Source organism: Chiloscyllium punctatum, chromosome 24 (assembly GCF_047496795.1).
Source record: "Chiloscyllium punctatum isolate Juve2018m chromosome 24, sChiPun1.3, whole genome shotgun sequence".
Classification (NCBI taxonomy): Eukaryota; Metazoa; Chordata; class Chondrichthyes; order Orectolobiformes; family Hemiscylliidae; genus Chiloscyllium; species Chiloscyllium punctatum.
In genome coordinates, this window is record NC_092762.1 from 39,256,074 (window position 1) to 39,376,460 (window position 120,387).

General features: G+C 41.1%; 3 protein-coding genes across 12 annotated transcripts; 1 reads left to right on the plus strand and 2 right to left on the minus strand.

The window, feature by feature from the left end:
• Nucleotides 1–6,884: 6,884 nt before the first annotated feature.
• LOC140494462 (calreticulin-like) lies at nt 6,885–48,557 on the minus strand. Its single transcript, XM_072593651.1, has 9 exons — nt 48,384–48,557; nt 33,217–33,318; nt 25,666–25,869; nt 24,987–25,081; nt 21,595–21,804; nt 20,146–20,259; nt 18,440–18,583; nt 16,155–16,247; nt 6,885–8,304 (listed from the first exon to the last, which is right to left on the minus strand). Exons 1-9 carry the CDS (start codon nt 48,466–48,468, stop codon nt 8,113–8,115), a joined length of 1,239 nt encoding a protein of 412 aa, XP_072449752.1. The 5' UTR covers nt 48,469–48,557; the 3' UTR covers nt 6,885–8,112.
• Nucleotides 48,558–53,768: 5,211 nt separating this feature from the next.
• c24h19orf44 (chromosome 24 C19orf44 homolog) lies at nt 53,769–84,822 on the plus strand. Of its 10 annotated transcripts, XM_072593662.1 has the most exons (12): nt 53,772–54,550; nt 54,869–54,916; nt 57,597–57,708; nt 59,433–60,155; nt 65,073–65,283; nt 66,437–66,519; nt 68,071–68,656; nt 70,211–70,306; nt 72,605–72,771; nt 81,577–81,634; nt 82,513–82,572; nt 83,845–83,916. In XM_072593662.1, the coding sequence occupies exons 3-11, from the start codon at nt 57,601–57,603 to the stop codon at nt 82,521–82,523; spliced, it is 2,043 nt and encodes a 680-aa protein (XP_072449763.1). In that variant the 5' UTR covers nt 53,772–54,550; nt 54,869–54,916; nt 57,597–57,600; the 3' UTR covers nt 82,524–82,572; nt 83,845–83,916. The 10 variants fall into 10 exon arrangements, 9 of the variants coding, with proteins under 9 accessions (XP_072449757.1, XP_072449759.1, XP_072449758.1 ...); XM_072593656.1 differs by lacking the exon at nt 81,577–81,634 and having other exon boundaries at nt 53,769–54,550; nt 57,600–57,708; nt 83,845–84,822; XM_072593658.1 differs by lacking the exon at nt 81,577–81,634 and having other exon boundaries at nt 53,769–54,510; nt 57,600–57,708; nt 83,845–84,822.
• Nucleotides 84,823–89,458: 4,636 nt separating this feature from the next.
• Nucleotides 89,459–119,905, minus strand: LOC140494465 (E3 ubiquitin/ISG15 ligase TRIM25-like). Its single transcript, XM_072593664.1, has 6 exons — nt 119,342–119,905; nt 111,674–111,769; nt 104,172–104,405; nt 101,532–101,554; nt 95,431–95,579; nt 89,459–92,696 (listed from the first exon to the last, which is right to left on the minus strand). The coding sequence occupies exons 1-6, from the start codon at nt 119,903–119,905 to the stop codon at nt 92,152–92,154; spliced, it is 1,611 nt and encodes a 536-aa protein (XP_072449765.1). The 3' UTR covers nt 89,459–92,151.
• Between the last annotated feature and the right edge of the window lie 482 nt (nt 119,906–120,387).

A 120,387-nucleotide genomic window follows, 5' to 3' on the forward strand; every position in this document is an offset into this window, starting at 1 on the left:
TAGGCGATGGGCTATCACCCCATCCTACATTGTCCAAGCTCACTGTAGGCGATGGGCTATCACCCCATCCTACATTGTCCAAGCTCACTGTAGGCGATGGGCTATCACCCCATCCTACATTGTCCAAGCTCACTGTAGGCGATGGGCTATCACCCCATCCTACATTGTCCAAGCTCACTGTAGGCGATGGGCTATCACACCATCCTACATTGTCCAAGCTCACTGTAGGCGATGGGCTATCACACCATCCTACATAGCCCATCGCTTACAGTGAGCTTGGACAATCACACCATCCTTGTAGTTGAGAGTGTGGTGCTGGAAAAGCACAGCACGTCAGGCAGCATTCAAGGAGCAAGAGAATCGATGTTTTGGGCAAAAACCCTTTGTCAGGAATCATGCCAGAGCCCCAGAAACATCGATTCTCCTGCTCCTAATATGCTGCCTGACCTGTGCTTTTCCAGCAACACAATCCTTGACATCCTTATACATTGAGGAGAAAGAGAGGACTGCAGATGCTGGAGATCAGAGCTGAAAATGTGTTGCTGGAAAAGCACAGGTCAGGCAGCATCCAAGAAGCAGGAGAATTGATGTTTCGGGCATCAGCCCTGTGGGATACAGGTAAATTAATGTTACTTCTGCAATTCCATTTTACAACGTGAATGAACTCACACCAGTGTGAAATTGTTTTAGCCAAGAGCTGAGTTAACAAGAATGGAAACGATGTGGAGGAAATATATAATTGTTTTTGTATTAGCTAAAATTGTATGCCAGAATGAAACATGACTACAAAACAATGGTAGACATTACGGGCAAATAGATAAGATGTTGTGAGGGGATGAAGTTAAGCTAGCTACGCCTGTACAAACAGTAGGTATAAACATCTGTTTCCCACTTTTACAGAGACAGAGGAACAAACCCTAATTAAAAGGGTCATAGGGATCAGAACGGCCTCGGGAAAGGCACAGATGGAGGGGGTAGATAATGATGAAGAAAGAATATGCCCAACAATGACCTATAGCGGGATGAGGTCAAACGGCCTTGTGAGGCCAGAAATAAGCATTTTGTCACAGACAAGGCCAGATAAGGCAAGAGATAAACAGGAGTAATGGGTGCCGGTCTTAGGGAAGTGGAGGATGTAAACAGGGGAGGAGCAATGTAAAACAAAAGAAACCAAATTATATAAATATTGTGTATGAATTGAATTTGATGTGTGTATGTCCTCTGCCTTATAGGCACTGGATATCACACCCACTTGCAAGTGTGAAATAAATGACACTACTGATTCAGATCTTGTCTCGGACTGAAATTATTGAAGTCAGTGAGCTTTGTTTCTCACAAGCCCGCTGCCCGAAACGCCGATTCTCCTGTTCCTTGGATGCTGCCTGACCTGCTGTGCTTTTCCAGCAACACATTTTCAGCTCCAATCTTTATACATTGTCCAAGCTCACTGCAGGGAATGGGATATCACACCTTGCTTTATGCATTGACTACTGCAGTGAATGGTCTCAAATCATCTTTATACATTATCCAAACTCTGTAAAGAAGGGGATATCACACTATCATTATACACTGTTCAGGCTCACTGTAGGAAATGGGCAATTGCACTGCCCTTACACACAATCTCCAGATGACTATCTGAGCTAACTGGATAGACAGGTTTGGCTGAAGGGCATGGTTCCATGTTGTAAACGTGTATGACTATAATTCTACAATCATGTTGGGACTGGATGGTTTGCATAAGTAAGCCTGTGGATAGGACTTTAAATTGTGTGGGTGTATTCAGTTGCATTGAAAATTATGGCAAAAGCAAAAGTGAAGGGTTCAAGCAGAGGTTATTAAAATTTCGAGAACAAGTAATCAATTTCTGAGCCTTCCCATAATCTAACTTCAGGCACATTAGATAAAGGGACACGTATGAGAAAGGATCAGTCAATGCAGGATTGAAGTTAGGAGCAAACTACTGCAGATGATGGAATCTGTGCTTAAAAAACAACAAATGCTGGAGATCACAGCGGGTCAGTTAGCAGCCACAGAGAAAGAGCAAGCTAATGTTTAAAGTCTCGATGACTCTTCACTGCATTGATAGTCCTCTGGGTGCAATTGATGTTTGTCTGTGTGGGGAACAGACTATAGAGCACAGAGTCCTGCATCACAGAGCGGTTTGGAACAAACCTTGACAAAAAGATCTGCGTCTCTCTCCAGACCTTTTTAGCAAGCCACATCATAGGAGAGGATGTGTGACAGTCTCTTCACTAGTGCAGCTGCTTTGAGGGCCGCATGTGGTAGTATAGAAATCGGGCATTCGAGAAGGATGAGGTAGGCAGTGCCCTTCTTGCCACTAGCCAAGCTTCCTTTTGGTACTTGTAAAGTTCTGGCAATAAAGTATTCTGCCAAATGACTGACAGTCAGCATACAGAACAAAGAGGATTCACCCTCTCCTTTACCCCACAGGGTCTTCAGGGATCTACTTGCTTACCACTTCCTGGTTGTAGTAGAGGTGTTACTCTTTGCAAATTTTTCAGTGAAGTATAGGTGATACAGAGCAGCCCAACTAATTGGGGTGTTCTGCGGTGCCAAGGCCAGTTTTCCAAGTTTCCACCAGGCTCTCTGGTTTCCTCCCACAGTCCAAAGATGTGCAGGTTGGATGGATTGGCTATGCTAAATTGCCCTGTAGTACCCAAGGATGTGCAGGCTAGGTGCTTTAGCCATCATATATGTTGGGTTAAGGGAATAGTTAAGATGCACATCAGTGTCAGTGCAAACTCAATGGGCCAAATTACTTCTTTCCATATTGTAGGGAATCTATGATTCTAACATTAGGGAAAGTAAATTCTTAGTATGTAGTGACACTTGGTGTTTGCAAACAGAGGGTCTTTGCACACCTTGACACGGTCACAAAGGTGGCAGTCAGGATGGGGGAAGCATTGGGTAAGTTCTCCCCCCTACTTTGTATATGGTGTCCTAGTGAATACAGCCCAACTGACTTAGATGAAATGCAAGATGGTTTGGATGACTGCAAAGGCACAGGTTCAGGGAATGAGCCAGACCTGCACCAAGTGCAACAACAACAAAAGTACCTCATACCTGATGAGCAGGTTTTGCCCACAGTGGAGAAAGAGCAGTGCTCCCACAAGCCCAGTTTCTGCTTCACCTTGATGATACTCATTCCCAAATTTTAGCGCACACCCTGGCTCCTCTGAACCATATTCCCAGTACCTTCAAAGAAACTGAGTTGATGGTGAAGGGGATAGAGAATTGGTCAGCCTAGTTCCCAAAGAACATGGCCTCACTGTTGCCTCTGCTTCCAAGGCCAACCCAAACTGGTTGCAGATGCTAATGATAGATAGATTCCCTACAGTGTGGAAACAGGCCCTTTGGCCCAACAAGCCCACACTGACCCTCCGAAGAGCGACCCTCTGAAGAGTAACCCACCCAGACCCATTCCACTAAGTTTACCCCTGACTAATGCACCCAATGCTACGGGCAATTTTGCATGGCCAATTCACCTAGCCTGCACATCTTTTTATTGTGGGAGGAAACCGGAGCACCTGTAGGAAACCCACACAGACACTTGAAGAACATGCAAACTCCACACACAGTTGCCCGAGGCAGGAATTGAATCCGGCCCTGGCGCTGTGAGGCAACAGTGCTAACCACTGAGCTGCGGTGAGTTTATGCATTGACAGTGGATTTGAGCAAAATGTCAACATCATCTATGTTCAGGCAGGACTGTAGTTCTCTACTGCATGGAATAGTCACCCCTCTCAGACTCTCATCCTTCCTAATGGACTCTGCAAAAGGTTCACGTACAATGACCAAATAAGATAGGAGAAAGTGAGCAGCCCTCCCTGCCTAGAGATTTGATTGGGAAGCTTTCGAATTTCCACCCATCAATTGAGAATGCACTAATAGTCTTAACATTGGGCAGTTCTGGAAGCCATGTTATTGGATTGGGCTGGAGAGAAACCCTAGCCACTCTCCCCTACATCAAAGGCATCTCAGAAATGACTGCCAGACTACTCAGATCCCTTCGCATCATGGTAGCCCACCAACACACTAAAACAGCAGTTAATGAACTTGAAAAGACCCTATTGTGCATTCTCTCTATGTCTACGTGGGTTTCCTCCCACTGTCTTAATGTGCAGGCTAGGTGAATTGGCTATGCTAAATTGCCCATAGTGTTAGGTGAAGGGGTAAATGTAGGGGAATGGATCTAGGTGGGTTGCGCTTAGACGGGTCGGTGTGGAGTTGTTGGGCCAAAGGGCCTGTTTCCACATTAAGTACTGGATTAGTGGTGCTGGAAGAGCACAGCAGTTCAGGCAGCATCCAAGTAGCTTCGAAATCGACGTTTCAGGCAAAAGCCCTTCATCAGGAATAAAGGGCTTTTGCCCGAAACGTCGATTTCGAAGCTACTTGGATGCTGCCTGAACTGCTGTGCTCTTCCAGCACCACTAATCCAGAATCTGGTTTCCGACCTCTGCAGTCATTGTTTATACCTCCACACTAAGTAATCTAAATCTATACAGACAACAAGCAAAACTAAATGTCATTTACAAAATACCATGCAAGGACTGTAACAAACAATACATTGGACAAACAGGCAGAAACCTAGCCACCAGGATACATGAACACCAACTAGCCATAAAAACACATTGACCCTCTCTCACTAGTATCCTCACAGATGGAGGAGGAAGGACACCACTTCGGAGGAAACCCACGTAGACACGGGAAGAATGTGCAATAGGGTCTTTTCAAGTTCATTAACTGCTGTTTTAGTGTGTTGGTGGGCTTGTACTTTCAAATGAAAGTAATTGACTATAATCTGGTCTTATAAAGTTTTGAGATTTGTAGCTCAGGTCGAGGTTTTGGATGTTTTTGCTCGCTGAGCTACAAAAGTTCATTTCCAGACGTTTGTTACCACTTCGACTGGGACAACACTTCCATCCTAGAACAAGCCAAACAAAGATACACACAAGAATTCCTAGAAGCATAGCATTCCAACTGGAACTCAATCAACAAACAGAGTTAGACACCATCTATCACTCCCTGAGAAAAGGAACATGAAGTGACTTCACCACAAGAAATGACATCACCAACCCAAAGAAACCCAAACATATAAACAGAAAGCAGGAATTTTTAGCATTGCTTTGCCTGAGGCCCACTGAACTTTGCAGCTCAGCGAGCAAACCTACATCCAAAACCTCGACCTGAGCTACAATTCTTCTCAAAACTCACTAAGACCAGATTATAGTCAAACAGATTCATTTGAAAGTACAAGCTTTCGGAGCACTGCTCCTTCATCAGGTCGCTAATGGGGCAGGATCATTGGACAGAATTTTTAGTAAGAAGTCAGTGTCATACAACTAATGTAACATATTGAACAAACCTAGATTGCTGTTAAGTCTTTAATCACTTAGAGTGGGGTTGCAATTTTGATTAATATATAAAACCCAGAATTTCTTTCATGTCACAGCCGAGAACTTTGGGTAATCTGTGAACAGCCTTCAGGACAACACCACCATACAACCTTGTCATGGCAACCTCTGCAAGGTTGTAATGGTAATACTACCATTACTAATGAGGACACCATCCACCACATGAATGGCAGGTACTCATGTGACTCTGCCAGTATTGTCTGTCTCATATGCCATGGTGTGAAGATGCTGGTGTTGGATTGGGGTGGACAAAATTAAAAGTCACACCACCAGCTTATAGTCCAACAGGTTTATTTGGAAGTACTAGCTTCGTCAGTTGGCTAATGGGCAGGATCATAAGACACAATTTATAGCACAAGATCATAGTGTTATGCAACTGATATGATTATTGAACAAACCTCATACTCTGTAGGCAAGGATGCCCCAAGGCATGGTATATTGGCAAAACCAAGCTGATACTACAATGGATTAATGGACACAACACTTCAGTGGTCAAAGACATTGGGCCTCAGATCTTCAAGTGACCATCCTCCAAGGCAGACTTCAGGATACACAACAATTCAGAGTTGCCGAGCAGAGGCTGATAATCAAGTTCAATACCCATGAGGACTGCCTTATCTGGGATCTTGGGTTCATGTCACATGACAGAAGACCGCAACACACACTTATGCTCACATAGATCCTCCCATTCACATACTTACTCTCATGAACACACTCCTCCCCCCCACACACTTTTTCTCTCCAATACACACACACACACGTCTAATGGGGTTAATTTGCATTTGCAGATAGATTTTGTTTTGTTCAAAAAAACACACAGTCTGTAGGTAGTCAGTTAGTGAGATTTTATAAATTCCTACTTTGGAAATAGAACCAGTCTGATTCCAGGTTGGGATACAGACAGACTGTAACCTCACACCTTTAATGCATTGCCTGAACTGAGATGTCACTTTTTTTATAGTGATAACTTGAGCTTTTATCGCAGGACTGTGACTTGAAAGAAATTCTGGAATTTACATATTAATGAATCAAAACCTGCATCCCCACTCTAAATGACTTAACAGCAAACTAGGTTTGTTCAATACATTGCATTAGTTGTATGACACTTTGATCTTTTACAATTAATTGTGTCTTATGATCTTGTCCCACTAGCTACCTGATGAAGGAGCAGAGCTCCAAAAGTTTGCAATTTCAAATAAACTTGGACTATAACCCGGTGTTTTGACTTTTAACTTTGTATTGTATTAGTTATTGGATTAGTGTGTAACTCCAGTATGGTTATTTGAAGGATCAGCTGCTTTGAGGTGGAGATGGAACATTTCTTTCACCTCGTAGTTGTTGATTATTCAGGAAGCACCAGTACTTAAATCCGGCATGGAAGATTTCTCAAAGATTGCTTTAGCCATGTGAGTCCCCACACGGATGGAGAAAGCACACTATAAACTTAGACAATTTTTGTACAGGTTTATTTAAAACAAATGTTTTCTCTGGAAATACATTCAGATCCTACAAAATCAGTTAAAGACAGATATCTTTTTTGAAAAGGTACCAAAAATAATCAAAACCTCAGCTGAAAAGTGGGGCATTACCTACAATTGCAATTATTTACACCAAGATCTGACAATGGAAGTTTCCATCTCAAACCATCGGTACTGATGTGAATGCAGTTTCAATGCGATGGTTAATCTATTCACCAGATCCTCAACTTGAAAAGTTCCTGACACAAAGCTATGCTATAAATTCAATAAATACCAAAATTTATCCAATTTTATAAAACCAAAATAAATTTAAGGTGACTTCCTTACTTTGTTCCTTCGATTCCTGCATCGCATTCAAGTAACACAGCTGTAGTATTTATATCAATGTCATAATTTACATACATTGCAGCTTAATCACAAAGTTAATTTTGCCAGTCCTATGTAAAAATATGCAGCTATTGTTTAATTCTTGATCTCTTAAATTTAGGAGGCATTATACTATTCATTACTTCTCCGTTATATTATGTCAGGGATGGGATCTACACCCAGTACTGTTCACGGTAGTACATTCATCAAGTCAGGCAGAAACATTTCATTCAGCAGCAGAGGAACTAAAATAATAAGATGTTTGAGGAGCTTCCCCCAGAATAAATCTGCATCTCTAGGTCCACACTAGGAAACTTATATCCTATCTGCCGTGAGGACTTTCCTCAACTGTGGAGACAATCGACAGATTCAGACAGACATTCTCCCTTCCCAGTAAAAAAACATAGCTGCCACAAACCAACACCTTTTTTCCAGAGGACTACGATGGGGCAGAAAGAGCCAACAAAGATACGGATTTCAAAAGATGAGTAGGACAATCTTCACCTTAGCATGGCTTGAATCAATAGGTCCCAGTAATTAACTATAACCATTGCTAGGCTCCATTAGATGCTAATGGCACAAAACAGTGATTCTGATTCTCAACAGACTCACCCAGCACCCAAGCTCTACTGATACACTTAGAGCCACAGCATGTGCAAGATGTGGTGAAGTGGTTTATCTGTCAAAAAGAAAATTGTAGTAGTTAAGCCTATAGCCCCAAGTTTGTAATCATTGCATTACTATTTGGGAGAACTTTCAGTCAGAAACTAAGATGACACGGTGAAAGGATTAAAATCGCAGAAAAACATTGGGCATGGCTGAATATACAGATTTCACAATTCATCTTTTTCTTTAGTTTTATCTTTTGGTGCTTCCTCCTCCTCATCCTCCTCCTCCCCCTCATCCTCTTCCTCATCATCATCATCCTCGTCCTCATCAGCCTCCTCATCTTTCTTTTTCGCTTCCTCAGCCATCCGTTTGCTTTCTTCTTCGTCCTGAGTTTCCTTCATCTTCTTCTCAGGATCCTAAGCAAAAGCAGAAGGAGGACATCAGAAATATGTAAAGAGAAACCTATGGAGTAACCATCCAGCCAGAGCTAGAATCATAGCATCAATATGACACAGTAAGCCATCATCCTGTAAAATATAACCACGAGTTAATGGAAACTTCTCAGTTGGTGCATTTTGGCAAGAGTAAAAGTGCAGAGTCAGCAGACTATCAAATTACAGTCACTTTTCTCTTTCAAACGGGTTTCTGTTGTCATGTGCCCATACATTATGAACTTGTAGACAAAGCTGCTATATTATTTATATTATCTAGACTTAATAGCTGCTGCAAATCATGTTATTTTTAGTATCTGAACTTCAAACAATCCCAAATCTCCAGCGAATATCTAATTAAATATGGCCATTCACTGTCATTATAAGAATTCACACATCCCTTTGGATCAACACAACTAAAGACTTCCAGTCAGTCAGCCTCTGTTTTAACTTGTCTAAAGTTAAACAAACTCAAATGTGCGTAAAGTGGATATGAATGAGTCCTACCATTATACTTGTTTTTCTCCTCTAAACTAGACTGGGTGATTCTTGGGTGCTGAGTGACAGCACAATGTTGGAATCCACCTTCACATTTGTTTGCGAAAAAGCATTCTAAATTTACATAAAGTCAAATGATGGGAAAGATGTATTGTTGACTACTTTAAAATCAGCAAGAAAATATTTATAGGCAATATTCTACTAAAAGCCATCCAATTAGCTATAAATCAGCATGCAGCTAAGATAATGAACAATACCTCAAACACTGGACTTCCTCCATCCTATTTAACTTCTTGGAAATTCAACCATTAGGAACTTCACCGCCTGCTGAGAAACCTTCACTTTACAAGGCACTCACTTTCAACTTTAAAGGCTTTGGTATGGGAAATCACGGTTCTGTTCCACATTGGGATACTACTGGTACTGTACACTCTAGCGAGGTTTCAATTAAACAATGAGGGGTGTGGGTAAAGGTGTTGGGATGCAAGATATATAATATGGTGGGAATGTATTAGATGCAGGAGTGCAAAAGAGTCAGTGTGAAAGGAGCATTGAGATTGATTATATTAGCACAGCTGAAGATTGGTTTCAAAGACAACTACAGATATAAGGTGTCTAATTTTATTGCTCGGAGAAAAGTAAAGCAGTTTAGAGAATGGGAAAGTCAAAAAAAGTTGTGCTTACATTAACTTATGATAAAGCTAGAAGGCCTTTCCAAGCAAAGGCTGAAGAATTAGTAACAACAGCAGTGCAATGATCCTAAACAATGGGATATACATCTAGAGCGATAGAAGTTTTTAGAAGAAACTGTATTGGAATATAACTTCAAATATTAAGTCAAAAATTAGAAGATATAGACTTACTCTTTCCTTTTCGCACAATTAATAGATAGTGACACAGAAACTATATCTCCAGAAGTCATCTACAAGCCTCCAGGTCAGAGCAAATGGTACACGTGGGGGCAGGTGTATTAGGTGGCAATCAAGACACCACTGCCATCAGTGAGATAACTTGCTCAACTGCAAACCAGCTCATAGCAAGTTCTATCATAAGTCTCAGTGGCACCCAGGCCACCAGAAGCTGCAGGAAGATTCTTAAAAGGGCTTAAATGGTAAGTGCTGAGAGCATGTTTCCCCTAGGTGATATTTCTAAGACTGCGATGGGGAGGAATTTAATCTGATAATTGTTAGTCTTTGGAAGTCTTTGCCACAGACAGCAGAGCAGGCTGAAGAGGCGGAACTGCCTCACCCTTTCCTATACTTTTAATGGTAATCGGTTTCTTGGTAGTAAAGACTGTCAGTCATCTTACTTCTCAGGGACCTATGGGAAAGAAGGCAAGTGATTTTTCTCCTTCTTATTGGTGTGTGTGTATATATATATGCATGTTTTTTTGGGGGGAGTGGTGAGACGGCTGGAACAGAGGTAGACCCATGCACCAACTCAGCAGACTGGTCATCCTAGTTTGCCCAGTTTAGATTAGATTACTTACAGTGTGGAAACAGGCCCTTCAGCCCAACGAGTCCACATCGACCCTCCGAAGAGCAACCCACCCAGACCCATTCCCCATTTACCCCTTCATCTAACACTATGGGCAATTTAGCATGACCAATTCACCTAACCTGCACACTTTTGGACTGTGGGAGGAAACCAGAGCAGACACGGGGAGAACGTGCAAACTCCACACAGATAGTTGTCTGAGGCAGGAATTGAACCCGGGTCTCTAGTGCAGAGAGGCAGCAGTGCGAACCACTGTGCCACCATGCCACCCATTGGAAAGTTATCTATCTTGCCTTCTAGGGAAATAGAAATCTGGATTGGTAAATTAAGGCCTTTAAGTTGTCATTAATCGATCATTTAAGGGCTTTAATTGGTGGCAAGTCAAATCCCAAATATCTTTTTCTCTATCCTCCCCTATATTTGTCAGTGTTGCCTCTCCTTTGTGGAGAGTACTGGTTAATAGTCTTTTAATTAATGACAGGTGGTTTGGTGGCAGTTGACAAAATGTCCCCAATGGGAGGGCTCTTGTAGTGCAGCAGGCCTGCTGCTCCAGAAGTGTTATAACACTTAGCAGGTTGATTAAAAAAAAATCAAAATAAAGCTCCCTGGGGAAAAAAAGGAGAAAAATTTATTTTGCACATGGAGTTTTTACTGTCTCCTGCATTTACACTACACAAGGTGCTTAAAAAATATATAATCAAGAGATTAGAATCTCCTCAATTGAGGAATGGACTCTGAGCAGACTGGCCACAAACCAGTGCACTGCAGGGAAAAGTTCTCCAGAGAACAAAAAATTATATAATAGAAATAAAATTATTTTGAATGTGGAGTTTTCACTGACTCCTGCATTTACACTATAAGTGCTTACAAAATATATAATCAATACTCTAAACTAGCACTTAATTGGGGCAAGAATATATCATAAGCAACTTGCCAAATCATTTCCATTTCTCACTACTTCCAGGGAGAGGAAAATTCCACTCTCTAGGAGGAGTCAAAAGGTATGGTGAATGTTCATCAGAAATGTAGAATCTCCTGCTCCTCAGATGCTGCCTGACTGGTTGTGCTTTTCCAATGCCACACATTTTGACTCTGATCTCCAACATCCCCAGTCCTCCCACTCCCCAGGCTGAGACAATGAAGTTGACTAGGAACAGATCAGCTACAGTTTTTAGGGATTTTAAACCAACCAGAAATTGTCTGGGGAAATAACGGTCTATATAATTATATGGAAGGAAGCTTTGTTTATAGAAATATTTCTTTCATTCTTTATGACTCCATTTGCTCAAATAAAAAGGCAAAATGAGAATAAAGCACCTCGGACATGATTACTCAAGTTTACAACACTGAATGTGGGTAAGGCGGTTAACTCAGTCATAGACACTCTTTGTCCTGACAGACCAAAAAGAGAGTGTCTATCTGGAACAGTGTGTTACAGGGTGGCACATTCCAAAATCTAAGGTTACGTGCCAAAGGATGCATTAAAGCTGGGAGCAGCTGTCACAGTGGCTTACTGAAGGAAGGCCACAGTATACAGACTAGAATTCATATTACACCTCTCATGCTGTATGTTTGACATGAAATGAATACTGAAAATCTAACTTTATAATTTCAAATGCAGTTAGGCATCACCAAGTGCCATATTATGTTGAAATTGATCTGCATAGTACTTTGTAATGTTAAATTTGAACTGCTGTTGTACATAGCACAAATAAAGTATGTTTTTTAAAAATAAAAAGATGGTATTGATTCACCAAGGGAGTTCTTGCCAATCAAAAATCTTTACTGATTTTATTTGAGAGTTTGACAAGCCACTTGGTGGTTACAACAAAGAATGTGTTATATTTGGGTTTCAATAAGGTCTTTAATGCAACTAGTCTGGAAATGCTTGGCGGTTGGCCAAAGCAAGTCAGATATTATGATCAGTATGGACAATAGAGCCAAGTCTTCCAATTCATAAATGATTGGTATGATGGTACTACTATTGTTGCATGCATTGATGGTCTGCAAAACAAAAAGACAGAACACAGAAGCAGAGCAACCAGAGCAACTGAGTGGTTTGCTTCTATTAAATGGCAAAGTCTCTTTAGAAAGATGATTGATAGATATGTGGCAGGAATTCTGTCTTCAGGATTCTGAAAGGGACAGTGCTACAAACTGCTTTATTTTCATACCAAATAAAAATTGCCTATAGTTGATGGAGAAGAATGCAAAACTAATCTGCACAAACATATGATTGAAAGGGATAGGTCAACATTCGATTTACAAAAGCTAAAAGCACTGAAGTCAAATCCAACTCTAAAATTTCTGGGTTTTACTGAATACCGGGATAAAAGGAGGGTTGGCACTTTAAATATGATCAGGAGGCTGGAAATCTTGGAATTTGCAGACCTTAACTATGGTCAGTGGAGTTTTCCAGGTTTGGCAAACAATGAAGTGGAGGTGCCAGTGTTGGACTGGAGTAGCTAAAGTTAAAAATCACAACACCAGGTTATAGTCCAACAGGTTTATTTGTAGTACAGTTGCAGGACACTAATCTTTGCTATAAGATTCTGTTTTATGATCCTGCTCCACAGCTACCTGAAAGAGCAGTGCTCTGAAAGCTAGTGCTTCCAAGTAAGCATGTTGGACTATAACCTGGTGTTGTGTGATTTTTAACTCTGGGAAACAAGTTCAAGTATCACTGCAATCACTGTCGGCCAAGAGAAGCAGGAGTGCTTCCTCATCAGGATGCACACCATCAAATTCCTTTCTCGAAAAGGGTGGTGCCTAAACAAATAGGGCTTGGACTTCTGGGTCTGACAGTCATAGTTCACACTAACCAGAGAAAATCAGACTGGTTTTCCTTTGCATTAATGGCCCACACCCTCCCCATTCAGCACATAAAAATTCAGTGAGCAAGTGGTAAAATCTGTGGAACAATTTTCCGATGGAAAGACATGGAGCAAATGGTTTTGAAACAATCAAATATAAAATTAGACAAACTTTCTCCCAGAACAAATATTTTACATACTAAACTGAGTAACGAGAGCAATCAATGGAACGTGCAGTTTTGGACGGATGATTCCCAAAGCAGTTCACCACTACAGTTTTACTAACTTGGATCAGAGTTTGTTGCCATTGTTAATCAACAACAACTTTCATAGTAAAATTCTCAAAGGAGCTTCACAAGAGCAGTTTCAAACAAAATTTAACAACAGCATTAGGAAACAATAGGACAGATGACCAAAAGCTTTCACAATAAGTACATTTTTAGAAGACTCTATAGGAGGAAAGGTATAATCAAAAGAATTTGGGAGTGAGTTATTATTTCATCATGTGACAAATCTAATTCCACCTAGCATTTTCCTATATTCCTGCATTCCTGGCTGAATCCATGGTCAAAACTAGAGACTGTGCAAAGAATAATAGTAAAAAAAAGGAACCCAAAAATGTATTTTGTAAACCTCCAAGTAAAAGCAATAGTGAAGAATCACGTGAGTGGTTAGGGAAACCTAATAGAAGCAGAAGGCACGAATGAGGCCAGAACGATTAGACAGCTGTGAAATACTTGATGAAAAGAATGAATTTTGAAGTCACAGTGGAAAAAGGAACAGATATGTTGAACAAGATATAAGTGGATGGAAAGTAGACACTTGGCAACACTTAAATTTTGCATGTTACCCAGTCAAGATGGGATGCACCTTAGCCTGCTGAGAGAAGCAATTGTGGAAATAAGATGATCTCAAACCACTGCTTTGGATACAGGGGTGTTGCTAGAGGACTGCAGGACTGTTACAAGCCTATTCAATAAAAAGACAGGGATAAATCTGGTCATCAATCAAACATGAATAATGGGAAAATTACCAGAGTCTCTTGGCAAAACCAAGATTAATTCTCATTTGGAGAATAATGAGTTAATAGGGACAACTAGCACTGATTTGTTAAAGGAAAACCATAGCTAAGTAACGTGACTTTTTTTGACAAAGTAAGAGGGTAAAATGAAGGTCACCAGATGATTTCCATATATTTAGAAAAAAAATACAAGATGTATTTAGGAAAAAAAAAGGCATTAAAAGGAACAGTTGTAAGAGAACGGATAAATGGTTATCATAAGTAATTTAGAACAACAACAGTGTAAAAACTTTTTCAATGGCTGAAGGGTTGATGTCAGAGCTCACAGCTTTAAGATTATAAGCAAAAGAATCAGAGGCAACTTAAGGAACCCTCTTTTGTGAAGAGTGGTTAAGATTTGCAATGTATTGATTACATTCCGTACAGTGTAGAAACAGGCCTTTCAGCCCAACAAGTCCACACCGACCCTTCGAAGAGTAACCCACCCAGACCCATTCCCCCCGACTAATGCACCTAACATTATGGGCAATTTAACATGGCCAATTCACCTGACCTGCACATCTTTGGACTGTGGGAGGAAACCAGAGCACCCAGAGGAAACCCACGTAAACACGGAGAGAATATGCAAACTCCACACAGACAGTCACCCAAGGCTAGAATCGAACCTGGGACCCTGGTGCTGTGAAGCAGCAGTGCTAACCACTGAGCCACCATGCTGACCAAGTAGATGGATACAAGTTCAACAGTAACCTTTTAAAGAGAATTGGATAAATGGTTGGGGGGCGGAATAGAGTTTTGTTGAAAAGCAGACATTGTTAGATATTTTAACCTTGCACTCATCAAGACAATTTTCAAGAATACCAGTTTAAGAGGACATCCACAATTTATTCATCAAGAGAAAGGATTGGTTGGCAAGGAGACTCCGATTAGTGTTGCATGCAATGCCTCTACTAACCAGCATTCTCCTCTCATAGTATACTTTGCTTTTTGCCTTAAATTGATTTCTTGCAAACTATCCTGATTAATGCAAGGTGAAAAACTTGAACAAAAATAAAAATCCATGTTTTGTACTACTAAAGAGCAGAATTAATTGGGGTGGGGGAAGAGAGAGCGCACGTTTGGCAGGGGGGGGGGGAGAGAGAAGAGAGAGAAGGGGGGGAGAACAGAGAGAAGGGGGTGAGGAGGGAGGGAGAGAGAGAGAGAGAGAGAGAGAAAGAAGGGGGGGGCAAAAAGAGAGAGACAGAGAGAGAGAGCGTGGTGGGGGGGGGGGGAAAGAGGGGGGAAAAGTTGGGGGGTGGGAAAGGAGTATGTCCACTTTGAAAATGGCATGTGGAAACCAGTTAAACAAAAAACAGGACTAGGCTCAGCTACACATCCTTCAGAGTTAAACTTGTTTTTGTGTTTTCATTATGAAATGGAGGTGTCAGACAGCCACTCACAACCCAATGAATGAGAAAAATCAAATTAAACAAACAAACAAACAAACAACTATTTTCTCTATCTCGAGGTCAGCGTTATATTTTATTTTGCCTTTCTTCCACACTCTCCACCCACTTCATGGTACATTTTCTTACTTTACAAAGCCAGCAAGGGGCACATTGCTAGGCCTGTACCAATAATGATTGCCTGTATTGTATTGTATTACATTGCCATAGTCTTACCAGACCATAGGGGCTACTCTCTAATAAGAGAGAAGTGACTGGTGGGGAATTAACCTGAGGGCCACTAGACCTCAGGCAAGGGAAGAGAAGTTGAGAAGGAGAGTCCTTCATGGAATTGAACCTATGCTGTTGGCATCACACTGCCCTGTAAACCACAATCCAGCCAACTGATCTAAACCGATTCTTGTACCAATAATGTTTGGTGTTAAATACTGCAAACAAAAATCCATGTGACCTACTTTCTTAAAATAATATACTGCAGTATCAAGATTCTATACACTTAAGTAAATTACTTAATGGTCTCCAAACACACACTCCATTCCATTTCCAGTTTAGCCACCTCACCTTGGTCTTTCCCCAGGTCTCCTTGCCGAACTCTTCTGCATATTTTTCATCATCAGTGATGAGGAAATTGTCAAAGATAGTACCAGATTTCACCTGTGAAACAACAATGAGGATAATGTCCTTGAAATGTAGTTACCTTACACAAATGTGTACAAATTCGCTACTAATCAATTACAATAAATTGTGTCATCTTTCAAGGGGACACAAACTAATCTTGCAAACCAGGTGACTTAGAATTCAACACAGTTACAACATATTAAATGACAACAATGGTTACAAAGTGAGGAGAAACTGGTCAATAGAATTTAGTCACTCCAATCTATTCGGACTATTGTAGTTGGAAGAGACTCCTCCAAAAGAATACCTCTGTATTGAAGAGTCAGTGTACATTATGTGGTCAAGTCTCTGGATCAGGTGTGGATGCGGGCACTCAGCCAATGCTTTAAAAGATAAAGATTAAAACAGGGCTGCACAATCCTCAATGTTCTTGCCTTTTGAAATCAGCCATGTTTGCTGAAAAGCAAATCAGTTCCAGACAGTGAAGCCAAAGTCAAAGTCAATGCAAACTTCAGCTCAGGACCATGTAGTATACCAGTGAGAATTTTGCCACTTCCTACACCAACTATTTTTGTAACCTTTGAGCAAACGTGTTAAATTTTTGACTGCTGCACAGCAACCGTGATATACATAGGCAGTCCGAGAACTGATTTAATGTATTGGGCTGGATGGAGTCCTGTTCCCAGAGGTTTAATTTAAGCCAATGCTACAACACTTTGCATTATTTAATGCAGTACCATTAAATATTGTTTTTCTTTAATTTTCTGGGCAGTTCTATCATAGAAACTCAATTTTTCCTCACAACGGGAGGTTGTTTTACTAAAATAAATAAAACAGACTTCTATTTATACAGCACTTTGTGACATCAGGAAATCCAAAAAAAATTAAATGTTTTTCTTTTGAAGTGTAGACATTGTTATGACACAGGAAATATGGCAGCCTGACCAAATAGTTATTTTAAAAAAAATGTAACAAGATTATTATGATTAGTTACAAAATATTAGTCAGGATATAAAAGGAGATCTCTCCAGAGTTTCTTAAGCATAGCACCAAGGGGTCTTTTACATTCTCCTGAGGGAGCAGACAGGGCCCCAGATAATTCAAAGAATTTCCAACAGTGCAACTCTCCTATGGTACTGCACAGAAGTGTCAAAGTAGATTGTGTGTTAATGTTTCTCAATTCAGAGTTGAATCCACAATCTTCAAACTCAGCTAGGACTTTTAATAGTGGGCAGAAATAGCAGAATCTCTCCTTGTTTAGAGACAATGATCTTATTAGAAGCTCTATTGCAATCCACATTGCTGTATCACAAACATGGAATTCTCAATTTGTTTGACTCACACTACAGCAACCCAGAAGTATTTGGACTGCTGGAGATGAACTTAAACATCACTAAAGATTTCACCTGGAACACCTTGGGCGGCACGGTGGCTAGCACTGCTGCCTCACAGCGCCAGAGACCCTGGTTCAATTCCCGCCTCAGGCAACTGACTGTGTGGAGTTTGCACGTTCTCCCTGTGTCTGCGTGGGTTTCCTCCCACAGTCTAAAGATGTGCAAGTCAGGTGAATTGGCTATGCTAAATTGCCCGTAGTGTTTGGTGAATGGGTAAATGTAGGGGTATGGATGGGTTGCGCTTCGGCGGGTCGGTGTGGAGTTGTTGGGCCGAAGGGCCTGTTTCCACACTAAGTAATCTAAAAGAAAACTACTATAGACCAGTTAGTTTTATTAGGATGCAAACTTCCTTCTGCCTCGGTGATTTCTCCAAAGTCAGTTATTATGATTGGGTTATCAATATTTAAACTGGAATAGATGAACAAAGATGCTAATCAGAGTTTTTGTAACCATTTATAATGTAGCTATAGTACTGCACTGTATGTTACTGTATTCGACACTTTTGTGCAATTGTTGCTCGGACAAAAGCCAAACCTTATATTTTAGGAGCACACTTCTTAAATGATTAATGGTAGCAGTAGGTTTGCAATCCTGAGTACAGGGGCCTTCAATTTACAGATGTCCAACTTATGAATGTGCTGATAAGTAAAAGCAATCTCTAATAGGAACGTGAATTTAAAGATCCTAGTGGCTTTTCTGTATTGTCCCGCATTTTGTTATGACATGCAAAGATAATCAACTTGTAAACAAACTCACATACAGAAACGGTTTGTAACCCAGTTTACATTGTTATTAGCCATTACTACAATCAATCATAATGACATAATTACTGACCTGCCACAAATCCAGTCCAATCACGCCAATGTTCTCAAATTTGTAGATATTTATGTCAGGAGCATATTCAGGATTATCGATCTCTGGATGCACCCAGGCACCTTTGTAGTTGGGGTTTTTTATTTGTTTGGGTTTCCATTCGCCCTACAAACAAAAAAAAGGCAATGTTTAATCCAACGTGCAAACTTGAAGTCCTTAAAACAGGGCATCAATATATGTACTAAACTGATGTAACTGCCCTTTGTAATTAATGGTCACAGATGCTCAGATTTTAAAGTTTATGTTAGGGATGGGACTAACAAATATTATTAATAAGGTAAATAGTTTGAAAGAAGATTTGATACTGCATTTACCTGCTTGAACTAACCATAAAAAAAAGAGATTACAGATTCAGTCACAAGGAGCAAAGGACAGGTGAAATACCCTTAAATGGAAATTTGGAAGGAGTATTCCCATTTTCCCTTGCATTTTACCATTCAATTCCATGCATTCAGCATGTTCTAAAGTACATATTTCTGCAAATGTTTATGTTTTGTTCATAGCTGACAAGAATGAACAGTTTGTTTCTGTTAAGATTATTCAGTTGAAGAGTTACTTACTATGTAACTGTGTGGGGTATTGCAGCAGGATAAAGGCTACTCACTAACTGTATGGAGTTACATTGATACTATATTTGGATACAGTAGGGGAAGAACTTAAAAACCAAATGTGTGCATTGTACTTTTTAGGTAGAATAAGCTTCAGCTTTTGTTGTTTAATTTACAGCCAAAGCAGAGATAACTGAACAGTTATGGTCTCCTTATTAGAAAAATTGATAGAGGCACTGGAGAAAGGCAATATCAGAACTCAGGTTACCATTATCAAGAAAGACTGAACAGGCTGGTACTCTTTAATCCAGATAAAAATCTTTAAAATTATAGAGGAATTTGACAGGGTGACTGTGGAGAAGACATTTCAACTTCTGGGCTGACCAAAACTGGGTACCGTAAATAAAAGGATCTTCAGTAATAAAACCCTTCCCTGTTCCCACTAATTTGTTGACAATAAATAAGGCATCCACTAGAAGTCTCTTCATCCAGTGTATGGATAGATCCTGGAAATGCAATACACAAAATGCCATTTGGTCCATCAAGTCTGGCCTAGTCATTTGAAGTGCAACAAGTTCGTCCTATTACCCCTTTTACCATATCCTTTCAATATTTTTCTCCTTCAAATGTTTATGAACAATTTGTTTTTTTTAAAATCAATGTCCAGCACCTTACTACTGAATGCTCCTTACCTACTGTGCATTCTAAATCCTAGTCACTCACAGCAAAAAGAAAATCCCTCAAGTTGTCTCTGGTTCATTTGTTGATCACGTCAAATATGTGACCTTTGAATGATTGATGCTATTTATTCTAAACAGATCTATGAAATCTCTCCTAAACTTCTATAATCAGAAGATCACCAGCATCTCCAGTTGTTTACATTCTTGTGAATTCTTCAATCATGGAACCATTGATAAATCTGTTCTACACCAACTCTAAAGCCTTCTCATCTTCTAAAGTCCAGTGCTTAGAACTAATTTAAATGAACCGGAGCTCTACATAGCATAAAACACTGGAAGTAGACCAGTTAGGTCAAATGGCTTGTTTATGTTGTATTCCACGTAATACCAAAATACTGTAGTCATTGGTTAAGTCAATACAATGGTTTCACTTCTATACCTTGAAATCTGGATTTGGGATCATCGGAGGCTCCCACTCCCCATCCATTTCCTCATCCCAATCCTCTGGTTTCTTGGCATCTGGGTCTGGAATGTTTTCAGGTTTATCCCAATCCTGCATTTGATGGCAGGGAGATAAAGGATGCTGTAGTTAGATCAGACAGTTATCACCTTCTTTGCAATTGTTAGCAAGTCGCTCACTGTCCTTTATTCCCACTGCCTTCATGACGCTCTTGTAACTTCAGCTTTCTCACCAACACATTTACATAGCTATATCAGTTTATTCCTGGCTGTAAGAGACCACATATTTTTTCATTATTTGGGACTATAAACTGAAGTGGAAGTTTTCTGCTGATATTGAAATACCAGGAATGTTTTGCCGTTTGAAAATCAAGTTTGCTTCTTATTGTCTTATTGGGTTGTGCAATATATTGACACTTCTTGGTAGCAGTCAAAGGAGGCACTGCAGATAAATTGGCACAAAATATTTGAGTTAAAACAATTCTGCCTGTCAATAGCCATGTGGTTGAGCTGCAGTCTAAGTGCTAACAGTAGTGGGGGGGTGCGGGTACGAGCATTCAGAGCTTAAGAAAGAAAGCATCCAGCTCTTCGTCTCTGTGCGGAAAGAAGTCAACAACAAAAAAAAGGAGCTTAGAAGAAATAATGCATTCAGGACAATCTTTATGTCAAAAATCAAAACAACTGCGAGGAAAATAACTTTACACCCAGTGGTCTGGATTTTTATTTTTACTATTTAATTTACATGGTGATGTATTCTTTTTCACCCATATACAGTATACACCACTTGTGTTTATCATGATTACATGCATGCGTGTATGAGAGACAGAATGAGTGAATGTCAGTTGCGGGATAGGGTTTGAAGGGATATAGTTTAAGTTGCATAAATTAGAAATAACTAATTTTGACTGCTCTTGATAAAGTAGAGCATGTTACAATACGTGGTTATTTTTGGTGCGAATTGTTTTTATTCTGAGTAGTAGTCAGTTATACAAATTAGTCATTTTGGTGCTCTCATCAGGACTTTACACATTTTTTAAAGTCTTGTGGAACAATAGTACATGATTAGCGGTGCACTCTGCCCAGTTAAGCTGGGACATTGGTCAAGGCTTTTTTCCTGAAGAGATTATTGTAAATTTATCACAGTTAACAACAAGTTATCAAATATGAATTTTTAATGTCTACATTGTTCTTGGTTCTGCCAATTGGAGGTGCAGCATTATTCTGGAAATCTCAACTTGCATATCCCCTCTCAATGGCTTTGCCAACGTGAACAATGCTTGGAGTTTATGGTAATGAATTATATTACTATATTAAAAAAATTCACAAATAACCAACAGTTATTTTTCATCAGCAGCATGTGTACACATATCCGCCATTGGTCACATTTTCAATGATCACAGGGAGACCAAGGTAACAGTTCTAATCTCACCTCTGGCTTTTTATCATCAACATCGTCAATTGTCTCTCGGTCATCCCAGTCCTCTGGCTTGGATACCTCAGGGTCCTTGATCTTCTTTGGTGGCAGAAAATCCCAATCATCTTCCAGATTACCAGACTCCACTTTTGCGTTGTCAACCTTAACTTCATATGTCTGATCAGGTTTAACGATCAGCGTGTAGAGGTGGGTCAACTCATCATCCTGCAAAAAAGGATAATAAATAATATCTCACCCCACTTGTAAGGGGTCACACAAGTGAATTTAAAGCCCAACAGTCAATCTCACCAAAGTGCAGTATGACAGCACCATGCCACTATATCTGTACTTGTAAACCCCCTATAGGGGAGGAGCCACAATTCTGTTAAGAATATGGGACAAGTGCAAAAGAACTACACAGAGAACTGCCATTGGAAAAGTGCATAGAAAATTAGTGAAAGTAGATTAGGTCTTAAAAATGAAGCTTTTCATTAAATTAATTTTCAGGTATGGCATTCCCTTTAGTCTGTCTTTTCCCACACAAGATACTTTTTATCATCTCTCTGTTTAATGGAGATTATAAAATAAAACATCCCATTCCCCATGGCTTTTGCTGCCTATTTGAAATGCTCTGAACATTTTTAATTCATATGTTTCCCAGTTCACATATTGTTCCTTGATCAAGCTCCCAAGTGGAAAACCCCATTGTCCCAACACAAGATCAAATAAGAGGGGAATTCTCTCTTCCCCACCCCACCCCCCGCCCCCCCACCCCCACGATCTTTAATTTACCCCCATTCTGCTTAGTTTTAAGCCAGACAAATAAAGTTGGTGAAGGGCAGAACAAGCAACTTTGAAGAAAAACAAATTGCTGGAGAAATTCAGCATATTTGGCAGCATTTGTAGAGCGAAAGCATAGTTATCATTTCAGGTCCAATGACCCTTCTTCAGAACTATTAGTAGCTAGGAAAAAAAGTAGTATAAAAGAAGACATGAATACAGGGTGGGAGGAGGAAAAGAGGGGAAAGAGTCAGCAAATTGTTGGAGATAGAACACAGAGCGCAAGAGAGACAGTAGATAGAGAGCGAGCGAGAAAGATAAGCTGATAATGGAGACCTTGAGTAAGTCGAATTGGCAGTGCTAAAAGCAGCCCACGTCATGACAAGGCCAGGAGTGTGGGGGTGGATAAAAGATATAGAGGATGATATTCAGGTTCTAAAATATTTGAAGTCAACATTGAGTCCCAAGGCTGCAGGGTTTCCAAGTCAATGTATATAGGAGGTACATATTACAAGTATGCACCATCTCACCAACATTTTCTCTAAACAGACAGGACCAGAGGGATTGTCGCTCCTAACCCAATAAAGAGAGTTGGTCTCAGACTGTTATTGGGCTCAAGTGAAGTCAGAGGTAATGCCGACCATCTGCATCCAATTAATACACAATCACATTCTTCACCCCTTTGATGGTTTGCATAGCTCTTAGCAAGATTTGCATGTAGATTATTGAATTGGAAACATGGGTGATTTACTGGTGGTTGTGGTTAACAGATTGAAATAAAAATACCAGTGATTTGGTTATCAGATTACTTTCAGTGTGGAAACAAGCCCTTCAGCCCAACAAGTCCGCACCGATGCGCAACCCACCCAGACCCATTCCTTTACATTTCACCCCTTTACATAACACTACGGGCAATTTAGTGTGGCCAATTCACTTAACCTGCAAATTTTTGTACTGTGGGAGGAAACCCATGCAGACCCGGGGAGAGTGTGCAAACTCCACACAGTCAGTCGGCTGAGGTGGGAAATGAACCCAGGTCTCTGACACTGTGAGGCAGCAGTGTGATTAAAAAAAAATCAGTTGTGTGAGATAACACTTTTGGATATAGGAAAAAAATACCACAGGTGATTTGGTGGTTAGAGGGGAGAAAGAAGCCAGTTATGTTTAACAGCACTTCTGCATATACAGGAAAAAACCCCAACACACTTCAGATCATAAATAAGGGTGAATGAGTGGGAGGTTATAGCTCATCACCTACATAAAATGCAAAGCACCAACTCACTAATGCTCTGCTAAGGCCTGCAACTTTCTTTTCATAATTCGATGAAATTTGTGTTTCAAAACTTGTAGCTCAACAATCGAGCTCCTGTGGCACTATGACAGTGCTTTCTACCTACAAGGCACAAGTCCCACATGACATGCAGATTATCATGAAATGTCCAAACAGTTTGATGAATTGCAATCCAGCAAACTCTCCTTGTCTGACTCCAATCTCTTGATCAATTCATCCCCTTCATTTGCAGTTGGGCCTTCAGTATCTGAGAACCTACTTTTGCATTCCCTCAAACTCTTCACTTCCCTTTCTCAGTTTTAGATTCTGCTTAAAACTCAATTCTCATCCAATCATTTGGCTAGCCCTGCTAATCTTGTTTGACTTAGTCTTCATTTTCATTATTCCACATCATTTCACTTCGGCGTGCCTTTTCTATGGTGCGAGTACCATATAATGAAGATTTGTTTAAGCAGTATGTACTAGGTGCATATGAGTGTGGGCAGCAAGTCAAAAATACCAGTTAACAGAAGGAATACCATTATTGTACTTTAATATGGTAAAGAGCTTTATGATATCCCAAGGGAGTTAAAATATTGAACTGCTGCTGCAGTTTTAATGCAAAACCGCAACCATGTATGATCAAGGTCTTTGGAAACTACAAAGGAGTTAGAACTTGTATAAGTAATCAAGATTATATCCTTGATTCGTTAGGATACACTGTTAGAACATAGAACATAGAACAATACAGCGCAGTACAGGCCCTTCGGCCCTCAATGTTGCGCCGATCAAAGCCCACCTAACCTACACTAACCCACTATCCTCCATATACCTATCCAATGCCCGCTTAAATACCCATAAAGAGGGAGAGTCCACTACTGCTACTGGCAGGGCATTCCATGAACTTACGACTCGCTGAGTGAAGAACCTACCCCTAACATCAGTCCTATATCTACCCCCCCTTAATTTAAAGCTATGCCCCCTTGTAATAGCTGACTCCATACGTGGAAAAAGGTTCTCACTGTCAACCCTATCTAACCCCCTAATCATCTTGTACACCTCTATCAAATCACCCCTAAACCTTCTTTTCTCCAAAGAAAACAACCCCAAGTGCCTCAGCCTTTCCTCATAGGATCTTCCTACCATACCAGGCAACATCCTGGTAAACTTCCTCTGCACCCGTTCCAGTGCCTCCACATCCTTCCGATAGTATGGCGACCATTGTTCTTGACAATGAGAAAATTAAATTAGAAAAAGGTGTTAAATCACACAAGTCTCAAAAAGAGAGAATAAATTAAGATTCCAGTTAACATAGTATTGGATAATGTGACTTTTTCTATAAAAGATTGATACACACCTTGCATTTAATATCTTTCTTGACGAGATGGTTCTTGCCTTTGTAGTTGATAATTACATGTACTTTCTTTGTTGAGTATCCACAAATATCAGGACCTACGTTACAATTGAAACAGGTATATTTTCAGTTGAAGTTTAATTTGATTAATCAGATTAATCTTTAAACAGTATGACTAATTTCTAGGACATGGAATCCCATACGTATCTAGTTGTCATATTTATGTGGAACTTAAAACATGCACATGGTGCGTATTATGAACACAGAAGAATGCTGCAGTCAGTATACTGTAAACGAGTGCATCACATGTAGCCATAATGGAATTGAAGGAAACTTTTCGGTCTATCATGTTCATCCTATGTGCAGAGAGTGTTCCATATGCTGAGTGCTTCAGGTATTAAGTAATTTGCAGTACCCATAGATCAGTACTGAATTCATTGAATCTTTGGATGCCAAATGAACTGTGGCAAAGCACAGTAATGGCCAACTAACTAGAAAGTAAACCAGGTGGTCACAGCATGCAGGGAGAACTCAAACAGCAAGTCACTAGCCAGCCATCTAATTTGATTATAATCTAAATGCTGCATTTAAAAAAAAATTTGTGAAGGAAATCAGTTCATAATCAGATATAATATCTTCACAATGTACTTTGACACTAACCACTTAGGCTCAGTGAACTCACCAAACATGAGATAATATTCAGATTCTCCATGAATGGCATCCTGATCCACATCAGCTGGGAAGAGTTTAATATAGCCACCACCACAATCTATCTTCTGCTCATGTTTCACAGTGAACTGAATCACTAGGTTTTTCCCCTCATTGCTGAATGGCTCAAACCTTGCTGAAAGGGCGTAAAACCTAGCATCCTTGCTGGTCTGGATACCTGGAAAGGATTGAAGCCTTTTAGACATTCACAGAACAACTAATTGTACAATGATGTGTGTTAAAGTTATACATCAGAAACCAGCAGTAACAAGGACAGTAGATCAGCATGGGATCAGTACAGCACAATAGTACAGAGAATAGGAATAGGCAGTGGGTTCAGATTGTCTCTAATGATATCTATACAAGTGAACAAAGCAGTTGTACTCACATTCACATATTATACACTAAATTAGATCAGGCTGTCCACAAGCAAACTAATCTGCTCCAGTCTCAAAAGAACTTTAAAAGATAACTGCGCCAATGCTTATCAGGCAGAAACTCACATCAGGGATGATACACAAGTATAACTGCACTGGACACCGGTCAAAATCTCAAATTCAGGCAGAGAGAACATGCAGACATTAGTCCTGAAGATGAAAGGCAATTTTCAATATGGAGAGAATCAAAGATATGCTGGCTTTCTTCAGTGTGTATATCACAGTGAGTGGTAATTGGACAGTGCCACTTTGACACAGTGGCCATCTCCACAATCTTGATGTCTAAACAAGGAGTTGCTGAAGTTGAGGGTCTATGACAAGACTCTGGAGGGATCTCGATAGTCATTCATTTCCGGTCTGTCATCACACGTTAGATTTTTGTCCCCTGTTTGCTGACTTACAGCATATTGAGAGTGGTACTGTAGACTGGGAAACATTTGCTCTCAGTGCTCAAGATACACAGCAGAAAAGAAAGAACGTTATTTAAATCTGTCAGTTTGAAAATGCAGTGGATGCCATTACAATGAGCTTGGAGTGAATTTATTAAAATTTGAATTTGATATTAAGATAAGAGACAGAGTAAAAAAGTAACTGCCTAGCTAAAATATTCCAGTTTTGCAAATATTCAATGGAAAATGTAGTTGTGACCCCACCAATCTGCAAAGTGTTTTGGGTGATAAGTTTATATATAGAAGCATGCGACAGGCAACAAATGCTGCCCTTACCAGCGACATCCACCTCCCATGAAAAGGATAATTTATTATCCTGTGGTTATTGCCTATAACTAAGTATCTAGCTTGATTTGCTCATGACCACAACCCCACAATTGTGGATTCTTGCTGTATTTATTTCACATCAAACACTTAAGTTAGTCACCAACCTAAACTTGGAAATATATATCATTGTTCCTTCAGTGTCACTGCACCAAAACCCTGGAACTCCCCCCACCAAATGGCATTCTGGGTTTATCCAGAGCACCACTTAAGAGCAATGAGGGCCAGACAATAAATGCTGGCCAACTAACGACACTCACATCCCTTGAGAGTGAATAATTCTAAAAAGTCACATTTATAGAAAACTTGGAAAACTACTACATTAGAGGAATTAAGCTGGTGATCTTGCAAGGAAATATAACAGGTGTGAAAATGAGGTTCAGATACAGATCAACAAGAATGCAACTGAATGGTGGGGCAGGCTTGAAAAATGCAATAATCTACTCCTATTTCGTGTATTCTTAAAATGTTTGCTTTCTTTGGGAACACCAAAATGAAGGATGGGAATAATTCATCAAAATATTATTCCCAGGGCTTTTATGTTCCAGAAGTTTGTAAACATAAATCAGTATTTTGCACTGTTTTTAAAAAAAAAAGCTTATTCCTTCATTAAAATCATGTCTGGAGTACATTGTACAGATATTTAGCACCTCCTCATTCAATTTTTATTCTTGAATGAGTGGAGTCAGAGCGATGTACATCACTGAAACAGACCCTTCGATCCAACTCGTCCATGCCAACCAGATATTCTAAGTTAATCTAGTCACATTTACCAGCATTTGGCCCATATCCTTCAAAACCCTTCCTATTCATATACCCATCCAGATGCCTTTTAAAATGTTGTAATTTTACCAGCCTCCACCACTTCCTCTGGCAGCTCATTCCATATATGCCCCCATCCTAAACGTGAAAAGGTTGCCCCTCCGATCCCTTTTAAATCTTTCCCCTCTCACCTTAAACCTATGTTCTCTAGTTTTGGACTCTCTCACATCAGGGAAAACACCTTGTCTATTCACCCTATTTATCCCCTCATGATTTTATAAACCTTTAGGAGGTCACTGCTCAACCTCCAATGCTCCATGGAACGTAGCCCCAGCCTACTCAGCCTCTCCCTTTGGTCAACCACAGCAACATCCTTGTAAATCTTTTCTGAACTCTTTCAAGTTTCATAACATCATTCCTATAGCAGAGAGAGTAGAACTGAACAAAGTACTCCAAAAGTGTCCTAAAAAATGTCCTGTACAGCCACAACATGACCTCCCAACTCCTATGCTCCGTGTTCTCACCAATAAAAGGAAAGTATACCAAATACCGTCTTCACTATCCTATGTACCTGGGACTCCATTTTCAAAGAACTTTGAACCTGCACTCCAATGTCCCTTTGTTCAGCAACACTCCTCAGGACCTTACCATTAAGTGTGTAATCCTGCCCTAATGTGCCTTTCCAAAATGCAACACCTCACATTTATCTAAATTAAACTCCATCTGCCACTCCTTGGTAATCTGATCAAGATCCTACTGTACAGAGGTAACCTCCTTCACTGTCCACTACACCTCTGCTCCATCTTCAAACTTATTAACCATATCTCCTATATTCACATTGAAATCATTTATATAAATGACAAAAAGCAGTGGAGCCTGCACCAATCCTTGTGGCACGCCAGTCAAAAGCTTCAGTCTGAAAAACAACCCTCCACCACTACTGTATTCTACCTTCGAGTCAGTTGTATGCAAATGGCTAATTCTCTTGTATTCCAAGTGATCTAACCTTGCTGTCAGTCTGCAATGAGGACCCTTGTTGAACACCTTACTGAAGTCCACATAGATCACAACCACTGCTCGACCCTCAATCCTCTGTTACATCAAAAAAACTCAATCAAGTTAGTGAGATAGGACTTCCCACGCACAAAGCCATTGTTAGTATTCCTAATCAGACCATGCCTTTCCAAATACGCGTAAATCCTGTCCCTCTGGATTCCCTCCAACAACTTGGCTACCACCGATGTCAGGCTTACCAGTCTATAGTTCCCTGACTTTTCCTTATCGTGGCATCATGTTAGCCAACCTCTAGTCTTCCAGCACCTCACACGTGGCTTCTAAATGATATAACTATCTCAGCAAGGGGCCGAATTTCCCCACAGAGCTCTGGGGTACACCTGATCAGGTCCCAGGGATTTATCCACCTTATGTGTTTTAAGTTGTCCAGCATCATCTCCTCTGTAAAGTGGATAAACACTGATGCAAAATACTCGTTCAGTGTTGCTGTCTCCTACGGTTTCACACATAAGCAGCCCTGCTAATCTTTGAGGGGCCCTAATCTCTCCCCAGTTATCCTTTTTGTCCACAATGCATATGTTGAATCCCTTTGGCTTCTCCTTAACCCTATTTGCCAAAGCTACCTCATGTCCCCTTTTTGCCCTCCTGATTTCCCTCTTAAATATACTCTTACTGCCTTGATACTACTCTAGGGATTCACTCAAATCTCAAAAGAGCATTCTTAAACTAATTAACTAGAGATGTGGATGAGAAAGGGTGAAAGTGGCAATAAAGTCTATATCTATCACCCAAAGCATGTATTTTTAGAAAATGACTGTCACTGACATTGCCACTATCTTTGAGAAGATAGTGGTGAGCCACTGTAATGGTGAAAGTTGGAGTGACCACTTGATATTTCAGATAGTTGTTAAGAATCAATGATATTGCTCACACAACCCCAGTATAAGTGACAGGTTTAAAGAAAATTCAGGAGTGGGAAGTTTAGTTCATTTTCTTCTTTCTTATGTCAACGACACAGAGGTCAACTAGAATCCTTTCACTGACACTGGAGGTGAAGCCAGCTGAGAATGGAGCATCAAGTCAGAGATCTTCCTCATTTAGCTATTCATGGAAATAAGTTGGTGAGTCACTGCTCTGCCTTCCAACAGGTTTCTTTAAATATAGTGGAGACACTAGCTCATTAAGAGAAAATCAGTTGTCCTGCAGGCTGCATAAATCTTTAGTGAGAATGGTTCCAATGATAAGGGACTCCAGTTATGAGGTTAGATTACAGATGTTAGGCTGATCTCTTTAAAGGAAGAGAAGCAGCGAGAGAAGATTTAACAGACTTGTTCAAAATCATAAGAGGTTTGGATAGAATTCAGAGGGAAACCACTCCCATTTGCAGTAGAGTCAGTTACAAAAGGACATCTATTTTAAAATAGGAAGAAAAAACAAACATTCACAACAGGAGGAAAAACCTTAAAACAAAATACAGCAAGGTTAGGATCTGAAATGTACTGCCTGGAGTGTGGGGAGGCAAATTTCATTTTGGCTTTCGAAAATGAATTGGACAGTTTGCTTAAGAAAAACTACTTTAAAGGATTATTGGCAAAGAGAGTGCAAGATTGCACACTAAGATAATAGGAATGGAACAAATGACTTCCTGCGCAGCAACTGCAAATTGCAATATTCCCATTGTCATTTTGTCACTCATTGTTCATGTTGGACAATTTAGTAGAAGTAACCTGAAAGCAGATGTGTTGTACTGTACATAAGTCATCTTACCTAAGATTAGTGAGTCGTGCTGCCTTACAGTACATTTCGGGTGTTAATTAGAACCTCACGAGAGGAAGAAAAATACTTACCAATAACATTTAACCACTGGTTCAGCAACAAAACTATTAGCAAATGTAAAACACCAGTAAGGTTACACGGCTCACTTTTTAATAATCAGGTGGTGAGGGAGTTTAGTTTATTGCTCTCATATCATGAGACAGTCTGAAGCGCAAGGGAGTTCACATCATCAGTATGCCAAACTCCAGCGTGATCATGCAAACAGCTCTGCTACATCATATACTGGGACACTAAGACTGAATATACAGATGAAAGGGGATTAGAGGGTTAGGAATAGTTCAGGTAGTGTGACATGCATAATTCAGTGGTGATTTTCTAAATCGCACTGTTTCTCCCCTAAATATTTCCAATAAATCCTGTATGGAAAATGCTGTCCCCCACAGACAAAGATTTGATTATCATATAACATTAAGTTCACATAGACAAGTTTGTCATAAACAGATCTACAAATCTTTTAATAAAAAAGGTGATAAGGATAAGACAGTGAAGATATTATGTTCCCAGCTAATGTTATTCATGGACAAACCTGATTCCAGACTCTGGCTTAATAGATTTTTGTTTTGGTTTAACATGTGCTATATTTCAATGAAATATCACCATGATGCAGCAGATTTAGTTTTTCATGACAAAACAGAAATTTATAACACAAAAAGGAAGATAAAGGGAGCAAACCAAGTAATTTACATATAACACAGTTTGAAAGATTTTGAAACAAAAAACACAGAACAGAATCCCTATCTATTTCAACATTATTACACTGTGCTTTTTAGAGGATCAGTGTGGACTTGATGGACCGAACTAGAGAGAGAGTTCCCTTCTCTATAACATCAAATGATATACACACAGCCTTGAGTGTTTGATCGTCTTTTCCTTGATTATTTACAAAATAAAGCATTCTTCGGGAAAAGTTCTTACATTTGACCCCAGTTAGGTCTTATGAACTGCCTTCAAAACCTTCCCAATCTATGCAATTGTCCCCAATCGAGAACATCATTTCTGGATTGTTCTGAAATTGAAAAGGCATTAGCTTGCTTCTATGTTTGCTCTTTCTGATCACAAACTCACAATACAAACAAATTCACATCGTGACTCTAGATGGGCCACAGTAACTGCTCTGAGGCATACTGGCTTGAAATCATAGCTCCAAAAACTCTGATAAGTCAATTATTAAACTTCTTCATACAACCCACATGCCACTAATTCAAAATCCAAATTCTAAACCAAAAGTATATATCACATATCCTACATTACAAAAAAGCAGAATTTAAAAAAAAAATCCTCTTCAGGCTTTTTCATTCAATGTACAAAACAAAGCTAAATGCTATATGAAGATATAACAACCAAACAGCTAAATACTGTAGAAACAGTGATATATAAAAGCTGACAAACATCAAGAACAAGGTAGTTGGAGACACCTGTTTAACATATGAAACTGGATTTCTGGTGTTCAGCCCATTTATAGGAGTTAAAAATGCAAATATACATAAATGAGCTCCCAGTTCCCCTAAAAACTTCCTATTCTGAAGTTGCACGTGTAGCTGACTTAAACAACATTCTTTCAGAAATATTTGAGAGTAAAAATCAAAAGGTCTGTCATAACAGATAATCAGACAGTAAGAATAAAACCTGTATGGAGACATTGGCTGTAAGGGCCACAGACGTACAGGGACACACAGTCATGTCCACATCTGCGCACACCATTCCTCACCCAACTAGATCCAACAAGCACATCAAAACAGTGTTGAATAAAATCACTGGATTCGAGAGCTTGAATGTTCTGTTCTTAAGTCAAAACTAACTTAAAGCCTTAATGTGTTCACTCTGTCATAAACACAACAGTATAACCATTTTATCCATTAACACCATATGGATCTCCCAGGCAACAGACTGAAGTCACATGCATTCCTAGAAAGTGTTGTATTTAGGTCAATCTCCAAACCACTTTCACCTTTAAAAAAAGATTAAATATAATACATAGTTATCACAAGATGGTCAGAGAACAAGGAAATCACATGCCTTGAAGGTAGATCAGAATAGACACAGTCTGCCGTAGAGATGTTTAGAGAACAATACTAACAGACCTAAGAGCAAGAAGCAAACCTATTTTCATCTAGCATAGCACAATGAGAAGTAGCAAAGGAAATTGGAACTCTAAATTGATCCAATCTGAAAGTCATTCAAATAGAGCAATCCAACATTCGATTCCTGTTCTACATTGCCCATTCTCCGCTAGAGTGGCAGCAATGGTGCCAAAACTGGTTTGAAAAGAGAGCACAAGCGCAAGAGAAAGAAAGCACATCAAATACACAGAGAAGCACTCCCCAAATTATAATATAGCCTCCTAATTTATGGTCAGGGTAAAACAAAGAATAGCACAAAACAGTAGCAGGATTCTAGTGGAGCAGTACCTCAACGTTTTGACTTTACAAATTGAAAGGACAGAAAGAAACAAAATCTATACATTTTAAAAGTTCTTACATATTAACAAGAAAAGTCAGGAGTTCATTTTAAACAGGCATTGCCATGAATTTTATATATTATATATATAAAAAATATACACACACACAGCAGCATTAATTCAAAGATCTAGGAGTAACAATGAATTAAAGTCAAAGCTCTTGTTTCCAAATTAAATTAACCAGAGATTAGCAGTGAAGCCCTATAGAAAATGTTTGACTTCTTCAAACTTGAAGAGTAACTTACCTTTGTCTTTCTCCAGATCTCCATAAAATTTTCCAGCTGTTAGTTTGAATTTGCCATAGTCCGATTTATGTTTGGATTCAACCCATCGGCTTTCCCAGGCATCTGAAATCAGAAATGGGTGGTGGCAGAGAAATCAATAGATAACTTATCAATCTGCTAGTCACATGCTTCCACAGATCTAAATTTCAGAACAAAGTTACATTCACAAATTCGTGTAAAGAAAGGAAGGATGGCTGGATAGATGATGGAAGACTGTCACCGATATGTTGCCATTCATGATCAAAGCACACTACAGTCAATAAAGTCTCTTAAAAGGATATGACATGCAGCAGTCTTGCACCTAGCAAGATCAAACAGAAGTGAGATAATAACCAACAGAAATTACTGGTAAATCTCAGCATGTCTGACAGCATCTGTGAAGAGAAATAAGTGTTAAAGGTTTGGGTCCAGTGACCCTTCTTCAAAGGGTTCTTCAGTTCTGAAGGGCCAGTGGACCCAAAACATTAACTCATATTTCTCTCCAAAGATGTTGCCAGACATGCTGAGATTTTTCAGCAATTCTCTTTTTTTGTTTCAGATTTCCAGCATTTACTGTTGCCTCGTTTTCTTTGAGATAATGACCAGATGGTTTGCTCTTAATTCTGATGAACAAGGGAATAAATATTGGCTCAGTCAGGTGATGGGCAAACTCACCTTGGCAACATTGTACTGGAAGTCATTCAGGAGGAAGAGTGGAAGAAGAAGCATGAAAAAGAATACAATAACTATAGGAGAGAGTTTGGAGGAGTAGGGTCCAAAGTAGAATGCAAAACTTCAAAAGTAATTTCTAAACTCGTATCAGAGCCACATGCCAGTTGGAATAGAGTCAAGCAGATTAAAGAATTTGATGTATAATTTATGCTGCAACGCACTAAGTAAAGAGAAGATTTTAATTCATGGAGTGCAGGAATCTGTACTCAGGAAAGAAGGAACTGCTTCCGTGGGGATGAATTCCACTTAAAAACTGTGCAGAGATTATAGAACTACAACTGTGGATAGAGGTTTAAACTAAAAAGTGGGATGGGGAAAGAGTTTAGGTGAAAAGAAAATTCATAAATCGAAATAGAAAAGCTGAGGCAAAAACGTCGCAGTAGATTTGGGTAAAAACAAGCAGAGCAAGTCAGGGAGAAACAGAATTTGACAGAAATAATGCATTAACAAGACTTATGCAAAAAATGGAATTAAAAAAGTAAAGTTAAAAGCTCTTCACAAAAAACCAAGACAAAATAAGCAGCACAAAGAGAGAAAATGATTTTGATCTAATTTCCTTAATCAGACAGGATTACAAAGTGGCCACCCTTCCTTTCCCTTTTGGTTCGCCCACCTCCCTCCAAGTCTTAGATGGAATTACCACAAGGCGGTTCATAACCTTCACATCATCCATCATTGTGGTGTTTTCATTTGGCAGATGGTTTGACAGTTAAAGCATCTTGCTGTCGTGAACCCTCCTCAGTTATCCAGACTAGGGACCAGCAACAGTACACGCTGGGTAGGTTCTGGATATAAAATAAGCATTGTTCAGCAATAACTATTCCAAGGTATACTAATTTCAATAATATAGACAGAATGGAAAAAGGGTAAGTGTACTCCTGATGATAAATGATGGCATAAATATAGAGAAAGGATTTTGACTCAGGTGATCAGAAATAGAATATGAACAGATTAGGAACTTATTTTTAAAAGGGCTCATTTTACTGGCTTCTTTAACACTTGTTAATCCATTAGACAGAGTATTAAACAATATATCTTTGGAGCTTGTAAGAAAGAATGTAATAATCGTGGGGACTTCAAATCTTTATACTGGCTGAACTAACCAAATTCACATCAACAGTCTCGAAGAGGAGTTTGTCAAATATTTCAGGTGACCGTTCCTTGAAACAAAAGGTTGAGGAACCAGATCGGAACAAACCTATTTTAGACTTAGATTCATGTAGTAATCTCAATCTCTTCCTAAGAATCACTTTATTGACTTATGGCTCTCTAAGGGTGCTGAAGATAGCATCAAATTAAAAAGAAGAGGTTTACGATGTTGCAAGGAGAAGTAGCCAGCTTGAAAATTGCAGGTGTTTTAGAAACCAGCAATGAGCCAACAGAAGTTAATATCAAAAGGAAAAAAGGATAAAAGTAATATTGCCTGTAATATGAAAACATTACAGAAGCTTTTAGAAGTATGTGAGAAAGGGGTATAATAGCTAAACTAAGCACTGGTCCCAGAGAGTCAGAGACAAAATAAATCAGATATTTGAAGTGAAGAAATGCCAGATAGGTTAAGCAACTATTTCTAGGCGAAAGTGAGTACTGCAGACGCTGGAGATTAGAGTCGAGTGTGGGGTGCTGGAAAAGCACAGCAGGTCAGGCAGCATCCAAGGAGCAGGATAATCGATGTTTTGGGCAAAAGCCCTTCATCAGGGCTGATGAAGGCTTTTGCCCGAAACATCGATTTTCCTGCTCCTTAGATGCTGCCTGACCTGCCTTGCTTTTCCAGCACCACACTTTAAACAACTATTTCTGTCTACCTTGACAATAGAAGGTATAAGTTACATGCCAGAAATTGAGGGATACCAAGTCACTTAAGATCAAAGAACTTGGGTATTCAAAAGTATTGGAGAAACTTCAGAAATTAATAGCAGGCAAACCCTCAGGATATAATGGCTTACAATGTGATTTCTATTAGCGGTCGCTGCAAAGATAGTGGGCACAATTATGAATTTTCAAAATTCCCTATATTTGTCCCAGCTGATTGGAAGTTAGCAAATGTAATATAACTATTCAGAAAAAAGAGAGAAGACAGGGCAGTAACTAGGGCAAATGTTGCAATCTACTATTAAAAGAGGAGGGAACCAACGTAGTTTTACAATAGGAAAACTGTATTTAAACACAGTAACAAGTACGTAACAAGTGTCACTAAAGGTACTTTTTCTTGCCCCCTCCCCCCCCCCAAAAAAGATAAAATTGATACAGATAAAAGGGGTGGAATAATATGTGAACATGAATGGATGGCTCAGTGGCCTCACAGTACTAGAGACCCAGGTTTGATTCTAGCCTCAGGTGACTAACTGTGTGGAATTTGTACATCCTCCCTGTGTCTGCATGGGTTTCTTCTGGGTGCTCCAGTTTCCTCACAAATATGTGCAGGATAGGTGAACTGGCCATGCTAAAAAATGCCCATAAGAACTTGTAGGTTAGGTGCATTAGGCAGGGGAAATTTAGAGTAAAAGGGTCTGGGAATGGATATGGATGTGATACTCTTGAGGGTTGGTGTGGACTTGTTGGGCCAAATATTTCCACACTGTAGAGAAGATTGTTCCTACTCTTTGGTAGAATGAACAGGAAGCAACAGGGCATCTTCAAGCTGACAAGCTGCAATTTGTACAGTGCTGAAAAAACTTTGTGCTTCAGCCTTCGTTATTTACAATAGGCATTCAAATTAACACATCCAAGTTTGCTGCCCAAACACAGCTGGTAAGAATGTCAGCTATGAAGAGGCCAGGCAACATGACACTGCAATGATATACAGACAGGTTAGCCCGAGTGAGAGCAGACAGTACAACATAGAGAGATGTGTGTTAATGTTCAGAGAGACTTGCCTATACCCTTACAAGGAAAAACAAAAATGTATTTACACAAAACAAAGCAATTAGGAAAGCAACAGCATGTTGGCTCTTATTACAGGAGAATTTGAGTGCAAGAACAAGCAGCAATTGTATAGCACTTTAAAGTAGTGTGCATTTTGGTTTCCATGTTTAAGGCAGATTTTTCTCATTCGTGAGTGTAGACTCACTAGATTCATTTCTGTGATGACAGAGTTCTCCATGATAAGAAATGGGCAAACTGGGCCTAACGTGTTCTCAAGTTTCGAGGAACGTGAGTTGACATATTTGAAGCACACCAGATTCTGAAACAGCTTGACAGTAAATATTGAGGATGGATTTCAAGCTGGGAATTAGAGAACAGCAGGCTCACGTGTCAAGATAAGATGTTGATCATTTAGGATTGAGACGAGAAATTTCTTCAGTCAAAGATGGTGAAACTTTGGAAATCCCTACTCCAGAGGGTGTGAATGCTCCATCATTGCGTACTGTATATACAATCCTAAAATTGCTGAACGTCTTGGTCTCTCAGGGTATCAAGAGACGATGAGAAGCAGGTGCAAAATAGAATTGAGGCAGAATTGTCAGTCGTGGCAAGAAGAATCAATTAATTTATATTCTTCAGTATTGCTCATTTTCTTTAAATAGACACATTTTCTCTCCTCTTCCCCTAAAGCCTCAAGGTGTGATTGGATACAGCTGCTATGCACATGAGCACTGAAGTTACTTTACAGTACTCTATTACATACTTCTTCCCCAGCATTCAGGGCACTGAATACTCCTTTCAGGCAAAACAGTGAGTTACTTGTGCTTCTTTCAGTTTAATATGTTACAGTATTGTGTTTGCTGTCTTCACTGTGGTCTCCACTATGCTGAGTGGGGTGGGGGGGGGGGGGGGGGGGGTGAAGACAGAGGATAAACCAAGAACAGAGGGAATGACTGCTTTGCAAAATGTAAAAGGCATGTCACCTACAAAGGTGACCCTAAGTTTATGCTATCTATAATTCCGTCTCTCCACCCCACTCCCACGGTAATAAAGCACCGTTTAGGCAACATATGTAATATGGGATAAGCCAAAGAGAAAGGAACGCAGGACTTCCAAACTGACTTCTGTCCAAAGCTTCCAACACTTTTAGTGAAGTTCAATTTAAGCTTTAGGAATAGCATCTCATTTTACTATTTGGCATCTTATAGATTTCCAGACTCAACAATGTATCGAACAATTTCAGATCGTAGCTTCAGCTTTCATTTATTTGGATGACCGATATTTTTATTCTCTGATGGGAGTGTCACTGGCTGGGCCAGCATTTGTCATCCATCCCTAGTTGGCCTCAAGGTGGCACTGGTGAACTGTGTTCTTGAATTACTGCAGTCCATGTATGCTGGAGGTGGACCCACAATGACCTAAGGGAAAGAATTCAGGATTTGATCCAGTGACAGTGAAGGAACACAGATATATTTCCAAGTCAGGATGGTGAGTGGTGCTCCCATTTATCTGCTGTGTTTGCCCTTCTAGATGGAAGGAGTTGTGGGTTTGGAAGCTGCTGTCCGAAGATCTTTGGTTAATTTCTACAGTGTATTATGCAGATAGAACACTATGCTGCTACTGAGCATCGGTAGTGGCAGGAGGTTTCTTTGTCCTGGATGGTGTCAAGCTCCTTGAATGTTGATGGAGCTGCACCTATCCAGGCAAGTGAGGAGTATTCCTTCACACTCCTAACTTGTGCCTTGCAGATGAGCGACAGTCATTTGGGCCAGGAGGTGATTTAGCTACTGCAGTAGTTCTAGCCTCTGACCTGCTCTTTTTTTTAGATTAGATTAGATTACTTACAGTGTGGAAACAGGCCCTTCGGCCCAACAAGTCCACACCACCCCACCGAAGCGTAACCCACCCATACCCCTACATCTGCCCCTTACCTAACACTACGGGCAATTTAGCATGGCCAATTCACCTGACCTGCACATCTTTGGACTGTGGGAGGAAACCGGAGCACCCGGAGGAAACCCACGCAGACACAGGGAGAACGTGCAAACTCCACACAGTCAGTCGCCTGAGGCGGGAACCCGAGTCTCTGGCGCTGTGAGGCAGCAGTGCTAACCACTGCCACCAATCCAGTTGAGTTTCTAATCAATGGTAATGCCCCATAATGCGGATAGTGGGGGATTCAGCGATAAAAGAACAACAAAAGAATAAAACAGCACAGGAACAAACCCTTCAGCCCTCCAAGCCTGCACAAACCATTTTGCTCTTCTGCTATCTTGCTGTATCCTTTGACAATCCTCCTCTCTATCCACAACTCCGCTAATCTTTGTATCATCCACTAACTTCCTAAATAGACCAGCTAAGTTTTCCTCCAAGTCATTTATGTAGACCACAGACAGCAGAGGTCCCAACACTTGTGATATTAAAGAATTAATCGGCTCTGCTCTGAATGCCCTGGGGGTAGGGTGGTGTGTCTTTGTCTTATAGAGTGACAGAGATGTACAGCATGGAAGCAGACAGTGGAATGTGGGAGGTTCCCACCCCATGCCATTGGGATGATTTAGGTGATAAAAAACAATAAGAACATTACAGTTGGAATTTGACTACTCCCCGTAGTTACAAAAAACAATTTGGAAAAGATTCGACCATTAAGGGGTGATTTGTATTGTGTCTCTGGAGGGAAAGTGGTCACGGCATTGTATCATAAATGACATGTGACTGTGAGGGAGTGACTGGGGGTTGTCTTGTGAGTATTACTGACTGATGTAAAGATTTTGTATAAAGGAAGGACTGTTGCCTTTTCAGAGGGAGCTTCCCTGGACACACTTCAACAGCATGGCGAAGAGTGATCAGGGATTCTCCAAAGCTTGTTCAGGGAAAGCTTTTGCCATGACCCCATAAGCTCTGCAAGGTGGGTTCAAGGTTTCTCCAAAGCTTGTACTGTACTGTATTTATTAAATTTAGTTGCTTGTTCATAGAAGTCGGCATTTGCAGTTGCATCAAGTGTGTAAGAACCTCAGGAAAAAAAGAAATCAAACACACTGATCCCCGTAGAATACCACTAGCCATGACCCTCCATTCCGAAAAGCATCCTTCCACTGCTACGCTCTGTCTCCTATGACAGAGTTAAGATCATCCTCCACCAATTTCTTCTCTTGTGAATACTGACGCAAAGTATTAGCTTAGGGCAATGGTGAATGCCTTACAACAACAAAGAACATTACAGCAGAAAAACAGGCCCTTCGGTCCTCCAAACATGTGCCGATCTGTATCCTCTGTCTAAACCCGCTGCCTATTTTCTAAGGATCTGTATCCCTTTGCTCCCTGCCCACTCATGTACCTGTCTAGATACATCTTAAATGACACTATCGTTCCCGCCCCGACCACCTTCCTCTGGCAACACGTTCCAGGCACCCACCACCCTCGCATAAAGAACTTTCCATGTGTATCACCCCTTGAACTCGTGACCCCTAGTAATTGAGTCCTCCACTCTGGGAAAAGGCTTTTGCTATCCACCCTGTCTACCCCTCATGATTTTGTAGACCTCAATCATTTCTCCCTCAACCTTTGTCCTTTTCCTCTCATCCGAGGAGCAGGATGCTGCCTGACCTGCTGTTCTTTTCCAGCACCACTCGGATCAAAACTCAAACTTGGCTTCACTGAGCAGGTTGTTGTTGAGCGGGTGCTGTTTAACATTGTTGATGAAACCTTTCATCACTTTACTGATTCTCGAGAGTAGTCTGATGAGGTGGTAATTGGCTAGTTTGGATTTGTCCTGCATTTTGAATATCAGATATATTTGGCCAAAACTGATAATGATTCAGCTAATCCCATTCACAGAATTTTGATCAGAGGCTACTAATTTGTAACATTAACTTGGTTTATTCCTCTTCACAGCTGCTGCTAGATCCGATCGTTTCTACTTTGTTGACCATCTCCCTTTCCTACACCCTTCTCTACCTCTGTAAGGGCTTAATTTCCAGTATCTAATTTTATCCAGTTCTGTCAAAGCTCATCAAGTTGAAACATTAACTCTGTGTTCACAGATGCTGCCTCATGTACTCAGCATTCCTGTATTTTTGGTTTTTATTTATTGAAAATACATTTTTGCTGTTTACTACCTATTACAGAACTGTTTTTATCCAACTTCTTATAGAGACAGAGATGCACAGCACAGAAACAGATCCTTCGGTCCAACTTGTCTATGCCGACCAGATATCCCAACTCAACCTAGTCTCACCTGCCAGCACCCGGCCCATATCCCTCCAAACCCTTCCTATTCGTATACCCATCCAGATGCCTTTTAAATGTTGCAATTGTACCAGCCTCCACCACATCCTCTGGCAGCTCATTCCATACACGTACCACCCTCTGTGTGAAAACGTTGCCCCTTAGGTCTCCTTTATATCTTTCCCCTCTCACCCTAAACCTATGCCCTCTAGTTCTGGACTTCCTCACCCCAGGGAAAAGACTTTGTCTATTTAATATATCCATACCCATCATGATTTTAAAAACGTCCATAAAGGTCACCCCTCAGCCTCCTATGCTCCAGGAAAAACAGCCCCAGCCTGTTCAGCCTCTCCCTATAGCTCAAATCCTCCAACCCTGGCAACATCCTTGTAAATCTTTTCTGAACCCTTTCAAGTTTCACAACATCATTCCGATAGGAAGGAGACCAGAACTGCACGCAGTATTCCAACAGTGGCCTAACAAATGTCCTGTACAGCCGCAACATGACTTCCCAACTCCTGTACTCAATGCTCTGACCAATAAAGGAAAGCATACCAAACACCACCTTCACTATCCTATCTACCTGCGACTCCACTTTCAAGGAGCTATGAATCTGCACTCCAAGGTCTTTTTATTCAGCAACACTCCCTAGGACCTTACCATTAAGTGTATAAGTCCTGCTAAGATTTGCTTTCCCAAAATGCAGCACCTCGCATTTATCTGAATTAAACTCCATCTGCCACTTCTCAGCCCATTGACCCATCTGATCAAGATCCCGTTGTAATTGGAGGTAACTTTCTTCACTGTCTTCTGCTCTAAGATTACTTAATTTCTTTGCTATCTCTGTTGTATGCAGGGCTCCTTCAATAACTGCGAGCAAGGGTTTTAAATACAGAATAGTCCAAAATTTGGAAAACTGCTGTCTCATTTTAGAACTTCGTCTGGATTAAGACACACAACTCTCTCATCTTGGGTGGCACGGTGCCTCACAATGCCAGGGACCGGGTTTGACTCCTCTTTTGGAGGACTGTGCAGAGTCCACAGACATTGTCCCCATTTCTTCATGGGTTTCCTCCCACAATCCAAAGATGTGTAGGTTAGGTGGACTGGACATGCTACACTGCAGAGTGTCCCCAGGCATTTACAGGCTAGGTGGATTAGTCATGGGAACAGATTTACAGAGATAGGATGGTGGTGGTGTCATCTGGGTGGGATGCTCTTTGGAGGATCATGTGGACTCAATGGGCCAAATGGCCTATTTCAATGCTGTAGGGAGTCTATGGAAACTGAGAAGCTGTTCTGAAAGCCAACCCACAAAAGAGCTGGAAAAGCACAGGTGTGTGCTTTTTACTAGTAAAGTATTTAACTCCTGAGGGGGGACATCCAAGATACTCCTGATAATGCATTGTTGAAATGAGCAATGTCATTCTGGGAAACATGCCAAGAACTCATTAAAAAATTTTGAAACAATCATGTTGCCGTGCTCACTTTCCAAACCCAGAACTAACTAGAAGCAAACTCTACCTCAGCCAAGAAACAGCTATTTTATTTTGCTTCTTAAATCCTACACCTGTTGTTGACTGATCACAAGTGGTATGGAAATGAAACGATACGATAAAGTTCTACCCTGGCAACTCCCTGGACAGACACTATGACAATGTGAAGGTGATGTCAAACTCATGTAAAATAGTAGTTTGACATCAACTGGAAAATTGTACCTGGTTCTGGGCACAACTCTTTCAGAAAGATATGAAGGCACTGGAAAGAGTACAGAAGACATTTATAAGAATGTTTCTAGGGATGAAGAATTTCAGTTATGAAAATAGATCGGAGAAACTGGGACTCATTTTCCTGAGAAAAGAAAGCTGAGGGGAGATTTGATTGAGGTATTCAAAATAATGAGGGGTCTGGAGGAAAAAAAACAAACAAACATTCTCACTCACGAATGGATCAAGAGCAGGAGGGCAAGAATGAAGGTACTTGGCAAAACCAAATGAGAAAAAACCTTTTTGAAGCAGCAAATCATTAAGGTCTGGAATGACTGCCAGAGTGTATGGTGGAGACAAGTTCAACTGGAACATTCAATAAGGTTGTTATTTGAAAAAGAATAATAAGCAGGTTACAGATGATAGGAAAATGGAACTGAATTGCTCATTTGGAGAGCTGGTGCAGATATGATGGTCTGAAATAGCTGAACCTATACTAGGGAAGGACCTATACTAGGAGATTTACAACTGCTCATTCTTACTACTATTTTGACAAGATCCAAAATGTAAGAAAATACTCTTTGAAAATAAAAGCAAATTTGTACCCTGCTTACGCTTCAGTTAGAGTTAGAGTCATAGAGATGTACAATTCAACTGTGCTTTTTCATCACATTAAAACCACATTTAAACTGTAACCTTCAAATTTGATAATTTGCTCCTTATGTCTCAGAAAGAGGACTGCATCTGTCCAAGATTATTTCACAGTTGTGAAAAATATTAGTTATAGAGTCAGATGTACAGCACAGAAACAAACCCTTTGGTCCAAGTCATCATGCCGATCAGAAATCCTAAATTAATCTAGTCCCATTTGCCAGCAGCATTTGGCCCATATTCACCTAAACCCTTCCTAATCATATACCCATTCAGATGCCTTTTAAATGCTGTAATTGTAATGACACCAGACTACTTTTCTGGTGGTTTTTAATTATTGTCTACAAGTCACTTGGTACGATTAGTTCATTTTGCCTGCTTTAAAGTGCAGGTCATTTGTTCTCAATCATTTCCACAATTTGAACAGAGTTTGAAAAGGAAGAACACTTTAGGAGATTACTAGCTTAAACCTTGCTGGGGGGTGGGGGGGGGGCGGTTTGGGGGGGTGGGGCGGTTGGGGGGGTTGGGGGGGTGGGGGCGGTAGTGGGGGGTGGGGGGGTGGGGGCGGTAGTGGGGGGTGGGGGGGTAGTGGGGGGGGTTGGGGGGGGGGGGGTGGGGGGAGTTCTCTTGTGGCACAATGGTGGTGTCCTTACCACTGGACCAGGAGGCCCAGGTTCAAATCGCACATGCTCCAGAGGTGTGTAACAACATCACTGAACTGGGTAATCAGAAAAATAGGTTAAACCCTGCTGGGATTTTCCCCCAACTCCTTTGTTCAAACATCAACCGTTACATTTACAAATCACCTGGATGTTGTAATTATCCTGATAACGTGACATGTCGATACCAAGGTTACAGCTAGAAGTGGATCCCAGTCTCTGTAACCTTGTACTATGTTACTTTGTATTTTTGATGAAGTAGCAAATAAATGGAATAAATAAAAATGAATCATGCTGATCCTGCAGGTCAGATACATAGTCAAGATCAGCAAACTTCAATGAAACAAGTTACAAATAGAATTAAAAAAAAGGTGAAAATTATCAATGCATTTCCCAAGGATATGTAGTTCTCTGGAACTGCAATGTTGAAAGTTAATCTGCCATTTCTACCATCTAGAAGGACAAGGGCAGCACATACATGGGAATACCTGCGAGTTCCCCTCCAAGTCACTCTTCATCCTGACTCTCAAAAGAACATTAGTACTTACAGCAGGAGTAGGCAATTCAAACCCTTTAATACAATCATGGCTCATCTCACCTTGGCCTCAACTCCATTTTCCTGCCCACTCTCCATAATCCTTTGACCCATTACTAATTAAGAGTCTTTCTCACCTTTTCCTTAAACTGACCACATTGAGGTAATGAATTCCACAGAACTCTTAGCAAGAAGTAATTTCTCTTCAGTGTTTTAAATCTGCTACCCCTCATCCTAAAACTACAATCTCTTGCTCTAGATTGCTCCACATGAGGAAACAGCCTCTCTACATCTACTTCATCAATCCTCTTCAGCATCTTATGAGATGGCCATAGGGAACTACAGCACAGAAAAAAAAACATCCTTTGGCCTACTGTATCTGTGCCAAAAACCACCAGCAGACTATTCGAACACCATTTTCCAGCATTTGGCTGAAAGCCTTGTATGCCTTGGCATTCCAAATGCAATTCTACAATGTTATCACCTTATAGGCAGTGAGTTCCGGATTCCCACCATCCTCTAGGTGAAAAAGGGTTTTCCCCTCAATCCGCTCAAAACCTCCTGTCCCTTACGCTTTCTGGTCATTGATCCCTCCAAGTAGAAAAGATTTTTCCTGTCTATCCTAGACCCCCCCCCCCCAAAAGATTATACATCTCAAACATGTCTCCCTCCAACTCCTTTGCTCCAAGGTAAACGTCCCAAGTTTCTCTCTCCCTTACTGAAACTCTCCAACCCAGGCAACATCCTGGGTAAATCTTCTCTGCACTCTCCAACGCTTTCACATCTCTTCTATAGTGTGAATTCCAGAATGGACACAATGTTTTAACTGTGGCCAAAATCAACATTTTACATAGTTCCAGCAAAACTTCCCTACTCAAACACAATGCCTCTGTTAATTAAGACAGGAATCCAATATGCCTTCTTAGTCACTTTATCCACCTGTCCCGATACCTTGAGGGACCAGTGTATACACACACCAAGGTGCTTCTCAGAATCCTACCTTTGCCATGTTTGTCCTGCCCAAGTGCCTCACTCACATTTATCCGGATTGAGTTCCATTTGCTACTGATCAGCCCATCTGAACTGCTCGTCTAGATCCTGCAATCAAAGGCTATCCTCTTTGCAACCCTATCGACCTTTGTATCATCTGCAAAACGTACTGGCCAACTCTCCTAAATTCAAGACTAAACTGTTTATATAAATCACAAACAGCAAGGGTCCCAACATAGACTCCTCAGATTTCCAGTCTGAAAAGCACCCTCTCCCATCACCTGCTTAGATGGCCTCTCATTCTTCTCAACTTCAGAGACCAGAAGTCTAAACTGCTCCACCACCTTTCATAAGAGAAATGCCTTGTCTCTAGAATCAATCCAGTGACTCTCCTCTGAACTGCCTCAATACAACTACATCCCTCAAGTAAGGAGACCAAAATTGTATGCATTACTCCAGGTAATTATCCAGGTGGTGGGCGTCTGGAACACATTGCCAGAAGAGTTGGTATGGCAGGCATGGTAGATTCATTTAAGATGTGTCTGGACAGATGCACGAATAGGTGGGGAGCAGAGGGATACAGATGCTTAGGAAGTGGGCGACAGGTTTAGACAGTAGATTTGGATCGGCTCAGGCTTGGAGGGCCGAAGAGCCCGTTCTTGGGTTGTAAATTTTCTTAGTTCTTGTCTTATCCATCAACTCCTGATGAAGGGCTCATGGCCGAAATGTCTACTCTCCTGCTCAGTAGCAAATGCTGCCTGACTGTGCTTTTCCAGCACCACACTCTTCAACTCTTACTCCAGGTACTATCCTACTAATGTCTTGTATAGTTGCTGTAACACTTCCCTAAATGCCAAAATTCCACTTGCCTGCCTTACTGCCTACTGTACCTGCATATTAGTTTTCATACTTGGAACTACAATCACTATTCCTTCACTGTCAACCGGTCAAAACCTGCAGCTCCATTCCTAACAGCGCCTCCTGAACTACAGTAGTTCAAAGAATTCACACAATCACTTTTTCAAAGGCAATCTGGGATGGATAATAGATTAGATTAGATTCCCTAGTGTGGAAACAGGCCCTTTGGCCCAACAAGTCCATACTGACCCTCCAAAGAGTAACCCACCCAGACCCATTTCCCTCTGACTAATGCACCTAACACTATGGGCAATTTAGCCTAGCTAATTCACCTGGCTTGCACATCTTTGTGACTGTGGGAGGAAACCAGAGCACCCGGAAGAAACCCACGCAGACACAGGGAGAATGTGCAAACTCCAATGTGGAATCGAACCTGGTACCCTGGTGCTGTGGGGCAGCAGTGCTAACCACTGAGCCACCATGCCGCTGGCCTAGTCAGTAATGCTATATCCCATGCAAGATTTTCGTTTTAAGTTAAGGGAAACACTAGATAGAATAAGCAGACACAGAAAAATCAAAGTTATTGCATGACAGTAATGTCACTGGGCTAGTAATCCACAGGTCCAGGCTAGTTTTCTGGGAACATGACTTCAAATCCCAATGGTAACTGGTGTTGTCACCCCGAAACTCTAGCAGCATGAGCCAGTCCTCACTCGGTTTGGCCTACAGGTGATCCCAAACCCACACAAAATGTGGCTGACTCTTAACCACTCTCTGAAAAAGCCTAGCAAGCCTGTCAATCAAGGGTAATTAGAGAGGGCATAGGCTTTGGGTGAAAGGGGAAAGATATAAAAGGGAGCTAAAGGGCAACTTTTTCCACACAGAGGATGGTCCATGTATGGAATGAGCTGCCAGAGGAAATGGAAGAAGCTGGTACAATTATTACATTTAAAATACATCTAGCTGGGACTAGGAAGGGTTTAAGAGGGACATGAGACAAATGCTGGCAAATGGGACCAGATTAATTTAGGATACCTGGTCGGCATGGATGAGTTGGGCTGAAGGGTCTGCTTCTGTGCTGTACATCTCTTTAGCTAAATGCTGCCTTGCCAACAATTCTCACCTCCTTGAAAGGATATGAGTTACCCTGTGGTCATTGATTGTGAACTGTGGGTCTACCTACAGCAAGCAGCTCAGCTCCAGATTTTCACGGGCAACTGAGGACAGACAATAAATGCTGGCTAGCCAGCAATGCCCATGTCCCATGAGTGATTTAATTTTAAAAAACACACTGAAACAGCTTGAGATTGTGAAAGGTGTTATATCAATGCAACTCATCGATATGTAGAAACTCATATTGAGTGGGAGGAGGGAGCATATAAAAGGCGAAATGTAAAGACCAACAATGACAACAGGATTAAATCAAGGCGCCAAACATTCGACCCTCAAAGCTCACGTTTTCACATTATGGAGTCTCCAAGCTTAAAAGAGTGCAGTATTTCCTTTTGTACTCTTCCGCAGATTCACAACTCATCCGAGCACTTCCTTTCCCCTGGAGTGTCAGTCAGGAGGATAACATAGGCGCCACAAACTCGCCATCTTCTCAATAACGTGACTTCTGATATCTGTTTCTCTGATTTTTTTTTTGAAAAAATCTTGATCTCTTTCCTCCACTTCATCTTAGTGAAACGTAAAGATTTGAAACGAAGGAAACCACATTTCGAAAATAAAGCACTATGACAATCGATAAATAGCGATAAGCATTGGTGAGAGCTGAGATTTAGCTATAAAAGAACCCATAGCAGAGATCGGAGTACAGAGAGCCAGTTGTTAGTTAAGAAGCAATTAAGTTAGTTGCAAAGAACTAATTGCAGGCAGCTAGTTAATTGGTGAAGCCGATGTTTTGTTTAGGTTTATCAGTCTCACCTCCGTCTGCGAATTGCTCGGTGAAGTAGACAGTGGACTGGGCAATGCCAGCCACGGAGCAGAACAGTAGGAACAGCAGCAGCATTTCGGAACACCAGACAGGAACAGCGCAAAGCAACAACGACAGCACTAACTCCCGGCTCGGACAATCTGGTTCAACCCTTTCTCTCCACACGGCTTCAAACCATTGGCCACAGTCAGCAGCAGCCGGGCAAATCAGCTCCAAACACGTTTTCCCCTCTTTCTAGTTCCTGGATGATTCCAGGCAGCAGTATCATTTCTTGTGGTCGCTTTCCTGCATGGGTTTTTTTTTTGGTAGCACCATAATGGCCAAATCCGATGAATTTACTCGAGAATGAGTTATTAGCTCAGTATATTTTTGAATGCAAGAAGGGTAATAATTGTTCGAGCTTCAATATTTGACTCACTGAACATAGGATTAAAAACTAAATTCACAGGGTCATTTGAATTGAGTAATTCACTGCTCAAATTTCTATCCAAATACAAATCTGACTTGAACAATGGAGCAAGTAGGAAATTCAGAAAGTTCTATCAGAGACAACATGAACAGACAACCGAATACCGTTCACAGAACAACGGAATAATACATAAACCTATTGATGTATCTGATCTCGATATCACAGAGACAATCGGTGTGATAGGACGGAATCACTGAGCCCTTGGACAAATTCGATTTGTTAGATTTGATCGATATGATTTAATTGTTGATGTTATTCATTTTTATTTATGCACTGGGGAATGTTGGGAATTTGCTCAGTAAATTTGCAGATTACATCTTGGGAGGTTTCACTTATATTACGAGTACTATATAAAGATTAGTTTCGCTACAGTGTGGAAATAGGTTATTTGGCCCAACCAGTCCACACCGATCATCCAAAGAGTAACTCACTAAGACGCATTCGCATCTGACTAATGCACCTGACACTATGGGCAATTTAGCATGGCCAATCCACCTGGCCTGCACATCTTTGTGACAATGGGGAAAAAAAACCCATACAGACAGGGGGAGAATGTACAAACTCCACACAGACAGTCACCCGAGGCTGGGATTGAACCCACTTCCCTGGTGCTGTGAGACTGTAGTGCTAACCACTGAGCCACCATACCACCTCAAACATATAATGCAATCAAGTGCAAAATGAGATTACACATATCTACATTTTTGCAGGTTGATAGGGCCAGTAGAGAATAAATGTATTATTTATAGGGAGTAGACTGATGGGGCAATAGTTGGCTGTTTTGGATTTGTTCTGCTTTTTATGTACACAACATACTCAAGCAATTTTCCACATTGTCGGGTAGATGCTGATGTTGTAACTGTACTGGAACAGCTTAGCATAGCCTTTGCAGTACCTCCAACCATTTCTTGATATCATGTGAAGTGAATCGAATTAGCCTGGTGTCTGTGATGCAGGAACCACTGGAGGAGACTGAGATGGATCATCCACTCGGCACTTTTGGCTGAAGATTGCTGCAAAAGCTTCACCCTTATCTTTTGCACTGATGTACTGGGCTTTTCCATAATTGAAGATGGAGATATTTTTACAGCCTCCTTCTCCAGTGAGTTGTTTAATCATTCACCACCAGATGTCGCAGGACTGTGGAACTTAGATCTTATCCATTGGTTTTGGAATCATTTAACTCACAAACTTGATTGAGTTTTTTAACAAAGAAGATTGATGAGGGCAGAGCAGTAGATGTGATCTACATGGACTTCAGTAAGGCATTCGACAAGGTTCCCCATGGGAGACTGATTAGCAAGGCTAGATCTCATGGAATACAGGGAGAACTAGCCATTTGGATACAGAACTGGCTCAAAGGTAGAATACAGAGGGTGGTGGTGGAGGGTTGTTTTTCAGACTGGAGGCCTATGACCAGTGGAGTGTCACAAGGATCGGTGCGGGGCCCTCTACTTTTTGTCATTTACGTAAATGTTTTGGATGCAAGCATAAGAGGTACAGTTAGTAAGTTTGCAGATGACACCAAAATTGGAGATGTAGTCATAGCGAAGAGTAAACCTCAGACTAAACAGGATCTGGACCAGATGGGTCAATGGGCTGAGAAGTGGCAGATGGAATTTAATTCAGATAAATGCAAGGTGCTTTTGGGAAAGCAAATCTTAGCAGGACTTATACACTTAATGGTAAGGTCCGAGGGAGTGTTGCTGAAGAAAGAGACCTTGGAGTGCAGGTTCATAGCTCCTTGAAAGTGGAGTCGCAGGTAGATAGGTAGTGAAGGCGGCGTTTGGTATGCTTTCCTTTATTGGTCAGAGTATTGAATACAGGAGTTGGGAGGTCATGCTGCGGCTGTACAGGACATTGGTTAGGCCACTGTTGGAATATTGCGTGCAATTCTGGTCTCCTTCCTATCGGAAAGATGTTGTGAAACTTGAAAGAGTTCCAAAAAGATTTACAAGGATGTTGCCAGGGTTGGAGGATCTGAGCTACAGGGAGAGGCTGAACAGGCTGGGGCTGTTTTCCCTAGAGCATTGGAGGCTGAGGGGTGACCTTATAGAGGTTTACAAAATTATGAGGGGCATGGATAGGATAAATAGACAAAGTCTTTTCCCTGGGGTCAGGGAGTCCAGAACTAGAGGGCATAGGTTTAAGGTGAGAGGGGAAAGATATAAAAGAGACCTAAGGGGCAACATTTTCACGCAGAGGGTGGTACGTGTATGGAATGAGCTGCCAGAGGATGTGGTGGAGGCTGGTACAATTGCAACATTTAAGAGGCATTTGGATGGGTATATGAATAGGAAGGGTTTGGAAGGATATAGGCCGGGTGCTGGCAGGTGGGACTAGATTGGGTTGGGATATCTGGTCGGCATGGACGGGTTGGACCGAAGGTCTGTTTCCGTGCTGTACATCTCTATGACTCTATAACTCTGTCTATCACTTGCTGCTTATGCTGTTTGGTGTGTAAGTAGTCCTTTTGGGTGGTTTCACTAGGTTAACACCTCATCTTTAGGTATGTCTGGTGCTGCTCCTGGCATGCCCTCCTGCACTCTCCATTGTACCAGGGTCGATCCCGTGGCTTGATGGTAATGGTTGAGTTGGCGATATGCCTGACCATGAGGTTACAGATTGTGCTGGAGTACAATTCTGCTGCTGTTGATGGCCCACAGTGCCTCGTGGGTGTCCATTCTTGAGTTGCTAGATCTGTTTGAAGTCTGTGCCATTTAACATTGTGATAGTGCCACACATCACGATGGATGTTATTCTCAGTGTGAAGGAGGGACTTCGTCTCCACAAGGACTGTGTAGTGGTCACTCTTTCTGATACTGTCATGGATAGATGCATCTGCAATTGACAGATTGGTAAGGATGAGGTGAAGTATGTTTGTTCCCTCTTGTTGGTTCCTTCACCAGCTGCCACAGACCCAGTCTAGCTGCTATATCCTGTAAGACCTGACCAGCTCCATCAGTAGTATTGCTGCCAAGCCACTCTTGATGGTGGACATTGAAATCCACCACCCAGACTACATTTTGTGCCCTTCCATCCTCAAGTGCTTCCTCCAAGTGTTGTTCAACATGGAGGAGTACCAATTCATTGGCTGAGGGAGGACAGTATGAGGTAATCAGTAGGAGGTTTCCTTACCTATGTTTAATCTAAGTTAGAAACAAAAATACTGTAGATGCTGGAATTCAAAGTAGACAAGCAGGAGGCTGGAAGAACACAGCAAGCCTCATGCTTGTTATTATTAACCTGAAGCAATGAGACTTCATGGGGTCCAGAGTCAATGTCGAGAACTCTCAGAGCAACTCCCTCCCAACCATTGTGCTACCACCTCAGCTGGGTCTATACTGCCAGTCAGACAGGACAGGTCCAGGGATAGTGGTATTGGTGTCTGGGACATAGTCATACTAACTGAATCATGATATACAAACAATGTCTGGCTGTTGCTTGATTAGTCTGTGAAACAACTCCCAATTTTGGCACTAGCCCCAAATGGTAGTGAGGAGGACTTTGCAGAATTGACTGGGCTGTTTCTGCTTTTGTCATTCTCAATGCCTAGGTCCATCCCATGGATCTGGCTAGTTTAATTTCTTTTAGACTATATAGCGATTGGTACAATTGAATGGCTTGCAAGCTAGTTCAGAGGGCAATCGAGAGTCAACCACATTGCTGTGGGTCTGGAGTCACACGTAGGCCAGACCAGGTCAAGATGGTAGATTTCCTTCCCTGAACGACGTTAGTGAACTATTTGAATCTTGTGAATCATTAGATTATGGGACTTGCTACTATGAGACTAAATAGGATGGATACCTTTATGATGAATTATGCTAAATGATGAGGAATGGGAAGAGACACTTGTGGAGCAAAAACATTTGTGGATGGATTACTTGTGACCTGTTTCTGCATTGTACATCCAGAGATAAGTTAAATTATGGTACCGTCAAGGTTTAGAAATATTGCTGAAAAAAATGAGAAACGCAATATTTTTATTCTCGAATGGGGATTTCTAAGAGATGAACTTATAAATGTTAACAAAACAGTCAAGAATGCGCAACAACACTTCTTCTTTCTTCGGAGGTTCAGGAAATTCAGCATGTCTGTAAGAACCTTCATCAATTTTTACAGCTGCAGCATAGAAAACATACTATCCTGTGCATATGACAGGAATGGCAACTGCTCTGCCCAGGACCATAAGAAACTACAGAAGGTTGTGTGCACAGCCACCCATCAAGGAAGCCAACCTTCCACCCATGGACTCCATTTACACTTCTTGCTGCCACAGTAAGGCTGCCAACATCATCAACACCCGATGAAGGAGCGTCGCTCCGAAAGCTAGTGTGCTTCCAATTAAACCTGTTGGACTATAACCTGGTGTTGTGTGATTTTTAACATCATCAAAGACACTTCCCAGCCTGCTAATGCTCTACTACAAGCTCTTCCATCAGGCAAAAAAAATCTGTTGAAGGGGCAGTGCTCCAAAAGCTAGTGCTTCCAAATACACCTATTGGACTATAACCTGATATTTTTATCTTTGTCCACCCCAGTCCAACAGCTGCTCCTCCACATCATTTCAACTATATTGATCATGCTGTGATCACAACAGCGTGCGAGTTCATGAGTCAGAGGATAATATATTCATTTTAAAATACTAAAACTGACATTCTTTTTTGTAATATAATATATTCTTCAACGGTTATTGTAACCAAGATTATTTATGGTAATATTTACTGAGTGCTGGGATTGAAGGCCATTGCTCCCACCGTGGCTCCGGACAACCCAAAATGAAATGCAGAAACCTCCAGGACCCGGAACCCTTACCGTGTAACACCCGAATGAAATGTCGAAACCTCCGGGACCGGGAACCTTTACCGTGTGACACCCGAATGAAATGTAGAAACCACCGGGATCCGGGACCCTTACCGTGTAACACCCGAATGAAATGTCGAAACCTCCGGGACCGGGAACCTTTACCGTGTGACACCCGAATGAAATGTAGAAACCACCGGGATCCGGGACCCGGAACCTTTACCGTGTGACACCCGAATGAAATGTAGAAACCACCGGGACCCGGAACCCTTACCGTGTGACACCCGAATGAAATGTAGACACCACTGGGATCCGGGAGCCGGAATCTTTACCGTGTGACACCCGAATGAAATGTAGACACCACCGGGAGCCGGAATCTTTACCGTGTGACACCCGAATGAAATGTAGACACCACTGGGATCCGGGAGCCGGAATCTTTACCGTGTGACACCCGAATGAAATGTAGACACCACCGGGAGCCGGAATCTTTACCGTGTGACACCCGAATGAAATGTAGACACCACCGGGACCCGGAACCCTTACCGTGTGACACCCGAATGAAATGTAGACACCACTGGGATCCGGGAGCCGGAATCTTTACCGTGTGACACCCGAATGAAATGTAGACACCACTGGGATCCGGGACCCGGAACCCTTACCGTGTGACACCCGAATGAAATGTAGACACCACTGGGATCCGGGAGCCGGAATCTTTACCGTGTGACACCCGAATGAAATGTAGACACCACCGGGATCCGGGACCCGGAATCTTTACCGTGTGACACCCGAATGAAATGTAGAAACCACCGGGACCCGGAACCTTTACCGTGTGACACCAGGACTAGGTAACTAGGCAACAGTGGGAGTCTGGAGCCGGAGTTGGAGGTAGGTTGAGTTCATTCGATTCTCGTCACTAGTTTGGGCAGTTTCCGTTAGATTATAAGCGATGTGTAATCTTGAGGAGTTCATTTCTCATTTTATTCTTTGAAACAAACGTTCCCTCTTCCCCTGTCAGGGGTTTATGATTTGTGTTATCACCCCCCCCCCCCCCCCCCCGCCACCTCCAGGACAACCGTTTGAAAGTTTATCGTCCTGAAACAATGTCTGTCTGCCCTCTCCACGCAGGTTATAAAATAATCTGTTTGCTTCCAGTCCCTTTTTTTTTGTTGTTTCTGATTTCTGCTACTTGCTATGTTTTCAAAGGGTGGAGAGCGCCTTTCACGACCGCCGTACGTCCCAAAGTGCTTAAAGGTAAATGAAATACTTATGTCACGAGTTTATGGAGGAGTTTTGGTAGCAAATTTGCGCACAGCGAGATCCTACATGTATCAGTGTGACGATTGGATAATCAGCTTTTGTGATGTTGGTTGAGATATAAATATTGACCAAGACACTTGGGATAACTCCCTGCTCTTGTTTTCGTCGTACCATTTAAATGTCTGCCTGAGATTACAGACGGCGTCACAGTTTAACATCATATCAAAAAGACTCAGAAAAGAGCTCCCTCAGAACTGGAGAGTTAACCTAGATATTTTTCTGTCCAGGTTTAGGAGAGCGATTTCAATTCTTATGCTTCTGACTTACGTGAGAGTGCTACCAACTGAGTTATAGTTTTATTAGTATTCCTGTACATTAGATAGTTTGATTTTAAGTGTCTCTACATTTTAATTCAACAGACTACAGATTGGGCAAAATAAGCCTATGACCAACAGATTAAATCAAAATTCTGCAGTCCTGCCACATCCAGTGATGAACAACTAAACATCTGGAGGACAAGGTTCCTCAAACAGTATCATCCTCAATGCTGGGGTAGCCCAACATGTCAATTGGAAAAAATACAAGGCTGAAATATTTCCAGCCATCTTCAGCCAGGGGTACCAAGTGGATGAACCACCTCAGTCTCCTGTTTTGGTTTCCTACACCACAGGGGCCAGTTGTCAGCTAATTTGATTCAGCCAAATGTGACATCAAGAAACAACTTAAGGCACTCGACGTAGTGATGACTTATTTTTATTCGATCACGGGTGAGGGTGTCGTTGGTTAGGCCAGAATTTATTGCCTGTTCCTAAATGCCAGAGGGCGGTTATAGTTAACCACATTTCTGTGGATCTTGAGTCACATGTAAGCCAGACCAAGTCAGTTTCCATCCCTAAAGTGCTCTAGTGAACCAGATGGGTTTCCAACATTTGACAATGTATTTGTGATCTCGTTGGACCCTTAATTCCAGATTTTTTTTTGTTGAATTCAAATTCCACCATCTGCCGTGGTGGGATTTGAACCTGGGTCTTTGGATTAACAGTCCGGTGAAATTACCACTGGGTCATTGCCTCCCCTGGGCCCTGGTAATATTCTGACAATAGGACTGAAGAGTTGTGCTCTGGAACTAGCTCTAGCTAAGCTGTTCAAGTACAACATCAACACTGGCAATGAAAAGAATTACCTGGGTATATCCTCTGCATAAAGAAACAGGACAGACCCAGTCTGACCATTTACTGCCCCGAAAGTCTATTTTTGATCATCAAAAAAGTGATATACAATGTCAATGACAATGCTGTCAAATGACACTTACTTAGCGATAACCTACTAATTGATCAGTTTGGATTCTGCTGAAGCCATTCAGCTCCCAACATCATTACTGCCGTTGTCCAAACGTTGAGCTGAATTTTAGGAGTGAGGTAAGAATAATTTCCTTAAGAGGCAGAATTTGACCAAACTTGCTACCAAATTGGCTAAATTGAAGTCAGTGGAATAAGCAGGCAAGTTCTGTGTGATGATGCTGCTCCTTTAACAAGGTTATGTTGTCCTTGGTTTTTTTTCCAGGAGGTTGTAAAGACCCTGGTTCTGAAATGTCTCTGGTTGATCTACTTGAAGAACCTTTTCAGTTTTAAAGCAAACACCTGCACAATGAAAGGGAAGTGGCCAATTCTCCCAGCTCAGCTTTTCTCTGGTGTGGGTTTGGCTTGGTTTTAGTTGTAGTCAGTTGTGAAGCTGCTGGACCCAAAGGAGCAGGTCCATGCTGATCCGCCCTCTCTCTGACATCTCTCCTGCAAGAACCTGTGTTGGAGTTTTCCTTTTTTTTGCAAAGGGGTGTTTATGAGGATTGTAGCAAGTATATGGAACAGCATCATTAAGTTGGGGTAATCTGTTAGATTTTCAGATAGATTAAGTTATTTTGTATTCTGTTCTCTTTTGTTTGTATTTCACTTGGTAATCTTGCAAATAAATACTGTTTTATTGAAAGCTAAGTGGTTGGACCAGCTGCATCACTCCTGGAATATCCCTATTACACGTGTGTAAAACAACTAGCAAAGTTAGGGTTCGGGCTACTTTCTTGAAATGTTTTGAGGGGCTCTGGCCTGATCCATACATTTTCATTGGGTGGAGTCATACCAAGTACAAAGAAATGTAATGTCTTTGGAAGCCAATAATCTCCGGTACAAAATTCCAGGAGTTCCTCAGGATAGATTTTTATCATTCGTTCCTACATCATCAATCTTTCCCCTATCATAAGGTGTGGGTATCTTCACAGTATATATTGCACAATATTCAGATTTAGTTATGAGTGCAGAAACATTGTAGCAACAGCTTGATAACTTCCAGTAGAGGCTATGGTACAGCGATCAATTTGTTAACCTTAAAACTATGTTCTTCTTGTTGCTCCAGTTCAGTCTTGACAAGGTGCATTTACCAGGAAACAATGAGGAACTCTTTCCTTTATATTTCTGTGAATTCTGACATACAAAGATATCACGACTTAGTTAAAGTGCAGGTTGCTAATCAGTGATTTGCAAGCTGTCCTTCTACTAAGTAAGCTGCACTGGGGTTGTTTTGAGAGAGTGAAGAGAACCTGCTTTTTACAAATGGGTTTTATATATCACTGAAAGGATACTGTTTTGTGGCTCCCCTTTCTTGACTTTGTGTTTGCTTATAGAAGGATGTTCAGGAGAAGTGGATTGGGGAGTTCCGCCCTAGCAAGAGCCCAGGCCCAGCTCTCTGGGCAGAGAATATCAGGAATCTTCGAAGACTCTGGGGACGATCTGCGGGTAATTAAAAAATTGCCTTAAAAGACATCCTTTTGATAACTCATGGAGGTGACCTTTGTCCTGATCAGACTCATGGGTTGCTAGAACCTATTTGACTCTTTGCCATTTTTTTATTCTCATGCCTTTATTATTCTGTTCACAACCACTTGACAAGTGTGTCTCATGTAATGATTTCCACAGAACCCAATGACCTTTCAAGAGAAATTCAGATTTCCAGTTAGTAGCTGAAAGAGTAACATGTTAAAATTTCTGGTTTGAAAACTTTTACTGTGACAAAAAACTAAACAATACTATTGATGACACCTTTTGTGACTTTATACTACAGAAAAGAGATTTCCCATACAACTTTTATTATAACCAAAAATCTCTCTGTCTCTGCAGTTTTATATTACATTACATCTTAACTGGTCACATCACCTTTCAGGAACATTGTTAGTATTGTCATAGCTGATGGCTTGCTTCATTTTTATTTTCCTGGGTAACTGCTGACTTTCACTGCAAGGGTTACACTATAGATTCTTCATCTCTAGCTGAATCTATCAAGCTCATTGAAATTCTCTTGAATGATTTTTCAGTTTGAGAGAATGCTCCCACCTGTGTTCAGTTTGGTGAACAATATAGTTTGCATTTTCTCTGCGTCAGGTGCAGAATTAGTAACCTCAAATCACCTGCTCTTTGCCTCTCAGTTGGTTGTAAATCTTGCCAAACAATATGCTGTCAATCTATGACATACTCATTGCTTTCTAAGAAAGTCTCGAACCTCAAAGTAGCTTACTTTCTCCATGGAAAGATGATACATACTAATCTTAAATCTTGGTAGCATTACTAATTATCTTTGAGCACAACTCTCTAACATCAAATAAGTGGACTATTCAGAGCAAAACTGTTTAAACCTGATGTCAGTAGTATCTTACTTGGAGAGATTCAAGGTCTGCTCATGGTATATTAAGAGACTATCTATGTCTCTGAACAGAAGTACCTTGCACCATCACCTCAGTAAAACAATCCTTGGTTTCCTAACAATCAAACTACCCAAACCTACAGTCCCGAATGTAAAACAAGTTACATGACTCCCTTTATTTAAATTTAAAGATGGCATATCAAAATATAATAATCTTTATAAACTTATAAAATTAACAATCGTATTTCTTTTGAGGTTTTTCTTATCATTGTATTATTGTCTCAAGCTAATAACACCCCTCTATAACAATCTCCTGTTCTACATGTCAGCACTTTATGGGTTTCTCTTTTTCTGTCTTTCTCTTCTCTTTCTTCTTCTGCCTTATCTCTTCAGGGCTTCAATACCTTCTTCAGCTGAGGTTAATTAAGTTTGTGTGCCTCAGTAATCTGCCATATCTTGCTTTCTCTAATTAAACAACCAACAGAGCTGAAATATGACCACTGTTCTTTCTCATTTAAATATATGTTTAAACTCTAGTGGTACTTTAACTTTCTGACGCGCACGGATTGAGTATTCCACAAACGTTCTGCCACTCAAACTCTTAAACTCACTGCTTGAATATTTAGAATACTTCCGTTCCCGTTATCTTTTTGCTCTTTACCCCCTTATGATTAAATTTCTGACTTAATCTCAAAGCCTCTTTCTATGGCTTCAGATTGAGAATTACAGGTAATGACCATGTCTGTTCCACCACTAAACCTCCACTTTCTCCGTGAAATGACAGTACAGTTCATTTTCTAAATTTTTGTTCTTGTATTTGCAGGAATATATCAGCACGCTGTATAAGAAAAACAATACTCTGAAGGTTAATCCATTCAACTTGCATGAAATTAGTGACGTAAGTGATTTTTCAACAGCGGATACTGTGGACAAAGAATGGAAGGAGCATCGATATTCAAAAACTGCAGCCACTGCAATACCAATAGAAGGTATCAGGGAGCTGGCATTGACAGGCAGTCGATTCTTGAAAAAGCCAAGCAAACTGGCAGTATCACAAAGTCCTACTGTGAGCAAGAGCATGTTGAAGAAAGTTAATGAGGTAAATACAAGAAGACCAGATGCTGCCTCTGTGTTGAGCAAATCTTCCAGTGCCGCGCTTGCCAGACTGGCACAAATAGAAAGCAGAATCATGAACAGAAGACAGAATGCACACGTGATCGATTCTGATGAGTATTTGTGCAGTTCTGATGAAAAGCAGATTTCTCCCAAGTCAAGCAGTGAGTTAAGTGGAAAAGGGAGCAGGTTCTTGAAGAGAACTGCAACAAAGCCGGAGGTTAATGTCAGGGAACTGAAGAAAGAAATCGGATCTTCAAAGAAAGACCAGCAGAATGGACATCCTAAATCTTCAGGCAGAGTGGTCATGGTCGACAGTGATGAGGAGGAAATGAAAAGGATGCTAGGAGGCTCCTTTAAATTTGCTGATGAAAATGAACTTACAAAAAAATCACACAAGACTCCACAACACGGTTCCAAGTTACATAATCAGGTAATCATTCAAGGTCTGCTCATGGTATATTAAGAGACTATCTATGTCTCTGAACAGAAGTACCTTGCACCATCACCTCAGTAAAACAATCCTTGGTTTCCTAACAATCAAACTACCCAAACCTACAGTCCCGAATGTAAAACAAGTTACATGACTCCCTTTATTTAAATTTAAAGATGGCATATCAAAATATAATAATCTTTATAAACTTATAAAATTAACAATCGTATTTCTTTTGAGGTTTTTCTGATCATTGTATTATTGTCTCATCAGCTTTCATTTACATTGCTTGTTTAATATAGTTAAACATGCCAAATTGCTTTACAAGAGCATTGTCAGACAGTATTTAATAGTGAACCACATAAACTATTGTGAAGGCAAGTGGCAAAAAGCTTCATCAAACGGCAAGTCTTAAAACAGAAGAGACAGCAATTTACCAAGGGAGGGAATTCCAGACAGTGGAGCTGATGTGGCTGAAGGAATGGTAAGAAGAAATAAAGTTAGATGTACAAGAGGTCAGAATTAGAGAAACATAATCATAGAGTCATACAGCATGAAACAGACCCATCAGTCCAACTATTCCAGTCCGACCATGTTCCCAAACTAAACTAGTCCCATTTCCCTGAATTTTGCCCATATCCCTCCAAACCTTTCTTATTCTAAATGTCTTTTAAATGTTGTAACTGTATCTGCATCCACCACTTACTCTGGCAGGTCATTCCATACCCGAACCACACTCTGTAAGAAAGCTGTCCCTTGTCCTTCTTAAAACTTCCTCCTCTCACCTTAAAAATATGCCCCTTCATTTTGAACTCCACCCCCCCCAAACCACTCCCCCAACCACCTGAGGGAAAAGAACCTTGCTATTCACCTTATCTATGCTCTTATGATTTTATAAACCTCTATAATGTCCTAACTTGTCCAGCCTATTCTGAATCAAATGCTTCATTCCTAGCAACATGCTGGTAAATTTTTTTCTGAATTCTAAGATGACCAGAATTGTGCACTGCACTTCAGAAGACCCTTTCAGCATAAGGGTTTAAGTGCTGGAGGAGATCATTGGGCGAAGAGGAAAGATCATGTCTATTTTTAATATTGAGAAGTCGAGCCATTGTTTAAACCAGGAGCCGAAACAGATCAGCAAGTGCAGAAGTAATGGATTAAAAGGACTTAATGTATATTAGCATATGGTTAGCAGAATTTTAGATGCAGAAGTTTGTAGAGGTAGTTGATGGAAATGCAGGGAAAAGCAATTTAAAGGGAAAATATATCAAAAGGTTTTACCTTAATATCAAATAGTTTTAGTTTTGTTTAGTTGTGCAAGAATTCAAATCCTTGTCTTAGAATACAAAATAAACAATAGACAATATGTGCAGGAGGAGGCCATTCTGCCCTTCGAGCCTGCACCACCATTCAATATGATCATGGCTGATCATCCTTAATCAGTATCCTGTTCCTGCCTTATCTCCATAACCCTTGATTCCACTATCCTTGAGAGCTCTATCCAACTCTTAAATGAATCCAGAGACTGGGCCTCCACTGCCCTCTGGGGCAGAGCATTCCACACAGCCACCACTCTCTAGGTGAAGAAGTTTCTCCTCATCTCTGTCCTAAATGGTCTACCCTGTATTTTTAAGCTGTGACCTTTGGTTCAGCACTCGCCCATCAGCGGAAACATGTTTCCTGCCTCCAGAGTGTCCAATCCTTTAATAATCTTATATGTCTCAATCAGATCCCCTCTCAGTCTTCTAAACTCAAGGGTATACAAGCCCAGTCGCTCCAGTCTTTCAGCATAAGGATGTCCCGCCATTCCAGGAATTGACCTCGTGAACCCTACGCTGCACTCCCTCAATAGCCAGAATGTCTTTCCTCAAATTTGGAGACCAGAACTGCACACAGTACTCCAGGTGTGGTCTCACCAGGACCCTGTACAGCTGCAGAAGAACTCTTTTTGCTTCTATACTCAATCCCTCTTGTTATGAAGGCCAGCATGCTATTAGCCTTCTTCACTACCTGCTGGAACCTGCATGCTTACCTTCATTGACTGGTGTACAAGAACACCCAGATCTCTTTGTACTGCCCTTTTACCTAAATTGATTCCATTTAGGTAGTAATCTGCCTTCTGTTCTTGCTACCAAAGTGGATAACCATACATTTATCCACATTAAACTGCATCTGCCATGCATCTGACCACTCACCTAACCTGTCCAGGTCACCCTGTAATCTCCTAACATCCTCCTCACATTTCACCCTGCCACCCAGCTTGGTATCATCAGCAAATTTGCTAATGTTATTACTAATACCATCTTCTATATCATGAATAAATATTGTAAAAAGCTGCAGTCCCAGTACTGATCCCCGAGGTCCCCCACTGGTCACTGCCTGCCATTCCGAAATGGAGCCGTTCATCACTACTCTTTGTTTCCTATCAGCCAACCAACTTTCAATCCAAGTTAGTACTTTTCCCCCAATACCATGCGCCCTAACTTTGCTCACTAACCTCCTATGTGGGACTTTATCAAAAGCTTTCTGAAAGTCCATATTACTACAAAATGTACTCAGGCAGGCTTACTCGTGGATTTACTCAGGGAGTCAATTTGTCAGAATACACTAAAGTGTGAATGTGGAGCAATGGAATTGATATTGGAATGCACAGGAGGAAAGGGAATCAGAGGTTACAGTGGGGTGCTTCCCATTGTTTCCTGTAAAAGGTTAATGTAGAGCAAAGCCAGGCTCTCATTACAACTGGGAACAAGATCTGCAAGATATCTCGCAGGATGCTCACAAATAGCTTAGTAGTGCATTAGTGTTCATATTTTGTATTTCTGATAACTAAGTGCAGTAGGATCTATTAAAACCAGGGTGAAGTGTTACATTACAGACCACTTCTGGATTTCACCAGGGTAGAGAAAAGCCATGGATTTTCAGTCAATAAATGGGTTCAGAAGTGAGTATCAGATCTGGGTATAATAGCAGAAATGCTGTGAGGAGGAGTGAAATTGGTCCATCAGCTGGTGGATTTAATATGGAGGTGCCAGTGTTGGACTGGGGTGGACAAAGTAAAAAAAATCACACAAAACCGGTTGGACAATAGCCTGGTGACGTGTCATTTATGACCAGGTAGCAGCCTGGAGTAACAACTGCCTGTTTTGATTATTACTGTTATTATTTCATGCTTTGAAGCTTCTTGTGGCTAGTGCTGTTGGGGAAAATAAGGAACCACATCATAAATTGGTAGGTTCCTGTGAATACTTCCTGTAATTGCCCCAGTTAGTAACACAACTGGATTTTCTCCAGCAAAAAAAAATTGATTTATACTGTATGGTTAATTACTGATAAAGTGGTACAATTTTAAAGCACATACAGACTATTGCATTTGATGCATCTCCTTACTTATCAACTTTTATCTTAACCACAGATGTATTCACTACAATGTTTATAAATTTCATTCTCTGAAATAGAATTTCTGAATATCCTATCTCACTTAATTTAGTTTTCATCATAGGCTTTCCAACCGGATGAATATCTTTCCCTAATCATTCTATCAAAACCTTCAATGTAAAACTCCAGTCTTAACCTTCTCTGTCCTAATTATTATTTTCCTATGTATACTTATATCAAGTATACTATGTGTACTTATCGTGGGCAGCACGGTGGCACAGTGGTTAGCACTGCTGCCTCACAGCGCCAGAGACCCGGGTTCAATTCCCACCTCTGGCGACTCTCTGTATGGAGTGTGCACATTCTCCCTGTATCTGCGTGGGTTTCCTCCGGGTGCTCTGGTTTCCTCCCACAGTCCAAAAATGTGCAGGTTAGGTGAATTGGCCATGCTAAATTGCCCGTAGTGTTAGGTGAAGAGGTAAATGTAGGGGAATGGGTCTGGATGGGTTGCGCTTTGGCGGGTCAGTGTGGACTTGTTGGGCCGAAGGGCCTGTTTCCACACTAAGTAATCTAAAGTAATCTAATCTAGTCAATGGGAAACCATTTTGGAAACAAAAGCCTTCATAACATTGGCTTTCATCTTAATAAGCAGTGAATGTTGAGAAACTGCTTGATTTGTAGGGTGAACACAACTGAATCCAGTCCTGTTTACTGGTTTCCCATTGACTGACTATCCTGACATTGCTGTGATTAATCCTCACGAGGTCTTCCCATGGCTTTAAAATCCTTTCAACTGTGCATTTTACATGATTAATATTTTGTACAACCTTATATTTACTTTTTTTATTGTTTTACTATATGCCCCCATTCATAAAACATAAAACACTGTCTTTTTTATAATTGCTATTGAACTGTATTTGTACCTTCAGGAAATCGTTTTTTTTAAACCTTTTAGATCTCTGTTGATTTACATGTTCACACTCTCCTACATTAAGTTATATTTGCCATCTGCCTACACATTCTGTGAATGTAGCCGTCAGCCTGAAGCTTTTCACAGACTCATCCTCATTGTTTGTGAAGGTGTTATTGGCAAGATTTATGATTATATTTACTCTGCCCAACTCCAAGTCATTACATTGTACCAAGAAAATACTGTCCTGGAAGTAGCTTTGTAGGAGAATTCTCTTTCACTAGCTGCGCTGCAATATACACTCACAGCTGATGAATTATCTTTGAACTTGAGACAAATGTTACTTGTCTGCTTTGTAGAGTGATATGCAAAGTTTAAAATACAACTTGGTCTTTATTAGCTAAGCACCATTTTAACTGAGAAAGTGTATACATAACTGTAATTTGGAGCATCAAACTTCAATAAGATATTGAAATCCATCCCATTCTATATTTTAATCCTTGGTCTAGGTGTATCACTTGTTTATTAATAATCTATTGGTTGTAAATTTAGAAATATTGGATATACCTGTTCCTGACATGTCTAGCTCATGACATTCATTGATTTGTATTTTGTTTTACTCATAGCCTATCATGACAAACCACCAGAGGAGCCAGTTTAAAATGCCATCACCACCCAGTGTGGGCATCCCTCTGAGTCAATCTCCACGGATGAGGTTTGTGAAACAATGTCCATTTTCCTCATCTGAACAAAGTGAGATTAAGTCTCTGGATGAACTGTTTACTGAACCCTCTGTTGCTGAGGATCTGAAAAATCTGGATAGCGAGTCCTCTAATGGTCAGTATCTTGTTGAACCTAACATTAGGCATCTTGTTTGATTTGAATTGGTGATGAGCATAAATGTTGAAGTTGACAGAATACTTAATGTTTTTACAGCATTGAAAGAGGCCTTTAAGCCCATTATATCATAATTAATCAACCTATTCAGACATGTTATGATAAACCTGCATGCCATGAAGCTTGAACCTGAACCTTTCAGCCCTTAGCTAATGCATTACCATTGTGCCACAGGAGCTGGATTAAAGAATTCTGAAAGAGAACATCCTCTCTTTATCCAGAAATGTATCTAGTTGTTCCTTGAACCCATTCCTAAATGGTAAACTAATATTCTGGCCTTGTCGTAACAGATTTTCTGTCCAGTTGATTTGAAGCTGTAGTCCTTGAACATAGGATGAGTAGGCATCGTCTTTCTTTTCTAAAAAAAAATTGTTACCAAGTAAAGAAGTCAAGCTAAACTTTGATAAGCTCATCTCCTCCATATAAAACAAATAGCAATTTGGAAACAAAAGCCTTCATAACATTGGCTTTTGTCTTAATAAGCAGTGAATGTTGAGAAACTGCTTGATTTGTAGGGTGAACACAACTGAATCCAGTCCTGTTTACTGCCATCCACACATGTACTTCCAGCAGGAGATAATAAATGGGAATGGAAGCTCTCAGAATTCTAACTCAGCTTTTGTCTTTGTGTCGTCCAGAGTTATCAGTGATCTCATATAGCTCAACTGCTACTCTTAGATTAACAAACCAGAACTGTCTATGATTAACCTAGGAGCTCGTGGTTTCTATGACTTCGTATTGCACTACATGGGTCATTTACTAAGCTGGTAGAAACACTTCTAATGTGTTTATACTTTATCCCAGGCCATATCTGTCAATTGGTATGAAAATACAAATAGAAAGTTCTATTTAGTCGTGGCCTTGCTTTTTGTATAGTACTGTAAAAGGACAATGAGTGATGGGCAGCTTTCCAAATTCTAATGGGATCAATTCTGCTCAGGAAGTGCACTCCCATGTTATAGTTTATTGCTGAGCAAGTAAATTGGAAGTAGTTTTTCAGCAGCAGAGTTTATGTGGAGCTTTATAATCAGATTTTACGGATTATAATTGAAATGCCATGTTACTTTCTAATGTATCTCCCCTTCTGATTCAGAGTTCAGGCTAAATATCTTGACTTTGGAAGATTTGGTGCCAACTGTAAAACAGAAAATGAACAAAGAAGCACCAGCTGTGAAGGTAACTTGTTTGTCCAAGTTGAGGTTGTTCCATTTGAATATGCCATGAATTTTGCAGCACTGCATAATTTTCTATCCTTGAATGGGTAGGCTTCCAATAAAAGGTATTTTTAGAGCTTTCTCACAATGTACTTTAACTAAATGTGGCCTCATCAACCATAGTGACGTCAGCACCCAGGATGTTGTACTGATATGTATAAACCTGGTTGCTTTGTTTAGAGTGGATATGAGGAGGTGGTAAATAGAAATTACGATTGTTGATGTGGTGTAGTGGACTGACGCATACTGCAATATGTAAAGAATCATACAATAATGCAGTACAGGAGACCACTTAGTCCCTGAAGGAAGTAGTACTCCCCTGCTCCAGTAGTCTTGCAGTATATTTGCTACAATTAACCTGTCAGCTATCTCAGGAGTGTGGTTGAGTGACTACTCCCTTTTAGGCTCAGAACCTATTTGCCTGCATTGTAGAAATTCAGTAATTCTCCTGCTCCATTGGCATGAAAGCGAACGTGGGGTTTATGCTAGCAACTCTGGTCAGTGTTTGATAATATTAATTGAGTTGATGAAGTGTTCTATCATTCATATTTTGTGAACTGAGGAGCTACTAGTTGAATTTTTTGCACTGGTATTTACTACTATTACTTTTAAATAAAATCTGTTTGGCAGTTTATGGCCTAAACACCACAGTCTGACAGTGATTGTTTTTCTATTATTAAGAAACAAGGATACTTACAAAGAGCTTATTGAAGCAACAAAGATATTCAGTTCTGACCTGGGCAATCATACATTACTAATTATAATCACATTTCAATTTGTACGGCATGTTGGTTTGTTTACATGATCTTTGGCACTGTATTCAAGAGAAATACCTGGAGAGCATCTGAAAATCTTAAGCAATCAGACACCAGTTCGTTTATTCTTTCTCAGGATGTTGAGGTCACTGCCTGGGCAATCTTTTTTTCCTCAGCCCTAATTGCTCTTAAGAAGGCACTGGTGAGCTGTCTTTATGAGTCAGCACCCAGGATGTTGTACTGATATGTATAAACCATGTCTTTATCATGGAGGCCATGTAGCATGGATTACACCAACAGTGTTGTTGAGGAGGGAAGTCTTGAAGTTTGGCTCCATGATAATGAAGGAACTGTAACTACACTGCACTGTAATCTATTGTGTATTTTGTTTGTATGGCAAGCTGCTAATGTCAATCAAGAGTTCTGTGCTGCGGACAAAAAAATCAGTACTGGAGGTCTGGTTAATTATTTGTTTTGATTTCCCCTAAACTCTCCTTTCCTAATCCAGGGTCACTTACTTTAGTTGTAATGTTCCCTGAGATCAGCTGACAACACACGTTGGTAATCATAACCAGTAACTCCTTGATCTACGTGGGTCACTGCACTTAGCTATCAAGTTTTTAAGAGGCTGGAATATAATTATTAAACCAAGGAAGTGGAGCAATGTATCTTTTTAAATTGCTTGTTATTTACTTGTGTTTGGCGTACACAATGTTTTTCAAGATTCAGTCTATTGATAACTTCCTTTTTTTTCAAAGAATGAAGCAAACCAATTCTCTGATGTTCAGAGCATACAGTCGACTTTTCGCACCACTGGGCTTCATGTGGCAGATGAACTAGTCAGTCCAGATGCTCAACCTAGCACACTTTCAAGAGAGAAGGATGAGAGTGAACTTGAAAGTGATATAATGACAGAAAGTGCTATAATTGGTAGTGAAATCACTGAACATTTGAATGGGAGTCCTTTATCAAGGAAGGAAAAAAACTTTCCAGAGAACCTACATGAGCAATTAAAAACAGATGATGAGAGCACTCTGTGTTCTGAATACTCAGAGGACTTTGAAAATTCAGACTATGAAGTTGCCTCAGTAAACAAGGACCAGAGTGAATCATGTGCTGAGAGGTCATCTAAAGAGGAATTAAAGACAGATTACTCAGATAACAGTACTTCCCATTCAACCTCTTCAACTTCAACTCCAACTCCAGATCAGGCAAGGTCAGCAGCAAGCTCTGAATCTCTCTATTCATTGGAAAAGAAGCAAGTGATGGGTCTGACTAAAGTGGCTGTAAAAGATACAGCAATACAGACCCAGCCACCTGGCATGGCCTACACTTGGTCCAGAGGTAAATTTGTGAATTTTAATATTTACTTGTAAATCTGTTCTCTCTCACTCTCTCCTTCCTCCCTTACCTATTTTCTCTCACTGAAGAAGTTGGGCAGACAGGGATGTCTGTTGATTATTCTAGATCGTTATCTGTCTGTGTCCCATCTAGCCGTCAATCTTGTGAAACTTCAGATTTGGAGTCAAAGTTGCAATTTTTAATACTTGATTATGGCACCAGCGTTTTACCAATTGGCGATTGGGCTGTCTTAAAAACGTCCTACTCTCTGTAGTCTGCTGATTTTGTTACTTGCAGTTCCAACCAGTCTTGGGTTTAGAAACATTACCTGGAGTAGAGCATAATATTTTATTCCCTCCCTCCATGACTTTCCTCAGGATCACACATTTTGGCTGGTATGTTGAATCTCCCTGGAGGTTACGTGGATTGTAAGGGGTGTAGAACTCTGCATTAATGTAAAGTTGCAACATGACTATGGGACCGACTCATTGTACCATCTAGTACTTTCCTTCCATGTTTGTAATCTTCCAATTAAATTTTCATCTCAACAAAATTGCTGAAGTGTCCCCAATACCTGGAAGACCTTGCAGCCTTTAGTGGGCACAGAGGCCCTTTAAAGGAAGACACTTTCCCATCCCAAACCCAACTGACCATCAGCCTGTCCAGTGAAACTAAATTAGACATTTGGCATCTCTCTCTGCTCCTGCAGCTAAAAGCCCTGTGACTGCAAGAGGAGGTCCCTAGATGGCCATGAATTGGACAATGGGCAGGTTGGACTTCCAACACCCCACGTGCACCTGATGCAATTGGATTGGATGAAAGGGGCATGAAGGTGCTAGGAACAGTCCCCTTAGCCTGATGCCCAATTTTAAGGCTCATTCATGAAGTGATTCATAAATATAAAAAATATCCTTACCAATGGCATGACTTAGCAATAACTTAGCAAGTGAAATAATGGAATCAACATTACAGCCTAGGTCAGAATTCTAGACGGATGAACATTTCTCAGCGTTGGCCTATTATCTTCTTGATTCATTTGTTGGGAGTTGGTCACATGGGGTGGCACAGTGGTTAGCACTGTTGTTTCACAGCATTAGGGACCCAGGTTTGATTCCAGCCTAGGGTGGCTATCTGTGTGAAGTTTGCACATTCTCCCTGTGAATGCATGGGTTTCTGCTGGATGCTTTGGTTTCCTCCCACAGTCCAAATATGTGCAGGTTAAGTGGATTGGCCATTTTACATTGGCTGTAGTGTCCAAGGATGTGCAGACTAGGTGGATCAGTTATGGTAAATATGTGATCACGGGGATAGGGTGGAATGCTCTTCAGAGGGTTGATGTAGACTTCAGTGAGCTGAATGGCCTCTTCCTGCATTATAGAGATTCTTTGAGTCTACAAAGTACTTGTTTCAGACCTTTATTATTGCACTTAGGTAGTTTATTGACAACTTGTGCTTGGAACGGACCAATGACAATAATACAGCTTGTATTGAATGCAGCTGTAGTTTAAATTATTGACTGTATCACTAAGCAATAAGCATTCCCATTTCTTTTCATAGAGGAAGGTGTTGCAGTCCTTGGAGCATCTCTTGGAGCTGCATATGTGGATCCAACCCCTATTGCTAGTCATGTTATTAGCCCTGATGCAATGGAAGGTAAACATTTGGCATTTGTTTAACATCATTGTGATAAATTTGTTAAAGTGCATTATCGAGTAGATTTATCTTGGAATGATTTGGAGATGCCAGTGTTGGACTGGGGTGTACAAAGTTAAAAATCACACAACACCAAGTTATGGTCCAACAGGTTTATTTGGAAGCACTAGCTTTCGGAGCGCTGCTCCTTCATCAGGTGGTTGTGGACTATAAGATTGTAAGGCACAGAATTTATAGCAAAAGTTTACAGTGTGATGTAACTGAAATTATATATTGAAAAAGACCTGGATTGTTTGTTAAGTCTCATCTTTTAGAATGACCATGTTGGTTTCAGTTCTTTCATATTGTAAATCCCAGAACTTTTTTTAAGTTACATTCTCAAGTGAACTTTAACAATAGGTGCCATGTTAGCCCAGATAATGCATTGAAGGTGTGAGGCTGTCTGTGCCCCAATATTCAGACTGATTCTATTTCTAAAAAAAGGATTTACAGAATCTTACATGGATTCATGTAGTTTTTGAGCAAAATAAACTATAATTCTGCATGTACAAATTCACCCTGCAAACTTACTTATGTGTGTGTGTGTGCGCGTGAGGGTGGGGGCGGGGAAGGTGTTTGTGAGAGGGTGTGAGTGTAAAGGGGTATAAGTCTGTGAGAGGGTGCATGTGTGGGTGAGAGTTGGGGAGTATATGTGTGGGGATATGAGAGAGAGCTTGTGTAAGAGAGAGGGAGTGGGAATGCCATGCTGAGGGAAGCAGCATTTTTGAATTTACTGCACAATGAGCAACAAATTCCAGTTTGGAATCTGAGGACATTGAAACTGAAGGAAAACAGCAGGCTCCATACTGAAATCCAGTATGGATGACTGGGGATGGAATAAATTGTTATGCAGGCGCATACGAAGGTTTCGTAGAAAATTAAGGGACAAAACTTGAGTAACTTTAATGTCAAATAGTATTAATGTTGCAAAAACATTGAATTAATTTTAAATCTGTACTCAGTAAATTGTTAACTTAAAACAAATATAGTGAAGCTGAGACAAGGGTTAGGATTACATGCAGACCAGACTGCTCTGGGGCATAGTCCAGAAATGTGGTAGTTTAGGTCTTCTTCCATTTTGAACAGCAATTCCTACAGGGCTAGGTTTCAATATGCATTTACTTCCTTCTGATATTTAGAGTTTTTTTTAATTATTCACTTGTTGAATGTGGATGTCACTGAATTGCCAGCATTTACTTCCTGCCCCTCGAAACCCTTGAAAGGTGGTATTGAGCTGTCTTCAACCATTGCAGCCCATGTGCTTTAGGTTGACTGGAATGGGATGGGATTCTCAATTAAAGCTCTTGGCACAATTAACTTTGATTGTTTAATAAAGAAGTTACATGAAAGGCCGAAAACACTCAAAGAAAGTAAAGGAATTGCATTTTAGAGTGCCCAACCCATACTTTAAAGTGCTTTACATAACATTAATTACTTCAAAATTGCAGAAACTGTTAGTATATAAATGAATTCAATAGCAATCCCCCAAGCCACAGACAATAATAACTGTTATTAGTGATATTAGGTGACTCTTCAAAACCTGTCAACATATCAAAAAAGTTAATCAAATGTGACTTTACACCAATAATGAGAAGTCAATAGTTTAGAGTTTTGGTTCTGACTATTTGGTTAGCATACAATTGAAGACCTATTGTATTAAATCGAATGATTGAAAGTCTCTGAAACCTCTCTAATACTTCAGCCATGGCACAATCAGCAATTTTGCTGAACTGTTGGGTTGGATGGTGTATTAAATAAAATGAGAGAAGAATAGTTTGGTTGATAAAGTTGAGATATCAATCTGAAAATCTGTGGTTCTGCTCTTGACTCATTAGGAGCAGCTGTTAGTGGTCTCTATGGCTAATTACTGGTACTTTGATTTTAGTCAATCAATCGTACTACAAGTGGGGAACCCCATCCTCCGATCTGCACTCCTGCACTCAAGGAAGACTTAGCGCTGGGAACAGAGTTTCACAATTTCAGCCGGTCTTATTAAAGAAACATGATGAAATTTCTGCATTGATCAAATCCAGAGCACTCCTGACCTCAGCCTCCTACTGGATATAGGGGTGGGGCAAAGAAGATGATCATTGGAAGCTTCAGTCCTACCATCTTGTGCCAAATAACCACAGAGTTCTATGAAAAAAGTACAATAAAATTAATTGAAATAACGCCTCTGCTGAGGTGAGTTTCATGATTGGCAATCTTCTAGTTGCAGTACAGTATGCTACTGATTTCTTCCTCTTTTCCAATCCACAGCATTGACTGCATATAGTCCTGCTAGCTTTGCTCTGAATGATATGCTGAAACAGCAGCTCACTCTAATTCAACAGTTTGTGCAAGTCAGTCGGCATCTCTACTTATCTGTTGTGGCCTCAATAGAAAAGGACAACTACCATTACACAACTTTGGACGAAACAAAAGAGGTAACTAAACAGTCAATTCTTTTGTACATGTTAGGACTTTACAGTAACCCTTGTCCCCATCAGTGCTGCTTGGCTGCCTGCATGCTTTAAAAACAGAGCAATGTGCAGTCTTTCAAGTTGATAAGCCCAGCTTATGCAGCAGTACAGACAGGGACATCGTGTCAGCATTTGTCCTCATTGCTGCACTGAAACTGACGGAAACTTTTGGAGTCTGTTTATGTGCAGGAAGATACTGCCTCATTCCCAGATGGTGCACAGTTGAGGCATCCCAAATCTGCGATTGATGGGGTATTAATTAAATTGAAGCATGGAAAAGTTATAACACAGAAAGAGATCATCAGCCCATGATATCTGCATAACAATAAGATAAAACAAAAATTTAGAAATCTAGCCACACGTTCTAATTCCACCTTCCAGCATCTGATCCATAGGCTTCAAGTTAGAGGTTTCTATCTTCACCTTCAGCCGCCTCTGTTGTAAAGAAAACAACCTTAACCTTTCCAATCTTACCTCACAACTGCAGTTTAAAGTGCATTTTTATAAAACTCACCTGTACTCTCTCCAGATGAAATCTCATCCTCCTTGTAATGACCAAAACTATATTCCAGCTGTAGCCTAACCAGTGTTACATTTAGTTCTGGAATTGTATCCCTACTTAACCGTGTCCAATTTTAAACCCTTTCTTTACCACATTATCTATCTGCCCTGACACCTTCAAGAACGTACTGCAAGATCTCCCATTACTACTTGCCTTGCCAATATTCTCCTGTTTTATTGTGTCCTGTCCCTTGCTTTGTTTGCTCTCCCCAAATGCATTACCTCACACTTCTCCAGATTAATTTCCATTTGCCACTTTTCCACCCAATTAGCCAAACCATTGATATAATCTTTTAGTTGATAAATGCCCTTTTTGTTATCAACTCCAAAGTCAAATTTTTTAGTATTTGCAAATTTCCCAGTCATGCCTCCCTCATGTAAATTAAAATCATTAATGCATATAAAATATAAGAACACAACATTGAGCTCAATACTGAAGTAATGAGAAGTTGCATATAATTTGCTGTTAAATCTAACTGTGAGATTTCTTAAAGTTGTGTCTTGTCAGCTAACATAACATCCCTGTTTAAAAAGGGAGTAAGGCAGAAGGCAGAAAATTACAAACCAATCAGCCTAACCTCAGGTGTGGATAAGATCCAGGAATCCATCGTGAAGGATGAGATTTCTGAATACTTGGTAAAATAGGGCAGAGTCAGCATTCTTTCATCAAGGGGAGGTCATGCCTGACAAATCTACTAGAATTCTTTGAGGAAGGAGAGCCAATGGACGTTATCTACTTGAACTTCAAGAAGAACGTTGACAAGGTGTGACATAGACTACTGAGAAAGATAAAGGCCTGTGGTGTTAGAGGCACGATACTAGCATGGATAGAAGCTTGGTTGTCTGGCACAAAGTAGAGAGTGGGGATAAAACGATCTTTCACAGGTTGGCAGCTAGTGACAAGTGGTGTTCCGCAAGGCTTGGCATTGAGACCACAACTTTTCACTTTATACATTAATGATGGAACTGAGGGCATTCTGGCTATGTTTGCAGATGATACAAAGATAGGTAGAGGGTCAGGTAGCATTGAGGAGGCAGGGAGGCTACAGAAGGATTTGGACAGGCTTGGGAGAGTGGGCAAAGAAGTGGCCGATGGAATACAACATAGGAAAGTGTGAGGAAGAATGGAGGCATAAACTATTTTCTAAATGGGGAGAAAATTCAGAAGTCTGCAAGAGAGAGATCATCAGCCCATGATATCTACACAACAATAAAGATAAAACAAAAATTTAGAAATCTAGCCACACGTTCTAATTCCACCTTCCAGCATCTGGTCCACAGGTTTCAAGTTAGAGGTTTCTACCTTCACCCTCAGCCTCTTCTGTTCTAAACAAAACAATCCTAACCTTTCCAATCTTACTCCCAGGTTCTGGTCCGGGCTGCTCTCAAGGTAAACTTGTAGTTGAGTCAGTAGTAGGGAAGACAAATGCAATGATGGCATTTATTTTGAGAGGACTTAGCAAAGAAGCAGGGATTTACTTCTGAGGCTCCATAAGGCTTTGGACAAGCCACTTTTGGAATATTGTGCACAGTTTTGGGTCCAATACCTCAGGAAGGATGTACTGGTCCTGGACCGTGTTCAGAGGAAGTTCACAAGAATGGTCCCAGGAATGAACAGTTTAATATATGAGGGACGTTTTGAGGACTCTGGGTTTATACTTGACGGAGTTTAGTGATGAAACTTACAAAATACTGAATGGCCTGGATAGACCAGATGTTGGGAAGATGTTTCCATTGGTAAGAGAGACTAGGACCCGAGGGCATACCCTTAGAGTAAAGGGAAGACGTTTTAGAACAGAGATAAGGAGATAGAGAGCCAGAGAGTGGTGAATCTGTGGAATTCACTGCCACAGAAGGCTGTGAAGACCAGGTCATTTAGTATATTTAAGACAAATAGGTTCTTGATTGTAAAGGGGATCAAGGGTGATGGGGAGAAAGTGGGAGAATGGAGTAGAGAAACTTATCAACCACGATTGAATGGTGGAGCAGACTCGATAGGCTGAATGGCCTAATGTTTGCTTCTATGTCTTATGGTCTTGTTGAATGGGGTATAATTAAGCTTGTATTGGCTAACTAACTTTGCATTAATGAGTAAATGCCCTTGCTTCCAGTAGCAGTACTTATGTACAAAGACAAAAATTGCCAGGCAAACTCACGAAGTCTGGCAGCAACAGAGTTCTGAAGAAGTGTCACCAGACCCGAAATGTTAACTCTACTTTCTGTCCACAGATGCGGCCGGATCTACTGAGTTTTCTCAGCAATGTCTGTTTCTGTTTGAGTTCCAGCATCTGTAGTTCTTTGTGACTTTTTTTGTGCAGTATTCATTTATTTGTGGAATATAGGTTCTCTGTTTTGATATATTTTTAAGTTGGTGAGCTTTTATTTTCACTTTTACTGTAAATTAATATCATTTATTTTGTGTCTGAAAGTTGCAAATTTGCAGTTATTTTAACTTCTTGTTTTACTGGCAAGCACACATCCTTTAAACAAATTGGCTGCTTTTCTTATTTCTGAGTCTAAATAAAGGGAATTACGAGGGTATGAGGTGCAAGTTAGCAATGATAGATTGGGGCTCCTTACTAAAAGTAGGTAGGCTAATACTTAAGGAACATGTGCATAAATTACAATAATTATTTGTTCCTATTAGGCACAAGAAGAAAACCGGAAATGTGGCTCAGTTGTAGCTTATCAAAGAAACGAAGGATTGTATTAGATCCAAGGAGAAATTGCCAGAACAATCATAGTTAAGAATTCAGCAGAAGAGGGGAAAAAGTTGCATAATAGGTGTAAAATAGAGTATGAGAGTTAAACTTGCAAGGGACATAATAGGTGACTGTAAAAGATTTTATAAATTTATGAGAAGAAGATGAAAATCACACAACACCAGGTTATAGTCCAACAGGTTTAATTGGAAGCGCTGCTCCTTCATCAGGTGAGGGAGCGGTGCTCCAAAAGCTAGTGCTTCCAATTAAACCTGTTGGACTATAACCTAGTGTTGTGATTTGTAACTTTATACACCCCAGTCCAAAACCGGCATCTCCAAATCATGAAAAGATGATGATTAGTGAAGACAAATGTAGGTCCTTCACAATCAGAAACGAGGAAATTGTAATCGGAACAAAAAAATTAAAAAACTAAATACATATTCTCTTCACAAAAGGAGATAAAAATAAATTCCCAGCAATGTTAATTGAAGGTCTAATTGAAGAAAGTCAGTATTAGTTTAAAAAAATGCCAGAGAACTTAATGGGATTAAAGGCTGACAAATATCCAGGCCTGATTATCTGCACCCCAGAATGCTAAAGGAAGTGGCCTTGGAAATATTGGATACATTGGTGATTATCTTCCAAAATACTATCAATTCTGGATCAGTTTTTACAGATTGGAATAGGGCAAATATAACCCCGCTATATAAAAAAAAATGGCAGAGGGAAAAAGAAGAGGATTACAGACCAATTAGCCTAACATTAGTTGTAGGGAAAATGGTGCAGTCTATTATAAAGGATGTGGTAACACTTGAAAAGCATTAATGGGATTGATGCTTGGGCCCCGGCTATTCACAATCTATATCAATGACCTGGATGGGAGAATCAAATGCAATATTTGCAGGTTTCCTAATAACATAGAACTAGGTGGGATTGAGAGTTGTGAGGATACAAGGATGCCTTAGGGCGATGTAGACAGATCGAGTGTGTGGGCATCTACATGGCAGATGCAGTACAACATAGATGATCTGAAGTTACACACTAAACATGAAAAACAGAAAGGCAGAATATTATTGAAATGTTAACATACTGGGAACATGTGGATGTAAAAAGAGATCTGGGTGTCCTTGTACATCAGCTTGTGAAAATAAACAGGCAGGTGCAGCAATCATTTGGTACGTGAGCCTTCATTGCAAAAGGGTTTGAGTTCAGAAGTAGGGATATATTACTGCAGTTATGCCTGTCTTGGTAAGACCCCATGTGGAGTTTTGTGTGCAATTTCATTGCCTCTACCCAAGTGAGGGAGTGTAGTGAAGGGTCACTAGGCTTGACAGGATGACAGAACTGTCTTGTATTAGAGTCATAGAGTACAGCATGGAAACAGACCCTTCGGTCCAACTTGTCCATGCCGACCAGATATCCCAACCCAATCTAGTCCTACCTGCCAGCACCCAGCCCATATCCTTCCAAACCCTTCCTATTCATATACCCATCCAAATGCCTCTTAAATGTTGCAATTGTAGCAGCCTCCACCACTTCCTCTGGCAGCTCATTCCATACACATACCACCCTCTGTGTGAAAAAGTTGCCCCCTGGGTCTCTTTTATGTCTTTCCCCTCTCAGCCTAAACCTATGCCCTCGACTTCTGGACGCCCCAACTCCAGGGAAAAGACTTGGTCTATTTATCCTATCCATGCCCCTCATAATTTTGTAAACCTCTATAAGGTCACCCCTCAGCCTCCAACGCTCCAGGGAAAATAGCCCCAGCCTGTTCAGCCTCTCCCTATAGCTCAAATCCTCCAACCCTGGCAACATCCTTCTAAATCTTTTCTGAACCCTTTCAAGTTTCACAACATCTTTCCGATAGGAAGGAGACCAGAATTGCACGCAATATTCCAACAGTGGCCTAACCAATGTCCTGTACAGCCACAACATGACCTCCCAACTCCTGCACTCAATACTCTGACCAATAAAGGAAAGCATACCAAACGCCGCCTTCACTATCCTATCTACCTGTGACTCCACTTTCAAGGAGCTATGAACCTGCACTCCAAGGTCTCTTTGTTCAGCAACACTCCCTAGGATCTTACCATTAAATGCATAAGTCCTGCTAAGATTTGCTTTCCCAAAACGCAGCACCTCGCATTTATCTGAATTAAACTCCATCTGCGACTTCTCAGCCCATTGACCCATCTGGTCCAGATACTGTTGTAATCTGAGGTAACCCTCTTCGCTGTCCACTACACCTCCAATTTGGTGTCATCTGCAAACTTACTAAGTGTATCTCTTATGCTCGCATCCAAATCATTTATGTAAATGACAAAAAGTAGAGGACCCAGCACCGATCCTTGTCGCACTCCACTGGTCATAGGCCTCCAGTCTGAAAAACAACCCTCCACCACCACCCTCTGTCTTCTATCTTTGAGCCAGTTCTGTATCCAAATGGCTAGTTCTCCCTGTATTCCATGAGATCTAACCTTGCTAAATCAGTCTCCCATGGGGAACCTTGTCAAATGCCTTACTGAAGTCCATATAGATCACATCTACTGCTCTGCCCTCATCAATCTTCTTTGTTACTTCTTCAAAAAACTCAATCAAGTTTGTGAGACATGATTTCCCACGCACAAAGCCATGTTGACTATCCCGAATCAGTCCTTGCCTTTTCAAATAAATGTACATCCTGTCCCTCAGAATTCCCTCCAACAACTTGCCGACCGCTGAGGTCAGGCTCACCGTTCTGTAGTTCCCTGGCTTGTCTTTTACCACCCTTAAACAGTGGCACCACGTTGGCCAACCTCCAGTCTTCCGGCACCTCACCTGTGACTATTGATGAGTCAAATATCTCAGCAAGAGGCCCAGCAATCACTTCTCTAGCTTCCCACAGAGTTCTCATGTACACCTGATGAGGTCCTGGGGATTTATTCACCTTTAACCGTTTCAAGACATCCAGCACTTCCTCCTCTGTAATCAGGACATTTTGCAAGATGTCACCATCTATTTCCCTACAGTCTATATCTTCCATATCCTTTTCCACAGTAAATACTGATGCAAAATATTCATTTAGTATCTCCCCCATTTTCTGTGGCTCCACACAAAGGCCACTTTGCTGATCTTTGAGGGGCCCTATTCTCTCCCTAGTTACCCTTTTGTCCTAAATATATTTATAAAACCCCTTAGGATTCTCCTTAATTCTATTTGCCAAAGCTATCTCATGTCCCCTTATGCCCTCCTGATTTCCCTCTTAGGTATACTCCTACTTCCTTTATACTCTAAGGATTCACTGAATCTCTCCTGTCTATACCTGACATATGCTTCCTTCTTTTTTTTAACCAAACCCTCAATTTCTTTAGTCATCCAGCATTCTGTATACCTACCAGCCTTCCCTTTCACCCTGACAGGAATATACTTTCTCTGGATTCTTGTGTCATTTCTGAAGGCTTCCCATTTTCCAGCTGTCCCTTTACCTGCGAACATCTGCCTCCAATCAGCTTTCGAATGTACTCGCCTAATACAGTCAAAATTGGCCTCCTTCCAATTTAGAACGTCAAATTTTAGATCTGGTCTATCCTTTTCCATCACTATTTTAAAACGAATAGAATTATGGCCACTGGCCCCAAAGTGTTCCCCCACTGACACCTCAGTCACCTGCCCTGCCTTATTTTCCAAGAGAGTAGGTCAAGTTTTGCACCTTCTCTAGTAGGTAGATGCACATACTGAGTCAGAAAATTGTCTTGTACCCACTTAAGAAATTCCTCTCCATCTAAACCTTTAACACTATGGCAGTTCCAGTCAATGTTTGGAAAGTTAAAATCCCCTACCATAACCACCCTATTATTCTTACAGAAAGCTGAGATCTCCTTTCAAGTTTGTTTCTCAATTTCCCTCTGACTATAATACAATCCCAATAAGGTGATCATCCCTTTCTTATTTCTCAGTTCCACCCAAATAACATCCCTGGATGTATTTCCGGGAATATCCTCCCTCAGCACAGCTGTAATGCTATCCCTTATCAAAAATGCCACTCCCCTGCCTCCCTTTCTATCCTTCCTGTAGCATTTGTGTCCTGGAACATTAAGCTGCCAGTCCTGCCCATCCCTGAGCCATGTTTCTCTAATTGCTATGATATCCCAATCCCATGTTCCTAACCATGCCCTGAGTTCATCTGCCTTCCCTATTAGGTCTCTTGCATTGAAATAAATGCAGTTTAATTTATTAGTCCTACCTTGTCCCTGCCTGCCCTGACTGTTTGACTCACTTCTGTTCTCAACTGTACCAGTCTCAGATTGATCTCTTTCCCCACTATTTCCCTGGGTCCCACCCCCCCACCGTACTAATTTAAATCCTCCCAAGCAGTTCTAGCAAATTTCCCTGCCAGTATATTAGTCCCCTTCCAATTTAGGTGCAATCTGTCCTTGTACAGGTCACTTCTACTCCAAAAATGTGAATCCTTCTCCCATACATCAGCTCCTCAGCCATGCATTCTCTCCTTGTATTCCGGCCCTCACTAGCTCGTAGCACTGGGAATAATCCAGATATTACTACCCTTGAGGACCTCCTTTTTAAATTTCTGCCTCTCTGTAATCTCTCTTCAGAATCTCAACCTTTTCCCTTCCTATATCGTTGGTTCCAATGTGGACAATGACCTCCTGCTGGCCCCTCTCCCCCGTGAGAACATTCTGCCCCGTCTCTGAGACATCCTTGATCCTGGCACCAGAGAAACAACACACCATTCTGCTTTTTCTCTGCTGGCCACAGAAACGTCTGTCTGTACCTCAGACTACAGAATCCCCTAACACACTTGATCTCTTGGAACCGACGAACTTCTTGTTGCATTAGAGCCAGTCTCAATACCAGAAACTTGGCTGTTCATGCTACGTTCCCCTGAGAATCCATCACCCCCTACATTTTCCAAAACAGCATACCTGTTTCAAATGGGTATATCCACAAAAGACTCCTGCACTAGCTGCCTACCTCTCTTACCCTCCCTGAAGTTAACCCATCTATGTGACTGTATCTGAGACTTTCCCCCCTTCCTATAATTGCCATCCATCACATACTGTTGCTGTTGCAAATTCCTCATTGCTTCTATCTGTCTCTCCAACCATCCATTTGATCTGATAAGATTTGCATCCAACAGCATTTATGGCAGATATAATCCGCAGTAACCCTTAAACTCCCACATCTGACAAGAAGTACATATCACTGCAAAGACCATTTTTGCTCCTTCACAATCTACAGACCCAGAAAATAACACCATCTTATTCCTCTACAAAACACTGCACCAGGTTAAATTAATAGCTATGACTTATACTTTAAGTTTGATAAAGAGACTTACCTCCAAAACTATATAATCAAGAAAGAACCCACTGTACTCAATAATACAGCCTCTCTCTCGGACAGACCTAAAACAACAATTAACTTATCTGATTCTGTGCTGTGAACTTCGCCCAAACCGGTTCCTCCAAGATTAGTTGTGAAATTCACTGTTTATTAATTTTCTCAGATGCACTATGATGTCCAGCGACACATGAATTCAAAACCAGCAAAGACAGTGACTGCAGGTTCGTTCGTTCCCTCTCCCTCTCTCTCTCTCTCTCTCTCCCTCTCTCTCCCTCTCTCTCTCTCCCTCTCTCTCTCTCCCTCTCTCCCTCTCCCTCTCTCCCTCTCCCTCTCTCCCTCTCCCCCTCTCTCTCTCTCTCTCTCTCTCTCTCTCTCTCTCTCTCTCTCTCCTGCACTGTCCTCACCATGCTGTTGTTTTGACTTTTCTTTCCAAAGTTCCAAAACAATGCAACAGCATATAAAACAGTAATTGCTGCTCCTGGAATTTGAGGAAATCACCTCCAACACCTAAAATACCTCAAAAAAAAAGGAGCAGCTCTTACAGCCAGAAATTCTTCCTGTCCTCCATCTTGGATTACCCAGAGTCCTTCTCTTAGAGGTGTACAGCACAGAAACAGACCCTTTGGTCCAACTCATCCATGCCGACCAGATATCCTAACATAATCTACTCCCACTTGCCAGCACCCGGCCCATATCCAAACCCTTCCTATTCATATACCCATCCAGATGCCTTTTAAATATTGCAATTGTACCAGCCTCCACCACTTCCTCTGGCAGTTCATTCCACTGTGTGAAAAAGTTGCCCCTTAGGTCTCTTTTATAACTCTCCCCTCTCACCCTAAATCTATGCCGTCTAGTTCTGGACTCCCCACCTCAGGGAAAAGACTTTGTCTGTTTATCCTATCCAAGCCCCTAATGATCTTATAAACCTCTATAAGGTCACCCCTCAGCCTGACGCTTCAGGGAAAACAGCCCCAGCCTATATGGAAATATTGTTTTGACTGTCTGTATTCATTAGAGTTTAGAAAACTGAAAGGGGATCTGATTGAAAAGTATAGAATTCTAACATGCCGTTTATTGCCTGTCTCTAATTGTCCAGAGGGTAGTTAAGAGTCAACCAGATTGCTGTGGGTCTGGAGTCGCATGTAGACCGGTCCAGGTAAGGATGGCAGTTTCGTTCCCTAAAGGACATTAATGAACCTGATGGGCTTTTCCCAACAATCAACAATGGATTCATGGTCATTATTAGACTCTTACTTCCATCTGCTGTGGTGGAATTAGAATCCGGGTCCCTGGAACATTACCTAGGTCTCTGGATTAACAGTCTAGCAATAATACCACTAAACCATTGCCTCCACAAACAATGATAACTGTTTAAATGTTAAAGGCATCAAGGTATGTGGACAGGGATCAGGAGTATGGCATAAAATAGAGCATCAGCCATGATCAAATTGAATGGTGGAGCAGACTGTAAGGGCCGAATGGCCTACCCCTGCTCCTAGTCTCTGTGTTCCAATACTGTTGCTTTATATAAAGGTATGTCCTTGACTTGGTACCAGATTTAAACTGGAAAAGAAATCAATACCACAGGAATCCCTTAATTTTTGTGTCCATTGCAATCGGGCCAAGGTCAGTGCTTTGCAGGAGACTGCAGGACCTGGAACAATGACGTGCATTTGTCAGGTACTTCCAACATAAAAAGGCACTTAAGAATAACAATCAAAATATAATTACAAAGCGAAACGAAGGAGATATTAGAGAGAAGATTTCAAAGAGGTGTAGCTTTAAAAAGGGTAGGAAATAAAGAGGAGGTTGGAGGAAGATGTAAGGAAGAATGATCCAAATTGTGGGATTAGCAATTGATTCCAAGACTAGTTTATAAATCACTGCTCAGTGAGAAGGCTGGCATATGGAGAGTTGCAGGAAGACTGAAGGAAAGACTTGCATTTTTGTTGCAACATTTATTATCTCAGAACTTCCCAAAGCATTTTACAGCTAATGAAGTACTTCCACAGTATAGTTCACCTCTGCTGATGTTCGGAAATGTGAAAGCCAATTTCAATAGATGGCAAATAGGAATTACCGAGGATAAACAAGGACATCAGGGAGAACATCCTGGCAATTCTTCAAACCAGCTATATGAAATCTTTCACAGACCAGAGAAGATAGACAGAGCCACTATTAAAAGTCTCATCTGAAAAACAGTGCACCCCAAAGTACTCCACTGAAATGTCAGCCTAGAATTTGTGTTCAAGTCTCTGGAATGGCACTTGAACCCACAGGCCTTTGGTTCAGGGATGTGAGTGTTAACTACTTAAAAGGATTGAGTGTAACCAATAAATGTTTTTGTACATTTACACTCATTATTTTGGACAGTACCCAATTGTCACATACGTGCCACTTTAACCTGTTGTAATCTTTTCTTGTCTAGTTTATCAGACGTCATAGGTCGCCACCACTTACCTTGGATGAGGCCTTGGAAGAGGTGCAGCAAGAAATGAAGCAATATCACTGTTAATGATGACTAACAAGACTGAGAAATAAATACTGCAATGTTAGTAATGGAGAGAAAGAGCAACTCCTGCAATTGGCACTCCTATCAATGTCACCTGTAAATTATTTAATATTCTAATGCTCACTTATGCACACAGCTTTTCAAACTGATTCTGTGCATTTACGAGTGGTTTAATTCTGCAATTAAGATACCACATTGGCACTTGTTGCAGGAAAGCAGGTATGGATGAGAAATATAAATAATCTTTCTTTGTACAAATGGACCCTATTATCCCTTGTTAACTCCAACATTGAATAGAATCCGCTGAAGTTTCAGTATTTTTCTATCAGCAATATTTATATGCTAAATGTGGCTTCTCTACAAAATTGTTTCATGTTGTAACAAGTATGTATGAATTGGTTACTTAAAATTTATATTGGATGTCTCAAAATGTTTCACAACCATTTAATTCCTTTGAAATGTAGCCACCTTTTGTGAATGTGGTCCCCAATTTTACACAAGACTCCATACCCCCCCAAATGACATAACTAACCAACTTACTTCTTTTGTGATACTGGTTGAATGAGCAACTTCAGATAGGAGATCCCACTGTGTTCATATCATTCATATGCACTCACCTGAACAGGCATCCAGGGCCTCAGGTTTGAAATTTTGTCTGACATTTATGTTGCTGTGTAGAGCAATCCTTCAGTATTATATGTGTTAATCTGGATGATATGTAGACTGGGGCTACAAACCACTTTCATCTTTCTTCGGAGAGAGTACCACTGTTTGAGCTAAGCTTACATTTGAAGTTCTACATCCAATTTCCTATTTTGTCAATAGGAGTCCTGAATTTGTGAAGTTAGCAGCAACATCACTGAGTATTTTTAAATAAAACTTCCTTGTTTGAAATTCCTCTTCATATCAGGCCATTTTACATTCTGAGTAACAATAAATGCTAAAAATTGTTTTGCTTCTTGAACTAATGATGCCTGGAGAGATCAAAAATGTTTAAAAAGAAATTTGGACATCCAGTAAATAGTTGAATGAACGATGGAAAAATTCACATTTTAAAACATTTACTATAACAGACAGACTAAAAGCACTATTGACCAAACATACTTCATGCTGGCAACTTGTGGTTTACTACAGAATGGAATGTTCATAACTGATACGGTACACTTCACAGGTTTACACTGTCTTGTAGAGTTGTCACTTAAATTTTCTTTTCCTCTCTGGAAACAGTCCAAAATGATTTATTACTCCAGAGAGTTTACTTTGGAACTCTCCTTTCTCAAGCTGTTAACCTCTAACCCCAGAACTGTTAATCATGGTGAGAGGATTACTGGAGATCGTCCCTCTTGCATAAACTAGGCACACAAAAGAATTTGGCGTTTTCAATCTGAGCACAGACTTCCACTTGCATTTTGGGGATCCCATACTTTTCCAGCATGCTGGAGACTCCCAGTCTATTAACTAATAGCACAGAGGTTATTGCTGTTGTCTCCAAGTATACCTTGTACTTTCTCCCAGTAAAACAGTGTTTAATTTCTTGCAATCAAACCACTCAGGCTTGCAGGTTGGCTTCAAAGCAGGTTTTTACCATAAAGACATAATCACAAACCAGAACAATCTTTTAAACCTCATTATTGTAACAGACATCTTGCTACAGGTCTAACAGAAACTATGTTTGCAAATGATATTACTGAATCTGTGAAAATACCCCTCTACCACAAGGTAATTCAAAAGCAAAGAAGTGTGGATATTTGACAAAGGAAGTCAGGAAATGTATTAAAGAAAAAGAGAGATCTTATAAAGTGGCTAAGAACAGTGGGAAATCAGAAGATTGGGAAGGATACAAAAGCAAACAGAGGATAACAAAGAGTGTAATAAGAAATGAGAGGATCAAATATGAAGGTAGGCTAGCCAGTAATATTAGAAATAATAGTAAAAGTTTCTTTCAGTACATAAGAAACAAACGACAGGCAAAAGTAGACATTGGGCCACTTCAAACTGATGCAGGGAGCCTAGTGATGGGAGATAAGGAAATAGCAGGAGAACTTAACAAGTACTTTGCGTCAGTTTTCACAGTGGAAGACATGAGTAATATCCCAAAAATTAAAGGGTGTCACGGGGCTGAGTTGAGTATGGTTGCCATTACGAAAGAGATAGTGCTAGAAAAGTTAAAAAGTCTTAAAATTGATAAATCTCCTGGCCCCGATGGGATACACCCTAGAGTTCTGAGAGAGGTTGCTGAGGAAATAGCAGAGGCATTGGTTGAGATCTTTCAAGAGTCACTGGAGTCAGGAAAGGTCCTGGATGATTGGAAGATGGCTGTAGTAACCCCCTTGTTCAAGAAAGGATCAAGGCAAAAGATGGAAAATTATAGGCCAATCAGCTTGTTGGTAAAATTCTAGAATCCATCATTAAGGATGAGGTTTCTAAATTCTTGGAAGAGCAGAGTCTGATTAGAACAAGTCAACATGGATTTAGTAAAGGGAGGTCATGCCTGACAAACTTGTTGGAATTTTTTGAAGAGGTAACAAGTAGGTTAGACCAGGGGAACCCAGTGGATGTGGTCTATCTGGACTTTCAAAAGGCCTTTGATAAGGTGTCACACGGGAGGCTGTTGAGCAAGGTGAGGGCCCATGGTGTTCGAGGTGAGCTGCTGGGATGGATTGAGGATTGGCTATCTAACAGAAGGCAGAGAGTTGGGATAAAAGGTTCTTTTTCAGAATGGCAGCCGGTGACGAGCGGTGTCCCGCAGGGTTCGGTGCTGGGGCCACAGCTGTTCGCATTATATATTAATGATTTGGATGAGGGAACCGGGGGCATTCTAGCGAAGTTTGCCGATGATACGAAGTTAGGTGGACAGGCAGGTAGTACTGAGGAAGTGGGGAGGCTACAGAAGGATATAGACAGGTTGGGAGAGTGGTCCAGGAAATGGCTGATGGAATTTAACGTGAGCAAGTGCGAGGTCTTGCACTTTGGCAAAAAGAATATAGGAATGGACTACTTTCTAAATGGTGAGAAACTTAATAAAGCCAAAGCACAAAGGGATCTGGGAGTGCTAGTCGAGGATTCTCTAAAGGTAAAAATGCAGGTTGAGTCTGTGATTAAGAAAGCGAATGCAATGTTGTCTCTTATCTCAAGAGGGTTGGAATATAAAAGCAGAGATGTACTACTAAGACTTTATAAAGCTCTGGTTAGGCCCCATTTGGAGTACTGTGTCCAGTTTTGGTCCCCACACCTCAGGAAGGACATACTGGCACTGGAACGTGTCCAGCGGAGATTCACACGGATGATCCCTGGAATGACAGGTCTAGCATATGAGGAACGGCTGAGGATACTGGGATTGTATTCGTTGGAGTTTAGAAGATTAAGGGGAGATCTAATAGAGACGTACAAAATAATACATGGCTTTGAAAAGGTGGATGCTAGAAAATTGTTTCTGTTAGGCGAGGAGACTAGGACCCGTGGACACAGCCTTAGAATTAGAGGGAGTCGTTTCAGAACGGAAATGCGGAGACATTTCTTCAGCCAGAGAGTGGTGGGCCTGTGGAATTCATTGCCACGGAGTGCAGTGGAAGCCGGGACGCTAAATGTCTTCAAGGCCGAGATTGATAGGTTCTTGTTGTCTAGAGGAATTAAGGGCTACGGGGAGAACGCTGGCAAGTGGAGCTGAAATGCGCATCAGCCATGATTGAATGGCGGAGTGGACTCGATGGGCCGAATGGCCTTACTTCCACTCCTATGTCTTATAGTCTTATGGTCTTATGGTCTTAAATATGAAATCAAAGGAAAGGAAAATTCTGATTATATTCAGCTGGCCACATTTGCACCTATGGGGAAAGAAGCAGAGTTGATGTTTCAGGGTTTGTCAAAACTGGAAAACCTTGGATGTGGAACAGGTTGTAAGAAATTATTGAGGCATGGAAAGGGAAGAGGGGAGGAAAATGTCTGTGATAAAATGATTAAGATAGGAGTAATGATGGTACAAGGCCAAAGGAGAATGGAAATCATCCCAACAAAATGGGTTTGCTGTGATATCAACTCTCACCACCCCAGGCTGGTAAAAATGAACCCACTTCTCTCTTCAGCTACCAGACCTGAGTGTTTCTAGCATTTTCTGTTTTTAGAATTTAATATTTCAATGAAAACTTTCTCTGGTAAACCACTTACCATATTAATCTACAACATCGCAAGGGTGGAAATGTTGCAGACGATAATGTGCTTTCATTCACAGGATGTGGGCCTCGCTGGCTAGGCCAACATTCAGTGCCTGTCCATAGTTGCCCTTGAGATTGAGGTGATGAGCTGCCTTCTTGAACCGCTGCAATCTATTTGCAGTAGGTAGACCCACAATGCTGATAGGGAAGGAATTCCAGGATTTTGATCCAGGAACAGTGATATATTTCAAACAGGATGGTGAGTGGCTTGGAGGGGAACTTGCAGGTTGTGGTGTGCCCATGTAACTGCTGCCCATGTCCTTCCAGGTGGATGTGATTGTGGGTTTAGAAGGTGCTGTTTAAAAAGGCTTTGGTACACTGCTATTGAGTGTTGATGGCAGAATGAGAGAATGTTTATAGATGTGTTACCAGTCAAGTGGGCTGCCAACTGGAGGAAGAATGCCTCATCTTCTGCCTTGGTACCCTTCTACCACATGGCATCAACATTGACTTCACAAGTCTCCCCCTATCTCATCCTAGATCCAGCCCTCCAACTCAGCACCACCCTGTTGATCTGTCCTACAGGTCCATCTTCCTTCCCACCTATCTGCTCCACCTTCCCCACCAACCTATCATAATTAACCCCCACCTGCATCCACCTATCGTTTTCCCACCTACCTCCCCCACCCCCACCCCCCTATTTATCTCTCATCCTGTTTTCCCTCCACATTCCTGATGAAGAGCTTATGCCTGAAATATCGACTCTCCTGCCCCTTGGCTGCTGCCTGACCTGCTATGCCTTTCCAGCGCCACCCTTTCCAACTCACTTTCTCATTGGTATCAAGCTTCTTCAGTGTTGGGGCTGCATGTATCCAGGGAAATTGGTGGTCTTCCATCACGCTCTGATTTATGCTTTGTTAATAGTTGACAGACCTTAGGCCTGAGTTGAGTTACTCACTGCTGGATTCCTAGCCTCTAACCTGTTCTTGTAGCCGCACTTTGTATTGTTGCTCCCCTGTCTGACTACTCATGAGATTCTCTTCTCTGTCGGTTCATCTGTCTGTCAGTTTGTTTGCCTGGCTTTTCCATCTCTCATTCTCTCTTGCTGTCTCTTTCCCGTTCTCCTCAAGTCCTTGAGGCTTCCCTCCTGTCTGTCTGCTCGATTGGACTTCCTTACTCCCCTCTGCTTTGTTTCTGAGACTATTCCTGCAGTCATTTAATCCTAACTTTGAGAAACTATTTTAGCTAAGTTCAGAGATTTCTCTTTGTGAGTCTATAAAGGTTTAAATTTGTTGTTGCTAAACATTATTTTTGGCACTTCTGCGAAGCTGGAGAAACACAGCATTAGAAATATTTGGAGGAAAATATATCTTGCATCATATTTTATTAAGCATTTATTTACAGCCCAGTGCAGAACAGCTAGTACCATTTCATTTCGAAGGAAATTAGTCATCCAAACTTGACTTTAAATGATTGCATTGTCTCATGCTTTTTCCATTGCAGTTAGTTTCTTAGATCTTTTATCGTGTGGTGCATTGCTCAAGAAGTTTCCACTTCATTACTAAAGTAGATATTTACATTAGAACATTAAATAGAAACAATTAATTTTAGTTTCTAACCCTTTGCTGTACCACGATGTCATAAAGAGGCAGGAACAGGCTCAGTCATACAAAGTAGGATTTGCTCTACATAAACTTTTTGAAATAGCTAACAATTATACATTTTCAGACTATAAAGTGCACTCCTGAAGTGCATTACCTTGAACAAATCCAAACATTTCTGCTTGGTTCAAAAGCGATGTCACAGCAGACATTTGGAAGGTTGTTTTCCTTGACTGGGAAATCTAGGCACAGAGGCACATTCTCTAAATAATGGACCAATCATTACAGACTGAAATGAAGAGAAATTTCTTCACCCAGAGGATTGTGAATATTTGGAACTCTCAAGATTTTTGGTCCCTCAGGGAATCAAGGAACATGGTGATTGAGCAGGAAACTGGAATTGAGCCTTCATGGTCATAAAAGAGGCTGGAACAGGCTCAATAGTGCCACCTATTGTTTATATCTGCACTCCTAACTCCTGTCAAATTCACGAGAGATCCCGAGAGGTTGCATTACAACTTTCTCTCTCTAACCACTTCCCTTCAATCAGACAACTTTTAATCCCAGCCTGAGTATTTTAATAACTAATAAATGAAAACATTGAATGAAATTGAGTTTATTTTAAACCCCTCATAGTTTTTCTCCCAGGTTGCTCTCTGTGACCAGGGATTTAATGATCAGTTCCTACAGTACTAACATTGAGGCCAGAGCCTGAGGAACAGCAAAAGCATTACAAGCTAGAGAAGCATGAGATCACAGAAGAATGCAAACACAAAAATGAAATTTTTTAATGGGATGCACTGGAGAATTGGGAACTAATTAGCAAGGAAAAGAATGATAATTAACTGAGACAGGGTGCAGATCAGAGTTTAGGCAGTAGAGAAGGAATTTATCTTATAACCCGATTTGCACAAAATGCATGGTGTCTATAAATGCTTTCCTAGAAACTAAACTAACCTTACAGTGGTGAAGTTGGTATAAAATAAATCATAATGCTGTGGCTAACTTGAACATCAGATATTAGATTTATACAATATGCAAACTAATTTTCAAAATTTTCTTCCATGCACATCACATTATTAAATATTCTTTTTTTTTCAATCAAACATGAAGTAATTCACGGCACGGTGGCTCAATGGTTAGCACTGCTGCCTCACAGCACCAGGGACCCGGGTTCGATTCCAGCCTCAGGTGACTGTCTGTGTGGAATTTGTACATTCTCCCTGTGTCTGCATGAATTTCCTCTGGGTACTCCAGTTTCCTCGCACAATCCAAAGATGTGCAAGTTAGGTGAATTGGTCATGCTAAATTGCCCATTGTGTTCAGGGATGTGTAGGTTGGGTGCATTAGTCAGGATAAATATGGAGTAATAGGGTAGCAGAATGGATCTGGGTGGACTTGTTCGGCCAAATGGCCTGTTTCCATGCTGTAGGGATTCTGTGTTAGTAGTCACATCAGCTGCTTTCCCTCCCACCACAGTACTGTGGAGCAGCTAGTCCAATCTAGTCAATTCGCAGCAATGAGTGACTAAACCTGGACTTACTGAGTGTAAATTAAGCAAGGGAATAATAATCTAGGATTCTCCAACTAAATGTTACCAGTGACCAATTGGAAAGTGAATGTGCTGGCTGGCTGGGTGAGGAAGAGATAGACTTGTCTGTGAGTCTGGTTTGGGACCATGCTGTTCCAGTGTAAGGGTAAATGGAAGATGAAGTTTGAAAAGGCTGAAGAATATAAACCACACTATCAGCCCAATTACCGGTGGATGACTATTGTCTTGACTACCTCACTGACCCCATCCACATCTGCAAGATCCTATTTCAGCAGGACTTGGAGGCTGGTAGTGGCCTCTGTGGAGAATTTTTAAAACACTAAATGGGACAGAAGGGATATTACAAACCTTCAAGTTAAGGTGTAAAAGACAGCACTGGAAAAAAAAACTTCAAAAAGCAGCAAATTCCTATAATTTACAATGTGATCATTACATTGGCCAGGATACCAGGGAGAATGGTCCTACTCTTCTTGACACGTGAGAGGGCAGGCAGATTTTTACTTTGACAGCTTATGCAAAAGACAAGATTTTCCTCAGTATTGCAATCTGACAATCTAAATGTTGTGCTCAAGTCACTGGAATGAGACCCGAACCTACGTTGTTTTGATGCAGAGGCTAGAGTGCTGCCAAAGACACATGGCTAACACTGGTACCATGCACTGGTTGCTCTTGAATTGATTCCTTTCATGTCAGGCATGACAGTTTGCCAGAGGAATTATTAAGCCTTACCAGACTATAATCGTACAGAACCATAGCCAGGCGTTTGAGCTAGTGCTGGGGAATGATTGCACAGTACCAATTAAATCATCACATAGCACCACTGTAAGTGTTTGCATTGTAGGAAAAGTACCGTTAAAGGGCAGACATTTGCAATTTTTGATCTGATCACTTGCTTTTCAATATCAACAGTGATAATGCATTACTTTAAACCGCACAATGCCAGGGATGTTGTGAAATCAGCCACCCCCAGAGCTGGATAGAGGGGCTTAGTAAATGTTTGCTCCCGGAAGTTGTGTAGCAGTGTTAGTTTCCTGTCAGACACACTGTAAAATGAGATTATTCCAGCCTCAAAGTCCACATAGACTCCCACTCTTGTGGGCATTTGAGCAGTTAGTTTAGTGGCATTGTTATCGTACAAGGCTGCAAGGCTTCCTGGCTCTGAGTATAGACACCATGACTCTTTGTTCTGTCCCAGTGAGCATTCTTTCCCTTTGCCTTTCCGACTCAAGCTCTCATAACACATTCCAACATCCCACCGACGGCGATCTCCTCCGATCTCCACTTCCCAGTAGCAGCGACCGTAGCTCAATCTCTCTGTACATAGAATCTGCCACCAATAGTTAAACCTTTTTGGGCTATCAGAATACGGTTGCTGGCGTTTTGATCCTGATACGGATCGGTTACTGTCTGACAGAATGAGGTGAGGAAATGCTGTGTGAGGATCTAGAGTTGGTGTCTGTCCATCTATAAATGAAAGGAGTAGCTTGAATCAATCCCAGCCAGTCAGTCTTGGGAAAGTGAACTGTCTGAAAAATCTTAGTGTTATTAGCACAAATGCTGATTAGAAATATTACATTGACAAAGGAAGAGGTCATTCAATGCCAGTGTGTATAATGTAATCTGATAAAATATGTCCAAACTAGGCATCGGTGAGATGTTTTGGGCCAACAGCAACAATAAAATTTTCTTCCATCACCACGATTTGTACTCCCATAATCCCTTACTCCAATATTATCATTAAGAAACAAGATTAACTCTGGCTCAATAAGGAATAGAGTCGAGAGAGTGGTGCTGGAAAAGCACAGCAGGTCAGGCAGCATCCGAGGAGCAGGAGAATCCACGTTTTGGGTATAAGTCCTTCATCAGGAATTGTTGAAGGGTTTAGGCCTGAAACGTCGATTCTCCTGCTCCCCGGATGCTGCCTGACCTGCTGTGCTTTTCCAGCACAACTCTCTCGACTCTGATCTCCAGCATCTGCACTCCTCACTTTCTGCTCAATGAGGAATAGACACATCCAGATCAGCATTGTTGGGAACTAAAAATGACCTGCCAACCTGATAAAGCTACAGGACTAAATAGTAGAAGTAGTAAACAACCCCACAAAATCCATAACAAATGAATCAAATCAAGGCTCTGCAGTCTTACCCCATCAAACTGGAAATTGGCATTAATTACCTTTCCTTCAGAAGGTCAAACATTTGGATTTTCGCTGATAATTTAGTTGTGCAGTATTCAATGCAATTCACAATTTCTCATAATAAAACAGTCTATGCTCATATGAAACAAGACTTTCCTGAAGAAGGGCTCATGCCCGAAACGTCGATTCTCCTGCTCCTTGGCTGCTGCCTGACCTGCTGCGCTTTTCCAGCAACACATTTTCAGCTCTGATTTCCACCTTCTGCAGTCCTCACTTTCTCCTAGAAGACTTTGACACTATTCAGGATAACTGGAAAACAATATGCATGCCATTGCAAGTGCTATGAAGATCTCCCGTACCTAATCAGCTCCTCCTGACATTTCCAACAAAACTCAAGCTGGTCACTATCCAAGACACTGCAGCTTACTGAGTTTCTTGAACATTTTCTGCTTTAATCCCAGGAGTTACCACTGGCCAAAAACTGAACTGAACCAGTCATAATTACTGTGACTACAAGAATGGAGACTAGGAGTTATGCAGTGAGCAATTCACCTCCTGACTTCCAAAGCCTTTTCACAATTTACAAGGCACAAGTAAGGAGAGTGATGGAATGCACCTTACTTGCCTGGATGAGTGAAGTTCCAACAATACCCAAGAGTATCCAACATCAACTAAGACAAAGCAGTCCACTTGACTGGCACCTCATCTACCAGCTTAAACATTCATTCTCTGCACAAATATAACAGTTTCATCAATGTGGAACACTACAACTTGTGTACAACAACTTCCAAGTACAGTTTTTAGCTTTACAAAAAACGTGAGCAGTAGAACATGGGAATGCTACTACCTTCAAATTCTCCACCCCACATCATCTTGACTAAGACTATGTCACTGATTCTTCGTGCAAGGGTCAAAATCCTGGAATTTACTGCCTCACAGGACTTAAATAACATCATCACATAGAGCAGAAAGTTAAAAATCACCCAACACCAAGTTATAGTCCAACAGGTTTATTTGGAAGCACTAGATTTCAGGTGATGCAGGAGCGGCGCTACGAAAGCTAGTGCTTCCAAATATACCTGTTGGACTATAACCTGGTGTTGTGTGATTTTTAACTTTGTACACCCTAGTCTAACACTGGCATCTACAAATCATGACATAGATTACAATAATGCAGCTCAAAGACAATTAGCGATCAACAATAAGTACTGGCCTTGTGACTAATGCCAACATCCCATGATAATGGAACCTTCCTTATCCTGGCATCATAGAATTCCTACTTTGCTATCTACATTTGGGCAAGGAGTTTCTTTGCGTGGGATTTCTATCAGGTATCAGTTTTTAGTAACTGCTGTATTTTTTTTCAATATTCCCTCTTAATATTTTAAACTTATAAATTCCCAATTTCGCTTTCAATTTTTGATTTCTGTAATCATTTGGAATAAACTATTTTTTCAGTGTTTCCCCTGAAATTTCTTGTTCTTCTCTCAACTCTTCGTTCTTCTGCTGTAAATGGTGGGTTATGCTGCAGCTGCTGTATTTGTTTGCTTAAGATCTTTTAGAACTTCCATTTGACCATGTTGGAATGACACACCCATAATACCGTGGAAAACCATACAATCCTTAATACAGGAACTGGCACAAAAGACTGAAACCCTGGCATACTTTAATCACAGGAGTGAGTATTAAGCAGTTAATATTGTTGGAATTCCATCCAATGAGTGGGAAATTAAATATTGCTTTGGACCCCTGGCTTGAGCAATAATTGGCCGAGAAAGCTGTGTTATTTGACTATGTCAAGGTAAATTTTACACAATAGCCATTTGGTCTTCGTCCAATCAGCATAATCTGCTCCTTGATCCCCACATATTTCATTAAATACTCTGTACATATCTAGGGATCCATTCTGGATCATGAACCTCTTAAATCTCTGTTGAATAAAGCCCTAACCACCATCCACATCCTTCCCAATCCCCAACAATTTTTCATTAATTCCTGAGGAAGGTGGAAGCATCACTGGCCTCTTTATCAAAGTGTGTAGCTGTGTCTATAGATACTTACACATACTGACCAGGAAGTTCCTGCCCAGGGCTGGTTGGGGTGCTGTTATATACTGCTGCTGGACCCATTCTGACAGCCTTTCTACAACAGATACATTAATGTCTGCGTTGGGAATCTGTGCTATGAAGGGCTCAGATGCATCCTTCATTCTAAAGCAGAAAGAAAAGAACTTGTTTGTCACAATCTCAAAACATCACAAAACACATTATAACCAATTTTTAAAAAGGTTCTGGGAAACATGGCTGCCAATATGTGCCCAGTAAGCTCCTGCAAACAGCTTCACAATGACAACTAGATCATCTGCTATTCTGGTGTTGAATGAAAGGTCATCATACTGAAACATTAACTCTGGTTCTGTCTCCTGAGATTCTGCCGAACTTGCTGAGCATTTCCTGTGTTTTGTGTTTATGTTTCAACACTTCCTCAGCACTACACTGAGTGTCATCCTGGATTATGTATTTAATTCTCTGAAGTTACTCTTAAACCCACTTAAACCTTCTGTCTCAGATGAAAGGGAGCTATACACTTAGCCACAGGGGACAAGTAAACCAGACAGATCAGATTGCAACTAATAATAGTTATATTGCGTCTTTAATGTAATAAAAACCCAGGATGCTTCACCAGGGCACTATGACATAAGATATGACATTTAACACCTGAAGGTAATATTAGGGCAGGTCATCAAAAGCTAGGTCAAAGAGGTAGTGTTTGAGGAGTGTTTTAAAAACATAGAAACTAGGAGCAGAAATTGGTCATCCAGCCATTGAAGCCTATTCCACCATTCGATATGTTTATGACTGATCATCCAACTCAGTACCCTATTCCCACTTTCTCTAGATATCATTTGATTCCTTTATCCCTAAGAAAATATCCAACTCCTTGAAAACATTCAATTTTTTGGCCTCATTTGCTTTCTGTGGCAGAGAGGGCCAAAAGCTCACCACTCTGGGTGAAAAAAATTCTCCTCATCTCAGCCCTAAATAGCCTGTTCCTATCCCTAGACTGTGAACCTTGGTTCTGGACTCCCTGGTTATTAAGAAAATCCATCCTGCATTTATCTTGTCTAGCCCTGTTAGAATTTATTATAAGTTTCTGTGAGATTTCCCTCTTATTCAACTAAACTCCAGTTAATATAATGCTAACTGATTCTGTTTCTCACTGTACATTAATCCTGCCATCCCAGGAATTGGTCTGGTAAACCTTCTTGACTCCCTCCATTGCCAGAGCATTATGTCTCAGATAAGAAAATCAAAACTGCACACAGTTCGCCAGGTGTGCTCTCACCAAGGCCACGTACAATTGCAGCGTGGCACCCCTGCTCCTGTATTCAAATCCTCTCACTATGAAGGAAAAGTACCATTTGCCATTTGCCTTCTTCACCACCTGCTGCTCCTGCATGTTTATCTTCAGCAAAGGTTCTACGAGGACACCCAGCTCTCATCGTATCTACCCCTTTCCCAATTTCCCAATTTGATTCCATTTTGATAATCACAATCTGTGTTTTTGCTACCAAAGTGGATTGCCTCACATTTAGGCACATTATGCTTCATTTGCCCACTCACTCAACTTGTCCAAATCACACTGAAGGGATCTCTGCATCTTCCTCACAGCTCACCCTCCCACCCAGCTTTGTGTTGTCTGCACATATTTATCCCTCATCTAAACCATGAATATATACTGTGAACAGCTGGGTCCAAGTACTGATCCCTGCAGTACACCACTAGTCACTGCCTGTCACTCGGAAGATAATCTGTTTATTCTTACTCATTGTTTCCTGGAGGAAAGATTGACGGAGAACCTGAGGGAAGGATTCTAGAGCTGAACGTTTTGGCAGTTGCATGTACGCATATGCTCAAGAGACCAGAAATAAAGGAGATCAAGTACCTCCACAAACTTGCTGGAGATTGCAGGAATAGGGAAGGGTGAGGCAATGGAGGGATTGAGAATTTTAAAATTGGGCATTTTAAGTTGTCGAGCATGGGATGAAGGATGTATAGAATTTGGTGCAAGTGCAGCAGAGCTTTGGATGATGCATATTTATAAAGGGTGGATTTAGGGAGGCCATGGAGAAATAAGGAAGGCACTAATGAGCAGCAGTGGCTTCAGCAGAACAGAAGTGAACTTGAGCAATGTTACAAAGGTAAAAATAAGCAGCGTTAATGATATATTCAAAGTTTGTGAAAAGATTTGTAGCTCGGGTACTCGTTGTTGTGGTTCTGTTCGCCGAGCTGGGAATTTGTGTTGCAGACGTTTCGTCCCCTGTCTAGGTGACATCCTCAGTGCTTGGGAGCCTCCTGTGAAGCGCTTCTGTGATGTTTCCTCCAGCATTTATAGTGGTTTGAATCTGCCGCTTCCGGTTGTCAGTTCCAGCTGTCCGCTGCAGTGGCCGGTATATTAGGTCCAGGTCGATGTGTTTGTTGATAGAATCTGTGGATGAATGCCATGCCTCTAGGAATTCCCTGGCTGTTCTCTGTTTGGTTTGTCCTATAATAGCAGCGTTGTCCCAGTCGAACTCATGTTGCTTGTCATCTCTGTGTGTGGCTACTAAGGATAGCTGGTCATGTCGTTTCGTGGCAAGTTGGTGTTCATGGATGCGGATTGTTAGCTGTCTTCCTGTTTGTCCTATGTAGTGTTTTGTGCAGTCCTTGCATGGGATTTTGTACATTACATTGGTTTTGCTCATGCTGGGTATCAGGTCCTTCGTTCTGGTGAGTTGTTGTCTGAGAGTGGCTGTTGGTTTGTGTGCTGTTATGAGTCCTAGTGGTCGTAGTAGTCTGGCTGTCAGTTCAGAAATTTTCTTGATGTATGGTAACATGGCTAGTCCTTTGGGTTGTGGCATGTCCTCATTCCGTTATCTTTCCCTTAGGCATCTGTTGATGAAATTGCGCGGTTATCAGTTTTTGGCGAATACATTGTAGAGGTGTTCTTCTTCCTCTTTTTGCAGTTCTGGTGTGCTGCAGTGTGTTGTGGCTCTTTTGAACAGTGTCTTGATGCAACTTCTTTTGTGTGTGTTGGGGTGGTTGCTTTCGTAGTTCAGGACTTTGTAATCATTAAAAACACAGAAATAGAGAACACACACCGGATCATCAACGCCACACTCACAGGAATCCGATTCACTAGAGAGGAAGAAAAGGATAACCAACTCCCATTCCTAGACGCGATGGTACAGAGAACACCGAACAGAGAATTCACCACAAAGGTTTACAGGAAAGCCACACACACAGACCAAGTCCTGAACTACGAAAGCAACCACCCCAACACACACAAAAGAAGTTGCATCAAGACACTGTTCAAAAGGGCCACAACACACTGCAGTACACCAGAACTGCAAAAAGAGGAAGAAGAACACCTCTACAATGTATTCGACAAATTTCATCACAATTTCATCAACAGATGCCTAAGGGAAAGACAACGGAACGAGGACATGCCACAACCCAAAGGACTAGCCATGTAGCCATACATCAAGAACATTTCTGAACTGACAGCCAGACTACTACGACCACTAGAACTCATAACAGCACACAAACCAACAGCCACTCTCAGACAACAACTCACCAGAACGAAGGACCCGATACCCAGCATGAGCAAAACCAATGTAATGTACAAAATCCCATGCAAGGATTGCACAAAACACTGCATAGGACAAACAGGAAGACAGCTAACGATCCGCATCCATGAACACCAACTAGCCACTAAACGACATGACCAGCTATCCTTAGTAGCCACACACACAGATGACAAGCAACATGAGTTCGACTTGGACAGCACTACTATTATAGGACAAGCCAAACAGAGAACAGCCAGGGAATTCCTAGAGGCATGGCACTCATCCACAGATTCTATCAATAGGCACATCGATCTGGACCCAATATACCAACCACTGCAGCGGACAGCTGGAACTGACAACCGGAAGCGGCAGATTCAAACCACTATAAATGCTGGAGGAAACATCACAGAAGCACTTCACAGGAGGCTCCCAAGCACTGAGGATGTCACCTAGACAGGGGACGAAATGTCTGCAACACAAATTCCCAGCTCAGCGAACAGAACCACAACAGTTAGTGATATATGGTTGAAAGCCCACTTTGGGGTCAAATAAAATACCATGGTTGAAAACACTCTGGTTCAGCCTCAGGCAGTTTCCAGAATCAGGGATGGAGTCTGTGCCTAAGGAATAAAGTTTGTGGCAATATCTTCAGTTTTCCAAATATTAATTAGACAAGATTTCTACTCATCCATCTGCTTATCCCTGACAATTTCAAGACAGTGAAGGATCTGGAGAGTTGCTGGTCAGATAGAGCTTAGTTTCATCATTGTATATGTAGAAGCCATGCTATGTACTTGGGTGCTGTCACCAAGGTACAGCACATCAATGAGAAATAGAGGATGACCAAGAGTAGAACCTTAGAAGACAATTTGGGTGTAGGAGCTGTGAAAAGAAAAGGCCAGAGCTGCCAACTTTTAGGATATGATCAGATTGAAAAGACTGGAACTGAGCAAATAGAGTCAGAGTCATAGAGGTCTTACAGCATGGAAACAGGCCCTTTCATCCACTCTGTCCATGCTGCCTGCTTTTCACAATTGATCTAGTCCCATTGCTTACATTTGATCCAAATCCCTCCATAGCTATCCCATCAATGTATCTGTCCAAATATTTCTTAAATTGCAAAATTGTACTCACTTCTACCACTCCCTCTAACAGCCCGTTCCAGACACTCACCACCCTCAGTGTGAACAAACTGTCCCTCCTCACCCTTTGTACCTCTGACCTCTCACCTTAAACCTATGACTTCTAGCTTTAGTCTTCCCTAGATAGCATATCTACGCCTCTCATGATTTTGTAGACTTCCATAAGGTCATTTCTCAATCTCCTATGGTCCAGGAAAAAAAGTGCCAGCCTACTCAGCTGCCCCTCATAAGTCAAACCTTCCATTCCTGGAAGCATCCTAATAAATCTTTTCTGCACACTTTCTAGTTTAATAGACCCTTTCTGTAGTAGGGCAACCAGAACTGCACACACTACTCCAAATGTGGCCTCACCAACATCTTCTACAGCTGCAACAGCATGTCCCAACTCCGATACTCAGTGCTCTAACCAATGAAGCTAGCATGCCAAAAGCCTTCTTCACCACCTTGTCTACCTATGACTCCGCTTTCAAGGAGCTATGAGCCTGTATCCCTAGATCTCTTTCTTCTATAACACTCCCCTGGGCCCTACCATCGACTGTGTAAGCCCTGCCCTGGTTTGACACACCAAAATGCAACACCTCACATTTATCTAAAAGAAACTCCACTTACCCAGCTTCCTCTTCTGAAGGCTCTTCCCTCCCAGCTGGAGCAGTGCAGGTGGATAATAGTGACATCAACTGTGTCAAAGGCTGCAGTTTGAGAGGTGTCAGGAGGGTCAAGTTACCTTTGCTATAGTCACATTGGAGGTTATTTGTAGATTTGGTAAGGGCAGGAAAGTTTTTAAGAGGGAAGGATGAGACTGCTGTTGAGACCACTACTCAAGAGGTCACAGCAACAATTGCTTCAATAGGTCATTTGGAAGATGCCAGGAGACACAAAGAGAAGCCACAGACTTATGAAAGAGTGATTCAATCCTGGATCAGCAGCAGGAAAAACAAGGAGTAGGAATCATAAGGGTAGGGATTTGGGAAAAAGAGAGTACCTCAAGGGAGGAATGAAAGCAGGAGTAACGAGAGAAGAGAAGAGTCAAGGAGGAATTGAGAGAAAAGAAGTGAAAAAACTAAGGAGAATAATCGAGTGGAACTGGTACCAGTGATCTCAGGTTGCAGCAGCCACCAAAGTGCACACAAGTGGACAGAGGGAAACCTCAAGTTACATCGGCGTGAACATAAATTAGAATACACAGAGCACAGACTGACATTCATCAACAACACGCTGCAAGTGTATGTTAGTTTGAATGAGGACAGTATTAGGTACACTTTTGACCCTCCCTATTTAGAGAAAAAAAACAACCAAACTCACTCATAAATAAACAAATATTGAAAGGTACTAAACTACAAACCTCAGAAATGAATTAAAATATGGCTGACAAAAGGAATTATTGGAGAACTGAGTAAATATATGACTCTTACCGGTCTGCCATGGAATTGAGACCCTGGAATGAAACACTCATTGTAAATAACATCATCAAAATTAACTTTAGTATATAAAATGACATGTTCAATCATTCAAATATTGCTTGTTCCAAATTTTTCACCATATATTTTATTATTTTCTTTTATTTAAAAAGATAGAACTTTGTGGTTCTGAAGAAAATGGAGCCCAGGTGTCTCTGACCTCCCTTTAAAGTTCTCACACTTTCCTGTAATTTCTGCAGATTTGGAAGACGTGTCAGACAATTAGTGCTATAACTGGAGAGATCCTTCAGCATGATCTGGACAGGTTGGCTGAGTGGGCAAATCAATGGCAGGTGCAGTATAATTTGGATAAATGTGAGGTTATTCACCTTTGGAAGCAAAAACAAAAAGGCAGATTCCCACCTGAATGGCTGTACATTGGGAGGGGGAGTGTACAGTGGGACCTGGGTGTCCTTGTGCACCAGTCACTGAAGGTAAGCATGCAGGTGCAGCAGGTGGTAAAGATGGCAAATGGTACGTTGGCCTTCATTGCCCGAGGTTTTGAGTACAGGAGCAGGGGTGTGTTCTTGTGAGGCCGCACCTAGAATATTGTGTGCAGTTTTGGTCTCCTTTCTGAGGAAGGATGCTCTTACTCTCTCTCTCGAGTGCAGTGGAGGTTTACCAGGCTGATCCCGGGGATGACCGAACTGAAGTATGGGGAGAGATTGACTGACTAGGTTAGGATTGTTTTCACTGGAGTTCAGATGAATGAGGGGGATCTCATAGAAACTTATAAAATTCTAACAGGATTAGACAGGGTCGATACAGGGAGGATATTCTCGATGGTGGGTGTGTCCAGAACCAGAAGTCACAGTCTTAGGATTTAGGGTGGACCATTTAGGACAGAGATGAGGAGACATTTCTTAACCCAAAGAGTGGTGAGCCTGTGGAATTTGTTACCTCAGGAAGTAGTTGATGCCAAAACAATGAATATATTCAAGAGGTGGCTAGATATAATACTTGGGGCGAATGGAGTCAAAGATAATGGGGGAAAAGCAGAATTAGGCTATTGAATTGGATCAGCCATGATCATGATGAATGGTGGAGCAAGCTCGACGGGCCAAATGGCTTTCTCCTGCTCCTATCTTTTATGTTTCTATACCTATCTGTTTTCACTGGGTTACAACCTGAATTTAGCCATTTACTCCCCTTCTCGTTGCAGGTTGCATTGGGGATTTAGCCCTTTCTCCACGGCTTCACCAATTTCTCAGTGGTAAAATTCCAGGTGCTGAAAACATCACCTAGCACAAAAGGAAGTTTTTTTAAGAAGCTTTCTGTATCCTCATAGTTAATCAGACTTTGCTTGCTCGCACGGATTTCTAATTCCTTTTTGAACATTACTGATTGCCAACAGGTTCAATGGTAATTATCCAAAATCCACATTGAGCCATAAACATTTCTGTCCATTTCAGAGAAATAATTGGTTATATAGCTTCAGGGAAACCATTCCACAACCATGGGACAATACAAGGAGATCGGCCTTCATGCACTACAAGAACTGGTATGGAGATTTAACCCACATTGTTAGCATGAATCTGCACTGGACACTCGACATCTAGCCAACAGAACTAACCAACTTCGACAGTTCAAATCTAAAAGTAAATGCAACTCATCACAATGCAGCGTGTTATTAAAAACTCACCATCGCTCCTTTCACCAGTTAGCTTAAATGCATATCTTCTGTTTAACTAATCTCTTGCGGATGGAAATTTCATTTTTTAATTATGTCAAAATCATCCATAATTTTGAAGATGTCTGTTCTTAAGAGGTGAAAAATGTGTTGCTGGAAAAGCACAGCAGGTCAGGCAGCATCCAAGGAGCAAGAGAATCGACGTTTCGGGCATTAGCCCGTCTTCAGGAATGAGGAAGGGCTTATGCCCGAAACGTCGATTCTCCTGTTCCTTGGATGCTCTTGCTGCGCTTTTCGAGCAACACATTTTTCTACTCTGATCTCCAGCGTCCGCAGTCCTCACTTTCTCCCTGTTCTTAAGAGGTGATGATAGCAAAGTGATGATCTCACTGGCATAGTAATCCTGGCGATCCTCTGGGGACAGGGGTTGAGTTTATGGCAATTTATGGAATCTTAATTCAATTAATAAATCCAAAATGCTAAAGCTAGACTTATTTATGATGATGCTTACATTTCTCCTTCATCTGCTTTCCCAGTTACTGTTACTTAATAAAAGCAAAGATGAATAAGCAGTTAAAATGTATATTTTAATAGAATATAGGAATTTGAGTTGAAAAGGAATTAGGAACCCCTTACTTAATTCATCATTGTTATCCCTCACTTGCTCCCTGCCAGAAATACATCCCATTGTTTGCTGTCCTCACTTACTTCAATTGTACTGCTAACTTCCTAATGTTTGTTACCAATTGGTTTTGAACTCTTCATAACAGGGAAACTTATTCCTAAGTAAAGTTTGCCAATTCTTTCCATAGTTCCATAAACTTCAGTTGGATGGCTGTCTAAACTGCTTAACTTCCTGATATTCCAGAATTCTAGTCCATTTACCATCTGAAGCCAGAGTTCATGTGTTCATGTTTGCACACAATACTGTGTTATTGGAGACATTGAGAAAGGTGCAGTAATACCTGGATAAATACAAGATCTTCATTGTGTTTCAGAAGGTCACTGAGATCAGTAAAAGACTTTTCAAAGTCTTTCACTTTCTTTTCCAGATTGCAGATCTTAACATCAATCTCTGTAGTCACACGGCTTTGTTCACTCTCCAGGTACCGCAGTATCCGCCTCTCTTCCTTGTCAATGTGCTTCCTCAGTGTCTCATATTTCGCTTTAATTTTCATCTGTACAACTTTTTTCATGCTCTTAAAATGCAGAGGGAATTTTGTCACAAACAAGAACAGATTAATTCACCTTACTGTTGCAAAAATGAGATAATTTCCAATGAGAAAAAAAATTCTCTCAACACTTCCCTCTTACTTAAGGCAGACACGATGACGCTGGAGGATAGATTGGTCACTCCCATTTTTGACCTTTTTAACCAGATAATTTAATATCTGTCATTTTGAAAATGACAGCACCCAGGATTAAAGATGTAGTAGGTCATTTGTAATCAGATAGAGTCACAGACAGAATCATGGTTTTGTGAAAGGGAATTGTATTGACTCATTTATTAGAGTTTTTTGAGGACCTATGAAGCAGGTTGATAAAGGGAACTACAGCAGTGTATTTGGATTTCCAAAAAGCATTTCATAAGGTGCGACATGCAAGGTTACTATGCAAGATCAAAGCTCATGGTAACGATATAATGTGGATAAAGACCATAAAACCATAACATATGGGAAGAGAATTAGGCCATTTGGCCCATCTACTCTGCCATTCAATTATGGCTAATGTGTTTCTCAACCTGATTCTCCTGCCTTCTCTCCGTAACCCTTGATCCCCTTACTAATCAGGAACACATCTATCTCTGCCTTAAATATACTCAGTGATTTGGCATCCACAGCTCTCTGAGGCAATGAGTTCCACAGATTCACTAGTCCCTGACTGAAGAAATTCCTTCTCATCTCAGTTCTAAAGAGTTGTGCTATCATTCTGAGGTTGTGCCCTCGGGTTCTGGTTTCTCCTACTAGTGGAAACATCTCCACATACACTGTATACAGGCCTTTCAGTATTCTTTAAGTTTCAATCAAATCTCCCCTTACCAGCCCCAACTTCTTCAACCACTCCTGATATGACAAGCCCTGCATCCCCAGAATCATTCTTGTCTTGACCCCCTCAATGCATTCTTCCTTAGATACAGGGCCTAAAGTGCTCACAATGTTCCAAATATGGTTTGATCAGAGACTTACACAGCCCCAGCAGGGCATCCCTCTTTTGTATTCTAGCCTTCTTAAAATAAATGCTAACATTCTATTTGCTTTCCTAACTGCCTACTGAATCTGCATGTTAACCTTAAGAGATTCCTGAACCAAAACTCCTAATTCCCTGTATGCTTCAGATTTTGAGCTTTAGAATCATAGAGATGTACTGCTCAGAAACAGACCATTTGGTCCAACTGGTTCATGCTGACCAGATATTCTACATTAATCTAGCCCCATTTGCCAGCATTTGGCCCATATCCCTCTAAACCCTTCCTATTCATTTACCCATCCAGATGCCTTTTAAAATGTTGCAATTGTACCAGCCTCCACCACTTCCTCTGGCAGCTCATTCCATACACGCACAGCCCTCTGTGTGAAAAAGTTGCCCCTTAGGTCCTTTTTAAATCTTTCCCCTCACACCTTAAACTTATGCTCTCTAGTTTTGGACTCCCCTACCCTAGGGAAAAGACCTTGATTATTCACCCTATCCACGCCTCTCATTACCTTATAATGTTCTGTAGGATCACCCCTCATTTCTGGAGATTTTCCTCACTTAGGAAATAGTCTACGCCCTCTACTCTTCCTACGTTGAATTCCATCTACCCATTCCTAGTGCACTCACCTAGCCTATCCAAGTCCTTCTGCAACATCCCCACCTCCTCAACATTACCTGTTTCCCCACCTATGTTTGTATCAGTACTGCTTAGCCCCATATCTAAGGAAGGATATGCTGGCCTTGGAGGGAGACCAGATGGGGTTTACAAGAATGATCCCAGGAATGAAGGGCTTGACTGAACTCTGGGTCTGTACCCATTGGAGTTTAAAAGGATGAGGGGGGAATTTCACTGAAACATTGATAAAAGATCGGAAAACAGGATGAGCTAGTGGAATGCCATAGAGGTCAGTGTTGAGGCAAAACTATTTACAATCTATATTAATGCCTTGGATGAAGGGACTAACTATATTATAGGTGGGAACGTAAGCTGAGAGAACATTACAAAATGTGTACGAAGTGATATGACAGGTTAAGTGAGTGGGAAGATGCAGAATAATGTTGGAAGATGAGTTTGTCCACTTTTGGAGAAAGAAGAGAAAAACAAAATGTTTTGAATTGTTGGGGAACTGCAGAATGCTGTTATACAGAGGGATATGGATCTCCTGGTAGATGAATGACATGGGGTTAGTCTTTGGATACAGCAAGTAATGAGGGAAATAAATGGAATGTTGACCTTTGTTGAGCAACTGAGCAGTATAGTGATAGATAAAGAAGATGTGCTAAATAGGCTGGCAGCACTCTAGGTAGAGAAATCACCAGGCCTGGATGAGATGCATCCTAGATTGCTGAGAGAGGGAAGGGAGCAAATTGCAGAGCCAATGACAGAAATTTTCCAGGCTTCTCTGAACATGGAATTAGTCCCGGGGACTGAAGGTTGCAACTGTGACCCTGAGCCTAAGGATAATCCTGGAAACCTATCAGCTTGACATCAATGGTGGAAAAACTGATGGATAAGATAATCGAAATATACACTTAGAGAAAAGTAAGTTAATACTAGACATGGGACATTTCTTTTCTTGAGCTCTTTGACAAGGTGCCACAGGCAATGGTCGAGGGTAGTGCTGTGGGTGTTGTGTATTTGAACTTGCAGTAAGCATTTGATAGGATGCACCTGGCAGGCTGGTTACCAAATTAGAAATGTTTGGAATTGATGGGTTCTTGGCAGCATGGATTAGAAGTTGGCGAAAAGGTAGGAAGCAGAGGGTAGGTATGGGCTTTTCTCAGATTGGAGATGAAAGTGGTGTTCCCCAGGGATTGGTATTGGGTCTCTTGCTTTTTAAGATTTATTTAAATGATTTGGAGATGGGTGCTAAGAACAAAATCTCTAAATTTGCAGATGGTACTAAACGAGGGAGAATAGATGCTGAGCAACTTCACAGGGACATTGCCAAGTCCCTGGGCCAAATGGGCCAACACCTGGCAGATGAATTTCAATACACAGAAATGTGAGGTAATGCATTTTGGTAGAAGAAACATGGAGAGACAACAGAGGCTCAATGGTACATTTAAAGGGAGTACCAGAACAGAGGGATCTCAAGGCTCAAGGGCATAATTCTCTGATGATGGCCAAGCATGTTGGAAGAGTTGTAAAGAAGACTTATAGGATCCTTGGATTTATAAATAGAGGCATAAGAGTATAAAAGCAAAGAAGTGATGCTACACATCTACAAATCATTGATCAGATCACACTTAGAGTATTGTAGTCAGTTCTGAATGCCTTAGTTAAAGAAGGATATTAAAGCCCAGAAGAGAGTGCAAAGGAGACTTAGCAGAATAATACCAGGAATGAGAGATTTTAAAAAACAAGGCAAGATTAGAGAAATTGGTCTAATTCTCCTTGGAGCAGAGAGGATTTATAGGTGACCTTATTGAGGTTTTCAAAATTATGAACAATTTTGACAGGGTAAAGAAAGATATCCTATTTCCACTCGTCGATACGTCAGTAACTAAGGGGTCACACTTTCAATATTGTCAGCAATAGAGTTAGGAGTGAGATGAGGAGAAACTTCTTTACTCAGAGAATTGTTAAGATTTGGAATTCACAGCCTGGGAGAATAATGATGATGAATTCCATAGGAGGTTTCAGAAGAGAGCTGGATATATATTTGAAAGGGATGAAGTGAGAGGGCTATGGAGATGGGGCTGGTTGTCTGTTTTGGGAGCCAGTCCGGATACAATTGGTCAAATGACCTCCTTTTGTACTGTAAGCCTCCAGACGTTTTATGACATTTTCAACAGCCCTCATATTTAATTGGTTTCTTGTCAGTGTGAATATTTTGATATGCCAGCAGATAAGAATAACTGATTGCCATGGCCAGTGGCCATAAAGAGAAATGCAAAAGAAAACAATAATCTCATTAGTATTTTCATGTTTAAGTCCTGCTTCATTTAAAAATGGACAACCTTGCTGGATTTATAAAATAATCACAGCTGAACACATGATTGTATTTTCAGAATATTCTGAAGTAAAAATGTTTCAAAAATATTGGGTTGACACAGCATCTCATGAGAAGGAGGAATTGAAAGAAATCAGTATTGGTAGGGATTATGGGTAGGAAATTAATTAGATTAAAGGCAATAAATACCCCTGGACTGATCATTTACACCCCAGAGTGCTTACGGAATTGGCCTTAGAAACAGTGAATGTTTTCTTGGCCATCCTCCGAGATTCTATAAACTCTGGAACAGATGCTATAAACTGGAGGTTGGCTGATGTAATCTCACTATTATAAAACAGTAAAGAGAAAACATGGAATTATAGAACAGTTAAGCCTAACATCAATAGTAGGGCAACGTCATAAAAGATTTAATAGCGGAACATTTGGGAAACAGTGACAAAATCAGATTAAGTTAGCATGAGACCATATCGGAGCAGAAATAGGCAATTCAGACCATAAATCTGTGGCGATACTATGTCTTTAAGAGGTGTATTTTGTCCTGGTTATTTTTGAAGCAAGATTTTAAGGCAGAGGTGCAAAGCTGTCAAGTGAAAACTTATAAAGTAAGCAGCCTATGAGGCCTTGGGACTTTGTTTAAAAGTTGAAACAATAGAAGCAGCCTGAACGGGTGTAGTCAAGCTGCCACAGAACCATAAATTTTAGTTTTAGCTTTCAGCAGTTGTTGCTGGTGTCTCAGCAGGTTTTAGAAGCTGTAGTATATCTCTCGCTGCTATACTCTGAGTTTTCTCTTGATGTTTTCCTATTGCTGGAATTGCATATGAGACAAACTGTTTTTCTGAATTTGTCTTTGTCAAGGGTGTGTTTATGGGACTTTACTACATTGGAACAGTTAATTAGTAATAGTTACTGTATCTATTATTTTATTAAGCATTTCGATGGAGTTACAGCTAAGTCAATTCTTTACCTTTATCTTTTCTTTTGCTTTGATTCACCTATAATGTAAGAATAAAGTGTGTTTTGGTCCACGTTGATAGTTTGACCAAACAAATTGCATCTGGAACTTTTACATTTACCTTTAAAATAAGAAAAGTTCAGGTCCAGGCCACCTTCCTACCAAATAGCAGATCCTATTCTGCCACTTGATCAAGGCTGGTAAATTTCTCAACCCCATTCTCCTGCCAAATCCCCATGACCCTTGATCCCCTTACTAATCAAGAATCTATCTACCTTTGTCTTAAAGATAGTCAATGACTTGGCCTCCACAGCCCTCTCCAGGAATGACTTCCCCGTATATCCGTACCAAAAGGAAAATCTTGCCTGGCAATTACACTAGAATTTTGAGGGCATAATTTGTAGAGTTGATGGTGGGGGCAGTGGATGATGATCTTCCATGATCTTTCAGAAGGCTTTCAATTAGGTCCCTCAAAAGAGATCAGCATATAAAATTAAATATGTGTGAATGGATTGTGTACTGACGTGAAGAGAGAACTGGATAGTATACACAAAACCAAAAAGGAATAAATGGGTCAATTTTGAATGGCAACTAATGGGGTAACAGGGGAATCTTAGTATTTGGACCCCAGCTATTCACAAAGTATATTGTGACTTAGATGAGGGAACACAATGCACTTTCTTCAACATGGCATCCGACATAAAGTTAGTTGGGAGGTGGGGAGTGGGGTGGGGCTTGTGAGAAGGATACAGAGGGATTCATTATGATTTGTGCAAATGAATTATAATTTGGATAAAAGCGAGGTCATCAATTTTGGTACCAAGAACAGAAAGACAGCTTGTTATCTGAATGGAGGTAGACTGGGAAAGGGGGAGATGCAGTCGTACACAAAAGTTGCTGAAAGCATAAACGTACAGAGAGTGGGGAGTCCAGAACCAGGGGCCACAAGATGGGTCAAACTAATACTTTGTGGAATTCCCTGCCAGAGAGTGGTTAATGTGAAAATATTGAATGTTTCAAGAAGGAGTTAGATAAAGTTCAGGCATAAGCCTGAAGTGATCAAAAGATTTAGGAGAAAGAGGGAATACTCAGTTGGGTAATTTGCCATGATATTGGAGACATGGAGACATATGGCACAGAAACAGACCCTTTGGGCCAACTCATTCATGCCGACCAAGTTTCCCAACTAAATTAGTCCCACTTGCCTGCATTTGGCCCATACTGCTCCAAACCTTTCTTATTCATGTACCTGTCCAAATGTCTTTTAAATGTTGTAACTGTACTTGCATCCACCACTTCCTCTGTCAGTTCATTCCACATACGAACCATTCTCGGCACCACAGGTCCCTTTTAAATCTTTTTCCTCTCACCTTAAAGATATGCTCCCTAGTTTTGAACTCCCTGACTCCAGGGAAAAGATATTTGCTATTCACCTTATCTATACACCTCATGATTTTACAAACCTCTATGAGATCACCCCTCAGTCTCCTAAGCTCCAGTAATGAAAGCCCCAGCCTATCCAGCCTCTCCCTATATCTCAAACCCTCCAGTCCCAACATCATCCTGGCAAATATTTTCTGAACCCTCTCCAATTTAATAATATCCTTCATATGGCAGGGTAACCCAAATTGTACACAGTACTCCAAACGTGGCCTCACCAATGTCCTGTACAGACTCAACATAATGTCCCAACTTGTATACTCAATGATCTGAGCAATGAAGGCAAGCATTCTAAACACCTTCTTAACCACTCTGTCTACCTGTAACACACCTTTCAAAGAATAATATACCTGAATCCTTGAGTCTCTCTGTTTGACAGCACCACCCAGGTCCTTATCATCAACTGTAAAAGTCCTGTTCTTGTTCACTTTACCAAAATGCAATGCATTGCATTTATCCAAATTCAACTCCATCTGCCAATCCTCATCCCATTGGCCCAATTGATCAAAATCCCTTTTTAATCTTAGGACAAACTTCTTCACTGTCCAATACATCACACATTTTGGTGTCATCCACAAACTTACTAACAATGCCTCCTACATTCTCATCCAAAGTGTATGTATTAAATGATGAACTCCAGTGGACCGAGCAACAATCCCTGTGGAACACCACAGGTCACAAGTCTCCAGTCCAGAAAACAAATCTCCACCACCATCCTCTATATCCAATTAACAAGCTCTCCCTGAATCCCATGTAATCTAACTTTACTAATCAGTCTGCCATGTGGAACTTTATCAAAATCTTTACAAAAGTCCATGTCGACAACATCTACTGCTCTGCCCTCATCAATCTTTTTGGTTACATTCTCACATGAATGAACTGACTAGCAAAGTGGTTTCGATGCTGTTTGACAGTGTCTTACCTGTGCATTCTTTTTCTCTTTGTGAAGATCACTTAGAGCAAGGTGTACTGCTTCGACATTGTTCCGAATCTTCTGAAGCTGATGTTGTAAATGATTCTAAAGTAGGAATATTGGAGACATTGTAAACAATATAAAAGCTAGGTTTACTGCAAAGGATGATTGCCATTGTTTATCTGATGGTTTCATATTTAATCAATTATATGAAAAGTTGAGTTTGAATGATTGTGGATTTTTTTAAAAGAGGTCAGTGAATGATATTTGGAGCTTTTTTTTGACAAGGTAATTCTTGTTTTTCTCATAACTGTTCTTTTTGATGGAGTCTTCCCATCTGAGTTTACAATTGGTCGGGTTCCAGCTGCTGTTTGTAGATGTTGTTTGGATAGTTTGGGACAGATGAAAAACAGAAACTTCCCAGTCCAGCTTTCCCTTCTCTGGAAAACAACCCCTTGATGCAGGTGGAGTCTAGTACCTGGAGCCAGTGTTCTCCATGAAAAGCCTCTGAAAGGGTTTGTCAATATTTCATGAACAATTGTGTTAGCAAAGGTTCCTGAGGCCACTGCATGTGTTCAACAACATCTGTCTCTGTGTGCCAGCTCATCAGACCAACATTTCAGATCTTAAACATCATCCTTTTTGCTTTCAAGAGTTAAGAATTATTTGGTGGCTCAGTAGTTAGCACTACCACTTCACAGCACCAGGGACCCAGGTTCGATTCCACCCTTGGGCAACTGTCTGTGTGGAGTTTTCACGTTCTCCCCGTGTCTGCATGGGTTTCTGCTGGGTGCTCCGGTTTCCTCCCACAGTCCAAAGATGTGAAGGGTAGGTGGACTGGCCATGCTAAATTGCCCATGGTGTTCAAGGTTGAGTAGGCCAGTTAAATTAAACATGGAAAATGCAGGGTTACAGGAATAAGGTAGGGGGATGGATCTGGGTGAGGTGCCCTTTGCAGTGTCAGTGTGAACCTATTGGGCCGAATGACCTGTTTTCACACTGTAGGGATTCTATGAATTCTATTAGCCAAAAGGACTTGTTTTTCATCTGCGGAGAGAAACCCATTTATTTTGAATCTTTATTTCTCTGTTTTAGGATATTGCAATGAGTATTAATATTTTCAGATTGCAAACTGTGTGTTATAAGTGGGACAAGTTTTGCTTTACAGCAAATCAATAAGATTGTGCTTATTAATAAATACATATTGATGGACCTTTTTATTTTTAATCTAAAATAAAGAAAGCCTCAGATTAAGCACAGGAGGAACTGAGGTTGTGGGGTTAAAGAGACCCTTTACCATCTAATACTGGATTAGTGGTGCTGGAAGAGCACAGCAGTTCAGGCAGCATCCAAGGAGCAGCGAAATCAGCAGCGGAAATGACCTGGGAGTTGCAGAGGGAGAGGGACGCCCTGAGATTCTTGTAGAGAGAGGAGGAAAACTTCTTCAAGGCAGGCATCCTTGCAAGAGGATTCGCAATAGGGTTAAAATCAACGAAGTAAAAACAATAACTTTACCATCTAAGTCATAACATCATTTCCATTTTGGTCTCAAAAAACCAACATGCATGAAAAAAAGCATCTCAGGAATCACATGAGAAACATTCACTATTGACTAGGCAGGCACGGTGGCTCAGTGGTTAGCACTGCTGCCTCACAGCGCCAGAGACCCACCTCGGCCATGGGCTGCGTAGAGTTTGCACCTTCTCCCCGTATCTGCGTGGGTTTCCTCCCACAGTCCAAAGATGTGCAGGTTAGGTGAATTGGCCATGGTGTTAGGTGGATTAGTCAGCGGTAAAACGTAGGGGGGTGGGTTGCTCTTCGGAGTGGACTTGTTGGGCTGAAGGGCCTGTTTCCACACTGTAGGGAATCTAATCTAAAATTGAAGACTTGTGTAAAAAGAGCAAGTGTCATGAAAACTACAGGAGAAATCAAAAGTACAGGGAAAACTCAACAGAAGAAAGTGAGGACTGCAGATGCTGGGGATCAGAGCTGAAAAATGTGTTGCTGGAAAAGCGCAGCAGGTCAGGCAGCATCAAAGGAGAAGGAGAATCGACGTTTCGGGCGTAAGGGCTTATGCCCGAAACATCGATTCTTCTTCTCCTTTGATGCTGCCTGACCTGCTGCGCTTTTCCAGCAACACATTTTTAAAACTTAACAGAAAACAAGCAAGGAGGAGATTACAGAAATGGAAAACCACTGGCCAACTTGTGGCCAGAGAAATGTCAGTCTGGTCCTTCCAGCCAAATGATTGACTTTGATAGAAAATGCTTTTAATAGGGCACAGGATCAGACAATAGACATAGGACCAATACACAGGGGAATTGGTTTTTCTTCGTTTATAGCACCTTCGTCTCTGGTTAGAATGTGGTGGATGGAGTCCCATTCTAGGTTGACACTAAGGGAATTTTACATTGTTCTATCCTTCAGATCAGATGTTTTACTCTGATGATTCAGTCGGACATTTAAGATGCCAGTCAAAGAGCATAACATTCTGATACCACGGCCAACATTTCTCCCTTAGTTAATATTGTCAAAGCGGAGTTAAAAATCACACATCGCCAGGTTATAGTCCAACAGGTTTATTTGGAAACATTAGCTTTCGGAGCACTGTTCCTCAATCTTGTCAAAACAGCTGTGTGAGACATTGTTGGGACAAAATGCCACCTCTAAGAGTAATTCATTATGTGAAAAGATTTTAAATGTTATAACGTGTTTGGCACTATGTGAAACAGCTTTTATAATCTGTCATGATCATGTTGGTCTAGAGGATATTTTTTGCTATTTACAGTCTTCCAAGACTTCCTAAGTCCTTCATCAATGTGAAACATTAATTTTCTCTCCATAAAAACTACAGACCCCCTTGAGTATTTCCAGCATTTTCTCTTTTTGGATTCCTAACATCTGCAGTACTTTGTGCTTAAGGTGTTAGTTTGGCAGTCCAAATCTAACTTTCCAAGAAAGCATTTTTTACTAACACTTAAGTTGCAATATAATAACAAGAGAAGATCAATTACAAAGAATACCTTTCTTTGAATGTTCACAGCCAGGAAGGAATGACAATGCTGACACGAAAGCCAACTGTAGCTGGTCCAACCTCCCTTGGATTTGAAAGCAGCATCGGCTTTCTGACTGTGTATCATACTTTTTACAGGTTTGAGATGGTTGAGAGCACACACACCATGCAAGGATTCTAATTTTAGACACTCCAAGAAATTACAATATCCAACCCCATATGTGGATTTCCAAATCAGGAGGTGAGTGGTTTGAAGGAGAACTTGCAAGTGGTAGCGGTCTCATGTATTTGCTACCCTCATCTATTAGATGGAAGTGGTTGTGGATTTGGGAGGTGCTGTCTGAAGAGCCTTTTGAATTTCAGTGGCACAGCTTGTAAATGGTACACACTGCTGTTACTGAATGTGGAGGGAGTGGATATTTCTGGGTGTGATGCCAATCAAGCGGTCACTTTGTCCTGGATAGTGTCAAGCGTCTTGAGTATTGTCGGAGTTGTACAATTCCAGGCAAGTGGGGAGTATTCCATCATACTCCTGACTTGTGCCTTGTAGATGGTGGACAGGCTTTGGGGAGTCAGGAGGTGAGTTACTTACTGCAGGATTCCTAACCTCTGAGCTACTCTTGTAGCCATTGTATTTATACGTCTTGCCCACTTCAGTGATAACATATTGATGTTTAAAGTCAGTTTCTGGTAAATGAAAACCCACAGGATATTGATAGCGGGGGTATTAGTGATGCTAATGCCACCGAATATCAAAAAAACAACGGTTAGATTCTCTCTTGCTGGAGATGGTCACTGCCTGGCATTTGTTTGATGTGAATGTTACTAGCCACTTGTCAGCCCAAACTAGATATTGTCCAGATTTTGTTGCATTTGAACGCTGTCTGGTTCAGTATCTGAGGACGTGTGGAATGTGCTGAATGTTGTGCAATCCATTGACGAACATCCCCACTTCTGACCTTATTACGGAGAGAAGATCATTGATGAAGCAGCTGAAGATGGTTAGGCCTCTGACACCACACTGAGGAACTCCTGCATAGATGTCCTGGAGCTGAGATGATTGGCCTCCAACAACCACAACTACCTTCCTATGCACCAGGTATGACTCCAACTGGTGATTGCCATTGACTCCAGTTTTGCTAGGGGTTCTTGATGCCATACTTGGTCAAATATGATCTTGATGGCAAGGGCTGTCACTCTCACCTCACCTCTGGAATTCAGTTCTTTTGTCCATGTTTGAATCAAGGCTCTAATGAGGTCAGGAATTGAGTGGCTCTTGCAGGATATCCAAACTGGATATCAATGAGCAGGTTATTGCTGAGCACTTAGTAGCTGCTTAGTAGCACTGTTGATGACATCTTCCAATTTTGATCCACTGATGATTATCAGTAATAGGCCGGGTTGGATTTGTCCTACATTTTGTGCACAGGGCATACTTGGGCAATGTTCCATAATGCCAAATAAATTCCAGTATTGTAGCTGTCCTGGAACAGTGTGACTAGGGGTGCAACTAGTTCTGGAGCACAAGTCTTCAGTGCTATTGCTAGAATGTTGTCAGGGCCCATAGCCTTTGCAGGATCCAGCATTTCTTGATATCACATGGAGTGAATTGAATTGGCTGAAGACTGATATCTGTGATGGTGTGAGCACTGGAGGAGGCCAAGTTGGATCATTCCCTTGCCATTTCTAGCTGAAGAATGCTGCAAGGGCTTCAAGCCTTATATTTTGCACTGATGTATTGGACTCCTCCATTATTGATGGTGGGAACATTTGTGTAGGCTCCTCCTCCAGTGTTTAGATTATTTTAGATTTTTTTTTAGATTACTTACAGTGTGGAAACAGGCCCTTCGGCCCAACAAGTCCATACCGACCCGCCGAAGCGCAAACCACCCATACCCCTACACTTACCCCTTCACCTAACACTACGGGCAATTTAGCATGGCCAATTCACCTGACCTGCACATCTTTGGACTGTGGGAGGAAACCAGAGCACCCGGAGGAAACCCACGCAGACACGGGGAGAATGTGCAAACTCCACACAGTTGCCTGAGGCTGGAATTGAACCCGGGTCTCTGGCGCTGTGAGGCAGCAGTTTAGAAGTTTAGGATTCCAGTTTAGAAGAATGAGAGGAGATCCAATTGAGGTATATAAGATGCTAAAAGGGATTGACAAACTAGATGCAGAGAGGATGTTTCCTCACAGAGTCATACAGTCATACAGCACAGAAACAGACACTTAGGTCCAACCAGTCCATGCCGAACATAATCCCAAACTAAACTAATCCCACCTGCCTGCTCCAGGCCATTATCTCTCCAAACCTTAGAACAAGAGGTAATAGCTTTAGGGTAAGGGGTAGCAGATTTAAAACAGAGATGAAGAGAAATTACTTTATGCAAAGGCCCATGAGTCTATGGAGTTCACTATCCAAGAAAGCCTGGAGGCTGGGATATTGAACAGACTTAAGGAGGAGAGAGATTTTTTAACTAGTAATGGGTAAAGTGTCATGGAGAGAGGGCAGGAAAGTGGAATAGTGGCCAAGCTAAAATCAGCCTTTATCATATTAAATGCTTCTACCTGGAGGTCAGTGTTGAGTGGGGTCCCGCAGAGCTCTGTTCTTGGGTCTCTACTCTTTGTAGTTTTTATAAATGACTTGGATGAGATGATTGAGGGGTGGGTTAGTAAATTTGCAGATGACACAAAGGTTGAAGGTGTCATTGATAGTATAGAGAGCTACTACAGGCTGCAGCATGACATAGACAGGATGCAGTGCTGGACTGAGAAATGGCAGATGGAGTTCAACCTGGATAAATGAGAAGTGATGCATTCTGGAAGGTCGAACTCGAATGCTGAATATAGGATTAAAGACAGGATTCTTGGCAGTGTGGAGGAACAGGGGAATCTGGGTGTGCAACTACATAGATCCCTCAAAGTTGCCACCAAAGTGGATAGGGTTGTTAAGAAAGCATACAGTGTTTTGGCTTTCATTAAAAGGGGGATCGAGTTTAAGAGCAGTGAGGTTTTGATGCAGCTCTACAAGTCCCTGGTGAGACCACACTTGGAATATTATGTCCAGTTCTGGTCGCCCTACTATAGGAAAGATACAGAGGCTTTGGAGAGGGTGCAAAGAAAGTTTACCAGGATGCTGCCTGGACTGGAGGGCTTGTCTTATGAAGAAAGGTTGAATAAGCTCAGACTTTTCTCTCTGGAGAGAAGGAGGAAGAGAGAAGACCCGATTGAGGGGTACAAAATAATGAGAGGAATAGATAGAGTCAATAGCCAGAGACTTTTCCCCAGGGCAGGATTGACTGATACGAGGAATCATAATTTGAAGATATTAGGAGGAAGGTATAGAGGAGACGTCAGAGGTAGGTTTTTTACTCAGAGAGTTGTGGATGCATGGAATGCGTTGCCAGCTGTGGTGGTGGAAGCAGAATCATTGGGGACATTTAAGTGACTGCTGGACAGGCACATGGATAGCAGTGAGTTGAGGGGTGCCTAGGTTAAGTTACTATATTTTACATTAGGATTAAACCTCAGCACAACATCGTGGGCCAAAGGGCTTGTTCTGTGCTGTAGTTTTCTATGTTCTATGTTCTTAGTGTGTCCCCACCCTAATCTGTGGACCACTTTGTGCTGCTCCTCATAGAATCCCTACATTGTGGAAGCCGGCCATTCAGCCCATTTAGTCCACACTGACCCTCCAAAGAGCATCCCACTCAGACACATGCCCTTACCCTATTCCCTTAACCTTTCATTCCCCATGGCTAATCCACCTAGCCTGCACATCATTGGACTATGGGAGGAAACCAGAGCACCTGGAGGAAACCCATGTGGATACAGGGAGAACATTCAAACTTCACACAAACAGTTGCCTGAAGATGGAATCGAACTCAGCTCCCTGGCACTGATGCAGCAGTGCTAACCACTGAGCCACTGTGCTGCTCAGTCTCCTTGTTGTTGCCAATCTCAATATTTTACAACATCACAATCATGTTTTCATTTCCTCATCATCATGGCCATCTAATGATTGGCCTAATGAATCATCAAGGCAGTAGAATATAGATGTGTGTTAATGGCAGTTGTCTATGCCCTAGGATGGAAGATTTCAAGACGAGGGGACACATTTTCAAGGGGAAAGGAGAGAGATTTTTAAAAAAGACCAAGAGAATTTTTTCCACAGAGGGTGGTTGGCATGTGGAATGAACTTCCTAAGGAAGTGGTGGATGTGGGTACAATTACAACATTAAAAGACATTTGGCTAGATACATGAATAGAAAAGGTTTGGACAGATATGGACTAGGGGCAGGAAGGTGGGACTAGTTTAGGTTGGGGTTATATTCAGCATGGACTAGTTGGACCAAAAAGGGCCTGTTTCTGTGCTGTATAACTCAATGACTTTATATATTAAAACTAAAAAACATATTCCAAATTAAGTCATAATTAAATCACCCATATTCCATTTTTAAAATTTCAGTAACGAACTATTGCATCAGCCAGGTCATATCCCTAATGCCGTATTACATTTGTATCATTAGACTTGAACTGGTTACACAGTGGTAAATTAAAGGGATGGAATCAAGTGTGTATATGCCTCGCCATCTTTACCATAACTCTTCCTTAATGCAGTTAGTAATACAGTTTTGCAGTAATCATCACACACTTACCCTGAGCTCCTTCTCTCCCTCGCTGATGCTCCCACAATTGTGGCCCTTGTGTTTCCCAAATACAGTGCAGAGAGTGCAGACACACACCTTATCCTCCTTACAGTAAATCTTCAGCAGCTCCTGGTGCTCTGTACATTTCCACTGGGACACATCTGCAGTGGGATCTACAAGGAGATGGCTTTTAAACACAGTGCTCTCGGTGTGATGTCTGAGATGTTCCGGGCACATGGAAGCGTCACACTTCAGGCAGGTCTTCACTGCCGGCCGTATTTTCTCAGTGCAATAGTTACACAGAACAGCATCCTGGGAGACCTCCAGAGCCAGGTATTTCTGAACGATATTTGCCAGTTTAAAGTTCCTCTCAAGGCCGGGCCTCTCGGTGTACTCTGCTCTACATTCAGGACAGCAGTAAGGGGCTGCAGCCGTGTCATTCCAGGTCTCCTCAATGCAGCTTTGGCAGAAGCTGTGTTTACAGTCGAGTATCACAGGGTCAGTGTAAATTTCCAGACAAATAGCACAGGTTAATTCCTCCCCTAAAGCCTCCTGAGCTAAACCGGTTGCCATGTTCATGTCGGGGCTCTCTGAAATGCGTGCTGCTGTGTTACTGAAATTTATCTAAATGACAACAACAGCCTAGATCAGCAAAACACCTAGTGTTTGATCCCTTGTGTATAGGGTGTGTAAGTGCACCTGTTAACAGCTGTCCATGGATGATCTACTGACTAGTTGGTTTAGGATATCAACACCCAGGAACAGAGCAATTCACTTGATAACTAAGTAGTTGTAACAAAAAACATTTTTTTATTGCCAAAGTAAGCCCAGGTTATTCGATGTCAAATGTAAACATAATAAATGGAGGAAACTCAGGATGTCAGACTCAGCATCTAAAGGTAATCATGGATGTTAATTCAGGAATATCCCTTGTTCATGACAGAATGATATCACAGTGAGGGAAAGGAGCTAGACCAAATAATGTCAGGGACAGAATAAGCTGCAAGCGGATTTGGTTAAAAAAGAGAATGAACTGACTGAAACAATGACAGCAG

Excerpts from the sequence above, each read along its gene's own strand:
- c24h19orf44 (XM_072593656.1), top strand. The coding sequence starts at position 57,601 with ATGTTCAGGAGAAGTGGATTGGGGAGTTCCGCCCTAGCAAGAGCCCAG. Across the intron at positions 60,156-65,072 it reads GTTCCAAGTTACATAATCAG|CCTATCATGACAAACCACCA; the intron begins GTAATCATTCAA and ends TTTTACTCATAG. Across the intron at positions 82,573-83,844 it reads TCGCATGTAGACCGGTCCAG|TTTATCAGACGTCATAGGTC; the intron begins GTAAGGATGGCA and ends TTTCTTGTCTAG.
- LOC140494465 (XM_072593664.1), bottom strand. The coding sequence starts at position 119,905 with ATGGCAACCGGTTTAGCTCAGGAGGCTTTAGGGGAGGAATTAACCTGT. Across the intron at positions 111,770-119,341 it reads AGGGAGAGAAGGAGCTCAGG|AATCATTTACAACATCAGCT; the intron begins GTAAGTGTGTGA and ends TTCCTACTTTAG. Across the intron at positions 101,555-104,171 it reads AAGATCTTGTATTTATCCAG|GGTCTCAATTCCATGGCAGA; the intron begins GTATTACTGCAC and ends GTTTCATTCCAG.
- LOC140494462 (XM_072593651.1), bottom strand. The coding sequence starts at position 48,468 with ATGCTGCTGCTGTTCCTACTGTTCTGCTCCGTGGCTGGCATTGCCCAG. Across the intron at positions 25,082-25,665 it reads TGAATATTATCTCATGTTTG|GTCCTGATATTTGTGGATAC; the intron begins GTGAGTTCACTG and ends ATTGTAACGTAG. Across the intron at positions 20,260-21,594 it reads TTGATGATAAAAAGCCAGAG|GATTGGGATAAACCTGAAAA; the intron begins GTGAGATTAGAA and ends CATCAAATGCAG.